At 42.9% G+C, this 142844-nt stretch overlaps 3 protein-coding genes across 11 annotated transcripts; 2 read left to right on the top strand and 1 right to left on the bottom strand.

Annotated features, from left to right (window-relative positions):
- The first annotated feature begins 15067 nt into the window (after nt 1-15067).
- On the top strand, nt 15068-51383 carry YWHAQ (tyrosine 3-monooxygenase/tryptophan 5-monooxygenase activation protein theta). Its single transcript, XM_028099542.2, has 6 exons — nt 15068-15187; nt 15582-15939; nt 45830-45953; nt 48116-48279; nt 48490-48585; nt 50296-51383. Exons 2-6 carry the CDS (start codon nt 15646-15648, stop codon nt 50353-50355), a joined length of 738 nt encoding a protein of 245 aa, XP_027955343.1. The 5' UTR covers nt 15068-15187; nt 15582-15645; the 3' UTR covers nt 50356-51383.
- An 18860-nt stretch (nt 51384-70243) lies between these two features.
- On the top strand, nt 70244-130607 carry ADAM17 (ADAM metallopeptidase domain 17). Of its 5 annotated transcripts, none has more exons than XM_028099291.2 (19): nt 70244-70489; nt 83193-83325; nt 88629-88759; nt 90046-90134; nt 103204-103372; nt 104908-105041; nt 106884-106973; nt 108910-109023; nt 110597-110741; nt 110850-110938; nt 112499-112651; nt 117396-117595; nt 118447-118550; nt 123007-123141; nt 124725-124855; nt 125652-125730; nt 126466-126554; nt 128331-128381; nt 128852-130607. In XM_028099291.2, exons 1-19 carry the CDS (start codon nt 70405-70407, stop codon nt 129197-129199), a joined length of 2469 nt encoding a protein of 822 aa, XP_027955092.1. In that variant the 5' UTR covers nt 70244-70404; the 3' UTR covers nt 129200-130607. The 5 variants fall into 5 exon arrangements, with proteins under 5 accessions (XP_027955092.1, XP_027955094.1, XP_027955095.1 ...); XM_028099294.1 differs by lacking the exon at nt 70244-70489 and adding an exon at nt 83677-83726 and having other exon boundaries at nt 83242-83325; XM_028099293.1 differs by lacking the exons at nt 70244-70489; nt 90046-90134 and adding an exon at nt 83677-83726 and having other exon boundaries at nt 83236-83325.
- A 121-nt stretch (nt 130608-130728) lies between these two features.
- Nucleotides 130729-142185, bottom strand: IAH1 (isoamyl acetate hydrolyzing esterase 1 (putative)). Of its 5 annotated transcripts, none has more exons than XM_028099295.2 (6): nt 142084-142185; nt 140663-140715; nt 135448-135596; nt 133657-133854; nt 132164-132285; nt 130729-131051 (listed from the first exon to the last, which is right to left on the bottom strand). In XM_028099295.2, the coding sequence occupies exons 1-6, from the start codon at nt 142162-142164 to the stop codon at nt 130869-130871; spliced, it is 786 nt and encodes a 261-aa protein (XP_027955096.1). In that variant the 5' UTR covers nt 142165-142185; the 3' UTR covers nt 130729-130868. The 5 variants fall into 5 exon arrangements, with proteins under 5 accessions (XP_027955096.1, XP_027955097.1, XP_027955099.1 ...); XM_028099296.2 differs by having other exon boundaries at nt 133657-133818; XM_028099298.2 differs by having other exon boundaries at nt 135448-135564.
- Nucleotides 142186-142844: the final 659 nt, after the last annotated feature.

Here is a 142844-nt window from a genome sequence, read left to right as displayed (position 1 = left end):
GATACTAGTCTTGGTTCTGCCACTAAGCAGTTGGGAGCTCTCAGATGTCACATTAACTGGTTGGAGTTCAGTTTCCTCATCTGTAAGATGGGTCTAGACTGTAGAGTCTCAGACGTCCCCAGGAGTTAGTGAAAGAGGTCAATGAGGACAGACGAGAAGGTCAGAAGACAAACAGCTTGCATACAGGAAGAGGTCAATAAATGATAGTGAATTGAATGAGTGCAGTGTGTAAATCACAGATCTCTCTGCAAATATTAAATCTGTTTACCATCTTTCTGGCTCTCACTCCCGCCTCCGTCTTCAGCCCTACTCCTCATCTCCCTGCCCTGTACTTGAAGCTCCCACCTGCTTGTACTTTCTCGAGCACACTTGTTTCCACATAAGATTCTGTGACTTTGCATATGCTGTTCCCCCTTCCTGGAATTTTCTTCCACCCTGCACTGGCTGGGCTGACACTTCATTCTTTAAAACTCAACCTGGGGCATTGCCTCCAAGCCCACTGCCCAGCAGTGATATCCAAAATATTTAACCACCCAACACGGCTGCAGAGCAGGACTCCTTACCCCCACCCCCAGGGCTGGGGCAGGCACTGGCCCTTTTGTTGCTAGAAAGGGGTATGGAGAGTCTAAGGGGTCCCAGGAAGGACCCAGAACAATAGGGTGGCATTCCTGAGGTTTGGAAGCAGCCACTGCTACTCACGGGAGCAGACTATTCCAATATGTTAATAGTGGTGCACGCCATCGTCCTGGGGCGCACACAAGTCTGGCATTGGCCCCCAAGTGACCTGCTTGTGACCTCACGGTTCCAAGGAATAGCAGCTCACTGAAGCTCCTTCCAGCAATAGACAGTACAGGCCCTAGTCTGAAGGAAGCAGAGTTCAAGTTAGACCCAACAAAGACAAAACTGGAAGGAACTTTTGTTTGTCAGAAATCTTCTTCCTTGTTCACCAATACAACGGCTCTTTGTACTCAAAATTCTGGCTAATGATGAAACTCCGCTTGAAAGAACTCTGGAGGATATAATGATTTTCCTGCCTGAACTTCTTTTTTTAAAATATGTATTTATTTTGTTAATGTCTTTTTTCAAGTTTATTTATTCATTTTAGTAATCTCTGCACCCAATGTGGGGCTCGAACTCACAACCCCGAGATCAAGAGTCGCATGCTCTTCTGACTGAGCCAACCAGGTGCCCCGAACGTCTCCATAAAAGCTGTCAGGGGACTAGAATCCTACATCAGGGAATACAGACAAACACTTGCTATCATCGGAAACCAGGAAAATGGTCACAAAGTGAAGAGTGTGTGTGAAAAGAGACACATCATGTTTCTGGTAAAGTGTTGTTCCTGCTGCACACACACTCACAATCACCAGTTGGTTACATGGCAATCAAGGAGGACACCCTTGCACACATACGTGCTTAATCTCAGGCAGCCCCGAACTGTGTCTCACTTGCCTGAATCAAGAGATGAGATGTGTCCATGATTAAGTCAAAGAAGTATCTGAGTTTAATTGTCTGAAAATGAATAATTTTTGCTATAAAAGATTCCTGACATTAATATTTATCGAGTACCTACTATGTGCTGGGAGACAGACAAACACCGTCCCTGTCCTCAAGCTGGGGAAATACCGTGGCACTTAGTGAACAATAAATCGCTTTTCAAAGACACTGAAAGATGTTTGGGCATGAAAAGTAAACTCCGTAGAGTGATATAGAACTTCAAGCCCCACACTCAAAGTACCTTCAGAATCTATGATGTTTGACCTCAGTGAGCACGTTTATAAAAGAAACTTAAAGCTTTTTCCATCAACAAATATTGGACTCTCTAAACTAGCAGTCAATGAGGTACCTGCCCAGCCCTGTGGGTTTTGCCTATGAAGCCTATGATTTAAACAATTCTTTTTTTTTTAAGATTTTATTTACTTATTTGAGAGAGAGAATGAGAGAGAGCACGAGAGGGAAGAGGGTCAGAGGGAGAAGCAGACTCCCCGCTGAGCAGGGAGCCCGATGCGGGACTCGATCCCGGGACTCCGGGATCATGACCTGAGCCGAAGGCAGTCACCCAACCAACTGAGCCACCCAGGCGCCCACGAAGCCTATGATTTAAAACGATACACCAGGAAGAAGCAGAATGCACGCATTCTCCCTCAGGCACAGAGCCTAGTCCTGTGGGAACAGACAAGGCTTGCACCATTTCCTATTTGTGTGAGTTTCCGAGATGCCTCCAACCGTTGTCCTATCCCCAGCATCGGCCAGTCTCTTGTCAATTAGCAGAGCGCACACCCGGCCACACCATATTCCAGATGCTTCCCTGCACCTACTCACACACCACCAGCCCACTTGGAGCTCAGGGTGTCACGCAGGGAAAGCCCCATGGTTTAAGCGTTTAGATGAAATCCTGTGCTCAGAACACACTTCTCAGAAGGGCACCCGAAGGGGAGCTCCCAGCGGTGAGGAAGGCAGAGAGCGAGGTGGGTGTGCAGGCTCTGAGGGAGAGTGTGCAGGGGCGTTGGAGGGGGAGCTGGCTGTGGTCTGAGAGAGGGGAAAGAGAGGAGGGGCTCATCCTCCACCTTCTGGGCTCCCAGGGCCAGCAGGAGATGCGGACATCATGGGGGCAGGAAAGGAAAGGAAAGGTCTTCGGTGCTAAGGAAGACAGGGTGGTATGGGACCAGAGCAAGTTGGGAGAAGCAATGAGAAGGGAGAAGAATGAGGCTGGCAGAACCATCATGTACAACACTTTCTTTCTGCAGAAAGCTAAAGCTGAGTCTTCAGGGAGAGGATGACTCCTTTCTTCTTCAGAACAGTAAGGAATGGGCAATTGCATCTCCCTCTCAGGAACAACCACAAAGCTCAGGGCTTCAGCGCTGAAGGAGCCATTGGAGGTGTCGATGGTGACCATCATCATCATCATCATCACCTCCACGACAGCAATAACCAGCCCAGAGCCCTTAATGCGGGTCAGCTACTCTTCCCAGGCTTTTTACTAATCAGCTCATGTAATCAACAACAATTTTACTAAGGAGGATACAGAAATGCAGAGAGGTTAGGTAACTTGCTCAAGGCCACACAGCTGATGAATGGAACGAACGGGGCTAGAATCCAGGTTTTCTGAGACCTTACAGTCAGCTGTCTTTCGAACATAAGCCTCAGATAACTTCTTCTAGCACAGAAACTGTTCTGAGTTGCCATTGCACATTTAATGACCACAAACTACTCTTGTAAATTATTTCTCTTTTATAAAATTGACCAAAGCAGGCAGTGACCTATCTGTCCCAAAGTCATCTTGTATATCCTGCAATAATGATGTGGGTCGTACTTCGCCATCTACATAGGCTGTAACTTGGAATATTTGTGAGCCAATATGGTCAGAGGATTATTCAAAAATCAATTTTATAGGATCACAAATCTCCCTTCCTCACACAAGAAAGCATGTGGGGGCCAATATAGAGAAAATAAAGTAGAAGAAGACACCTTGGAGTAGTCTTGGATGGCTCTCCACTTCTACATCTACTCAGTATCTCTGAAAGGTCTCTCATCCCTTCCACTCCCATCTACCACCCTGGACATTGCCTTGATCCCTCTCCTCAGCAATTCCAGAGTTCTCTGCAATGGCTTCCTGCCTCAAGGCTGCTAACCCATCCTTCTCATTGTAGCCAGAGGAATCCTTCTAGAAAATCCCATCAGGTCACTCTCTTGCTTAAAGGATCTGATGGCAGAGGCAGAAAGCAGGTGGTGGTTGCCAGAGCTGGGTGGAAAAGGTGGGGGGGAAGCAGAATTGTTGTTTAATGGGCACAGAGTTCCAGTTTGGGAAGGTCAAATGGTTCTGGAGACAGATGGTGGTGACCGGTGTGCCATGATGTTAAGGCACTTGACGCCACCAAACGATACACTTAAAAATGATTAAAATGGTCAATCTTACCACAATAAAAATAAATAAATAAAAATAGGGACGCCTGGCTGGTTTAGTCAGGAGAGCTCATGACTCTTGTTCTTGGGGTTGTGAGTTCAAGCCCCACGTTGGGCACAGAGCTTACTTAAAAAATAAATAAGTAAATAAGTAAATAAATAAATAAAGAGAATCTGGTGATTCCTAGTAGTCTCAGGATGCAACACCCATTTCTCAGAAAGACATGCAAGGCTCCTCAGAATGTGGCCCCACTCTTCATTAGCAACCCTATCTCCCACTTCCTTGCGGGGACCACAGGCTTACACCATGTCCCGCCCATTCTGTTACCCAGACACACCATGTTTTCTCATGACTCCTTGTCTCTGTCTATACTGTTCTTTCTCTCTAGAGGGTACCTCCCCCCCTGCCCCCCAATAGTCAAGATCATCTTAACCTTTAAGACTCATTTAAACCAGGTCACCTCCTCTGGGAAGCCTTCCCACCTCGACACATCTGGCACGGATATGACCTTCTTCTTTAAGGCACAGGCCCTGCCTTTGTCCCCTCAGTCTCCCCAAGGCCTAGCAGACACTCAATAAATGTTTGTTAACTGTTTAATGAATAAGATTTTTGTCTCAATCCTGGGGGAGCTTTGCAAGACATACATAAATGAAGTGATTCATTTCTTAAAAGTATGATGCAATCTAGAGGTGGAATAGCATCTTCCATGAGAGGGAGAGAGGAAGAGAGAGAGAGATCTTTGTGGATCTGGGAGGAGGTCAAGTTCGAATGGGGACAAGCCTTCCAGGTAGAGGCGTCAAGGACAGCAAAGCCCCCCTCTCTTTCTTCTGGAGAAAGATGAGATCCACCCTAAGGCTTTTCCCAGACTCCAACTTTCATGTGCCCCTCTGGCTTTTGCCAAGTATAACTGCAAGTGACATGGGCTATTTTCAGGCTGCCCGGCATCTGAAACCCCTTCTGCTGTTTAAGGAATTCCTCATTTATGAGTTTTAGTGGGAGGCAAAGCCCATTTTCCTCCCTGGAAGATATATATTCCTGATACCTACTTCCCCAGCTCTGTCTTACACAGAGGTGTGGCACATGATTCAGACTTGGCCAGACACCCTAGACAGGATTTTGATTCTAGAACGAATGACCCAAAGAAACGGGGATGGTGGGGGCACCTGGGTGGCTCAGTCGTTGGACGTCTGCTTTCAGCTCAGGTCATGATCCCGGGGTCCTGGGATCGAGCCCCGCGGCGGGCTCCCTGCTCCGCGGGAAGCCTGCTTCTCCCTCTCCCACTCCCCCTGCTCGTGTTCCCTCTCTCGCTGGGTCTCTCTCTGTCAGATAAATAAATAAATAAATCTTAAAAAAAAAAAAAAAAGGAAAAGAAATGGGGATGGTGGAGAATCCCGTTTGGGGGGCAGCAGCAAGGCTGCCTTGGATTTCAGTGAGGATGGAGCCAACGCAGGGTCTAGGGCCCAGGGTCTTGCGCCCGTGGAGCGCGGCAGGGACGGGTGTCTGGGATCCAGTGGCTGAAACAACAGGGATCTCTCTGAGTAAGGTCTGCAGTGCGGTTTGGGCTGTGGTTCCGGCTACATACCTCCCTAGTGCCCACCCATTTTAGAGGCCTGGTTTGCCAGCCTTCCTTCATGATCGGTAAGAAGTGACTTCCGGTACTGCGAGTTTCGGGCTGCCGAAGGCTGTTGTGGACGTGGCGGTTACTCTGAGCTTCTTGCTGGGCGTGTGTCACCCCGAAACGACAGAAAAAAGCCGCCCGGTTCCAGAAAATTCGGAGGCAAATGGAAGCGCCGGGTGCCCCGCCCAGGACCCTGACGTGGAAAGCCATGGAACAGATCCGCTGCCGCAGTTCAGACTGCCTGCATTACCGGGACAGCCTCTTGACTGATTTTTCCATCTCTAGTCCTGCCACTGAAAACTACCCCCAGATTGAGCTTCAAAATGAAAAGCTGCTTGTGGCATTCCACTGCTTAAAGTCCTTCCTGTACCTGCATATGGTTTGCCGTAGCTTGTGTGTCCTGAATTGCAATTCTTCTATTTTTGAATACACCCACTTAAAAATCCTTCCTTGGGGGCGCCTGGGTGGCTCAGTTGGTTAAGCGACTGCCTTCGGCTCAGGTCATGATCCCGGAGTCCCGGGATCGAGTCCCACATCGGGCTCCCTGCTCGGCGGGGAGTCTGCTTCTCCCTCTGACCCTCTTCCCTCTCGTGCTTTCTATCTCTCTCATTCTCTCTCTCTCTGAAATAAATAAATAAAATTAAAAAAAAAAAAAGAAGTAACGGTCTCATATGTGAGTCCACAAGAGTCAGTTTCCGTTACTTGCAGCTAAGGACCCTGATGTCATAATTAACCTTGTCCAAGCTGGGTCCCGGGGTCTTCAGGAAGGGCGAGGGAAACCTGCATTTCCTGAGCACCTCCTCGCTAACGTAGCTACATGTGCTTTTCTCACTGAGACTTAAGCATCCTGGGGGCCCTGTGATGCTCTCATCTGGGCCGGGCGCAAGCCTCAGCAGGCAGCCTCCCAATCCCCACACAGGCAGCCACGACCTTCTGTCAGAGTCCTGAGACTGCCTTCTGCCTGCTGCTGGTGAGCAAAGTCTCATTTCACCGACTTCCTGGAGGTTGTGGGTTTTTTAAATCTTTCTTATTTGGTCTCGTCGTCTAAATCCATTGGCTCAAGACACGACAAGTGGCTGGCTGCCTTTTCCCCTTTATTTCCGGAAGCCGTGGGACGGCTGTGTTCCGTGTGAACATGCTGGGGCTGGCTGGCCAGTCTCCGAGCTTCAGGACCAGGGGCAGGGAGAGGGGCGGGGGACCCTTCCTTCACGGGCCTCGATTAGGGCAATCGCCATCTCCAGGAGCTCATAGCGGAGCAGGGTGATGTGGACTCCTTCCTTCCAGGGGCGGCTTTTGATGGAACAAGCTTTCTGTGTTTTGTTTCGATGCATGATGCCCCCAAATTTCTCACCTGGGCTTATCCTGGCTTTTGGGAAATCCAGAAGAGAAATTGTGCAAATTAATCAGGGAGTTATTACATTCAAAAGAATTCCTTCCTCTGCAGAAGGTCGCCTGCCTGGGTTCTCTTCATCACCAGGCCCGTGGCAGTTGGGAGTTTGTTCACAGAGCTGGACAGGACTGAGGGGAAGGAGGGGAGCTTCTAGCCCCTCCCAGCTAGAGTCATGGGTGCCTCCAGCTGGGGGCTGGACCCAGGCCAGCCTGAAGCCTTCCTGAGCAAGCAGCCTCAGCTCACCCTGTCCCGAGGCCACTGTGTGCCTGCCCATGACTCCTCCCTCCCTCCATCCTTTGTTCGTTTGTCCACTTGGCCATCCATTTCTCGGCACCCGGCGTATCCATCACGCACTCTGCCAAGCACTCTGCGAGGCACCGGGGCTACGCAAGCAAATCACGGAGGCATAATCTCACCTTCCTGGTGCCTCGGCCTGTCGAGGAATCAGACCAGGAGAAGTGATGTCGCGTGTGTCATGCTCAGGGCGCTCACCCAGCTGGGAGGGGATAGGAGGGTCATCTCTGCTGAGATTCTGGAAATGAGAAGGTAAAGATGTGAGGAAAGAGGGGATAGCAGGAGCAAAGCTTAGAAGGGGCAGAGGCCCAAGAGAAAGAGGGGAGAGCCAAGAGATAAGGAGAGGGGCTTCAAGGAGATCGCTGGGGGCTCATGAGTCCCTGGAAGGATTCTGAGTTGATCCTGTTTATCTCGGGAGCACGTAAACAGCACTGTTCAAAGTGCTTTATCAACATTAACTCAGCAAATCCTCATGTTGACCCTTTCAAGAGGTATTATTGTTATCATCGTCCCCATTTCACAGATGGAGAAAACAAGGCACGGAATAGTTTGGTAACCTGCCCAAGATCACATATCTAGTGAGTAGTGGAGTCAGGACTCAAACCCAGGCTGTCTGGCTTCTGAGTCCAACCAGGAGCCGCAGCTAAATGCTGCTGAAGGATTTTAAGCAGGAAAGTAATGCAAGGGTCAGACTCACATTTTTTTTTTACCACATCCTCCCTGTGCAGGGGCTAGGAGGTTACCATAACCACTCTCCCCAGTGCGGCCTGCACTTGTTAAGCTGCCTATGTGGCTGAGCTGGTTATGGCAGAAGGAGGTGAAGAAGCAGAAGAGATTCCGAGTCTGGATACCAAGCTCTCCCTGGGTGGTCCGCATTCCAACATGCTGTCCAGAGCTCTTTGCAGAGCACTTGCTGTGAGAGTCATACAATCGAGTCCTGTGTGCATTGTTCTCCAACTGTTCTGTGTTCCTTCAACCGTTCAGCTGTCCTGAATTGTCTTCAGATGAGTCATAATTTGGGAGATGTTGAAGATTTGTTGCTTTATGTACCAAAACTTGAATATATAGATAGACATATGTATGTAGTGTATAACTGACTTCTTCAACAACAATGAAATGAGAACATCTTGAACATTTTTGGGTGATGATGAAGGCTCTTTGCTATGCACCTCGGCCCTGTCTGAGATACATTTGCCGTGTGCCCTTCGACTAATTGGCGCCAACATCTTGAGCTTTTTTATGTGCTTTTTGTGGGTTTGAGGTCTCCACACTGACAACTGATTGCCTTGCATAGAGGGGATGCCAGGTTGGCCCCTGGGGACAGGTCTTCCAAAGCCTCAGCTCTTACTCTGCTCTGCATCATCGGGTGAGAAGGGAGAGTGGATTCAGAGGGACTCCCAGGTGTAGTTCTACTCCTGCCTTCTAAACAGCCCCCCCCCAGACCCCGCAGGCTTGGAAGCCAGGGAGGTGAGCACGTGAGAACTGAAAAGAGAGGGTGAGCTTCCCAGTTCCTCCCTGAGCGCCAGGTTTTGCACCCCACCTCTGGCCTCTCCGCCAAGGTCCTCATAGGCACGGGCTGTGTCTTAATCATTTTTGGAATCCCAGCCCCTAGGACAGTGTCTGGCACATGGTGGACCCTTCAATACTTTGTTGAATGACTTAGCAAGAAATTGGTCCTGAGTTAGGGCTTGGGAGCGCTCCTCGGAGTGTAGTGTGTGTAAGCATTCGTGCAGGAAGCTTAGGAAGGATTTCTGACTGCTCAGGGACCTTCCATGCGAACTTCAAGTCTCTTCGTGTGCTCCTCATAGCAGATGCAATCCCGTGTTTATGGCATTCGTGAATTTACTACTGTTCTAGTGATTTCGTATATGGTTGGGTGCAAACAATTGCCATTATTGGAAATGCCCCCCTTGATGGCCTCCATTCACTCAAAAACAAAACTTCACTAAATGCCTTCTATGGGTCAGTCAGAGACACCAGGGACACGGAAGGCAGAGCAATTTCTGCCCACTGGAAGATTACAAGCTAACGGGAGAAATGGACATGTAATTAATTAAAGGGAACAGACAAGGAGTGAGAAGGTGCCCTCTCCCTGCAGATGTGTTGAGTGTAAAAACAGAGATTTCCATATGAAAATAAAATCAGCCACTGACTCACTGGCAGATATATACTCAGCCACCCACCAGCCTCAAATAACCAAACATTATTCCTGGGCTGCAAACATCGGAGCTTCTGTCTTCCATCACAGGTGGCTCAGAGTCTTGTTTATTGTGGCGGAAGAAGATGGAAATCAGACAGGCCTGTTTTTGAATCATAACTCTATTGCTTACCAATTTGGACTGGTAATGTAGCCTCCCTGAGCATCATTTTATTCAACCACACAGCGGGGATTATAATACCTACCTTTTGTTGAGAGGGCACTAGAGATACAAGATCAAAAAAGAAAACTCTTGGGGGGGGGGGCTGGCTGGCTGTCTCAGTTGGTAGAGTGTACGAATTTTGATCTTGGGGTTGTGAGTTCAAGCCCTATATTGGGCGTAGAGCTTACATTAAAAAAAAAGTGGGGCGCCTGGGTGGCTCAGTCAGTTGAGCGTCCGACTCTGGATTTTGCCTCAGGTCATGATCTCAGGGTTCTGGGATCAAGCCCCATGTTGGGCTCTGCTCTCAGTGGGGCAGAGCTTCAGGATTGGGTCTGCTTCAGGATTCTCCCTCTCCCTCTCCCTCTAGCCCTCCCCTGTTTGTGCGCTCTCTCTCTCTCTCTCAAATAAATAAATAAATCTTAAAAAAAAAAAAGGAAGAAAAGAAAACTCCTACCCTCAGGAAGCTCACAGTCCAACTGAGAGAGATTTATATGTCATAGACATAGACTTAAAGGTATTTAAAAATATCATATCACTTGTTGAGTGAAAAAAGAAAGTTACTGGTTGTATTAGTCGAGATTCTCCAGGGGAAAAAAACCCGATAGGATGTGTACATATACAGAAAGATATTTATTGGGCTGCCTGGATGGCTTAGGTGGTTAAGCATCTGCCTTCGGCTCAGGTCATGATCCCAGGGTCCTGGGATCGAACCCCACATCGGGCTCCTTGCTCAGTGGGGAGCCTGTTTCTCCCTCTGCCTGCCACTCCCCCTGCTTGTGTTCTCTCTCTCTTTGAGAAATAAATAAATAAAATCTTTTTTTAAAAAAAGATATTTAGGGGCACCTGGGTGGCTCAGTCGTTAAGCGTCTGCCTTCGGCTCAGGTCATGATCCCAGGGTCCTAGGATGGAGCCCCGCATCGGGCTCCCTGCTCCACGGGAAGCCTGCTTCTCCCTCTCCCACTCCCCTTGCTTGTGTTCCCTCTCTCGCTATGTCTCTTTCTGTCAAATAAATAAATAAAATCTTTTAAAAAAATTAAAATTAAAAAAATTAAAAAAGATATTTATTGCAAGGAATCAGCAAATCCAAAATCTGCAAGGTGGGTCTATAGGCTGGAGACCCAGGAGAACCAATGTTTCTGTTTGAGTCTGAAGGCTGTCTGCTGTAGACTGAAGAAGAGCTGATATTTCAGATGAAGTCCAAAGGCCAACTGCTGGAGAAGTCTCTCTTGCTCAAGGGAAACTACTCTTTTGTTGTTTTCAGGCCTTCAGCTGATTGGATGTGGCCCACCCACAGTACAGAGCACAGTCTGCTTACTCAACGTCCACCAATTTAAATATTAATCTCTCCCCAAAACACCCTCACAGAATAATGTTTGATCCAATACCTGGGCACCCTGTGGTTCAGTCAAGTTGACACATTAAATTAGCCATCACATTGAACAAAGTGAAGAATGCAATCTCCTAAATGTAAAACCACATACATATATCCAAACAAAAAGAGAGGTAGCTAGAAGGTGATCCACCAAAATGCTAACAGTGGTCACCTCTCAGAGTCAGGCTCTCAAGATCTTTCTAATCTCCCTTGAACATTTATGTATTGTTTCCTTCTTTGGTAGAATGAATGCTATTACATTTTCAGTTAACATATCATCACAATCATCATTACAAAAGCAATCAAGCGTTTTAAAAAATACTCTATTGCCTAGCACATAGGAAATGCTGGGGAAATGGCAGAATGCTGGAACCCTTCCCCAAGAGGCCAGCTGACCAAAAGCTGCTTCAGGATGCCTGACATTCTACCAGTGAAGGTTTGTTCTTCAAATGGAAGAGCTTTCTTTCCTCTTAAAATACAAGTCGTGGCAGAAGAAGTATCACTTGAAGACTTACATGTTTGTTTGTCTGTTTTTAAGCAGGCTTCACACTGGACTCAACACAGGACTCGAACTCAAGACCCTGAGACCAAGACCTGAGCTGAGAGCAAGAGTCAGATGCTTAACTGACTGAGCCACCCAGGTGCCCCTAGACTTACATGGTTTTTAGTGAAGGAATGACTTGATTCGGTTTTTTTTCCTTAAAGCACACAGTGAGAGAATATAGTTATGCAGCCAAGGGGTGTCCAGGAGATGCCAGAAATGGGGTAACCATGGGCACAGAGGGATGCCTAGAGATGGCAAGAATAAATTTCTCCCACTGCAGACCTGACGGGAAACTGAGTTCTCTAGGCCTGACCCGGCCTTACGCCAGGGAATGTCTGGGAGATTTCCCTGACCAAGCTACCTTGATTTCCCTACCCGTCTGGGCTCTATGCGAATCTCACTTAGTGCCTCCAGGTAGAATGAACAATGGGGACAACTCTTCAACTATCCACTAAACAGAAGTATTGATAATGATTACACAGGGCTGTGGGTGAAGAGTCCCACTCAAATGTTTGTTTGTCAGTAAAATATCGCCGTATGGCACAGGAGGAAGAAGTTCGTCTGAAACGAACCCACGGCTCTGTGCAAATAAACCACCGAAACAATTTATGAGTAAACTCAACTGGGAGGACTCATTCATTCTGAAATGTATACACCGACTGTGGCCATTCTGCAGGCCATTAACTCCACTAATTATGACAGTGACTGAAGAGATAAGGCTCCTTGCTGGGCAGACAGGCATCTCCCTCCCTCCAAACAGAGGGAAGGGAGGAAGAAACCTAGCATTTACTGAACATTTGCAATACGCCCAACATCTTCCTACGTGATAGCTCTACAACGATCTTGTGATGCAGGATGATTTTCGCAGGTTAGGGAACTGAAGTTCAGAGGAGATCACGGCGTCCAAGGTCAAACTGGAAATAAATAGCAGGGCTGGAATTTAGGATCTTCAGGCTTCAGATTCAATGTGCTCCCTCTTGCTCCAGCAGCTTCTTCTCACCAAGGAATTTAGTGAAGAAAACAAGAACATCAAACAAGTAAGTAATGACTTGTACTTTCTTTGTGAGCTGTCTGTTCCCTTGAGTGCTTGCCAGCACGTTGAATGTGGATGTTTAACACATTTTATCTTTACAGGATGAAACTCCTAGAGGACAGAGATTAGTCTGATATTTCCTAGAGTCCCTAGAGCACTGAGCAAAGATCTGGCAGAGTGGAAACAGAGATGGGCTTGGCTGCCCAGACCGCATGCAAGGGTCCAAATCCAGGTTCTGCCACTCAGTAGCGAGGAGTTTTGCACATAATACTTAACCTCTCTGTGCTTTAGATTCCTTATCTGTGAGACAGAGGTGATGATCATAGTAGTACTGACTTCACAGTGGCATTAAGCAGATTAAATGAGTTAATACAAAAGACTTAAAATAGTGTTTGACACATGTATTCACTCAATAAATGTTAGCTTTTTATGTGTCGGGGAACCTCAAGTTCCCAGGGCTTTAATTTTCTCTCCCCGAGTTCTGTCAGGTGCAGAGGTGTCCTGATATGCCCTTGTCCCTTTAGACCCCCATAAAATACTTTGTAATTTCATAGTGGGCCATTATTTCGAAGCTGTTTTCACCCATGATTGCAGATGACTGCAACTATGAGTTGGTGCTCAATGCGTATTTGATGACTGAATGAAAGGCAGAAATTTTAAAGACTGAGTTACAGAAAGCAGCGAAAACTTGCCCAAGGTCACCCAGGGAGATGGCAGCACAGCCCAGACTTTCGGAAAAAGAATTAGTGTGCTTGCCCCTTCCCTCCCTGCCTACCACGGAGGTTCAGTTCCCTGATAATTGCCTTCAAGGGTCTCTGTCCCCCATCCACCTCCACCGGTATGTCCCCTTGCTTGGGCTGTCTCTAATTTCTAAGCTTGAAATTCACTGGTCATACAGAAAGCATTTTATCTGACCTTCCACATGCAAATTCTTTCCATTGGGATTTCTTGGTGTCCGGCTCCACCCCAGCCCGCATGGCCATAAACACTTGTGTGTCTGCAGCTTGGCCCCAGGGATTCCAGAAATAACAGCAGGGCCCTACATTAGAACGCTAGGACATAGTGAGGCATTTTTGCATTGACACAGGCCCTTTCCAACCCAGGCCTCTCCTGTCCGTCAAAGCACAAAGCAACCTTTACAAGTCAGGACAGGGAGGGGCCCGTAGGAGGGAGTTTAGATTTCTGGAAAGTCTGTACCTTCTCCTGCCATCTGTGCGAACTCTCAGATCTTCCATTCTAGAGATTCTCCAGATCTGCTCCAGCCCCGTTAGATATGAAATTCTTTCTCAGCTGTGGCATTCTTTGGCTTTCAAAGACCCACTCCCTTGCATGTGTTGGAACCAGAATCACAGCAGCTCACAGCAGTGTGAGCCCAGATGGCAATTTTCATCTTAAGATGGCACAGAGATCTCTTCCCAGACACCCAGGAAGGCCACCTGATTTGTCAGGCATTGGCGACCTGCCAAGAGCGAAGGGAGTGGCTGGAGGGGTGTGCCTAGTTTAAAGAGAAAAGAAAGTGCTAGTGATGACCCTGAATAAAAGGCATCTGGGGCAAACTTTCTCACTTCAGAAGAGTGTGAACAGGAGGCAGTCTAGAAGAAAGTCAAAAGTGAACATCTAGGAAAGAATTTTAGGTTTCCAAGTGTCCTCTCAAACATAACACCAGAAAATGAAACCCATATACACATAAAACGATGTGTAAAAAAATTATGTATTTAGATGCATAAGCTGGAAAGACTAGACAGAGGTATAAGAACAGCTGCTTTGGGCGGGGAGGGGTGCATAATGTGTGTTTTTCTCCAAATTATCCTGATTGGCAAGATAAAATCAGAGTATCTGGCCATTGCCAGAGAGACCTGCCTGGACTTTCTCGGGAATGTTACAAGCTTTAGGTGCCCGTCTGAAAACTTGAGTTGGTCGTGAAAAGTCATTCTTAAGCGACTTTCTCCAGGAACGAATTCCTCTTTAATGGGGACGGAATTATTTCTAATTCGCAGCTCCAATCGCAACGTCATTAAAGGCTGGGTTCAGTGCATGGAGCTCCAAACCTTTGTCACGAATGGGGAAGGTGGAGGAAAGAAAGGAGCTTGTGCAACCAAACAGCCGCTTATGTCACCATCCCGGGCCCTCCTCACCAGAGCCGAGGGGAGCCGCGGCTGCATTAGCCCACAAGATGCAATGCACCATCTGCAGCGCTGCTGCAGCAGGAGACACGGCCACCGCGGGAGAGGTGGGGCGAGCCTCCCGCTCCCGTGCCGCACCCACAAATGCTGGGGGTGGCGGGGAGGATGAGGGGAGTTGGTAACAGCATCGCCATGGCAACAGTGACGTCCTTTTACCCTGGATCTAATTGGAGGAAACCCCGTGGCCGAAGCCGCAGCCTGCCGGCCAACCGAACTTGCCCAAGCCGACCCACCCTCCTAGCCTCCGCTTCCCCTCCCGCCCCGCCCTCTTTGCCCCCTTCCGCGCGCTCAGTCTTCATTGGCCAGCCGCGGGGCTGGAGGCGGGACTCTCGGGAGCATCTCGGCGCGTCATTGGGCGGCAGGAGCAAGGGCAGCGGCGGGGCGGCCCGTCCCTCGGCTCCGGGGTAGGCTGAGACGGGAGGGTCCTCGGCTAAAGCCAAAAGCCGATCAAAGTGGTGGGACTCGCGCCGCGGCCGCGGAGACGTGAAGGTGAGCGCCCCGGTCGCCCCTGGCCCTCCTGGGCCTGGCCGGGGCTGAGGGCAGGGCGGGCGGCCGGCCCTCGGGAGCGGCCGGCCTCGAAGCCGCTCTCCTCAGGGACGGCTCTGGCGGCAAGGTGTGGGCCGGCGGCCGCTTCCATCTTGGGCCGGGCGGGCGCGGGAGCGGCCCTTCCACCTCTCCTTACCGCGGGCCGCCTCCGCGGGGCGCCCCTCGGCCTCCCGGGCGCTGGCGGGGAGCGTGGGCGGGGGAGGGAAATTCAACTGGGTGGCGCGTGCGGGGACGGACAAAAGGGGCGGCTGGCTGGCGGCGGGCGGCCCGGGGTGGCGGGCGCATTGTCTGACGGCGCCGCCCCCGCCTTTCTGTCCGCGCCCCCGCCCGCCCGCAGGCCGTCCGCACGCCTCCTCCCGATCCGGGTCGGTGCTCGCCCTTGCTCTCCTCTCCGCGTCCCCATGGAGAAGACGGAGCTGATCCAGAAGGCGAAGCTGGCCGAACAGGCCGAGCGCTACGACGACATGGCCACCTGCATGAAGGCCGTGACCGAGCAGGGCGCCGAGCTGTCCAACGAGGAGCGCAACCTGCTCTCGGTGGCCTACAAAAACGTGGTCGGGGGCCGCAGGTCCGCCTGGAGGGTCATCTCGAGCATCGAGCAGAAAACCGACACCTCGGACAAGAAGTTGCAGCTGATTAAGGACTATCGGGAGAAAGTGGAGTCTGAGCTAAGGTCCATCTGCACCACGGTGCTGGTGAGTCTGCACTTGTCCGGGCTGGGGAGAGAAGGGGGTGCGGGAGCCGGGGAACTGTGCGACCGGGGCGCCGAGGCCCTTTTGTGTGTGAAGCCTTTCACGGAGGATTTCATGGGAATGGGAAAGAAACGTGGGCCGGGGCTTGCCTAATTGTCTGCGACGTGTGGAGGATTGGAGAAGGGTAGCCTTGGCCTCCTGAATGTGTTGTTTCAGTTCTTGAGACTCAAAAAGCTGCTTTTCCAGAGGTGAGCAGATCTTTGCCCAGCTGCTGGGTTGCTACCAAACTGTGTAACTTTGAAACATCCAAGTAGGTTTTTGCAAGACTGAAAATCATTTTCTCAAGAGTACTGAGGAGATCTGGGAACCCTTTAAAGGAACGGAATCTACTCACAGGCTCCATCCAGCCTCTTGGAAAGAAGGTGCAGGCACTTTCCGATAGAGACAATGTGTGTGTAGTACGTTTTCCTCCCAAACCTAGTAATGGAAATTTACTTCAAAAGTATGAACAGATATTTCATTTTTCAAATAACAGTATCTTGTTGAGCTTTTCCGTGCTAAAAGGAGTGGAGGGGGTGGGGAAAGTTGGGGAACTGTGAAGAAGGTACAGATAAACCCAAAGGACAAAATGTCCTGATGAATTTCCGTATTTGATAACATTTTCTCGCTATTATTTAGTTACACTTAAGCACCAATGTATCGAATCAAATTCATTTCTGGTGTGGAGCAGGCAAGGAAAGCTGTCCGGGTTTTGAACAGTCCAGTCTTAGCATTGGGTGGAGTAGGTGACTGCTCTGATTCACTCTTATTAGTGAGAGAGAACATTTTTAGCTTTGTCATGGCATTGGAGCTTTTGATCAGTAACATAAGGTTTTAAATTTTAAATGCCAGCATTATATCCCGGAGTGTTTTTTTTAAGTACCACTTTTACAAAAGACCTACTGATTTTGGGCGTTTTAGGTGGGCTTTGAAAGGCAAGTGTGCTAGATTGGTGATTATTCAGGAGGCAGTAGAAGAGAAAATGCCTCCTTCCTTCCCATCCCTCTCTTTCTTGCCCCATCAGACAATGAATGGCAGGAAATTTTTTCTTTTTTAACTTCTTTAACCTAGTTTTCCAATACAAATAATGGGTGATCTGGTCAAAGTCTTCGCTAATGGAGATAGCAGGTAAAGGGGCAATGCAGAGAGTGTACTTTATATTATATTTATAGGTCTTCTTAGCTTCCGCTCCCTCCCTGGCATGGAGGAGGCGCTTTAAAAGCTTTTCAAACTGAATTGCTGCTGCTTGACTTAAAGAAATTTGCCAACTTGAAAGAGATGGCAAACTTCAGTAGCATATAGTAATGGTTATTGACAACATTGACTCTGAGCAAGGGAAGACTCCTACAAATTCCATGTGCTGAGGAGAGGCTTTTCTATGTATATAGTACTTGGGTGCTCTCACAGCATGTTTCAGTCTCTTTTCTGTTCAGTTATTACTCCGTGTTTTGTTACTTACCTTGCAGCAATTCAGAATTACCACAGAGCTTTTCCTGTTCTCTAGCAAGTGAACTCTGGGCCAAAGGAATATCTGTTTTATTTGGTGGTTCTTATAAATTTAGTTTTTATGATGGCGTTGAGTAGAGTTTTGCTTAGTTGACAAGAGACTTGAAAGACCAGGTATATTAGACTTTTCGGCAGATCATTTCAATAGGAGAGAACCCCTGAAATGAGGACAATTTTTTTTTATATGAAGTGAAATAGAGTTTAGTTTGATTCGTTGGAGACGCCAAGGTGTAAGTAAAATATTTTTATTAACAAAATGGCTTCAGAAACTAATTGTGACTTGATGTGCAGCCTATAAAGAAATCTTGGGAAAGCCCATCTTCAAGCTGGCACCTGTTTTGGAGAGCTTCGTATGTGCAAGGCACTTTGCTAAGCAGTATGGGGAACAAAACGAAGAACCATAGATTTTGTCCATTAGTAATTGATAATACAGAGTGCATGTGAGAAATGCCCAAATATATAATTCCCATAAGATGCTTATGAACAAAATGCTACGTAGTTCAAAGGAAACCGAAACCTCAGGAAAGGCTTCACAAAGCGTGGTTTTTGGAGTGAGCTTTGATAGAGGAGAGTCAGGAAAGGGAGATTGGAACTATATAAGAGAATGTTAGAGTGAGTTTTCTTCATTTGGTTGACAGTGAGGGAGGCATTGAAGATTTTTGAATGGTTTTTGTTTTTTTGTTTTTTTTTTTGAATGATTTTTGAATGGCGTACGTGTCGCAGCATCTAGAATTCATGGTTTGAGTCCTAATTACTGGCTTGTAACCTTAACTGACAGACAAGGAGGAAGTGATAGACTAGTGAGCAAAGCCTGATGATTGATAAGTTAGTAATTTAATGCAGATTCTACCAAAATAATGAGGAAAGAAGAGTGAAACATGAGATTTCTGAACATGGGTGCCAAAATGAGATTTTCTCTTTTTTCCTTTGGTGAACAGGAAGGCGAATTTGGTGTGGAGAAAGTAAGTGAAACTGACTTGTTATAGAAGACTGGGTAAAAGAGTAACCTGAAGGATGGGTGAAATTTTGATCCTAAATAGCAGAGATTCTTAGCCTTTCTCTTTTATAGAGCAGTAGGTTGGGGGTGGAATTCTTTGGACTATTTACTCAAAATGACCATGGAGGACAACTTTCAATTCTTGATAATCACTGTATTGAGAGAGTATACTGAACTGTAGAGGCAGGAAAAAATGTTAAAGTCCAAATGAGTAATTGAAAGAGCAAAGGAGATTAAGAGGGCCCAAATGGCCAAGACCAAACTGTTTGTAGTATCTTAGAGAGGTTAGAGATTTCACCCAGTTACCTGTCTCTCAGGGTTGTTTGTGAAACCAGAGGGTTGGGCTAAGTTTCTGGGTCTCTTTCATTCTCATTTTGGGGGACTAGAAAGTTCTACAGATCCTAGCCATTCGACCTCTGTTCTGACTTTCGCCCACCTCTAAAATGAGCAATTTATAAAGTCCAGGTTGAAGAACATGTCATTTGACAGTGTATGAAATGTTGCAAAACTAACAACTATAGCAAAATGTTTTCAGGAGGAGGAGGTGATGCATGAGTTGTTGGTTTATTGGGAGTAGCAAAGTTTAAGCAAGAAAGATTAATAAGTTGTATGACAACCACGCAGTGTAAATAGCATATGTGGGGTGTTTGGGAGTCATTAAGAACTTAGGTGTGAGGTAAGGGCAAATCAAAGAAATCAAAAGGTTCACCAGAGCCTTCTGGACTTGGGAACAAAATTTGTCATCTACAAAGTCAGTGACCTTGGAGTAAGAACAAGACACTTAGAGAACGTATACAAGATAAAACGTCTGTCTCAGACAACCCCATGTTATCCTTGGGTGTTGATGGTCGTTTAGTAGACTAATTTTAATAAGCTGCTTTGGTATAACATATAAATAATGTATGAAACTAAGGTGCATGTAAATAAGAATAATTTAAAATGGGCTAACAAAACTGTGAAAGTTGTCTGTGTCTGTAAAAGCAGTGTGACCTTAATTCAGTAATATGCTTGAATTTAGTTAAGGGTTCTAAATTAATCTTTTAATGAAAATGGGTCTTGTGTTGGTTATTATTTTGAAGTAAGACTGATCTTGATAGTTAATGAATCTTAATGTGGTTTTATTGACATGATGGAAAAATTATGGGCTCTAGAATCATATGGACTGTTTTTGAATCATTACACCACAGCCTCAGTTTTGTGACCACGGGCAAGTTTCTTACTCTCTTGGCCTGTTTCTTCATCTATAAATTGATGATGATGGTGCCTGCCTTAATAGGTTTGTAGTTAAAATAATATCAAATAACTGACATTTATTGGGCATTTACTATACACTAAGCACTATTTTAAGCATTTTATATTCATTTTGTCCCCCTAAGTTGACAGTATTATTTGTTTTAAACTTGAGAGAACCAAGGCATAAGGAAGTGAAATAACTTGGTCAACGTCACGAAGCTAGTAAACGGTAGAGCAGGGATTTGAACCCAAGTGGTCTGACTCCAGATGAAATTAAGTGAAACCCATTTGGCCCTAAATACAGGGTAGCTGACTGAAGATTACAGTGTGAATTTCTGTTTTGAGGAATTTGTACAGTTTAATATAAGCCGTTATGACTGTAAGTTGTGAAGGAGGGAAGGTAGGTCTCTGGTGGACGAACCTCCCAGTCTGTAATTTTGAGGCCCTCCTTATATACAGGATATCGCAATAAAATTCTAAAACATCTTGACTCTAGCATCTTTTGCCTTTATATTGTTAGCTCCTTGAAGCCAAGAGTTGTTTAGGAGTGAGATGGAATGGAATGTTGTGCGTACAGTCATGTAAGTATAAAGTTAGATCAGTGGTTCTCAACCAGGGTGAATTTACCCCTTGGGGGACATTTAGCAAGTTCTGGAGACAGTTTTTGCTTGTCAAGAATGGGAAGGAAGGGTGCTACTAACATATGGTGAGTTAAAGGCCTGAATACTGCTGAGCATCATATAATGCACAGGAAAATCCACAACAACAAAGAATTACCCAGCCCAAAGTGTCAGTAATGCCAAGGATGAGAAAGTGGCTGGATCATGAATAAAGTGAGCAGTATTAAGTTGACCAGACTGTAAAATGCCTTCCTTTGGGTTCTTTTTTTTTTTTTAAGACTTTATTTATTTGCGAGAGAGAGACAGCGAGAGAAAGCAGGAGCAGGAAGGAGAGGGAGAACCAGGCTCCCTGCGCCAAAGACAGACCCTTAAACAACTGAGCCACCCAGGCGCCCCTCCCTTTGGGTTCTTACTAACATGTTGGCATCTTGTCAGAACCCTTTGTCTAGACTTGTCATTTTTTTTTCTTGTTACTATTGTGTGTGTGTGTGTGTGTGTGTGTGTGTTTGCTATTTTAACTCTATAGAGTTCACTTTTCTGGAACTTAATCATTGAGTGTTGTATTTTCAAGGATGTGTATCATGGTTGCCTCCAAAGCTCTAAGCTTTGCCCTTTGAAAAACTTGGCACGGATTAAAAAGATGGAACTGAAATTAAAATGACATTTATTAGGAAGAGGTGATTAAATTGATGGACAGCAAATATTCCCCTCTCATTCATAACTGCCATATATGCTATTTTTATATGCATATGTGGTTCCAGGCTTTTAAACCCTTGGTGTGTGTTTATTTGGATGTTGCATAATTATACTAATGCTCTACTGAACATGTAGGTTGTAAACAATTTTTCTCCATTATAAACAACACTGGGAAGAACATCCTTGCTGCATGCTTTATGCTAGGATTTACTTAGGTTCTTGGAAGTGAAATTTCCAAATCAAAAGATGGGCTTTTCTTTTTTCCACATAGCCCTCTGAAAAGATTGTGTGCATTTGCACTGTCATCAGCAATTGTTGAGAATGGCCATTTCCCCTTGTCCTCTCCAGCACAGATAGGTTTTTGAGGCTAACAAAAATCCAGTGACTGGAAGCGTTCAAATTTTACCTCCTTGTTCAGTATTGGAGGTAATGAGGACTACCTCTGTTCTCAGAAAGGGCTAGTTACCAGACTTTTTTTTAAGTCTCATATACAGTTTCACTTATAAAATGGTACTGTAGCATGGGATTAGTTAATTCAAGGTGCTTAACAGTTGGGAGATCAGCTTGATCATATTGATGTTCTTACGTGATATTTCTCAGTACCAGGTTTTGTGTTTAGCTCTAGTTGTTTCGGAGTAAGAACAGCATATATATTTGTACCATTGACTGTCTAGGTATTAAGGAGGAATGGTAGAGAAGGCGTCATTTAAGATATATCAAGAGAAGAAAAATTATAGTTCATTCATTGATACTTTAAACTCTTAATCCGTAGGTAAATCAGTGATGAAGTTTTTTTTTCTTTTAATATTTTATTTATTTATTTGACAGAGAGAGACAGTGAGAGAGGGAACACAGGGAGAGGGAGAGGGAGAAGCAGGCTTCCCGCCAAGTAGGGAGCCCGATGCCGGGCTCGATCCCAGGACCCTGGGATCATGACCTGAGCCAAAAGCAGACGCTTAACGACTGAGCCACCCAGGCGGCCCAATGATGAAGTTTTCTTGAATATTTCATGATAAATAATCTGACCAGACTTGAAAACATTGTTTGCATGTTGAAGTATTTCAAGACAAAATGATGATGGTGATGATATCTAGAACTTCCAAATAATGGGTGGGGGCATAAATGAAACAAGAGGGTTTATGAACCAATATAGGTGCAGCTGGCTTTAATGGGAATCCATTATGCTATTCTCTCTCTTGCGTGTGTTTGAAATTTTCCGTAATTAAAAAGGTTTTTACCTCCTAGAAATTCCACTCCTGGGTATTTACACAAGAGGGATGAAGATGTAGGTCCAGAAAAAGACCCGGCCAAGAATGTTAATAACAGCTTTATTCTAAGAGCAAAAAACTGGCGACAGTCCATTAATAGTAAAGTGGGTAAACTGTGGTATATTCACACAATGGAGTACTACTCAGCAATAAAAAGGAATGGACTATTGCTATACATTACAATATAGGTGAATTTCAGAAACATGCTAAATAAAAGAAGCTGTGCAAAAAAGTCCATCTTGTGGGCACCTGGGCATCTCAGTCGGTTAAGCGCCTGCCTTCGGCTCAGGGCATGATCTCAGGGTTCTGGGATCAAGCCCCTCATCAGGCTGCCTGCTCAGCAGGCAGTCTGCTTGTCTGCTTCTCCATCTCCCTCTGCCCCTCCTCCCCCACCCCTCCCCCGAGCTCCTGCGCTCGCACACTCTCTCTCAAATAAATAAATAAAATTTCTTTTAAAAAGTACATCGTGTAATTTCATTTATATGAAATTCTAGAACAAGCAAAAGTAATCTGTGGGTGAAAAGTCAGAAGGATGGTGGCCTCTGTGTGGATGGAGGCAGAGATTGACTTGACTTTCTTTGGTGATTGTAGTGTTCTTTATGTTGATACGGGTTTGAGTTCCGCCGGTATATGCATTTGTGAAAACTCACCAAATGTACACCTAACGTTTATGCATTTCATTTTATATAAATTTTGCTTCAAAAGGAAAAAACTAATGATGCACATACTGGTGTCTTCAGTTTACGTGAAAACTAATAGAAATGGATGAATATGTGATAAAGCAAGTATGGCAAAAGGTTAATAGTAAAATCTGGGTGGTGGGTATAGGGGTGTTCACTGTAGTTGGTGGTTGCCATGAATTAGGGTATGATATTTTACACTGCTGTGATTGAATGCCTCTAAAACCTATAGCAAGGTAAACAGTGAAAGCTAGGTCTTACTGATGTCAAGATAAAAGCATGTATGGGAAGGTTTCAGTGTCCACCTCAGAGAAAGGGCTGATAGACTTGTCACCTTAGCTTTTGTTTTTATTTGGTGATGAATGTTAGATTGATGGAGTTATGGGTTACAATGGAAGACTTACATAAGTGACCAATACTCTAGAGCAGTGTTTTATTTTTTGTCTTTTGTTTTTAGTAAACTCTGTGCCCAGTGTGGTGCTCAAACTCACCACCCCAAGATCAAGAGTCTCATGCTTTATCAACTGAGCCAGCCAACCCTACTTATAGGGCAGTGGTTTTCAAACTTCTTGGACTCAAGACAAACCTAAACATATTGTAGAACCCAAAAGCTTTTGTTTTATACCTGTAGATGTTTACATTATTAGAAATTAAAAGTGAGAATTTTGTAATTCATTTAGAATGCATTTGGAATAATAAACTCACTAGAAATTAACATAATGTGTGGTTTTAAAGATTGTGGTGAAATATACATAACAAAATTTACTATTTTAAGTGTACAGTTCTAGGGTATGAAGTACATTTACTTTGTGCAACCATCACCACCACCCATCTCCAGAACTTCTTCATCTTCTCCACCTGAACTCCTTATTCTCCCCTTCGGGCAGCCACCATTCTACTTTCCATCTCTAAATTTGAGTACTCTAGATACCTCATATAAGTGGAATAATAACTTTTAAAGAGAAAAAAAAGTAAATAGTGGCATTGCTTTACATTATGTCTATTGCAGTATCCCATCTCTTGTAGCTTCTGGAAAACTCCACTCATCTAACAGTGACCATGAAAAAGCAAAAAGCATCTTAGTATTGTGAAAATGGTTTGACTTTGTTTCCCCTTCCCGAAAGAGTGCAAGAGAGACCCTTAAAGGTCCCCAGACCACACTTTGAAAATTGCTGCTACTCTGTGGGGATTCTGCTTTGAAGCTTGCTAATCATCACTGTGATCATCATGGGGTGATAGAGCAATTTTCTGAGTAGTTGTCATTCATTATGTGGTGATAATGAAATTTGTAAAACCTTCTCCTTCTCATTGCCCCATCCCTTCATCCCTTAAATTATTTTAAGAATATAGGCTTGGGGACCAGGAAAAGTCACAGATTTGGTAACAAAGAAAAAGGAAAAGTTGGTTTTAGATATTGAGTATTAAAGAGTCCCTATTCCTGAGAAATGAAAGAACTGGTATGTTGGAATGACTTCTTCCTTATATTGAGAATGGTAATGTAAGGTTAAGATGATCTCTCTTTTTTCTCCTGAATTCCCAACCCCAAAGCAGAGTTGACATGAATGAAATATGTTGATAATGGTCTTTTGCGGTTGGTTTCATTTAGGTTTGAAAGGTACAAAGCTTTTGGAGCTGGGTCAGCTGTTAGCACGGTTGAAGCATCTCAATGAAACTTTTCTTTCACACAGATCTTCACTATACATTTCACAGTTTTTCTGTTCACATGAGCTGTATTCCATGAGCTTTTCGTCCTCTGGACTTTTTACTCCAGTTGGATTTGGTACTAAGTAAGTATCGTATTATCCTTAGTTTACTAGCTTTAACTGCGAGCGTTCTCTCTTCTGTATGTCTAGGCTTTACTGGGAGAAATGGGGAAGCAGTTGTGCAGGTGGTAAGAACATGACTATAAGGGTTTTTTTTTTTAAGATTTTATTTATTTGTCAGCGTGAGAGAGAGAGAGAGAGAGAGAGAGAGGAGAGAGAGCACAAGCTGGGGGAGCAGCAGGCAGAGGTAGAAGCAGGCTCCCCGCTGAGCAAAGAGCCGGATGTGGGACCCTGGGATCATGACCTGAGCTGAAAGCAGACACTTACTGAGCCATCCAGGCATCCCTGACTATAAGGACTAATGTAAATTTAATGTAAATGCTTGTTTCTTAAAGGACAGTCTTAGATTGCTGTTTATAAATGTTAGGGTAACCATGGGAAATAAGTGGGGAAATACGTGAAAATGCTTTAAAACTAATGATACTGATGTTCAGATTAGACTTGTTACTGGCCAAGTTGCTCTTGCTGGTGTTTCTCATCTAGTATTAATACTCCCACTTTCCCTCTTGTTTTGCACATTCACCAAACAGCCATTACTTGAACACAGCTCAGAACAGTTTTGTTCTTTTAAGAACTACAGTATTAGACACCTGCTGTTAGCTATATATATATGTATATATATATATGCATGTATGTATATATATGTGTGTATATGATGTTTCGATCTTTCAGCTTGGTACTATTTCCAAGTATTTAACATTTATTTATTTATTTATTTATTTATTTATTTATTAAATACTCTCTACACCCATTGTGGGGCTTGAACCCCCCACCCCAAGATCAAGAGTCGCACACTCCACTGACTGAGCCAGCCAGGCACCCCTAGCAATATATTTTTTAGATCTTCCATGCATGTGTTCCCCTCTCATAATTCTGATGGACTAATGAAGAGGTTAGAAAGGTTACAGTTAAGGGTTTATGCATCCTTTAATCAGAAAATACTTTAGATTATTTGGAGGCTAATTACAGAGACCAGGTATTTGGTTCTTGGTGATGTCAGAAACTTAAGAGAGTTTGGCAGGATCGAATATCCAGTTAATATAATCATGCTATATGAAAGTTATTGTTAATGTAATTTAGTTTTTACTGTATTTAATTTTTTAAACACAGTATTTAAACATCCAGGGACCGACGTTTGAAATGGGAAATGGTGCTATGTTGAAGTGACTTCAAATTAAGATGGGAGCCTTTATCAAACTACTTGACGGTCCCCTGGAAATTTTTATTTCCTCTTCCTTCCCCCATACCTGCCAAAGTATTTGAGGTAGAAGAAAACTTGGGAACGATTTAATTAGAGAAATGATCAGGAAAATAACAACTTCAGTAGATGGGGGAAGGAGGTAGAGGAGTGTGCATTGACTGTGTTCAATGGCTAAGTTTAAGAGTAAAGAACATATTTAAATAGCAGTATTTATTTGGCAAATTTCTTTTGTTTATCCAAGTTTGCATTTCATTTATTTTGTACAGAGATGAGGCTGTCAAGAAAATGACATTTATTTTTCTATTATTTCTTGTTACATTTTTTTTATCTTTAATTATTGCTGTGTTTAAAACGTGCAAAATTCTGATTGGCTCAGTTGGAGGAGCGTGCAACCCTTGATCTGGGGGTTGAGTTCGAGCCCCATGTTGGATGTAGAGATTATGTATAAAATCTTTTAAAAAATAAATTAATATATAGTACAGAGTAACCTGGTGCAGTTTGAATAACTCAGCAGGTGGAAGTGAAGGCTCTACCTCTGTTTTATTTATAACCAGCTGTACATTTTTGGGAAGATAAAGGTGATCCTCTTTATGCAGTTGTCAAAAAAAAAATCACTTCGTGATTCATTTTTGTCTGACACAGACTTTTGAGAATTTCTGCTTTTAATCTAAATGGCCTGACAAATGTTTATAAAGCTTATTTCACCTATTGATAGAAATAATTTCCTTTCAAGATATCAGAGCAGCATATCCAACCCCCAAATCTGTTGAGTCTTTAGAGGACCTACAAAGAATTGTTAGTATAGGTTCTCCAATACTTTTCCGTAGGGGGTGCCTGACTGGGCTCAGTTGGTAGAACATGCAGCTCTTGATCTCTGGGGTCATGAGATCAAGCCCCATGTTGGGCATAGAGCTTACTTAAAAAAATAAAATAAGGGCACCTGGGTGGCTCAGGCGGTTGATGGCTCAGGTCATTATCCCATGGTCCTGAGATGGAGCCCCTGGCTCCCTGCTCAGCAGGGAGTCCGCTAATCCCTCTGCCCCTTCCCCCACCCCCCCCAGCACTTGAGTGTGCTCTTTCACAAAAATAAATACAATCTTTTTAAAAAATAAATAAATAAAATAAGACCTGTTTTTCCATAGGATATAATACTGTCTTTCCTGTGGTAGAATTTATGATTAGAGAGTTTATGGGGAAAATAGGATTAAAGGGATGGATGGTGGTTAAAAATGAATCTCTCAAACTCTGAATGGTTTTCATTTAAGAAGTGTTCTCTGATCATCTGATCTTGTGTGCTATTATTGTTTGTTCTGTTTTTAAAATAAGACAAAGCCAATGCACTCAAAATTTTAGTGATATTTTACATGTATTTTGAAGTCATAGTAATGAGTGCTATACAAATAATTTCTTTTTTTTTCTATTCTTCCTCTAAAGAAACTTCATAATCTTCCTCTAGTTTCAAAGAAATGCTTGCAAAATAATTTGTCTTAGTTGCAGATACTGTCTGTATTAAGAGACTCTTTTTCCACTGTCTTGATTTAACGACTTGGGAATATCGGTTCATATTTATCTTTTTTTTTTTTTTTAATTAAACTGCATGCTCAGCATGGGGCTCAAACTCACAACCCAGAGATCAAGAGTCTCATACTCTACTGACTGAGCTAGCAAGGTGCCCCCATATGTATCTTTTAAATATAACTCAAATACTATAAAATTCACCTATTTAAAGTATATGATTCAATGGTTTTTAGCATATTCACAAAATTGTGCAGCACCACTACTAATTCCAGAACATTTTCATCACAAAAATCCTATGCCCGTTAGCAGTTATTCCCTGTCTCCACTTCCCCCAGTCCCTGACAACTACTTTCTGTCTCTATAGATTTGTCTATTCTGGACATTTCATCATATAAACAGAATCATACACTCTATGACCTTTTGCATCTGTTTTCTTTGACTTGGCGTAATGTCTTAAAGGTTCATCCATGCCTTTTTATGTCTGAATAATATTCCGTTGTATGGATTTACCACATTTTTTATCCAGTCATCTGTCTTTGGACATAGGGCTTGCTTTCATCTTTTGACTATTTGAAATAATGCTACTGTGAACATTCATGTACACTTACTTTTTTTTTTGAGATTTTTTTTAAAGATTTTATTTAAGAGAGAGTGAGTGCATGAGTGGGGGGAAGGGCAGAGAGAGACAGTCTCCAGCAGGTTCACCACCACGCGCAGTGTGTGATGTGGGGCTCGATCCCATGACCCATGAGATCATGACCTGAGCCAAAACCAAGGCTTAAAACTGACTGAGCCACCTAGGTGCCCCTGAGATTTTATTTTTAAGTAATCTCTGTATACAACATGGGACTCGAACTCACAACCCTGAGATCAGGAGTCATATGCTCCACCAACTGAGCCAGCCAGGGGCTCCCCATGTACACGTTTTTGTGTGGACGTGTTTTCATTTCTCTTGGTTATATCCTTGGGTCATATGATAACACTGTTTAACCACTTGAGAAACTGCTATAATGCCAGAGTGGCCGCACCATTTTAAATTTCCACTAGAGTTCCAGTATCTCTGCATCTTCACCAACAGTCATGGTGGGTATGAAGTGCCTTTGATTTGCATTTTCTAGATGATTAATGGATGTTGTGCATATTTTCATATGCTCATGGGCCATTTGTCTGTCTTTGGAGAATTGTCAATTCAAATCCTTGCTCATTTTTTAATTGGGTTGTCTTTGTTGAGTTGTAATAGTACTTCATATATTCTGGATACTATACCTTTATCAGTTATATGATTTACAGATACATTCTCCCATTCTGTAGGTCGTCTTTCACTTGCTTGATAGTGTCCTTTGAAACACAAAAGTTGTTAATTTTGATGAAGTCCAGCTTGTTTTCTTCGGTTGCTTGTGCTCTTGGTGTAATATGTAAGGAACCATTGCCTAATCCAAAGTCACGAAGATTTACACTTATGTTTTCATCTAAGAGTTCTTACATCTTAGGTTTTACTTTTAGGTTTTTGGTCCATTTTGAGTCAATTTTTATATATGGTGGGAAGGTAGAGGTCCAGCCTTCATTCTTAACATGTGGCTATTCAGTTGCCTTGCACTATTTGTTGAAATGTTAGTTAATATATCCTTGATCTGAAATTCTCAACTTATGGAAAAAATAATCAGAAATGGTTTGGCATAAAAATTCACGTAAGGAAACTTGTGACCATTCCATCCTTATGCTCCAGCCAAATTGTTTGCCCGAAGCACTCCGTAGTTTGTTTCCATCCCTCTACTTACTGCTATTCTCACTTCTAAAGCCTTCTGTCTGCCATTTCTGTATGTTGAAATCACACCTATCCTGCAAGATAATTTAGGTACCCCTGCACTCATTCCATAGTCATTTATAAATTTCAGCCTATTAATACTTTCGCATCTGTTTCCTTGCACTATTCTGTGTGTAGTTATGGATATATGAGATGTGTTTACTTGTATGAAAACAGGCATATTGATTTACATACTTACATAGCCAATTAGCTGTGAACTCAAATTCAGCTTTTCTAGAGAAGTGCTTTTTCCGTTTCCACTGTGTTTCCACTGCCTTTCGTTGTAAAAGTCTTCCTTTGTAGACCCCATTCTTCTGAAATCCTCTCTCCTTTCTCTGGATTCTCTTTTGTGTAGAAATAGGGGAGAATTGGGGCTTTATTCAGTCATGCTCTGTCGCTAGAGCAGCTCCCTTTTATCTCTTTTGATATATACTTACATTGCTTTAAAAGACTTGGGGGGAGGAAATAATTACTGATTGTTAAAGTTTGCAACTATTACCATATTAGAAGGAGTCCAGGTTCCCGAATGGGACTTGGGACTTAGACCTTCCAGCCTTTCTTTTCGGCCTCCTTTCTCACTCTTCCTTCCCTCTGTGCTTGTGAACTTTCTTACCTTTGCTCTAATTCTCTCCCCGGTGTAAGAATGTGTTGTTATATTAATGTAACGTTTTCTTTCTCACCAGGCCTAGTCGTGAGGCCCAATTCTGTATTGTCTGGAGTTTACCTGTGTCCTGAGTTCCTCTTGTGGCTGCCCCCAAAATAAATTGTAACCAATTCAGATCAATATTGGTAAGCTTTAAGGGTATGTAAGAATAAGGACTTCATCTTTATTTTTTCCTCTCTATACTATAAGCACTACTTTATTTTTCAAGGTTATTTTTTTTGTGCTGTACCCCGTAGTTCATTTGAATGTAATCAAATCAGTAACCATATAAATTTAGTTCCAAATGCAGAGTAATTTTCTTACCACAGTCTTTTAAACTCCTTTTTTGACTCTGTTCTTCCCTTTGTGCCCTGTAACAGAGTTGGTAGACTAGAGCACTGTGTGTGTGTGTGTGTGTGTGTGTGTGTGTGTGTGTGTGTGTGTCCACAGAGATATGTGGCATAGGTTAGCCATACGGAAAAATTAGTCTGCAAATAATTATATAATTTCTGTAATGTAGAAATGGCTTAATCCAATTTGTCATAGACTTACAAAAGATAAAGTTCATATGAAAGTACACTGGTGTATTTGCTAGTATAAGCTATTATCTTTTTTTAGTAGTTTTCCTAGGATATCTCAAAACTTGACCCATATACTAAATTAGCAGGGCAGTTTTGACCTGTTTTTAATTACTAGAACATGCTTTCTATTAGGTATCAGGATGTTTGTCAGTACCAAACTTAAAATTTGACTTCCTGTTTTGTTTTTCTTTTTAAGGAAAACTTGTTTTCTCACTGTCATTTTTCTTTTACTTTGCAAATCAGTGGCTAGAATAGTTTCTGGATCCCAGTAAATTGCAAGTTCTCTGAGGGGAAGGAAGTACAGACACTGGTGTTAGCCTTGATTCTTTCGGTATCTTGTGGTTGTGTATTGTAGGAATTGTTTTTAATGCAGGTTGACGGATTTGGAAAGTAGTGTTAGCATTACTGTCATTCCAGACCTGTGTATCTTGCCCACAGAGTTGAGAATCTTTGAACAGAAGGTATAACATTCCTGTCTTGCTGTTTCGGCCACTCAGTATCCACCTGCTAAAATGTGAGGATATATAGCAGACAGAGATCAGAGATAAAGGACTGGGCATTATATTTGTTTCTAATAATATCTGGAATTGGCTCAGCTGTTTTGTGTGAAGTGAGGATACAAAGACGGTGATTTTCTTTGATATTGGCACATGGCAGTTCATAGACACCCCAGTGTTTGTTAGAGGCTTAAACTCTTTCTGTTACGTGTCTTCAACACTGTAGTCATAAACAGCTCTGTAGCTGAGTTGGAAAATAGGATGAACATTCTTATACAAAAGTATTTTATTGGTTTTGGGTTTTCTAAAGTACTAATTGTTGAGGGGAGCAGAGGGGGTGCACTATGTTCACAGAAAGGCCATCTTGGCCTCAAAACCTTGCCTTGCTGCCCACCCCCCAAAATGGGGGGGGGCAGAGAGATAAAAAAAGCTTTTTCTCTTTTACTGAGAGCCCTGGATTTTTTCCCTGCCCTCTCCCTCTGCTTGTTTATCCTGTGTTTAGCTCTTTACTTTCTTTTGCCCACAAAAATAATTAACCACTTGATTGTATGGACTAATCGGGCTTACTTTTTTATTTTCATTATAACTACAGTAGCACATACCCCTTTGGGTCTGAAGAATCCATATTAATTCTCTAACCGTGATGACAATTTAGCATGACACAGTAATCATACTAATGTTGATTTGTTAATTTGACAAATATCCCAGCCAGTGTTGAGTTTTAGGTCTTTGTTACTTTCAGAATTATGTTTCAACAGTTTGAACATGTGGTGGTTTTAGTCTAACACTAGTATCAGTTCTTTCTCCCAAGAATGCACATGCACATTCATGAGTACCCCAGAGTTGTATGAATTTTAATAAATAGCAACTATTGCTATGATGGCCTAATAACACTTTTTCAGGGATTCCCCCACTGCCACTAAACTCAGGATAAAGGAGGAATTTGTTTGCTTGTTTGGCGGGGGTGCCAGATCACTAAAACAATAGTAGTGTACGTTTATGGTCCAGGGTTTGTCCCCTTGGCCTTTTGGGCTCCACATCTGATTATTCGTACATTGAGAGTGGAACTGCAAAAATTATAAATCGATCAGAGCATAATGTTCTAGTCATGTTCATTGCCTACGGGCAAATTTACAGGAGGAACCAGATTTAGCATTTGGAAATTGTTTGGTGAGCACAGAAATCCCAACAAAAGGCAGTGATTGGATGATCTTAATGACTAGTTACTCTGACACCTGCTGCATCCAGCCTCTGTATAGGTGATTTGCTGTTGGAAGACTGTTCATGGACCTAAGTACCCTCTCCTCATAATAGTGCTAGAGATTACTCAGTGTTTGCTTTTTCACTTTCTCCCCAGTTCCTGCTGTATTGCCAGCTTCTAACATAATGATTGACAGTATGTTTTGCTTCAAGTATTTGGGAGGCATCTCGTTGCTCCGTGCTCTTCCTGCTGTTGAAAGAATGGTAATAATAGAAATAAGGTTGGGCATCAGTCAGTCAGGACAGTGCTGCCCAAATGTTTTTGTATTATGGCACACAGAAGAACCATATTTATATTTCCCAGTATATATGATACACTGGGGAAAGTGGATTTTTCCCCCAGCTTCACCCTGCTGGTGTGATGGCAGAGGGGATCAATATCTCTTTACCATTTATATTAGTTGGAATACTCTGATTCTGGAGGATGGTGAGTGCTAGGCTATAAATTTATTCTTTCTTTAACCGGCCATTGAGATTTTTGAGCAGGGATTATTAACATACCCAGAATGGAATTTAAGGTTAATCTGGCAGTAGAGTATAAAATGGATTAGAGAAAGAAGAACCCTAAAGCCTGGTAGATCAGTTAGGTGATTGGATTAGAGAAGAGTGAGTCTCATAAGACTGAGACTGAGAAGATAGATCAACATGCTATTAATAGAGGGAGAGTCAGTAGGGCTTGACATCTGGTGGTCGGATGGGAAAAGGAGAGTGAAAGTCAAAGGCAGTGCTGATGGCTTTGGGTAGCTAAGACCGGGAAGAGGATGGTGGAATAATTAGTAGAAATAAGGGATGTAAGTATAGAAACAGGTTTGGAAATAAATGTATTTCTGTTGAAGGCATATTGAGATCTAGTAGAAAACCATTTGTAAATATATGAGGATACTCAACCATATAACACTACAGAGAAGTTGGGAGTGTGAATGGGCTGCTGGAAGGGTTGTTTTACAATACTCCATGAGTTTAGTGCACTTTAGAGTGTGGCCTTTAGCCTTGTGGACTCAAACACCCTGGGGGGGGGCGGCATTCAGGGATAGATCCCAACAATCAAGCTCATGTGACTGGTATATAAGACCAAGAACATTATTTGTTTACAGTGAGGAATAACTAGCACAAAGCTTGCAATACTTGTGTTGGCATGACCAATATGTTCTCTTTCAGCAGGCAGATAGACTCACATAGAAATCAAGTCATCATCAGGGAGTTGTTTAGTAAATGTGGCCTCATAATGAGGAATTCTGTAGTGGTTCAAATATATAATGGCTCTCGTCTCCACAGCAGGGCATGGATTTGCCAGTGGGTTGACTGACTGTGATTCACACTCCTTTGGCTATGTATTGGATTGTTTTCTTCATCCTTTTCTGTTTCCATGTCTCTTTCTGTTCTTTCTGATAGATTCATCCTTACTTTTAAAGTACATTCATTTTCCATTATGTCAGATTATAGTCAAGTTTTGCATTTTTATTAATTTGCTATACAAATTTTCGTATATCAAAACTAGACAAAGTCTTTTCCTTCAGTGGTTTATAGTTACAGAGAGGGAGATAGATGTTCCCAAAGTATACCGTGCTTATTTGTCTGAGGTTTCCAAATGAAATCTTGACTTGGATAAAATTACATCCATGGGTTTCGGTCACTAAGTATCAGAGGGCTAGGGGAGTAAGGCCAGAGGAAACATCAGGATGACACCCAGGTTTCTAACCTGGGGCAATTGAGTGCTTTTCCTAAGAAAAAATGAGTAGGGGAGGAGAATCAACAGACTGTTTGCAAGGCATTTTATTTTTTTTAAATGAGTAAAGTTTAAAGTCCCAGTGGCCCATGCAGGGGGTTCTGTGTGTGTGCACACACGTGCATGCGTGTATAGTGGTCTAGTGGTATATGTTCATTGAAGTTTATGTACCAAGCAGTGTTCTGAGCAATTTGAATTAATTCACTTAATCTTCATGATAACCCAGTGAAGTAAGTGATTGGCATTAACTCTGTTTTATAGATGAATAAACTGAAGTACAGAGCTATAAAAATAAATTGCCCAAATAGGCAAGGGGCAAATTTGTGAGTCATTACCAGGTAGATACTGGTTAAAGTCATGCCAATAAATATCTCAAATTAACCCACACCGTGTCGGTTACCTTAAAATGGATAGTGAACTATTGAAATATTTGAGATCCTAGATGATTCTAATGAAACATTTCTTCCTGATACCAAATTTTTGGCCAGTCATCAGATTTTAGAAAGTGTAGTCATAAAGGCAGACACTTGTTGAAAAAAATTACTATACTTAAAAATGTAGATAATCTTCTAAAAGAGGTTTGGGAGACACATGTCCTTTTATAGCCAGCTCACTTCTTTGCACATATATGAAAGAATTTCTGTATTTCTTAGTAATCTGGAATACTATTCTATTATCACACATCTATTGTTATTCAGAATCTTACAATCTGTGTTGTTACAGTTTTAGAGGAGAGTGGAAACTTCACAGATTAAGACCATGAATTTTTCAGTTACTTGAAATTTTAGTTACTGTAATTATTCTAATTGCTGGCTTCTCTTTTATTCCATTACTTCTTCCTTCCCACTCTAAAAGGGTTCTTTCAGTAAAGGTCTGAGTGGGAACTTCTGTCGTTGGATAGATAATTTATTTTGCACCTGATCTTATATGGTACTTTTATTGGTTAAGGAATTGTAGCTGACAGTTGTTTTTCTCAGCACTTTGAAGATACTTGTTTTCTGATGAAAAATCAGCTATCAGTCGTATTGTTGTTTCTTCCTTTATAGGTAACGTGTCATTTCTCTGGTTGCTTTTAAGAATTTTCTTATCTTTGGCATTCTTCAGTTTTACCATGATGGTCTAGGTATGAATTTATTTTTATTTTCTCTTGCTTGGTATTCAGTGTGCTTTTCTACTCTGAAGATGTCTTTTATCCTATTACTGGGAGAGTGTCAGCCTTATTCCTGAATTCCTGAATAGCATCTCTTCCTCATTCTTTGTCTTCTCTCTGGAATTCCTATGACATATCTTAAACATCTTTTCTTTTCTTTTTTGAGAGAGAGAGAGAGACAGTGAGAGCGCCAGGGGAAGAGGGAGGGAGAGAATCCTGAGCAGATTCCATGCCCAGCTGGGAGCCTGAACCAGGGCTCCATCTCATGATCCCGAGATAGTGACCTGGGCCAAAATCAAGAGTAGATGACGCTTAAGTGACTGAGCCACCCAGGCACTCCTAAACATCGTATTTTAGACCTCTCTTTTTGCATCTTTAGACTTATGCATAATTTTTTCATCTTGTTAGTTATTCTGTGTTCTGATTAGTTTCTTAAAATGGGCCTTCCATTTTATTAATTTTCTCTTTTTTAATTCTAAAAACCTTTCTCCCTCTCCCCTCATTTCCAGGCTGCCTTTTTCTTAATTTATTGTATCCTGTACTTACCACTAGCTTCTGTTCCCCCCCCCCACTTTTTTTAAATTTTTTGGTTATTTTAATCAAGTAAAAGTGTCAAGCTTCTACAGAAACAAAGAGAATGTTCTAATAACTCTTTACCCAGCTTCAGCAATTATGAGTTCTGTTTTGTTTATATCCCCACCAGAAACACTCTTTCCCCCACCCACCCCTCTATTGAAGCTAGTCCTAGCCAGCATCATCTGTTCAATCCATAACTGTTAAAATGTGTATCTTTAATCATTTTTAACATGCTTATTTTATGTTTTATTACACACTTTCATTTTTTAAGTTCTTGGGTACTAACCATCTCTTGTCTGTGTGCTGATCCCTCATGGTGGATTTGTTCCTTGAGTAATTTTGTTATTTTTAATAATATGGATGTAGCTTTTTCCATGGAACTTGTGTATGCCTTGGATTGTGGAAGTGTCTTTGTAGTGGTTTTGGTGATTTGTTTCTGCTGGGCACACTAAGCTTTGGCCCGTTTTTACATACATTTTCACCTTGTGGATTCACACGTCATGTATGAAATAAAAATCTAAATAGCACCTGCACAGAACATGGGTTCAGATTTCAGTTTTTTATGGGAGACTATACCCACCTGCCACAAAAGCCCAGGAAATAGCTTTCTTGCTACTTCTCAGCAATGATAGACAGAGTTTTTCTAGGGCCCCTACTCCCTGCACACACCGTTGTCATTGTGTTATAAACTGGCACTTTTCACTCTTTGTTTCATCTTCCTATCCAGCACCTCAAGGTCTCCCTTTTTTCTTTTGGTGCTCTGTTACTGTTTTTCTATTTTATTTGCTTCTATTTGGCATTTTGATTATTTTTAGAAGGGAAATTCTGCTCAGTCTCACTGTATTGCCAGAATCAGAAAGTCTTGTTTTTGCTCTATTTTAAGGTGAGATGAGTCACAAATTTCTTAAGTACTCCATACTAAAGTGAGTGAGGTGTGTATGTCTCTGTGTGTGCATGTATTTTAATCTGATGTACTACTGCTATTCAGGTAACATTTAAAATATGTTACCGTTTGGCATGGTCAGGTAAACAGTACATTAAACATGCATTCAGACTTGTATTTCAATTAGAAATCTTCTGTTCGTGTATTTTATTTGTGCTAAAATTGAATAGTCCCCTGGCGCCTGGGTGGCTCAGATGGTTAAGCGTCTGCCTTCGGCTCAGGTCATGATCCCAGAGTCCTGGGATCGAGTGCCGCATCGGGCTCCCTGCTCTGCGGGGAGCCTGCTTCTCCCTCTGCCTCTCTCTCTCTCTCTCTCTGACTCTCATGAATAAATAAATAAAACATTTAAAAAAAAATAAATAAATAAAATTGAATAGTCCCCTTAACTTGTGCTTCTCGTATTGGTCAGAAATGTTGGTAATATTATATGTGACTTAATATAATAGAAAATATTAATAAATGCCATTTAATTTCCAGTCTTTAAATACATGAAATTTATATAAGATACATCTGGGAAATGAACTCATATCATTAACTTACAAAGAGTTCCTACAAATCAGTTTAGGAAAATGGCAAAGGATATAAATACAGTGTTAATAGAAAAGGACATATAACTGTTTGACTTCATTTATAATAAAACTACAAACAAAACTCTAATAATACATTTTTCCCTTACTAGACTGGAAAAGAGAAAAGGGAATATTTGATAATTCTCTGAGTTCAGAGAATGTTGAGAAATAGGAACATTCATAACATTGCTAGTGGGATTGTAAATTGAAAATGGCCTCCAGGGAGGAGGACAGTTTAACATTTTATCCTAAGGGTAAAATGTACATTTGTTTGGTACATTGTTGGAAATACCAAAAGATTTGAAGCAATTTAAATGTTCATCAGTGGAGACTATTTAAACAATTATAGTATGCCTGTTTGGTGGACTACTGTGCACTCTTCTGTATACAAAGAGGCAGTTATAAATATATGGATATGGCATGATCTCAGAGGGGTTATTATGGAAAAAGCAAGGTATAGAACGATGTATGGTATGGTGACAAGAAGGAGGGGGAACATGGATTTTAGATGTATAAAATATATGGAAAAATGTACAAGAAACTAGTAATGATGGTTGTCTTGAGGGAGAGGAAGAACTGGATGACTTAAGAACCCAGGGAAAGGAGAGAAACTTTATCACTTCCGAATTTTCTGTGATGTCCATGTGTTATACATTATTTTAATGGAAACCAGAGTCTTATTGTGTGTCAAGAGAAGGTACAGATAAGAGAGGAAGAATCCTTCCCGTAAATCTAAAGGTTTTATTTATTTGAGAGAGTGTGCGCGCATGGCGGGGCGTGGGGGGCATGGAGCAGAGGGAGAGGGATGAGCAGACTCTTAGCTGAGCGCAGAGCCCAGTGCAGGGCTCACCTATTCAATTATTCTTTCAGATAACCCCATCTATAACTAGTATTTTCTGTCTCCTTAACTAAATAAAAATGAAATTAGTAGGTGATATATCTACACATAATTTTTAAAGATACGTTAATATAATATACATTAAAACTAATGGGAGAAATGAAAGTAATTTGTAGTAAAACAGTATGTATTTCCATATGTAAGTGTTCACGTGTCTAAAGTATAAAGCATAACAGCCAGATGTTTGTCCCTAAGAATCACCATGAATGCAAGAACCTTCAAACACAGACCTCCACAGTCTGTACAAGATTCTCTCCCTCTGCTCCTCCCTCCCTCCTTCCCCCCTTGCACGCACGCGCTCTCACACTCTCTCGCAAAATAAGTAAATCTTTAAAAAATAAAAATAAAAGCCGTTCAGGGGTGCCGAGGTGGCTCAGTCAGTTTCTTGATTTCAGCTCAGGTCATGATCTCAGTGTTGTGAGATTGAGGCCCAAGTCAAACTCCGCACTCAGCCGGGAGTCTGCTTGAGATTCTCTTTCTCCCTCTCCCTCCCAAATAAATAAATCTTTTTAAAAAATAATGTAAAATAAAAATTAAAAAATGTTCAGAGAAAGAACTGCTATTAGTAACATGACTTGGCCTTCCGTTCTCAGCACATGCCTAAAAATTTTAGCACCTTCTATGCGAATGTTAAATAAGTGGCAAGAAATTTAATTCCTTACCTTTTTGTATTGAAATAATGCTCTGAATTATGACTGATGCCTTATCTTGAGGATGATTATATATCTTCCGAAGTGGGATACTTATTAAGAATGAAAGAGGTAGCATTAATGATTACACTGGAACAGCAGGCTTAAGCTGGGACTGTCCTGGACAAACCAGGAGATAGGGTCACTCTATTCCTCTGGTACAATTATTATTAAAATTTTTGTTTGTTTGTTTGTAGAGGTTTGGGGTTTGATCCAGACTTAAGAAAGTAAGTTGAATAGGCTTTGCAACTTGAGCTTGAGCTCTAACTGATCTCATCTGCCATGTGATGTCCACTAAATCACACAGCCTTTGGGATCTCTCACATTGGTCAATGGTCTCTATTTCTGAAAAACTTTACTTCATTCTTTGGTTTTTTTAGTTGGGTACCAGAGTTGGAGTTCAAGACTTGGATTCCAAGACGTGACAGTTGTAAACTAGTAAAATTTTTAAATAGTGCAAGGGCGGTTAATAGTTCAAGGCATTCATTTTATTAAGGGTAGAAAACATTTCCATAGATTAATTGATGCTGTGACATCTGATCAACTAGGATGGTGTTTTGGGTGATTCATTGCCTCCTTGATTAAGGCAACAAATCCTTTATGAAATTCAACTATAGCTGCTGTACTTAGAATGGTAATTTCTGAGGATGGAAGGCCTTTGGATCTTAAAACTCATTATATATAGTTAAAGAAACAGAGTTTTGAGGAGCTGTGATTTGCCACAAGAGCACAGAGCTAATGACAGAAGTCACTTTCACAAATGATAATCTGATTTCTAAAACCATACATTCTAAAATAACCCAAAGTTACTCTTGTCTTTATCTTCCTCTTCCTTGGACCCTCCCTGTAATTCCAGCCTATCATATGCAGCTTCTGAAGAGTCTCCTCAGCGCCCCCCCACCCTCAAAATCAGGGTGGTTATGTTTGTATAATTTTCTAGTTGAAATATGACTTCCTTATTGAGTCTTGAGTTTTACTTTGGTTTCAATGTCTTGGATTAATAAACCCAAGTAAGAGACCGTTACTATCTAGAGACTATTCTTCATACATACCATGTCAGTGGTTCTTTGTACTATATATAATACTTGAAGTTAGAATGTTAGAAGAATTTAGCTCTTACCATTCAATAAATATTCCAGTTGTTTAAATAACTATATTGCCCTGTGCACCATATTAATTCTTCGTTTGTTTTACTAATTATATATCTAACATAAGGGCAAATGCTCTTAGATATTTTTGGCTATATTAACCCATATTTTATAGGGTAGTGATTAGAAATACTGGCTCTAGTTTCAAATTCTGGCTCCATTTAATTAATGGACACGTTTCCGGACTCCAGTGTGATTTTATTATGGTTTCTTTATATATGTAAATGATACATAAAGTGCTTAGAATGGGACTTGGCACATGTAGGACACTTGAATATTTGCTGAGTGAATGAATATAGTGAGTTTTTACGGTAATGTGTGCTGATTAAACTGATAAAAATACGTGGATAAAAATACATGGATAATGATTAGTATATATGCCCTAAAGTCAGAGATTGAATGTGTTTAATATATTCATGAATTTCAGTAAGTTACTAATAGGAAAGAGAAAACCCTTAGAACATTTTTTGTTTCCTTTTGTTAATTTTGTTTGTATTTTAAGGCTCTTCACCAGTTACCTACTCTTTGCAGTAAATCAGTTCCTTATGTAAAGAGTAAGCTATGTAATGAGGGACAGAAGCAGTTTATTTTGTCTGTAAAACAGAAACCACCTAAATGAATTTAAGGTAAAGATACTGTTTAGTTTGTTGAATGCCATGGAATATTACCATTGAAGCCAGTTGAATTGTTTAGAAAAACTTGATGTGATGGTAGGATTATTATATGCCAAAATAATTCACTCCTAGAGAGAGTATTGGTATTGAAGTTTTGTTTTCTTCCTAGCCTTTTCTCGAAGACATGGGATTGAAGAGGAATGGTTACTATACTAAGTTTACATCAATATTATTGCTTGACAATTTCATTTTCTTACATAGTTCTTCACAGTTTTTCTGATACAAGTCTTTATTTTTATTGCCATCCTATTTGTATGAGATTAAGCTTATTCTAAGGTCCTTGAGCATCTCTTAAAGTGACCTGTATAGTAACCTCTATTTTTTCCTCTGACTTTGCTCAGGTTTGAGTTTCTTGGTCTAGAACTCAATTACTAGTCCATCTTGTAATTTTTGGTAATGAGTACACTGACTTCTTTACAAATCTCTCAGATTTCGGGGCACCTGGGTGGCTCAGTCAGTTTTGTCTGACTCTTGATTTCATCTCAGGTCTTGATCTCAGGGGTCATGGGATTGAGCCCTGTGTCGGGCTCCATGCTCAGTGGAGAGTCACTTTGAGATTCTTGCTCTCAAATAAATAAATAAAATCTTCAAAAAATCTCTTAAATTTTCTAAAAGGAATGTATCACTTGCCTTCTACCTAAGTCAGTGCTGGAGGGAACCCCAGTCTTAGCTCTCCAAGGCTTTCAGGATCATAAAATCTGTGGGTTGAAGATTTACAAAGGGGATGTCATGCTTAATCGAAAAGAATAAGGCACAGGAGAAATTAGCGGGGGAGCTTTTAACTACATAGATGTAGTTAACTGATTCCCTTTTTCTCTCCTGACTTCTTACCCATGACCTTAGGTGGAAAGATTTCTTATTCAGGGAGCCACTTGTCATTCTGATCCATATTGAGGTTTTTAATGATGTTTTTTTTAAGATTTACTTATTTGACAGAGAGAGAGAGAGACAGCGAGAGGGAACACAAGCAGGGGGAGTGGGAGAGGGAGAAGCAGGCTTCCTGCGGAGCAGGGAGCCTGATGGGGGGCTCGATCCCAGGACCCTGGGATCATGACCTGAGCCGAAGGCAGACGCTTCACCAACTGACTGAGCCACGCAGGCGCCCCTTTAGTGATTTTTTTTTTAAATAAAAATTGTACACTTAGGCTATATACCTTAAGTATTTATAGCCTTTATTCTTTCTGGCATTCATAATTAATACTGGTATTGATACTACCTGATAATAGCCATGGTCATTTTGGTAAGACATGAAGTAGAGTCCACTGTCTTTTGGGGCTAAAATACACATCTGTACTGCTGATAGCATGTGGAAAGACAGAACTATTCTGTAACTGTTTTTTCCTTCGCAACGAGCTAGTGGCATCTGATGAAGTACCATATTACCTGGCTGAAACTCCAGGGTAGAAGTAATGTACAAGTCACTTTATAAAAGCCCGTGTTGTCATTCGTATATAATGGCTGTATGCAAGCTCTAGTAATCGAAGTTAGTAATTTGAGAAAGGAAGAGTTTAGCTCATAAGTGGCTGTGTAGTTACTAGTGCAGTAGCTGTTGAGCAGCTTTCCAAAAATCTTTGGAAAGCCAGTAAGCCATCTTCAGGAGCACGCCCACATCTGGCTGTGGGACTGAGGGCAGATTAGTGCTAGAGTCATATTTCTCTTCTCACCCCAAGTCCTCACTCTACTCAGGCTTTTCTCAGCCTCTGTTACCACACTTATACCACATTTCATCACAAAGTGCTATGTCTTAAAGGTACCGAGTAACTTTTTTTTTATGACTACATGTCTTCACCAGAGTTGGCACCTTTTTGGAGATCCTCTGAGATCTTTTCTTAACAGACTGACTCAGTTGGAAGAAAAAGAAAAGTGAGGGGCACTTTGTTTTACATTATAGTTCCTCAGTTTGGGTACAGGCAGAGGTGGTGATTCCCACAGAATAAATACTGTGTTTGCATTATTTAATACAACTTCTCAGAATCCACTCTTGTTTAATTTTTCTTTTAAGATAGGGATGACTGGGGTGCCTGGGTGGCTCAGTTGGGTAAGTGTCTGCCTTGGGCTCAGGTCATGGTCCCAGGGTTCTGGGATCGAGCCCTGAGTTGGGCTCCCTGCTTAGTGGGGAGCCTTCCTCTTCCTCTGCCCCTGCTCTTTGCTCTCTCACTCACTCTCTCAAATAAATAAATAAAATCTTAAAAAAGAAAAAGGATGACTATGAGTCAGTTTGAGATTTCAAAACAAGGAAACTTTTTGTGGCAGTCTCACTGTTGCCCTCCCTCCCTGCAAAAATCCTAAATTCAGATGTTCCCCAAAATAGTTTGTAAATTGAAAGTCATCCATGATAGATAAAAATGGTATTAGAGTAAAAAGTTAAAGTGGTACGAATTTCTAAGACTCTGGGAAAGAGTTTCTCAGGTTCATTTTAATAACTATTAAAATTGGTAACGTTGAGCAGAAGAAATTCTTACAAACCTGATCTTTTGAATCTTCTCAGATAAGAGGATGGTGGTGTGGAAGCATTAGTTTTCATGCTTGCCTCTCGTGTTTGCGTGTGCCCCTTACTGACCTCTATCGCTGTGTTCCTGGTCCGGCAGCTTTCCAGATTGAAGCCACAGTTTTGATAGAGTTTGCCAATTTTGTAACATATAGACTTCTGGGGCTTTGTTAGGTATAATTTTAAAATTAAAAATTTTGCCTGAGCTTTGGGCCCTTTTAAAATATCTTTATGTAAACTTTTAAAAATTAAGGATTTAAAATACAACGTTTTTCTTTTTTTAATATATTTTTGTTTATTTCCTTTAAAATAACTTATGGATGTAACCACCACATTTTGTTTAGGCCATATTTAGATAAACAACAGGAAAGTTCCTGAGTTAGAACTACATTTTCTAAACCTTTTCTTAGCCTTTTTTTTAAAAATCTGTAAACAGTCCTCTTTTACTTCTTCAGTAATATACTTAAGTGAATTTGAAAGTCTCAAATGCGTTCTTCCAAACTTCTAATTTTGTATTGTAGTTGGTATTTTTATATAATGTTTATTGATAATATCAGTGGCTATTTTTCCAGAATGCAAACATGGTTGTGTCTGTTCCTTGCTTAAACTTTTTCACTAGTTTCACATTGCCTAGATCACTGCTTCTCAAACTTTGCACCGAGACAGAAGAATGAGAACATCTGACTGGCTAATCACTAGCACTGAGCACTTAACATGTTGAAACTGTACCATGGGGGCACCTGGGTGGCTCAGTCCTTAAGTGTCTGCCTTCGGTTCAGGTCACCCGGGGTCAAGTCCCACATCAGGCTCCCTGCTCAGCGGGAAGCCTGCTTCTCCCTCTCCCACTCCCCCTGCATGTGTTCCCTCTCTCGCTGTGTCTCTCTGTGTTAAAGAAATAAATAAAATCTTTAAAAAAAAAAAAAGAAACTGTACCATGCTTTCACATCCATATATTGGTTTTATTTCCCAAACAAACCTATGAGGTAGGTATTAGTATCTTAAAATTTCTATGAGAGGGTGCCTGGGTGGCTCAGTTGGTTAAGCGACTGCCTTCGGCTCAGGTCATGATCCTGGAGTCCCGGGATCGAGTCCCGCATCGGGCTCCCTGCTCAGCAGGGAGTCTGCTTCTCCCTCTGACCCTCTTCCCTCTCGTGCTCTCTATCTCTCATTCTCTCTCTCTCAAATAAATAAATAAAATCTTTAAAAAAAAAATTTCTATGAGAATTTTATTCTACTCCATAATATTTTTTTAAATTTATTTTTATTGTTATGTTAGTCACCATACATTACATCATTAGTTTTTGATGTAGTGTTCCATGATTCATTGTTTGCATATAACACCCAGTGCTCCATGCAGTATGTGCCCTCCTGAATACCTATTACCGGGCTAACCCACCCCTCCACTCCCCCATAATATTTTTTATGACAAAAAGATTCAAGTAAACTATCAAGTAAAAAAAAAAAAGACTATCAAGTAAAACTGATAGTCCAAAAAGATCTATCGTATTTGTCTTCTGTGACTTTTTGTTTTTTAGGATTTTATTTTTAAGTAATCTTTGCACCCAGTGCAGGGCTCGAACTCAAAACTCGGAGATCAAGATTGCATGCCCCACTGACTGAGCCAGCCAGGCACCCCTCTTTTGCAACTTTTTATTCTTCTGGGACACCTTGTACAAATCCCTCAGTTTGAGGGGCACCAGCTCATTGGATCGAGTGTACATTTCTTTGAATAAAATAGGGAATGAAGACATACTTAATTGCTACCCAGTTTTTTCAAATAATTCTTTTCAGTAGACATGACTGTCAGATTGCTATATGTATTTCTAGACTGCTTTCTCTTGATCCCTGTACTTACCCTTATTTTGAATGAGCACTGCTCTGCTCTGGGCCATGCTGGCTGACTTGTTCTGTGATTGTACTGTTCTTCATACTTGAAGTCTTAAATGTTCTTTCCCCTCTCTAAAATAATTGTACAGGGGCGCCTGGCTGGCTCAGTCAGTAGAGCATGTGACTCTTGATTTTGGGGTTATGAGTTCAAGCCCCACATTAGGCCTAGAGTTTTTAAAAACACACACACACACACACACACACAACTAAAAAGATGGTTGCACATCCGCACTTTCAAACTGCTACATTCCTACTGTTCCTTCTTAACAAGTCAAATATCCCTTCAGGGAAGGCCTGTCTAACCAACGGCCACCTCCAGCACAGCAAGATGCTCTCTCTGTGTTGCCATTGTCCCTTATTCACGTATCTCTTAATGCCTGGCATATGGTATTGGTGTACTTACTGCTTTTCTTACTAAGCTGTGAGCTCCTTGAGGGCAAGAACTTCATTCTTTGTATCCCCTCTGGCCAAGTACAGCAGCCGGCACCCAGCCGGTGCCAAGAAATGCTTGCTTGAATGAATCGATGGGTGAAAAGACAGCCTCTTTCTATTTAGTGTTTGATGTAACCTAGCTCTACCATTAGAAACTAGGACTCGCTGTGAGCCAAAGCATTCAACTAATGACAACCACGTGACCCCTGCTCTCAGCCCATGCTTCAAGCCCAAGGCAGTGTGGTTGTAGTTACTGTGGTAGTTAATGATTCAAATGCATATCACTGTTCTTGTCTGTAATAAAATAGCTTTTTATTGGTACTCATATTTTATCTTCTTTCTTTCAGGAATTGTTGGATAAGTATTTAATAGCCAATGCAACTAATCCAGAGAGTAAGGTCTTCTATCTGAAAATGAAGGGAGATTACTTCCGGTACCTTGCTGAAGTTGCATGTGGTGATGATCGAAAACGTAAGTTTGTTTGGTTTATGGGTAAAATCAAAAATAAAAAAGGAAGGCAGGATAAATGGGATCCTGCGACAGTAGTCTCTGTGTAATCTCCAGGCCCTCTGTAACTTTGTTAAAATCTTGGAATCTTAAAAAAAAATCTTGGAATCTACATAAAAGAAAATTAATGTTACCTTAATGTTCTCAAAAATGCAAACAATCATGAATTTACATTATGTACTGTTTTTGAAAAACTCATAAACTCTTTGATTATAATCTGCTAAGATATTATTTAAAAGAGGCTTAATCTTGGGCGCCTGGGTGGCTCCGTCGGTTAAGCATCCTACTCTTGGCACCTCAGGTCTGGATCACGGTCCTGAATTCAGGCTCTGCGATAGGCTCCACACTGGGGTGGAGCCTACTTAAAAAGTAATAATAATAAAAAAAAGAGGCTTAATCTTTTATACTTCAGAATTTGGTTAAGCATATTTTTAGCCTCCTAGTCATTTGCATATGCTTTGAGAGATTGTGTTGTCATACGGCCTTTTGTGTCATTGTACCTTGAAACTTCACTGGAAGTTACATACAGAATATAGAAAGAGGATGTTGTACTCTTTCTGTTTGACATACTAATTTATTAACTACTACCTGCCTATTTTGAAGGATCATTACATTGACTGCTAATTTCTGAGGAAGAGAGGTGAGATGAGAGGTTGCTGGTATATAATTTGTCACAGAAAATATAGATATGGGAAAGAGAATAACTGAATTGCTGGACTTGATTGTAAAAAGATCAGAGTGATTTATTAGCAGTGGACTCAGTCTCTGGGAGTATTAGTAGCTGAGGTCCTATTAAATTTTGTGTATGTGCCTGCTACCGTATTTATCAAGTTCTAGGTAGATGTTGCACCTAATTCCTTATTTCCAGTGGGCTCATTATTTTGTTTTTAATTTTGCCCCATCCAAAAAGAGTGTGCACCCTCAAGTAGTTACTGTGGCTTCCCTCACAGAGGTACTAACTGAAAGTGGAACAGTTCACCATCCCAAATATCAGTGTAATTGAAGATACAAAGAAAAAACTGTTGTATCCCGCTGTAGTAAAATTTGTGTACTAAACTTATTGATGTATAATTTCTGTTGTCATAAAGATAGCAAAGCTGAAAGTGACAGATATTTGCAAGTCACAAGGATGTCTCTGGAAGACTGGGACATAGCCCCAGCATTAATCTGATTTAGCCCTCTCTGGCTCATTGGCATTTCTCTTCCTCTCCATGGAATACTCCAATAGTCTGGGACTCGTAGATAGTCTGTATTTATAGCCTAGGAGCTGAGAGACCTTACTACTACTCAATGTAGTATTTCCTTATATGCCAAACAGCAAGAACTCCTTACTGTGTGAGGGCTGTACCAGCCGTATTTAGATCAATAAATATGCCATTTCAGAGGGAGGAAAATGCACATATTCAGGCCATAAAAGGCTAACTTTACATTTCTGTTCTGGTCGGTATTTCTAAAGCTGTAATGGGCCAGTGGTCTCATGGAGAAAACCGACTTACCCTTTTGAAAGCATGGGTACAGTCAGGGTAATATTGGTAATAATTATTGAACGGTATTTTCAGGAAGGTGACATTTTTATTAGGCCAGTAATCAACCTCTGGTCAGAGCAGATTTTGTTCTGTATATTGACACTTTCATATTGCCTTTCACACCAAGGATCAGTATTGTCTTTACAAAGATCACCACCACCAAAATCTCTATTTTTGTGATTTGTAAAGTGTTTTCATTATTTTGAGAAGAGGTATTACAGCCAAAATTTTTTCTAGCTTTATTGAGATATTATTGACATATATCAGTCAAATTATTTTTAAATTGCTGCATTTCCAATTAGTAAAATTAAAAGATATGGAAAAAGAAAATTGTTTTAGTCACAGATTTAGAAAAATCCGATTGCACTATCTCATGTTGTTGGGTTTTTTTTAAAGCTGAAGCAAGCAACATTATAAACTAGTTTCTCAGTAACCCAGTACGAGGTAATGTTTTTGGTTTGCTGCTATGGTTTTAAAGGAAGGCCACAGAGAAAAATCCAGCTCTACACGAGGTAGTAGCATATGTTAAAGATTAATGTGCTCTATACTTGATGGATATTTTCAGTATTGTGCTTTTTTTTTTTTTTTCCTCCTTCACAGAAACGATAGATAATTCCCAAGGAGCTTACCAAGAAGCTTTTGATATAAGCAAGAAAGAGATGCAGCCCACACACCCAATCCGACTGGGGCTGGCTCTTAACTTTTCTGTATTTTACTATGAGATCCTTAATAACCCAGAGCTTGCCTGCACACTGGCTAAAACAGTAAGTTTCAGGTCATTCTCATAAGTTCTTACTCATACTGATAAGGTCATTGTGATAAACTGGAACTCTGGAAATGATTCATTGAGTTTTGTTTTTAATTGATAGTAGAACATAAAGTGGATGTTCACCTATTTTATAAAAATGGTTTGTAATTGTAATCAGTTTGTGTTCATGCAAATATTGTTTACCGTGGCTATTAATATTTACCAGGCTTTTGATGAGGCCATTGCAGAACTTGATACACTGAATGAAGATTCATACAAAGACAGCACCCTCATCATGCAGTTGCTTAGAGACAACCTAACAGTGAGTTGTTCCTTCTTTTTAATTTTATTTTCTTTTTAAGAAGAAAGGTACTTCTATTTTCCTTCAGTCTCCCTATCTTTTGGGACAGTTATGTAAGAGCTACACTTTCTCTTAGAAAATGAATATAGAAATATGTAAGTAAAATTATTAAGTGCTTGTTAGTATTTTGTATTGGCCAACTGTTCTTTTGTGGGCAGATTTTCAAGTTGAATAGGCATTTTATCAGACCTAGACCTTCCTGAGAAGGTTCTAAGATTGTAGGAACTCTTAATATTAACATCACTATTTCATTGGAATGAAGATGTTGATAAAATATGTTAATATAGAAAGTTGTCATGGTTGCAGTATTTTCTTCCTTTTGGTAAATTAGCTACAGCAAGTTAGGGACTATAAGCTTTCCTAAAATCACGTTGAAGTGCCTTGTTTTAATAAAAATTTCCTTTGTGAAATCTACATGTCTTACAGGCATTTGATGGGGAATAAACCTTAACTTCCATTTATTCCACCTGTGCCTCTAGGCCAAAACCTGTTCCACTTAATAATCTTTGTTTGTCTTTTGTTTTTCTCCCTACTTCTTGGATAGGCAGATAATGAAGGGAAAAGTAACGGAGAAAAAAAATAAAATTTGAACTTTACTTAGCTTCTTTTATAGGTTCAAGTAAATTTGATATGTCAACAGTTTTAGACAAAACGTGGCAGAAGAGACTGTACCTTTTAGTATAAATGTAGTTCTCCAGGCCTTCAGTTTGGAGCTTTATCTTTTGCTAGAAAGGGTTATTTATGTATGTATTTATTTATTTATTTATTTATTTAATGTTATGTTAATACCGTATCTGTTCAACTTTGCTGAACACGGAAATGGTGACACTTCATTCCAAGCCATTAGAATTCCCTGTTCTTGTGGGGTAACAGTAGAATGATGGGCACAAAACACTTCCATAGAAGAAAAGCAAACTGAGCCAATACACCTCTTAGGAATACTATGGAGCTGCTGTATCTTTTAGCTGGTTTTATTTTTTCTCTTACAGAGACAACTTTTTTATTTATTTTAGTATTTTAACAATAACTTAAGGATTATTTAAGATTCTAGCTTTTCTAGAATGCTAGAAATGCCACTAGTCTCTTGGTGTTGATCTAATAGTAATTCATTTTTTTGAACTGTTGATTGTAGTCAATAACTATTGACGATTCCCTTCTTCACTTCATTGTTCCATCCTGAAATTGGAGAGTTCTTGGCGATCAATTCTGTTTTAACATCCTAGCTAATTCAGGAGTGCTTTCCGTGCACCTTCACACCCACTGCTACGTCCTTCTAACTTCCATCACCCGCTCCCATTTAACCCTTGGCCACACGCACAGTAGGTCCGCCCCTTTTTCCATATAATGGAAAAAGCCTCTCAAATATTTGGAAACTGTTATTAGGACTGTGGTTAAAATTTTTTTGCCTTATTCGGCTGCTGTGAATGGAGATACTGTTAAATTCTAAGGATATTGCCTTTTTTTTTAATTATACTATTAAAAAAGAAAACTTTAAAAATGTATTCAAATAGTGTATGTTTGTGTGTCATTTGTAAATGCATAGTGAAAGGTTTACAAAGATATACTTTGGAGGAGGAGTTGGTGGTGTTTGGGATTTTGAGAAATCTAACTTCCATTCTTAGTCACAGTCTCTATTGTCTGGATAACTTATTATGATTTTTTTTTTCCTAGTTATGGACATCAGACAGTGCAGGAGAAGAATGTGATGCGGCAGAAGGGGCAGAAAACTAAATGCATACAGGGTGGTCATCCTTCTTCCCCTCAAGAAACCTTTTTACTCATCTCCATTCCTTATTCTATTTGGATTTCCTATAGCAAAGAAACCCATTCTTGTGTATGGAATCAACTGTTTATAGTCTTTTCACACCGCAGCTTTGGGAAAACTCCATTCCTTGATTTGTGTTTGTCTTGGCCTTCCTGGTGTGCAGTTACTGCTGTAGAAAAGTATTAATAGCTTCATTTCATATAAACATAAGTAACTTCCAAACACTTATGTAGAGGACTAAAAATGTATCTGGTATTGAAGTAATCTGAACCAGTTCTGCAAGTAGACTGTGTTTTGTATTACTATGAAGATATGAAAATGTAGTCATTACAATTTACAAAGTGTTCTACATAACTTAATTTCTACATTCCCTCCCTTACTCTTCTTCAGGGGTTTCCTTTGAGTAAGCAACTTTTCCTTGCTCTTAATGTATTCGTTTTTGGTAGGAATCCAGAAGTATTCGATTGAATGGAAAAGCATTTGGCATTTCTGCGCTGGGGGTCACAAATTGAAATGCCTCCTGTATCATATATGATGGAGGTCTTGTATATCTGTGACAACAGGAAGTTTCCTTATTCTTTCTTCATTGCTGCTGTTTAAGTTGACAACTTCCCTTCCCAATAAAAATTCACTTACACCTCCTGCCTTTGTAGTTCTGGTATTCACTTTACTATGTAATAGAAGTAGCATGTTGCTGCCAGAACACAAGCATTGCTTTTGGCAAAGTAAGATGCATGTCATTTCTTACTACACTAGAAAGGGAAAAGAAAGTACACAAGTCCAGGTCTAAAACGTTAGTACTTTTCCATGCAGATTTGTGCACATATGAGAGGGTGTCCAGTTTGTCTAGTGATTGTCATGTAGAGAGTTGGACCACTATTGTGTGTTGCTAATCATTGACTGTAGTCCCAAAAAAGCCTTGTGGAAATGTTATGCCCTATGTAACAGCAGAGTAACGTAAAATAAAACTACATTTTATAAACCATTTACTATGGCTTTGTAAAGGTTGCACACTCATTTTAAGGGACAGATGAATTTACTACTTTCTGAAGTTTATTGATACTTCCCTTTTATCTTACGAAAAATGTAATAATTTGTGCCTGCATTGTGATTCACTTGTCTAGAGATGCCTGGAAACGTATAAAATTGGACTATATGTTTTAGAGTTAGTGTTTTACCATAGATCAGTTGTGTGGGCCATCTCTTCCTCAGATGTAAATGATCCCTAGTTAAGTGTTATATGGAATAAAGTGGACATTTTGAAATTAGAAAAGTTAATTATGTGAGTTTGAGTGCTTTGGCTGGTGTTAGAAGTATGTTTCAGTGGATATTCAAGCAGAATGTCAAAGTTTGAGAGTATATATTACTTCGTTTTCAAATAATTCAGTTTTTTAAACATTCAGTTGTACCATTAGTGAGTTTCAAATAGTTTTGGTTTTATAATATCACATGGGCTGTTACACTAACCTGTCTTAAGTATTGACCCGAGAATTTATTTTAAAGTCAGAAGATAATCTGAAAAATTCAGCTGTGTGGAATTAGCCTTTATTTCCTAAAATGTGATGATGAAAAGAGAATTGAATGGGACTTGGGAAAATATCCATTTAAATATGGACTTTGGTCCCCAAAAATCTAAATCAGTATGACACTACTTTTTAAATAAAAATTTCAGTGAACATAGGAAGAACATTGTGAATTAGGAGAAAGGATTATCACATCTTAACAAGTACTGGTAAGTACTGTGTAATCACTGAGTTACCAAAGTAGCCTGCCTTCTTTTTTTGTTTTGTTTTGTTTTATGATTTTATTTATTTGAGAGAGAGCAAGCATGAACAGAGGGAGTTGGGGGGCAGAGGAAGAGGGAGAAGCTGATGCCCCACTGAACAGGGAGCCCGATGCAGGACTCCATCCCAGGACCCTGGGACTGTGACCTGAGCCGAAGGCAGACCTTAACCAACTGAGCCACCCAGACGCCCCCAAAGTAGCCTTCCTTCTTAAAAAGGTTATTCTCAGCATTTAGTCTCATGTAAATCTCTCCTTGCTTTAGGAGAAAGTGGCATTTTTAAAAGGAGTCCAGCCTTGTGGTATCTCCTTTGACCCTCTGATTCTGGGGCTTCCCTGCAATAGATAGAGAGGATATTTGTAGAACACTGCTGAGAACTTAGTAGTAGGAGAGAAAACATCTTTTCTCAGGGGAAAGGAATACGTGAATAAAGTTTCTGGCGGAGGGAAGGTTCAAAGACGTGTTTGTATTTAACTTTTTAAATTACTTTCAGACATCAGAAGTGTTAAATGTTAACTACCTATTTTGCAGTTCGAGCTTAATTGGCAGGGTGGTTTTTTTTTTAATATCCTTTCGGTTTTAATAACAAAATAATTTGGGGGGATTGCATTCTAACATTGACTATCCACAATAGAAGCATTGGGGATTTCTGTTCCAACATACAGTACAGTGAGCTATGATTTGTCGATTTTAGATTGGAAAAGAAAAACTACTTTTTGGTTGGGGGGGCAGAATTGGTAAAATATACTCAGGTATATAACTTTAAATATTTATCAGTAGAGACTGTTACTTTGGTTTTTTTTAAATCATGAAGAACACTAGAAAGGTGTAAAAATTCTAGTATAAGAGTAAAATAATTTGAGAAAATCAGAATTGTAGTCACTTATTTTTAAATGCACTGATTTTTATGGAGTTGAGCCAAACATTGAAAAACATTTGAGGCCTATGTCAGGCATGGACATGTGATTGTTTCTGTCAGATTGTGAGCCTGATTTTACTTGGACTGATTATAGGTGATTGCCATCTGAATATATTAAAACTAACATTTAACCTCATCATTCTTTAAATGGTTTAGGAGGATTTTCGCTTTAAACTGGTGAAGGCAGTTATGCTGTATGTTTTCTTCTGACATACATCTGTTGTCTTCCCTTCTCTAATTTGTATTTAATGAGCTTTGCAAGAGGACAGTTACCCTGTATGTGTACCATGTGTAGTACTATTGAATTTTGAGGACATTGCAATTAAGTTCCAGTATAAACCACAATGAGCTTTTTTGGATCCATTCAGTGGGAGCTTAGGGAACCTATAGGACCTGAAGATACAAAGATCATTATCATCATGAAATCCAGTTTGAAGCAGTCTTGCCATTTACTGCTTATCCGCATTTTACTTGCCAATGACTATATGCCTTCAGAACTGATGTTTTTAAAGGGAATAAATAATAAATACCCAGAGAAAAAAGCTGGAGGATTCCTCATCTTCAGTTTAAAATTATAACACCTTAAGCACGTCCATAAATGTTCCAGCCCTTTTGCTTTACTTAAGGGAACCAGTATTGATGGAGTAGATTCTGGTGCCTGGTCAAGTGCTATGCACGTTCATATTTAATCCTCTCAACTGCCTTGCCAAGTACATTTCCCCTTGACTGATGGGACATCTGATCAGAAAAAAAAATGAAATTCTTTGTCCAAAGTTATGTGTCTTGTGGCAGACCTAGAGTGTGAACTTTGATCCCATACCAAGTTCATTTCTATGCCACTGTTCCTGCTGAAGGTGCTTCAGTTTGCTTACTGGAGTGAATAAATACAATTAGTAATTCATCTTCTGTTCTGTCCTATTTGGAAGCTTGGGGGTTTTTTGTTTTTGTTTTTGTTTTGCCTCTTCCTCAACTCCCCCCAATCCCCTTACTCTGTCAGTTTTGCCTGTTGAGTAAAACCTCAAAAGCAGCTCGAGAAATTGTTAGGATATGTTGGACCTAACTCATGGTATGTAAACAAGTCCAGAAAGACCAACTGACTTACCTGAGGGCCCAGCAACTAGCTAATGTTTGGCCTGAAACTAGACAGAAGAACTAGATGCAAATAGCCAATTTTCAGCAATTCTGTACTGGCTAAATTGAAAAGGATTTTCAATGAAAATTACTCTCTTCTGGTCACTCAGATTTAGAAAATGAAGGCTTTAATGTATGTTTCTCTGATTTTTTTTCTTTTTTTTTAAGGTGTGAGCCCTTTGACAATCTTCAGAAAGTAAGGAAATAACATTCATTGCCAAGCATTATTTGTCAAATTTATGATTCAGATATGTTTGTTGTGTATGCTTTCCGCTGAAGGCCATTGAATAATCCGTATTCATCATGCTCAGTGCTTTCTTACAGTAGGAGGGCCACAGTTCCAGCCCAGGCTTCCACTCACACTGCTACATGTGGTCTCAGACCAGCATGTTGAGGCCCGACTTTCCCATCTCAACCTCAACAGGTTCTTTTCTAAAGCATTTTCACAAATATAACTCCATTTCTTGAAATTTGGGGGTTAGATTTTTTTCTCCTGATTTATGGAGGAGAAAACAAGCAAAAAAGCTAGGACAGGTAGTGGGTTTCAGGATTTGAAGCTGAGTAGCCTACTTTCACGTTGGTACCCAGCTCCTGCGCGACATTGCCCCTTTTTTTGGAGATTAAAGCAATGGTAGTGGATTGCTACTTCTCAAGTTTTAGGTTATATCCAGGTAGTGGATCTTGGGAACTTGGTCACTGCCAAGCAGTGAGTCCCTTAATGCCCTCTAGAAAAAAGGGGAGACCCCCTGTTTTGAGAGTGATGCTTTTATTCCACATTGCTTGAAGGATTCTATAAAGATTAATTCTTTTATCATTCCTTTGTCCTCAGACACTGTTTCTGCAACATTATCATGGCCTTGGCCTAAGACTACCAAGGAAGTACTTAAATCCTGGAAGCAGGGCAGAGTTAGGATTTACTCAGCGAGCAAAGAGGCTTATTGAGGGCTTTCATGCAATACGAATTACTAAATACAAAGGTTGAGCCCTGAGTAAAAAAAAAAAAAAGTTATAATAGGCCTGACAACTCTAGACCCTTAAATTCTTTTGTGTGAGCTGGAAATACAGTTATTTCAGGAATATCTGGGGTTCTTACTCAAATGCTTATCAAAAGGGTTAAGTACTATAATTTGAACTAAAGATTTAGTAATTTTCTTGCTAATTCAGACATAAAATTACATGCTATAGGCTCATTTGTTTGAGATGCGGGGCTGTGGGAGGCTGGCCTGGTTCTCTGCTTTGCTAGGGCATTCGCTTTGCTCTTGCTTGTGATACTGTGCCACTGACTGAGGAGAGCCGTCACTGTCACCTAAGCTATTCAGAAACGCCCTGTTGTTAATAGATACTTGACTGTATATACACAAAAATCAATTTTCTTTCTGTGACAATCTGCCATTGTTTCCTAGATGTCATTGGTGAAAACCTGAAGAGGTTTGTTTGAAGCCAACTGAAATTTAACTTAGAGGGCAGCCTGATTTTCTTTCCTTGACGCAGATGTAGAGGAATTAAACCCATTTAATGAGGCTCAGGTTAAACTCATTTCTGAGAATGTGTGGATGTGTATCCTGGAAGTTGGCGTTTATTATAAAAATACCTGCCATTCATTCCATACTTTTGGACTCGAAGAACTCAGGGGCCTGGCAGAGACTAGACCTCCTGTTTCTCATTTTCAGCCGACATCACCTGGTTTTTTACCCATCGGGACTTAGTACTTAGCTCTCTTTCTCCATCCTAGACCTGAGGGTCTTCAGAGAAGGCCCTGCGTTTCAGCCATTGTCCTTGACACATGGGTGTTCTTTCAGCTATCCTGGAACTCGGTAAGAACCTTGGAGGATTCACTGCAAAGATCTCTGAGAGACGGTGTGACTTAAGTGGAAAGAGTAGCAGCCTGGAAGCAAAAGGTCTAACTTACATGTTCATTTGTTCATTCATTCATTCACTCATTCACTATTGAGTGCCTGCTATGAGCCAAGGACTCTACCGGGTACTTGAACTTGCAGCTCTGCCACTCCCTGGTTGTAGGCTTCGTCTTGCTCAGCTTCAGTTTTCTTACCTATGAAAGGTAGACACCTGTTCTGCCCGTGAGCCTATGTGTGTATTTCCAAGTGTAAAGGAATGTGGAATATATGTATGTGGAACACTTACGTGGGAAAGAAGCCTAATTTCAGAATTGCAAAGATCTAATAAAGTGAAAACAGTCTTGGGGATCAGAAAGTCAACCACTCTTTGAACAGACCGGTTGCCCTAGGTTTTCAAGGACATAGACACAAAAAGAAAATGTAAACTTGGGAATGCAAAGTTTAAAAAAAAAATTAAGCAATAGTTTTGCTTCTAATTAGCATGCTCTGGTGGAATAAAATGGGGAAAGGTCATTATGTTAAAATAAGAAAAATCAAGACCCAGAGAATAAGTGCCAAGAAGAAATGCCTGCCTTTCTCAAGAGTTAACTGATAAGTGATTGATGCTGCCTCCAGGCCGTAGTTACCAACTTCAGCCAGCATCAGGAGTACCTGGAGGGTGTGCTGAAACAGTTTTTGATTCAGAAGGTGGGTAGCGCCCATAAATAATGTGCATTTGTAACAAATTCCAAAGTGGTGCCGATGCTGGTCAGGACTTGGTAATTCTGAACCACTGCTTCAAGGAAGCATGAACAATTATTTAACTCCAGCTGAGTTTCACAGAAGGGAAGTAAAAGGATTCTGGCTGGAGCAGGACACTTGAGATTTGTGCTCCCCTGAAGCTAATGAATGAGAGGGTCTTCCTTTCAGCAATGGAAATTGATTGGGTTGTATATGCAGAAGAGCACTGTAGACTCTGGATAACTCTGCCTCGGCCCTCAGTCACTGCCCATGTCAACAGTTTTGTATTAAAAGCAAAAATAAAACAACAGTTTTACTCTTATCCCGACCAAGCAGATTTTATGATTTGACAAGATGCTGAGAGGAATAAGTAGATTTCAATCTTAAGATTGTAGTTAAGGAAGCCAGGGATCTGGGTGCCGGGTATGAGGCCAGAGGTCTGCATTTGGTATTAGTGGGAGATCTGTGTTGATGGGAGATTGGCCCCAAGCTTGAGGCAGGAAGCCAGGGATGTGTCTCAGCAATGAGCAGGAGACCTAGAAACTTGTTAGGGCATCGTGTGAGCTGACTTAATGGTTCTATGGGTCACCAGGGTCAAACTGGTGCCCAATATTCCTGTTAAGAAAGTAGAGCACTTGAGTTCCTCTGTTTTTATTCACCAATCCCTCCTGCTTCTCTCTTTTTAAAAGATCTAATAGAAGAACTAATATGTAGGCATTTAGTGTTGTGTTCACATATTTCATTTGTTTTTAAGGTGCAGGGCTATAGTAAAAGGGTCAGAAAGTGGTGGCTCCTGGGTGGCTCAGTCGTTAAGTGTCTGCCTTGGGCTCAGGTCATGGTCCCAGGGTCCTGGGATCGAGCCCCGCATCGGGCTCCCTGCTCCGCGGGAACCCTGCTTCTCCTCCCACGCCCCTGCTTGTGTTCCCTCTCTCGCTGTGTCTTTCTCTGTCAAATAAACAAAATCTTTAAAAAAAAAAAAAATCAGAAAGCTCTATTAGGCTGGACCACAAGTTGTTTCCTGTAGGGAGGACAAATAGCCCAGAGTGAGCTCTGCAAGTTTTGCTTAAGTTTCTAATAGATCAGATAATGAGAAGGATAGAGATGTGATGTTCAAGCCTCTGTTGCTCACCTAGTATGTTTCCATTCCTGTGTTTGGCAACAATTTGATAATCTAGAAGGGCTGGCTTCACTTCTCAAGTGTGTGTATGGTCTGAGGGGACGTGCATAATGAACACCTGGGACACCAAACACCCCAAAACACAATGCCTGTCCCACGTGGTAGCTCAATAGATCTCCGTGAATGAAATGTGTGCAGTATGCTAGCAGAAACGGCTTGAGTTTGGGCATGGAACATGAGTTGCAGCCTGCAGAAGTGTGGAAAAGGAGGCTGATCTCCATATTATAGGATGCTAGCTAGAATTTGTTTTACCACCTGCTAATACAGTTCCTGAACTTATGCCAAATTCTACAGGTGTGTGTTATGAAGGTGAAGTCAAGTGGCTCTGGATTTGAATCTTGTGACCTTGGGCAAGTCACCTCATGTAAAATAGGGATCATGCTTCCAAGGGTTGCTAGAGGATTAGATGCAATAATTTATGTATCTTACATGCAACAAATATTTGATTATGATATGCCAGACAAATGTGCCAGGTGAATAAAACAAGGGTCTGGTTCAGGCAGTAGTAGGAATCTGGTAGATGTCTCCCTAACATACTGTGCTTCATGCCACTGTATCATTTGGCTTTAATTTTTTATGTGAAATAATTTATTATTCTTTGCTCAAGTATTTTAAAGCAAATAACAGGCATTCTGTATTTTTACTACATAATTCAGTGTACATCTCTTAAGAAATACGGCATTCCCCCATCCATATCTCCTGTAAGTGGAAGTTAGCTCAAGAGGCTTTATTAGATTCAAGTTCAGCTTTTCTGGCAAGAATCTTCAGCAGTACTGTGTGCTTCACTGTGGTACATCAAGATAGGCCACATGCTTGTGGATCATTATCAATACTGTTCCCTATGTCTAGAATGTCCTTCCTTTCCCTTTCTGCCTAGCAAACTTCTATTCATCCTTCAAAACCTTGTTTTGTTGAAGTAAAGCTAGAGAAAACCCACTGCTAACTTACTCAAAGTGAAGAAGGTTCCTGATGGTTCTGGGGAGATGTTACTTCTTAGGTAGAAATGGGATACTAATCACTTTCTCCTCAATTCTTTATAGGTTAAACCAGAGTAAGAGAGATTACAAACCCAAATTATGCTGCCCTCCCTATCTTTCTCTTCTTAAGAAGAATCTCAAGGGCAAATATCTCCCTACCTCTCCAGGTGTAAAGAGAACATTGTACCCTCTCAAATCTCCCAAAACTCATTTGAATTTTGCATTAAGCACTCAACTTTGCCCTGTTACTAAGGCATCCAAGGTGACAACTGGTGAATAATTGGTCTTCCAGCTATTCTTTTTGCATATTTTGTGCTGTGTGGATGTTCCTGTTACTACCAGCTGTTGGACTGCACACTCATGCATCAGTTGGCAATCAGAACTAGCCTGTCTCAGCAGGGGCCCAGTCTTTAAGAGTTGTCTAAAGAGTTAACCACTGTTTAGGCGACAGAGCCCCAGACTGGAGATCAGAGGCCTGGGCTATCATTCCCGGTATTACCTTTCTGGGGACTTGGAGAGAATCACTGAACCTCTTTCTGGAAACTTCAGGAGGGCTTAGGGATTCTATGAAGATATTTCTCGAGTATTTCAGACCCAAAGGCTCTGCTTTGGTCTATATAAAATAGATTGTTGCATTGCTTCTGCAAAAGATTCCTTTTGGGGGTAGAGCGCTATAGCTAAAAGTAACAACAGTCCAAGGGAGGGGGGCATGAAAACATCACTAGACTGGATGACAGCCACAGTCCTTTGTGTTTAAAAATTACGGGCGCCCGGGTGGCTCAGGTGGTGAAGCGGCTGCCTTCGGCTCAGGTCATGATCCTGGAGTCCCGGGATCGAGTCCCGCATCGGGCTCCCGGCTCAGCGGGGAGCCTGCTTCTCCCTCTGACCCTCTTCCCTCTCGTGCTCTCTATCTCTCATTCTCTCTCTCTCAAATAAATAAAATCTAAAAAAAAAACAAACCACATCTATGTCACCAACTGGAGGTTTGTTTGCTGTTTTTTTAAGTAATCTCCACACTCAACATGGGGCTGGAACTCAAAACTGCGAGACCAAGAAATCAATACCAACTGAGCCAGCCAGGTGCCCCCCTACCTGGAATTTTTTTTTTTTTTTTAAGATTTATTTATTTGAGAGAGAGAAAGAGAGCAGGGGGAGGGGCAGAGGGAGAGAGAGAATCCTGAAGCAAACTCCTCTCTGAGCGTGGAGCCCGAAAAGGGGCTGGATCCCAAGACCCCAAGACCATGACCTGAGCCAAAATCAAGAGTCAAGACTCTCAACTGACTGAGCCACCCAGGCACCCCTACCTAGAATTTTTAATGGATGTCTGCTTTGAAATTATTTTTAGAACAAGGCAAAATGTAAATAAGTCAATACATAACTAGAAGGGCTATACGTGATCCCGAAAATAAGCCAGTATTGTAATGCAGCATCAGTTTACTTACCTGGTCTACACTGCTTCAGAGTAAGCCAATAAATAAATGGTAATGTTCCCCACCCTGCAAGTCTGTTATGTTCTGGCTCTTCAGTGTGATCCGTCCCTCAGAAGGAAAGCACAGGACTGTGCATAGATCAGAATTAAGGAATTCCCACAATGGAGAGAGGCACCACTAGACCAACGGTTCTCACTGGTTTTCATAACAGCATGGAAGCAAGAGAGCTTCTTTCTGTTGTCTAGATTCTACGATGGTTTTATAAGCAGAGCTCACTGATCAAGATCCTAGACCCTGACCTCTTAGCTCCCTGCAGCGATGCTGTGGTCAGCTGTGTGCTCTGCCCACTGCCCAACTCAGTAACACCATTCACATCGGCCATAACATGGAGAGCTACCGCCTTAGAGCAAGGAGTCTGCAGCACAGACCCCCCAGCTCTGTGACCTCTTTCTCCTAAACCACATTATGGGTAAAAGATCTGCTTTTGTATAAAAAGGACAGACTCATTTCTTATCAGCCAGGACTCTCCAAACCTAAATTTGTTTCTTTCTTTAATAAACTTTTATTGAGCCCTGACTGTGGCTGGGGCTCCACGCCTCTGACCCTCAGCCGACAAGACATGTTTATGGAAAATCACTGAGCTATTTTAAAGGTGTAAAAAGTACTCCCCTAAGATCCCGACACTTTTTGTTCGGGGCCTACTTACCTCCAGCTTTGCTGCCTTCCTCTCAGTCTCCTGCTGCCTGATGTCTTGGTTATCTTGGAACTCTCGAGATGCTCTCAGCAAGCAGGCCAGCCAGGGGGAAGGAAGGGGCAGGAGGCCAGGCACACAGCTACTCCTTAGGAGCTTTGGCCAGTGGGTGAGGAGGTTAAATTGCTGGGCTAGATCAAAAACGTGGGACTGTCTTGCAAATTTTATTGTTCATCCTCAAGCAAGAATTTGCCCATCCTCAAGCAAACTGGAATTTGCCCAAAAGCAAAGAAACCATTCAAGACTGTTAGCCAGTTATTTTATTTTCTGGGAACAGATTCATGAAATAAGTTTCCTTAAATGGAGTCAGTCCCCATGCCCAGTAAACATGTTTTCTCTGAACAGTGTATGAGCAAGGACAAGGACAGCTTTCCCCGATCTGGGAACAGAAGCAAAGAGCTTGGGTCCCTGTCTCCCAGGTGACCTGGGCTCAAGGCTTCTTAGAATGGAATCAGTTAAACAATGATGATTAAATCACAAGAGCTTTCATATTAAAATTTAGAAGAAGGGAGGAGTAGAAGAAAATGTAAATTTATTCTCTGCGGCTACCTGTCATCATCCTCCTCTTGTCAGAATGTCTTTGAAAGACCAAATATTTGCATAATGTATGGCTTTTTTGTTTTCCCTTTGATCATGCAGCTGCACCACAAATCGCTCTCAAATGCTAGTTATTTTCCCATCTCTCTACCAGACAACACCAGCTTCTCATTTAAACCCTGTGAGGCTGGTTCTCTTAACTCCCTGTTTTATTTTTTTTATTTTTTTAGGTTTTTATTTATTTGAGAGAGTACATGTGCACACGAGAGGGAGAGAGAGAGAGAGAAGCAGACTCCTTGCTAAGCAGGGAGCCTCACACAGAGCTCTGTCCCAGGACCCTGGGATCATGACCTGAGCCGAAGGCAGGGGTTTAACGACTGAGCCACCCAGGCGCCCCTTAACTCCCTGTTTTAAACACGAGGTGACTTGTCAAAGTAATTGTCAAGTGTTCAAGCCCAGGATGTGCGGCTGCAAAGTCCATACCCTCCTTTCTGAATCATAATGAAATCTTCAAAGAACAGAGCAGAAACTTAGAGGTAAAGTATAAATTATTGTATAACAAAGGATGAGACGTAGCTCCTGGACCCCAGAACACTGGTCTTTCTGCCCCCTTTGCTAAGACGGCTGCCGTGGTTGGAAATGACATAGTATTTAGAAGAACCTGGGGGAAATATTAAATAATGTTGAAATTTATGAAATCCACATGAAAGCTTCACTTAGTTGGGTTTGGATTAGGGGCCTGTCTAATTCTCATGGCTTGGTAGATGCTTTTTATTGTGTCCAATAAAAAATGTCTCCTAAACTCCCCTGGTTATCTGTTCTCTGCCTACTCTTTTTCAGTTACCATGGAATCTTCAAAAAGTGAAAAGTACTAAAAAATGGTCAAGGAGACCTAGAATCTACAACAGTGTCTTAAGTCGGCCACTAAAGGGTGGTTAGGTTTTTGATGGCTAGAAATATGTTCTGGGCAAGAGGAATTTCAGAAGAAAAGGCAAAAGGGCCCCCTACCCCCCCAGTGTTCCATGTATTAGTCTCTGAGGTCTGTGTAACAAATTATCACAAATTGGGTGGCTCAAAACAACAGAAATTTATTCTCTCACAGTCCTGTAGGCCAGAAGTCCAAAATCAAGGTGTTGGCAGAGCCATTTTCCCTCTGAAATCTCTAGAAGAGAATACTTCCCTGGCTCTTCCTGGCTTCTGGGAGTTGTGGGCAACCCTTGATGTTCTTGGCTTCTGGCTGCATTACTCCAACTCTTTTTTTAAATAAGCTCTGTGCCCAGCATGGGGCTCAAACTCATGACCCTGAGATCAAGAGCCACATGCTCACTGGCTGAGCCAGCCAGGTGCCCCTACTCCAATTTTTGCCTCTCTGTCATTACCTGGGGTGTGTGTGTGTGTGTGTGTGTGTGTGTGTGTACACGTGAGTAGCTCGGCATGACCTCATCTCAAATTGATTACATCTGCAAAGCGGTTATTTTCGAAAAGGTCACATTTGTAAATACTGGGGGTTAGGACTTGAACATATCTTTTTGGGAGGACACAGTTCTACCCACTACAAGCATTAAATTATCTAATTTGTTTGAAATGGGGAAATTGTGAGACATCTGGCTGTATGTCAGATAACTTACTCACATTTATTTAATACATACTGTTGACTTCCTTATGCACAGCACCATTATTTGCTATGGAAGGCAGCAGGGTCCTTGCCTTTGGAGCTTTTGCTCTGGTGGAGAAAAGTAAGATACCATCAGTAGACAAGGCAGTTAAAACAAACGGACAAGGGGCGTCTGGGTGGCTCAGTCGGTTAAGCGACTGCCTTCAGCTCAGGTCATGATCCTGGAGTCCCGGGATGGAGTCCTGCATCGGGCTCCCTGCTCAGCGGCGAGTCAGCTTCTCCCTCTGACCCTCTTCCCTCTCGTGCTCTCTATCTCTCATTGTCTCTCTCTCAAATAAATAAATAAAATCTTTAAAAAAAAAAACCCAGACAATAAGGAGACCTGGGTGGCTCAGTTGGTTGAGCCTCCAACTCGATCTCAGCTCAGGTTTTGATCTCAAGGTCGTGAGTTCAAGGCCCATGTTGGGCAATTGCTGGACATGGAACCTATTTAAAAAAAAAAAACAAATGGATGATGAAAGAAGTAAGAAACATGTCATGAGGGGAAGACATTTAGCCAGCCCTAGCTAGATAAATAGAGGTATTGGTAGAGAGCAAGCAGAGGCAAGAAAGTCACTTCAGAAGCTATTAGACCAGTGCAGAGGGGAGGTAGTGAGGGATCACACTGGACAATTTCCTTGAACACCAATTAAGCAAATTAGTGCTTCTCTACAGAATGAAATATTTAGAAACAGTTTATGAAACCTAAAGAGTAAAAAAGTTAATGTAACTAGGGCACCTGGGGCACCTGGCTGGCTCAGTCAGAAGAGCATGCGACTCTTGATCTCAGGGTCATGAGTTCAAGATTAGTAAAAAAAAAAAAAAGGTTAATGTAGCTAAATGCAGTGTGGTATCCTGAATTGGACTGGGGAACAGAAAAAGAATATTAGTGGCCAAACTGTGTGATCCAATTAGACTTGCTAGGGCTGGGGGGTGGGTAATGGAGAGTGACTTGGGTATAGAATTTATAGAATTTCTCTTTGGGCTGATTAAAATGTTCATCACATTTTAATGTGATTACTACCAGATAGTAGTGATGGTTGTACAAACTGTGAATGTACTGAATGTCACTAATGGTAAATTTTATGTTACGTGTTTTATCACTATTTTGAAAGGCCATAAAAAGACATTATCTTACAATTTGTGAAATCTGACGTTAACTTTTTACTTTTGACAAATACCATGATTATGTTAGATGTGAATGTTAGGGGAAGCTGGGTGAAGAGTGTGTGGGAACTGTATATGAACTTTGCAACTTTTCTGTAAGTCTAAAATTATTCCAAAATGAAAATTCTATTTTAAAAAATATGAAAAAAATGCATGCGTCCAGTGTATTTTAGGCAAATATCACATTGTGTGTGTTTTTGTTTCTATGTACCTTTCATCCTTTGAGGGAAATGTAAGATGTGGGTCTCTTTGGTATCATTTTCCCCCCAGCTTTACTGAGGTATAACTGACAAATAAAAATTGTGTATATTTAAGGTGTACCACATGATGACTTGATATACCTATACATTGTGAGATGATTTCCACAATCAAGTTAATTAACACATCTGCTACCTCACATGGTTACTATTTGTATGTGTGTGTAGTGAGAACATGTATTCTCAGCAAATTTCAAGTATAGAATACAGTATTATTAACTATAGTCACCATACTGTACATTAGATCTCCAGAATTTACTCATTTTAAAACTGAAAGTTTGGGGGCGCCTGGGTGGCTCAGTCAGCTGAGCGTCTGGCACTTGATTTTGGCTCAGGTCATGATCTTAGGGTCATGAGATTGGGCCCATCCCATGTCGGGCTCCGTGCTCAGCGGAAAGTCTGCTGGAGGTTCTCTCCCTTTCCCTCTGCCCCTCCTCCTGCTCATGTGCTCTCTCACTCTCTCTAAATAAATCTTAAAAAACAGAACAAAACCTGAAAGTTTGTGCCTTTGATCAACATGTCCCATTTCCACCCCTCCCATCCCAGCACCTGGCAACCACCATTTTACTCTCTGCTTCTTTGAGTTTACCTTTTTAAAAACTACACATCTTGGGACGCCTGGGTGGCTCAGTTAAGTGTCTGCCTTCAGCTCAGGTCATGATCCCGGGATCCTGGGATCAAGCCCCACATCAGGCTCTCTGCTCAGCGGGGAGCCTGCTTCTTCCTCTGCCTGCCGCTCCCCCTGCTTTGTGCTCTTTCTCTCCGACACAGAAATAGAATCTTAAAAAAAAGAAAGTTATAAAAAAATAATAACCCTGTGATAAAGATGCCTGATAAGAAAAAGGCATTAAAAAATTGTGTGTGTGTGAGAGAGAGAGAGAGGGACGGAGGGAGAGGAGAGAGAGAGAAATGGTTACTAAAATTTTAGACGAAATGGCTGGTTTCCCTCCCTTTGTGAACTTTGGGGAAAATATTATTCCAGTTTTAATCAGGCCTGATTACTTTCTTGCCCATTTAAAAAATTTGCAAAAGAATCATCTGTTTTGGGGCGCCTGGGTGGCTCAGTTGGTTAAGCGACTGCCTTCAGCTCAGGTCATGATCTCAGGGTCCTGGGATCGAGCCCCGCATTGGGCTCCCTGCTCCGCAGGAAGCCTGCTTCTCCCTCTCCCACTCCCCCTGCTTGTGTTCCCTCTCTCGCTGTCTCTCTCTCTCTCTGTCAAATAAGTAAATAAAATCTTAAAAAAAAAAAAAAGAATCATCTGTTTGTTGGTGAGGATCCTCAAATATTATGCTTTGCCCCATGCATGACTTAATTTTCACTTTTCTTTCTGAAAGAATCTGAACTAGGTTACAATTTCTGAACTAAAATCTTGGAAACTAGAGTTCTTAGTAGATGACTTTGTAGATAGTTGTATTTCAGCAGTGGGGTTTGTTATCTGATGGAGATTTGTGAATGGACTCATGTTTCCTGAAGTGCTAGCTTCACACAGACTTGTTCACTGGCAAAAAAACATACAGATGCACGAATAATCAGCATTTTAGAAATGGAGTGAGGAAGACGCTATTCATCCAGAAGTACTGGTAGGATTAGAAGAGGCTAGAGTGGCGAATAAGAGAAATAGAGCTAGGGTGACAGAAAAAAAAAAAGCCCAAACTCAGCCAGAACTGTATGTGGAGATATGTGTTTAATGACTGTAAATATTTTACTCTTTATAATTTATTTTACTCTTAAGTTCACTTGTAGTAAGTATATAAATTATAAATAATTCATTCTATAGCATGAAATCAGTTATTCTCAAGAATCTTTTACTTATCTTTATTGAATCCTAAATTAAAAGAACCACTTCTGGTGTTAAGAAGAGGAACCTGGGGGGCGCCTGGGTCACTCAGTCGTTAAGCGTCTGCCTTCGGCTCAGGTCATGATCCCTCTCCCACTCCCCCTGCCTGTGTTCCCCCTCTCGCTGTGTCTCTCTCTGTCAAAGAAATAAATAAAATCTTTTAAAAAAATAAATGAGTAGGCAGTATGCCCAACATGGGACTTGAACTCATGACCCTGAGATCAAGAGTTGCATGCTCTAAGGACTGAGCCAACCAGGTGCCCCTGGCTGTATTTTTTTAAGCAAATGATAGTGGCTGTGTAACACATTACTTCTAATGTAGGAGCTTAAAACAACATTTATTCTCTCCCACAGTTTTTGAGGGTCAGGAGCCAGGGAATGGCTTAGTTGGGTGGTTCTGGCTCAGGTCTCCAGAGGTTGCTGTCGAGCTGTTGGGGTTGGGGGACTGCAGTCACCTCAGAGCTCGCCCAGGGCTGGAGAATTCACTTCCAAGCTCACTCATGTAGTCTTTTTTTTTTTTTTTTAAGATTTTATTTATTTGAGAGAGAGATTGAGAGACAGAGATAGCTAGAGAGAACATGAGTGGGGAGGGGAGGGAGAAGCATGGTCCCTGCTGAGCAAGGAGCCCAACGCGGGGCTTGATCCCAGCACTCTGGGATCATGACCTGCGCCGAAGGCAGCAGCTCAACCAACTGAGCCACCCAGGCGCCCCTCACTCATGTAGTCTTCAACAAGTCTCAGTTACTTGCTGGCTGTGGGCTGGTGACCTCTATTCCTGTGGGCCTCTCTGGAGGCTTCCTGCATGTTCCACCAAGTGACCTGAGAGAGCAAGCAAGCAAGAGAGCACCGCAGATGGAAGACATAGTCTCTCAAAATCTTTGAAGTGAAATACCATCACTTCTGCTGTATGCTATTGGTACAATGTGTTAGGAGACTGACTTTACAGAGTGCGAATATCAAGAAGCAGGGATCGTTGGGGGGCTCTTTGGGGGCTGGTGACCACTGTGGCTATCAAATCTCTCAGATATTTATATCCCATTTGGTAAATTCAAAAGAACGACCTCTAACAATTTCAATTTTAAATGTATTGACATTGTACATTATGCTGCAAATTTCATCCTGATCAGTTCTTTTGGGGATAAGAGAATAACAGTTTGAGGGTCACTGGTTCAGACCACTTGTTCTTCTATCCAATGTGCCCCTCTTATCATGTTCCTCTGGCTCTTTATCTCCCCCACATGGTGTTAATTTATCTTAAAGATACAGACAACTGATAAAAACAAGCGTCAAATGGGAAATCCTAATTTGGGTACTGATTTGTAAATGGGAGAGACTGCTTCATACCTGGACTGTCCCTGAAAATCTAAGACTTCCGGATATGAGTAAGAAAATGGATCAAGAGCTTTACTTTTTAAGAAACAGCATTTATTGGGGCATCTGGCTGGCTGAGTCAGTAGAGCATGTGACTCTAGGTCTGTGGGTCGTGAGTTCAAGCCCCACATTGGGCACGGAGCCTACTTTAAAAAATTAAAAATGGCATTTATTAAACAGCTAAGTGCCTTCTATGAGCAAGACACTGTAGAGCTGTGAAAGACACCAAAAGAATATAATCTAGGATCTACTGAAGTTATAAGCTAGAGAGTACGGTGCCTGGATGTTCAGGAGATGATATTCTAATTGTGCTTAAAAATTGTATATAATGGTCACATTTTTATGGGATACAGTTTATTTTATTTTATTATTATTTTTTAGGTAGGCTCCACACCCAGCCTGGAGCCCAAGACAGAGCTTGAACTCATAATCCTGAGATCAAGGCCTGAGCTGAGGGGAGGGAGGGAAAAATAACACGAAATCAGAGAGGGAGACAAACCATAAGAGACTTTTTTTTTTTAAAGAGTTTATTTATTAGAGAAGAGAGAGAGCAAGGTGGGAGGAAGGGCAGAGGGAGAGGGAGATGCAGACTCCCTGCTGAGCAGGGAACCCAACGTGGGGCTCGATCCCAGGACCCTGAGATCATGACCTGAGCTGAAGGCAGACACTTAACCGACAGAGCCACCCAGGCACCCCTCATGAGACTCTTAATCATAGGAAACAAAACTGAGGGTTGCTGGAGGGTATGTGGGTGGGGGGATGGGGTGACTGGGTGATGTGCCCTTCTTAATGCCCATGATGTAATGAGCACTGGGTGTTATATGCAACTGATGAATAACAACTCTACCTCTGAAACTAATACACTATATGTTAGTTAGTTGAATTTAAATGAAAAAAAAAAAAGATGGTTTCTACAAAACAACAAAACTGAGCTGAGATCAAGAGCCAGAAGCTTAACTGAACCACCCAGGTACCCCAAGGGATACAATTTTTTTTTAAGTTGTGTGCAATTTACAGAGGTGAAATTCTGCTTACTTTTTGATTAAATATGCCAGATGTTTATATTTAATGAAGGCATACCTCAGATGAACATACCAGGTTCAGTTAAGCCAAAAATGCAAAGCCAGTAACCATGGATAACAACTGTTGGAAAGATGCTGAGATTTTCCTGAGGCAAACCACAATGAACCTGTTTAAACCACAGTTTGTGTATTTTATTAGGAACTAACCTTGAAAGTTCACCGAGTAAGGCTATATCCTATTCCTAACAATTTACCACTTCATAATGGAGAAAAGGCTGTTCCACTCACTCTTAAGTGGAAAATGTGTTATGTCCTACTTGTATAAATTTTAGTTGAACCAAAAGAGCAATAAGCATCCAATGCTATTAGAATGTTTTTCTTCAGTACTATAAACACTCTCACTCAACCACACAGAGCTGAAATTATGCAAAGGAAACAAAACACAAACTGCTTTGGGAAATCTCCAGTCTAAGCTCACGAGCCAAGCAGAACTAACTTTTTTAAAAGTCGGCTGGAAGATTCTAGCTCCTGTGCTCACACAGATGAGGAGTTAGGGGTGGGATTCTAGAATCTCTAAGAGTTTGCAGACCCTCTGCCCACAGCGCCAAGAAAACGCGCGTTCAAAGAGTTCGCGTTCATTTCCCTCCACCAAGCCCTGCTCGTTACAATGGACGCCGCCGGTGGCCGCACGCTGGGCGCGGACAAACCGGCTGGACACTGCACTTGTGTCCGGGAGGCTGGCGCGTGGACCGGGCTTCTCCGGGGTCAGGCGCAGGGTCTCCGCCGTCTTGCGTCCCAGGCATTTCGTGGTTGGGTCATTCCCCCGACCACACCGGGCCACGCGCCCCTTCGTGTCCGTCCTGGGCCGCAAGGCTGTTTCTGTAGCCCGTGCAGTGAAAAGGATACAGGGATCCTAACCAGATGAGGGACCCAGACCATGGAGGCGGGCGGACGCGAAGGCCTACTCGCGAGCTCCCGCCTCCCTTGCGGCGGTCACCCGAGGACACAGCCGAGGCCAGGCTGGGTCGAGTCAGGACGTCTCATTCCGCGTCCGAGCAGGCGCCGGCCGCACCACCGGGGGACGGAAGGGAAGGGCGGAGGGGAGGGGACGGGGCGGGGCGCCGGCACGGGGCGGGGCGAGCGAGGGCCTCCCGGCATGCCGCGCGGCGCCGGGCTTCCGGCTGTGGGCGGTGCGGGGGTCGGCGGCGGCCGGAAGCGGGCTGAGCCGCCCTCTCGGAGCGCTGCCTGCACTTCCGGGGGCCTCAAGCCGGGCTCTAGAGTCTTCCGGTAGGCGGCGCGGGAGGAGAAAGAGTCTTGAGGGGCAGGGCCGGGCGGATCCCCTTCTCTCCCAATGTGATCAGTGTCCCAAGCCCCCGTCAGGCGAAGGCTGCCCAGAGAGGTGGAGCTGGTGGCCGGGCCGGGAACATGAGGCAGTGTCTCCTCTTCTTGACCAGCGTGGTTCCTTTCGTGCTGGCGCCGCGACCTCCGGACGATTCCCCGGAGCGACTCGGTAAAGACCCGGGAGAGTTGGCTTAGGGCCGGCGCCGGGCGCCTGGAGCGCGCTGCTTTCGGGGAAGAGCAGGGGACCAGGATCTTTCAGGTGTTTAGGGGCGGGGTATTGGACGGTGGCGCGTCCCTAAGTTTTCGGTGCAGGAAGGGGGTGTGGCTCTCGGAGTTTAGAGAAGGAAGGGAGAAGGGCTTGTCTTTCTGAATGGGAAAGGGCTCCTGGAAGGGGTCCCCGGTAGTGACTGAGGGCCTGGGAGGGGTCTGCCTCCTGAGTTTGTGTTTGGGAAGGCGGTAAGGGGGGTGGTGTTGGCTTGTGTTTGGGGAGGGAGATGTGGTCCAGGTCCCTGCCCTACTAAGGTGTGTTCCTACCAAAGCCAGGACTTGGAGGGGGGGGCGGGTGCGGATAGGAAGGGCCCAGACCTGCAACAGCTCTTCCTGGCTCTGCAAGGAGCGAACTAGAATTTCTGCTGTAGGAGGTTCTTATGTAGTAATCTGGTTGGAAGGCGGTGGCTGGAGAACTCTTCTTGAACTTGAGTTTTGCGAACTTCGTAAGCATGTGCTTACTTAAATTGTAGCTTATTGGGGGTGCAGGAAGGGGGCGCTTAAACCTACCACGCCAACTCTGATACCGCTTGCATGCCTTCCTTGCCATTTTAAACAAAGAAATGATCAGGAATGACCAATTTGATCAGTTTTGAGTCCAGGAAGTAGAGGGTTCATATTTAGATTTTCTCTCTCTCTTTTTTTTTCCAACTACACCTTTTTTTAAATTTAAATTCAATTCACTTAACATATACTGTATTATTAGTTTCAGGGGTAGAATTCAGTGATTCATCGGTTGCATATGGCACCCAGTGCTCATTACATCAAGTGCCCTCCTTAATGCCCATCCCCCAATTTTACCCTCCCCCACCCACTCTTATTTAGATTTTCTAAAGAGATTGGATTTTAGGATGAACGTACATTAAGAGATGTGAAATTTGTGTAAACTTACGAAGTGTTAGGATTCCTTGCCTTAACAAAAGTTGACATATAAGACAGTTTAGTAATTAAGTATGAAACGGTATATTTTCCCAGTGTGCAAAGTTGATTTTTCATGGTTGTATTGGTCTCCAAATCCCACCATGATTCCATGTGTAGTGTTGTGCAGATTGAGACAGCAGGTGGATTTTCTTTGTAGCTAATTAAAACTTTCACATTAGTTTACTGGCAATTTTTTTATTTAATGGACAGAAATTGTAATTGACTGAGGGTATTAAAGCTGTTGAGTGTTCTCACCTGAACAGCTGTTTTGTGGTTATCTCAAATTGAAATGGATTACAGGTGACTGGTGTAATGAAAGGCAAGGGAGCTTGTTAGGAAGGGTTGAGATGTGATAAGTTAGTACATATTGAAGGAAAATTTTGAGGTAGTGGTGGTCAGGATGGAGGGATAGAGTAAGGATCTACTTCATATGTTAGAAACATGTTAATAAAAATGTTAATAGAAGCAAACATGTATTTTGAGATATTAAAATTATATTTTTACTGTAACACAGCTGCTGCATTTTTATTATGCTCTTGTTCACAGGTGGAAAAATAAATAGCATGAATCCTAAGGATGTCCATAGTAAAAAGGAAAACCTTACTTTCTAGATGAATCCTCCACAACATTCACAGATCATGGAGGGGTTTTTTGTTGACTGTGTGTTTTTTTATTTGCAAAATGCTGACCACCAGTGCCAGAAAAATGCATAGCCTTACCCATTTATTCACAAAATGTTAGAAGAGCACATACTGTAGTAGGCGAGTATTATGTGTGGCATTGGAGATATATCAGACAATATGCAACTTCAAAAAGCTTTTGCATAGTGGTACAGAGAGATCTAAACAGACAATTCCAAAACAACATGGAGGAGAGTGATACAGTACATTATGGCAAGTATTGTTATCATGAAGAGGCACTGAACCTAGCCTGGGCAAGTTATCAAAGGCTCCCTGAAGGAGGTGATACTCAAGCCCAGACTTTAAGTTTAGGTAGGTGAAGAGGGAAAATAAGGACACTCCTGGTGGGGGCACTTACAAACTGTAGAGTTGAAAGGAACCTTACAGATCATGTTTTAGTTTTTAAAATAAAACAATAGGAAAAATGAGCCTCAGAAAGGCATAGTGAGTTGCCACATTCCCACAGTAAGTATATGCCTTGTGGGTATTTTTTCTTCTGAAGAATGACTTTGTGTATGTGTTTATGTTTGTGTGTGTGTGTTTGATGGCTCCAGATGTGATTAGTTGCTTAGCTTTACCATCATTTAGATTGAACTGGTCAAGATCAAAGAATAGTTTTATAGTTAAAGAGCATGGTTTATTGTAGTCTGCTGGTCTTATAAATGTTACCATAAACTCAGTATTTTAAAGAGCATGGTTTATTGTAGTCTACTGGTCTTATAAATGTTGCCATAAACTCAGTATTAAATTTATTTTTTAAGTAAACACTACCCGCCCTGTGGGGCTCAAACTCACAACCTGAGATCAAGAATTGCATGCTGTACCAACTGAGCCAGCAGGGTGCCCCTCAGTACTAAATATTGATTAGGGATTTGATAACTTTTTTTTTTTAAGATTTTACTTATTTTAGAGAGAGAGTAAGAGTGGGTTAGGTGCAGAGGGAGAGAGAGAGAGAGAGAGAGAGAAGCAGGCTTCCCACTGAGCAGGGAGCCTGACGGGCTCGATTCCAGGACCCTGAGATCATGACCTGAGCCGAAGGCAGATGCTTAACCAACTGAGCCACCCAGGCACCCTGGGATTTGACAACATTTTTCTGAAGGATAGAAACATATACTAGAATCCTGGCTTTTGGAGTACTCCACAGGACACCCAAGATGATTTCAATTGAACTGTTATGAATTGCATAATTCAGGAAAGTTATGAGTCATGTGAACTTAGTCATGATGATATCTTGTTGAAGTTGCAGCTGGGGTGTATAAGTCTCACTCTGATTTCAAAAGTGTTTTCCCTTTGTGTTACTTTTAATAAAAGAGGATGTAGTGGGTGGAGGGAAAAAATATAGGTCACAGATGAGGGATGAAGGTTTGTATCTGAAACATATTTTGAAATTTACCTTGAGGTTATTGGTGTGGGGATTCTCCACATTGCAGTGCTTGTTTTTCATTATTGACAGGCCCATTTTGCTCAATATTTTGACATCTGGCTTCCTCTTGATGTTAATTTTGCTTACAAGCTACATTCCTTTGAAACTGAAACACCTAACCGCCCTAACTGTTCCAAGGGAGATTTTAATGCCAGTCTGCGTTGAACTAGTCGAAGAAGAGATTAAACTGTATTTCTAGAATAGAATGAAAAGTTAAGCAGAGAGCCATGGTGGAGACATTGGGAGAAATTCTTTTGGCTTTTACAGAGTTTCCAGAACATTAAGTGTAGGTGTCCTTTGAGGCCAAATGTCATTGATTTTTGGGTTCTTTACCATTTTGTATTTGTGAGGGATGGTGTTTTCAGTTGGAAGTATAATTTAAAGAAAGTCTGAAAAAGATTGATGGAGGGAAGGAGGAGTAGGAAATTGGTTTTACTGAGGTAGGGAAGTGAAATAAAGTGCTTTTTCATATATCCCTTACCTTAGCCCTAAAATCAACCAAGAGGATTGGTATCTACCTCCCCACACCGCTTCTTTCTCTCTTCCTTTCTTTTCTTTTAACATGAGTTGTAGGCCCTGACAAGTCTCATCTGCTGCCCTGGTTTCACCTAACATTTGATTGTTATTCTGGTAACTACTAAATATGTACTCTGATCTAGACTTGTTCTCTGAAGCTCCATACTCATGTGTCCAACTGCCTACTTGATATTATGGAAGTAGTCTCATTGCCTAACCTGAATTTGTGTCCCTTTCAGCTACAGAGCTGTATGGACCAATCCCGGTTTCCTTAGAGGTTCCCTTGGGTTGTGCTGACTTTTATTTGGGCTCAGAGTTTCCGTGTGACTGGCCTCGCTGGAGAATCTTGGCCCTGGTGAAGAGTTCTTGATAGGGAATTACTGAGGCAGCTCATCCTCCATGCCCCCTAACTGGTGTAAACCCAGAAAATTAAGTTTTTAGGTCCCAGGCTCTGGGCTCCACTGCCTAGCAGAGAGCACTGCTCTCCTTTTTCTCATCCTTTAGTTCCAGGGAGGAATTCACCCACATCTGGGGCCTACTTCACAGTAACCTGGGCTTCTCCGGCATCATTTGGGGAGTCCTGAAGTGCATTCAGGTCTCATGTGTCTTCTACACAAGCAGACTGAACACTTCACAGCAGTCCTGGCTTTTTCTTTTCCACTTCTGACACCAGAAGATGACACTGATAGTTTCATCTTGGGAAACGCTTTGTACTCCACACAGCAGAGCAGTAGAGAGTGAGCAGAGGGCTACAGCGTTCTGCATTATACTTGCAAGTTATAGTCCAAGAATACTCAATTTATTGCAAAAAGAAAAGAAATTAAGTAAAAAGTCCACAAGTGTTCCTGGACTCTTTTCATACAACAGTTGATTCTTTTATCCTGGGACACCTGGGTGGCTCAGTGGGTTAAGCATCCGCCTTTGGCTCAAGTCATGATCTCAGGGTCTTGGGATCGAGTCCCACATCGGGCTCCCTGATCAGTGGGGAGCCTGCTTCTCTCTCTGCCTGACGCTCCCCCTGCTTGTGCGTACTCTCTCTCTCTGACAAATAAAATCTTAAAAAAAAAAATAAAACTTAAAATTGGTTTTATCTTAAAAGTGTTGACTCTGGGCTTGACGAAAGAAATATGGGTGTAGTTTGTCACTGTATCAGTCAGTGGCCATAAAAGCATATCCCAGAGATGAGACAATTTGGGTGTAAAAGAAGGATGGAGTGGTAGGTTTATGAAATCTATAGGCCACTTCACACCTATATCGAGAAAGCCAGTTTATTGCAGGCCTGAAGCTCCAGGTTTCTCCTTATTCTTTGAGAACATAGAGAAGGAATGAAGTATCAGCTGCTTTTTACTGCTCATGTCAGTGTTGAAAATCATACAGAACAGATTTGATTTCTCCCTGCCTAAAATCACTATGTGACTTATCAGTAACATAACTGCAAATATATGATAATGCGGAAAAATCCTATGTAAATGAACAATGTAATTGTAAACTATATGAAGAACAAGAAGTAGTGTGGAACTCCAGAATCTTTCAGCATCCAGCTGTCCCCTTCTGTCAACTCCCCCCCCAAACCTCCTACTCGTGTTTTTTTTTTATCTCAGTGAATGTGGTGCCACTATCTTACCCACGTACCAATGCCAGAAACTTGGGGGTCTTTTCGTGATCTCCGCCTGGATTGCTTGGCTGCTTACTAGCTGATTTCCCAGACTCTGGTCTTGTTCCCTCCCACGCTCCACACTGCAGTCATGGTGAAATTTCGTATAGCTGTTGCCTTATCCACAATCCAAAATCCTTAACTTAGTTCCCTGGCCCGTTGTGACCGAATTCTGCCTGCCTCCAGTCTCACACCTCTTCCCATCTGTGTGCCGTTGTGTCCTCCGGCTTCAATGAGTTGCTTTCATTTCTTTGAGAATTATGCTCTGTGTTTCTTGGGGACCTCGGCGTATGTCTTATGCCCTCTCAGAACCCTCTCCTTTCTTTCTCTTGGCGGTCTCCTCTCCTTTTGGTCTTAACTTCAATACTGTTTCCCTGGGAAAGCATCCTTCGCTCGCCAGGCAGGGGTCATCCTCCTGCTCTGTCCTTCCATAACTTCTTTGCCACTTCCTCTCCCTTGGTACTTTACATACTTTGTAATTTCTGTGTATGGTGTGGTCTTTCCTCCAGTGTCATAATATCAGAAATATATTTCTCTTTCTTTCCATTATATCCCTAGTGCCTGGAAGGTGGAACATTTCAGTAAATGCTGAAGAAATGAATAGGAGGGGTCTGGTGGAAGGGAGGAAAATGAAGTGCAGAATGTGTATTCAGGAAAGGAGCGGTGGGGGTGGCAAAGATACAAAAGCGGTGAGGGAGGGTAGCGTCTCTAAGACTAGAAACTAACTGGACACGGGAGGCCGAGTGAGGGAAACCATAGCATGTGGCAGAGAAGAGCGGGGAGGGTTGGGCAGGGGATACCTAAATAAAGTAGTGCTCTAGTTTGACCTTTTGAATTGTGTCTGTTATTTTCTAATTTTGTGTTTGTAGCCAGCTAAAATGAGAAAAGCTCAGTTGTTTACTGCTGGACTGCTGGAATAGCTTGTAGAAAGCAGGGAAGGTGTTCCCTGGGCAGCCATTGTGTGGAGTGCTAAGAAAGATAATTAAGTGGCTTGTACTTAAGTTTACTGAGAGATTTGGATATAGATAAAAGATAAACTCTTGGGAAGTGTTTCAGATTCTGTTGAAAAAGCTATAGAAAGTTGAGATTACCAGTGGTTGGAATTTTGGAGGTGAAGTAGGGTGAAACTCCCAAGTATCTGAGAGGCTCCTTGCTAGTGAAGGGCTGTCGGGAGAGCAGGATCTCTGCTTGCGGCGGGAGGGGAGTGCCTGTCCCAGGTTGTCTGGGATGGCTCCAGGGCACCCAGCGTGAGCTATCTAGCTATTATAAGAGGACAAATTACAGTTGAAACACATTAGTTAGGTATTTTAAAGTGCTTTAGCAAGCTACATTTTAAAAGTGCTTATTGTGGAAAATATATGTAAAGATAACCAGTGATGTTACTATCGTGCTCTTTCTTTTTTCTAGACCTATTTTTATACAGAGTTAAGATCATGCAATATGAATAGTTTTTTTAATCTACGCTTGTTTAATATTATAGTGTATTTTCCCATGTTCTTAAAAATCTGTTGTTACCAGCAGTTTTAATGATTGTAGATTTTTCTTTGGTCATTTGGAAGTGCTATAGTTTATCTGTTTCTCCATCCTTGTTTCTGATTTTTGTTCTTAAAAATAATGCAAGGCTGAACAAGGTCCGTCTTTGTGCCTAAAGCTTTTATCTTTACTTTGAGCTGCTTCCTTGAGCCTAGTTCAGTGGTTCTCAAAGCTGAGTGCATCAGCATCACCTGGAAGGCATGTTAAACAGATCGCTGGGCCTCAACCCAAGGATTTCTGATTGAGTAGGACTGAGAGGAGACCTGAAAACTGGCCTTTCTAACAAGTTCCCAGGTGATGCTGCTGGTGTGGGGACCATACTTTGAGAACAACTGGCTTGTGTTATTGACAATGACACTACAGTATTGAGGTTAAGTTTCTCAGGCAGTAGGAGTGATTATGATCTTGAATGAAACTGAATTCATGTACCAACCTGTATCAGGGAAGTTGAAGAGCTGTAAAGGATTGTATCAGCATCTCAGCATTGAGGATTTATGCAATTTGTAGACACAGCAATGCTGTTTTTTTGCAAGGTGCTGTGCTGGGTTTTGTGAGGTAAGGGTACTGTGAATAATACAGCCCAGCTCCCTTTCGGCTGTTTTACAGTCTCTTTGTGAGAGAAGACAAATATAATACAAAAGTGCCAGAAAAAAGGTAGTAACAAAGGGCTACAGCATTCAGAGGGAGTCGAGGCCATGTTTGGTCAACACATCAAAACGTAGGAAGCCGAGAAATAGAAGGTCCAGGAAGAGCTAGGTTTTGTTTGTTTTTAAGATTTTTATTTATTTGACAGAGAGAAGGTGCGAGAGAGCGTGAGCACAAGCAGGGGGAGCGGCAGGCAGAGGGAGAGGGAGAAGCAGGCTACCCACTGAGCAAGGAGCCTGATGTGGGGCTTGATCCCAGGACCCTGGGATCATGACCTGAGCCGAAGGTGGACACTTAACTGGCTGAGCCACCCAGGTGCCCCTAGGAGATACACACACACACACACACACACACACACACACACACACACACAGGCTATATATATATATATATATATATATATATTTAACTTTAAAAAAATTAATTTATTTAAAGTAGGCTCCACACCCAGTATGGGGCTTGAACTCATGACCCCGAGATCAGGAGTCTCACACTCTACCGACTGAGCCATGCAGGCACTCCAGAGCCAGGATATTTTTAAGGTTTTTCACAAGTATGACATCAGTGAAGCTTGGGGTTTTCAGCCAGAGAAGCTCAAGTTCAAATCTTGGTTCTGTGCTAAATTAGCTTTGTGATGTACTTCTCCTTGAGCTTGTTTCTTCATCTGTCAAAAGGGGATACTACATCAGGTATGTTTGTATAGATTACATAATAAAACACCCAGCAAGGTGTCTTGTAGGAAACACACACTCAGAAATTGTTGAATAGGGACACCTGGCTGGCTCAGTCGGTAGAGCATGTGAATCTTGATCTTGGGCCCATGAGTTGGAGCCCCATGTTGGGCATGGAGCCTACGTTTAAAAAAAAAAAAAGTTGAATAAATGGTAAGCTTCTTGAAGGTTTTTCATTGGTGCTGCTAAGCCTTGTAATTAACAAGGCCAAATCACCAAGGACCATCTATTGGCATAAAAGTGATTGATGCCTTTTGAAACAGCCGTTCTATGGGTTAAATTTTAAAGGAAGTTTTGTTGATGGAAAACGAGTGGTACCCAATAGATGTGAACTTTGCTGCCACTTTTTTTAATATTATCTTGAGTTAGAGCCTTGGATGGGTTTTTTTTTTTTTTTAAGATTTTTTGCATTTATTTTAGAGCAAACATGTGCACATTGGGGGAGGGGCAGAGGGAGGAGAGAAACAGACTCCCCACTGAGCACAGAGCCCCACACTGTGCTTTTGAGCCTGAGGTCATGACCTGAGCCGAAATCAAGAGTCAGTCGCTTATCTGACTGAGCCACCGCGGTGCCCTGACTTGGGTGGACTTTGATGACATTTACTTTCATCATATCACATCATGCTTACCTCTTGTTTTCTTCAGGTTTTAAATATTGTGTAACAGTGAAGCATTTTTCTTTTGGCCACTCTTTATAAACAGGCCCTGCCTACTCCCTGTCTTTGCTCTTCTGCCTCAGTGTCCACAGCACTGACCTATATTGTGCATTGTCTCTCCCACACTAAAATGAGTGCTGCAGTAGGTAAGGACTTTGCTCTATTTAATGCTGTATCAGTACTGAGACCAGAGCCTGGCATGTAATAGTGAATTAATGAATTGGTGAGTGGAGAAGAGGGAGAAGAGTATTGGGTGGTCTTGTGGGCATATTTTAAACTCAGTAACAATATACTTGTATTTTAAGCTCCTGGTGCTATATTTTAAGGACATTCTAAGTCCAGTGGAATGATTTTGAATACCATTGCTTCTGTAGTGATATTTGTTGAGAGAAAAGGAAAGCATCAGCTCAGATATTTTTAGACAGTTTCTACAGAGATTTCAGTCACCAAAATTCTCTTCCAAAAATCCTCCTGATTTTGGACGAGGCAGCAGAGTTGCTGATGAAAAGTGACTTACATCGGTATCATATACTTTATAGTGTTTACTTTTGCTCTACACCAAATAAAAACATTTTGTTTTATCTTTAGGGCAGCACATCTTTGCTTTTCTTGGGTTCCAAGTCAATTGGGTAAAACAATTAATGTTGGTTTTTTTTCAGGGATTAGTTTGGTCATATCACTTCTAATGTCCAGTGGATTGATCATTCTGTGTCTGTTGAGGGCAGCAGTGTTTGGGTTGTTACCACTTTTTTGCTCTTTAATTTGGAATATGTAATTTCTCTGTAAAGATTTACTTTCGGTTTGCTCAGGCCATTAATACATTTGTTCATTTGTTGCTCTTTCATACTACACATCAATTGATAAGGAATTGATGTATCCCCAGCTTAGCAGTGGTCAGGTCAAGTTGGTCACCTTCATCTTAGAAATTCTAAACAGGCAAGCTGGAAATGCCTTGAATTTAGAATTTAGCTGATAATGTAATATGACACCCTGAGATACCAAAATTATTAGTATCTAGTATGAATATGAACTCATGTTCAGATTCCCTAATTGTCACAAATATCTTTCCACATTGATTTGTTTGATGTAGGATCCAAAAAGGTTCACACATTGGCTTGCTTGCTGTGTTCTTGTCTAGAGTAGTCCCTGCTTATCTATGGGGGGATACGTTCCAAGACCCCCAGTGGATGCCTGAAACTGTGGATAGTACTGAACCCTATGACAGAATGTTTTTCCTGTACATACATACCTACGGTAAAGTTTCATTTCTAAATTAGGCATAATAAGAGATTAACAACAGTAATAATAAAACAGAACAATTATAACAATAGACTGTAATAAAAGTCACATGAATGTGGTCTCTCCCAAAATCCTTTCTTTTTTAATCTTTAAATTTTTTATTGTTATGTTAATCACCATACATTACATCATTAGTTTTTGATGTAGTGTTCCATGATTCACTGTTTGTGCATAACACCCAGTGCTCCACGCAGAATGTGCCCTCTTTAATACCCATCACCAGGCTAACCCATCCCCCCACCCCCCTCCCCTCTAGAACCCTCGGTTTGTTTTTCAGAGTCCATCGTCTCTCATGGTTCGTCTCCCCCTCCGATTTACTCCCCTTCGTTCTTCCCCTCCTGCTATCTTCTTCTTTTTTTTTTCTTAACATATATTGCATTATTTGTTTCAGAGGTACAGATCTGTGATTCAGCAGTCTTGCACAATTCACAGCGCTCACCATAGCCCATACCCTCCCCAATGTCTATCACCCAGCCACCCCATCCCTCCCACCCCCCCATCACCACTCCAGCGACCCTCATTTTGTTTCCTGAGATTAAGAATTCCTCATATCAGTGAGGTCATATGATACATGTCTTTCTCTGATTGACTTATTTCACTCAGCATAACCCCCTCCAGTTCCATCCGTGTCGTTGCAAATGGCAAGATCTCATTCTTTTTGACGGCTGCATAATATTCCATTGTGTATATATACCTCCTCTTCTTTATCCATTCATCTGTTGATGGACATCTTGGCTCTTTCCACGGTTTGGCTATTGTGGACATTGCTGCTATAAACATCGGGGTGCACATACACCTTCGGATCCCTACATTTGTATCTTTGTGGTAAACACCCAGTAGTGCAATGGCTGGATCGTATGGTAGCTCTATTTTCAACTTTTTGAGGAACCTCCATACTGTTTTCCAGAGTGGTTGCACCAGCTTGCATTCCCACCAGCAGTGTAGGAGGGTTCCCCTTTCTCCGCATCCCTGCCAACATCTGTCATTTCCTGACTTGTTCATTTTAGCCATTCTGACTGGTGTGAGGGGGTATCTCATTGAGGTTTTGATTTGGATTTTCCTGATGCCGAGCGATGTGGAGCACCTTTGCACGTGTCTGTTGGCCATTTGGATGTCTTCTTTGGAAAAATGTCTGTTCATGTCTTCTGCCCATTTCTTGTTTGGATTATTTGTCCTTTGGGTGTTGAGTTTGAGAAGTTCTTTATAGATTTTGGATACTAGCCCTTTATCTGATATGTCATTTGCAAATATTTTCTCCCATTCTGTTGGTTGTCTTTTGGTTTTGTGGACTGCTTCTTTTGCTGTGCAAAAGCTTTTGATCTTGATGAAATCCCAATAGTTCATTTTTGCCCTTGCTTCCTTTGCCTTTGGCAATGTTTCTAGGAAGAAGTTGCTGCCTGTGTTCTCCTTTAGGATTTTGATGGACTCCTGTCTCACATTTAGGTCTTTCAACCATTTGGAGTCTATTTTTGTGTGTGGTGTAAGGAAATGCTCCAGTTTCATTCTTCTGCATGTGGCTGTCCAATTTTCCCAACACCATTTGTTGAAGAGACTGTCTTTTTTCCATTGGACATTCTTGCCTGTTTTGTCAAAGATGAGTTGACCACAGAGTTGAGGGTCCATTTCTGGGCTCTCTATCCTGTTCCATTGATCTATGTGTCTGTTTTTGTGCCAGTACCATACTGTCTTGATGATGACAGCTTTGTAATAGAGGTGGAAGTCCGGAATTGAGATGCCGCCAGCTTTGCTTTTCTTTTTCAACATTCCTCTGGCTATTCGGGGTCTCTTGTGGTTCCATACAAATTTTAGGATTATTTGTTCCATTTCTTTGAAAAAAGTGGATGGTATTTTGATGGGGATTGCATTTTTTTTTTTTTTAAGTGAGCTCTCTGCCCAATGTGGGGCTTGAACTCACAACTCCAAGATCAAGAATTGCATTCTCTACCAACTGAGCCAGCCAGGTGCCCCTCCTCAGATCTTCTTTTACTGTACTTACCCTTCTTGTGATGCTGTGAGATGATAAACTGCATATATGTTGAGGTGAAGTGAAGTGAATGATGTAGGCATTTTGACCTGGTGTTAGGCTCATGTGTACTGACCTCCTGACAGACCACAGCTGACCTCAGGTAACTGAAACCTCGCAACTCGAAACCTCAGATAAGAGAGGACCACTGTATTGTGTCTCTGCCTGTCCCTTCTTTCCCATACCATTTATTTCCTGAAGATATTGGGTCATTTATTCTGTAGGAATTCTGACATTCTGGATGTGGCTGATTGCTTCCTAAGGTTGTTAGTTAATTTGGCAGTCTAATCCCGTTGTCTTAAAAACTGGAAGTTAGGTCTTGATTAAATTCAGGTTTAATTTGTGTGTTTTTTTGTTTTTTTTTTTGCTTTTTATTTATCTGTTTTGGCAAGAATGCTTCATAGGTTGTGCTTAGCACTTCAAAATGTGTTATGTCAGAGTTTGTTGTCAGACCTTGTCATTTTAGTGATATTAAAATTGATCAGTAAATTTAGGTGTTAATAACCTTTTTACCTTTGTTTCAGAAAAGCTTGATTCTTTACTCTCAGACTACGATATCCTCTCTTTATCCAATATCCAACAGCACTCAGTAAGAAAAAGGGATCTGCGGGCCTCAACACATTTAGAAACACTACTGACTTTTTCAGCCTTGAAAAGGTAATTTGAACTATTTATAAAAAAAATATTGGGGCAATGGGGGACTTAGTTTGGCAAAAGTAGAAAAATAAGGGTGTTTACTGGAGCCTTAGGAAGTTACATTTTAAAAATTTGTAATTGATATAATTACAGTCATAATTCTTATATTGCTTATTGCTTATTCTAAAGTTCATAGTGATGATTATTAAAACAAGCAAATGGGTATTCCAAAGGTATTTATGGTAATAATGTTTGTGGGATTCTAACAAAGGATTTTAATTAATTGCATGATTTATGATACCGTAAAATATTGAATGCTACTTTAGAACCATCAACTGTGTACTAAATATTATCTTCATTTTATATGTGAAGACACTGAGGTTTAGAGATCAAGGATTTGTTCAGGACCCCACAGCCTTGTGGTAAGCTGGATAGAGAAATCAGTGCTCTGTGTGTATTGAGTTCCTCTTACATTGTGGCATAAATTGATGTGGTCTTTTCTTTCTTTTCTTTTGCTTTCTCTTATGTTTTGCAGATATAAATCTGTTAGATAATTGCAGGCCTCTTTCTGAAGTCATTTTAGGGAGCTTTACTAATACTAAAACACACACTGAGAGGTGTAAATGGACGGAATCACTCTGAATTTGTAGGTTAGGCCTTCCCCAACAAATGGGGAAGGCCTGTTTTTTTATTTTTTTAATCGTTTTATTTTTTTTAAATTTTATTTATTGAGAGAAAGAGAGAATGAGCCGGGGGAGGGGCAGAGGGAGAAGCAGACTCTCTGCTCAGCAGGGAGCCCAATGTGGGGCTCGATCCCAGGACTCTGGGATCATGACCTGAGCTGAAAGCAGATGCTTAACTTACTGAGCTGCCCAGGTGCCCCCCGAAGAAATATTTTTAAAAAAAGAAAATAATACATAAACTTGGTTTAAAAAGCAAACTATGGAGGGTATAAGAAATTTTCACTTCTCCTCAAACTTCGTTGACCTAGAGAGGTTTCCCAAATAAACCTCTAAAGATTTTAATGTATATTTTTTGCATGTAGATCTGTGTACGTGTAGGTAATATAGATAAGTATATTTACCTCATTTTTAACAGCTGCATAAATATTCCTATTGCATAGAATTGTAACAGTTTGTTGGCTAATAACTTATAAATACATATTGTTTAACCAAAGTGATTTTTGTTTTCTATAGCAAACAGTGCTTCAATAAATATCTTTGTGAATATACTTTGTCTAGGTATTTTTGCAGGATACATTCCTGAAAGGAGAATGAGTCAAGGGTATACATACTGTAAATGTTTACTGATGTTACCATATTTCTTCCTAAAGACATTAGCCCAATTTATTCTTCTAGCAGCAGTGTATGAGCTTACCTGTTTCCTGTTATCCTTGGCAATATGAGGTTTTATCAGCCTTTAATTTTTGTCCCTGTGAAAGGGGATGGTGTCTCATATTTGTCTTGATTTTCATTTTGTGTGAAATTGAGCATCTTTTCATGTGTTTATGAGTTATTTATTTTTCTCTGTCTACCTTTTTGTATCCTTTTACCATTTTTCTGATTGGTTTATTTGGATCCTGAACTGTAGTCATGCTTAGTATACTTACCATATGTGTAACTGATATTTTATGCAAATATATTTTACAATATCTTTTTGGTATTTTTTTTAGTTATTGCCGTCATCCTTAGATTATTTTTGAATAATTTCTGTCAGAGTTCATGTCAAAATATTGTCATATTGGTTATCCAGCTTCCAGACCTATAGCAAATTTGAACAGTGATGTTAATAATAATCATAGTCTATCTACTACTTACTTTGTGTAATTTACTTGAGGAGGCACTTTGCACATGCCTCTAATTCTCACTGCGCTCCACAAAGTTTTCGTTACTCTGCTTTTGGGGAAAAAAATTGAGACTCACAGAGGTTGGGTAACTTGCTCAAGGTCACTCAGCTAGTGAATGGAAGACAAAGGATTTGAATACAAGCCTGTGCTGTTTCTGCTGTGCCCATAGGGATTTTGGTGAAGGAGCAGATATAGTATTTTTTTTTTAAAGATTTTATTTATTTGTTAGAGCACAAGCAGGGGGAGAGGCAGACAGATCAAGAAGCAGGCTCCCCACTGAGCAGGGAACCCGATATAGGACTCGTTCCCAGGACCCTGGGATCACGACCTGAGCCGAAGGCAGCCGCTTAACCAACTGAGCCACCCAGGCATCCCAGGAGTGGGTATAGTATTAAGATATAAATTAGGAGCAAAGGATAAGGGGAAAACTGCAAAATAACTCAAAATTTAGCTTTCTAGGTTTTTTTTTAAGTTAGGTTTGAGGTGACTCGTAGAGTCTTTTCTATGGGGGGAAATACTCTCATAATCTCACACATTCCTCTCTTTCAGGTCTCATAGATGACATTGGTTCTTTAAGAAAATGTTCAGCAATATCTACGGATTATCTCTCTGTGTAAAGAAGCAGGGAGATTTGTAATTTATTTGACAGGGTTTCCATCTTAAGGGTTTTTTTTTTTCTTCAAGATTTTATTATTTGAGAGAGTGAGAGTGAGAGAGAGCAGAAGCTGGGCGTGGAGCAGGGGCAGAGGGTGAGGGAGCAGACTCCCCACTGAGCAGAGAGCCAGAGGTGACTTGGGGCTCGATCCCAGAGGTCTGGCGTCGTGTCCTGAGCCAAAGCTAGGTGCTTAACCAACTGAACCACCCAGGTGCCCCCATCTTAAGTGTTTAAATGGAAATGTATCTGTGTAGGAGAACTTTGGATCAGGTACTTTAAAATAGTTTATTTAACCCTGAAAACTATTCAGTTATTAGTAGGTGGCATTATGGTATTATTTTCATTTGTAAATGAAGATACTTAGATTCAGAGATTAAGGCCATGAGTAAGTGGTGGAGACAGGATTTGAGCTAGGTTTGTCAGACTCCAAAGCCCTTTCTGTTAATGCTGTGTTAAAAGAAAACAAAGTGGGATATTTGAAATGATCAGTTTATATAGGGCCGAACTTACCAATGTGAAGCTGCTCATTACTTGATGGTAATTGTAAATGATTAGATTTTCTGGTTTTAGACAGTAGTGGAAGGCAAGGTAATTTAAACCAAGGTCATAAAATTGAATTTGTATATGACTATTATAATAGCAGTTGAAAAGCATGGAAACACTGAGAAATTGTATGGGGAGTTAAAAAGTAGTTTTATAAAGAAAAAACCTGAAATTTGCCTAGAAGTTAACATTTCCTCTGTTTTATAAATCAAGAAATACTATTATTCTAAAGTAATGAAAAAGTTAAAAATATTGTTTTACTATTTTTTGATAGTTACTTTTTTTTTAACGTTGCACCTTTAAAAAAAGATTTAGATATTTCTCTTAAAAGTGAAATATCCCAAATTATTTGACGAGGGCTAGAACTAGTAAAGAAATGGAAGTGATACATATCCAGCTAAATGGACCGTTAAAAATAGACATGAGGTGCAAACTCCCAGTCATAAATAAGTCATGGGGATGTAATGTACAGTGTGGTGACTATAGTTAATATTGTATTGCATATGTGAAATTTACTAGGAGAGTAGATCTTAAAAGTTCTCATCATAAGAAAATAAATTGGTAACTATATATGGTGACATTTAATTAGACATTGTGTAATATATACAAAAAGGAAATACTGTCAATTCAGGTGGATTAACACTAGTTTGTAGTTACTGTAAATCCTTAAATCAAAACTCAGATAAATGAAAATGCTAAAGGAAGTCTATAAGTACATGACTTCACATAATTTTGGGAAGATAAAGTAAAATATAAATTCTGACTGACATATCCTGTTGGAGGTTTTATAGCTCAAAGGTGAAGATTGGAAAATCAGAAAACAGGAATTTTACCATCCGTTGGTCCTTATCTTTATAGAAGAGCAGATTCTTAGTGTAGAAAACAAAGAATGCAATTTCAGTGATTTTTCTAGAAAGAACGTTAAGTAAAAGTAATATTAAGACTCCTAAAGGGCTCTGAAACTGAATAATGCATTTAGAATAGGGATGCTTTTTTTTTTTTTTAATAACAAAGTCGTCAGCATAACAAAGAAATGTAGCTGTGAATGTGTGGGAAGATCGGTTTTAGGCGAACAGGAGAAAATGTTCTAAGGATTTTTTAAATAATGTTCTATTGTCTCTCTTTCTCTTTGACCATTGAAAAACCACAGGCGAACTAAAATTACCTTGTTATGCTCAATAAGTTAAAAATATTTGTTGCTATGGAGACAGTCCTAGTCTAAATTCTTTCTGGCAGTTTAGACTTAGACAAACCCATGGGGAAGTAACATTTCATAGTTTCAATCCCATGGCTGACAAAATTTGTTCCTGTGGTTGAGATGAAAAACATACCTTTGTCTTTGGTGTTCCTGGGCACATTTAAAGGATAAATAATAATTGAAAAATTCTTGCTCACCACACCCAGATTTTATGTCAGGACTGAAACTGGTAGAAAACAAAAGAATATCAAGCCAACTAAAGAGCTGGAGTATGTATTTTAATGTCTGTGTTGGATACCTTATATTTATTTTCCTCATAGGAAAATTCCTCATAGCAAATTCCTCATAGAAAATTTCCTCATAGCAAAATTCCTCATAGGAATTGTGGATTAATTTTTTTCAGGATAAGTTCTCTTTAGAAGGAGAAAAAAGGCATGAGTGCTTTTAAATATAGAAAGTAGCAATTATTAATTTTGCACAGCAGTAAGACTAGCTTGATTGCTAGAGGCAGCACGTACAGGCTTTTGAAATAAAGGAAGTTCAGTTTCCAATTTCATCATTTACTAGCTGTGTAATCTTGAGTATATTGATTGACCTCCAGCCAGCAGTATTTACTGTGTGAAGTGGAGACAGTGTAAGCAGAGTTTAGTGCAGAATAGGTATTCAATAAGTCATATCTAATAATACCAGTCTTTGATAAATTTTTCAGACAAGCAGGATTCCAACTTAAATTGGAATCCACATGTGTTTCCTTATTCTTCATGGTCTCCAGGAAAGATGAAAGCATAAGCTGTTTGAATCTCCCCCCCCCCCAAAATCTGGTCTTTTTTTTTGGTTTGCCAAATTCTTACAGCTAAAGAAATTCGTCAAAAAAAAATCTTTTTTTTTGTCTATTCATCTTTATAGGTGATATAATGCTAAGTACCTAGTAAAACAGTAGTTATAACTTGCATAGTGTTTTATTAATGTCAGCTCTCTGTCAGCTTATTTTTTAAGTAAGTTTAATTTTATGTGCTTAGAATAAAATTTTATGTGAAAATTTTATGTGCTTAGAGTAAAATATGGATGCATTCTTTCTTTAGGCATTTTAAATTATACCTGACATCAAGTACTGAACGTTTTTCCCAAAATTTCAAAGTCGTGGTGGTAGATGGTAAAGATGAAAGTGAGTACACCGTCAAATGGCAGGATTTCTTCAGTGGACACGTGGTTGGTTAGTATGGAGCTTGTTTGTTTGCCTTTGTGTCTACGGGTGTTAGGTATCCAGATCTAGTTTGATTGCATATTCTTTTTTGGTGGGAGGAAAAAGGGGTGTTGAAGAAGTGCTATTCTTTGTTTTATCTGAGTTATATGAGTTTGGAAAGAGGAACATTCAGACAGGAGGAAATGGGGATTATCTTAGCATGTATACTAATTGTCTGTTTTAATGATTAAAATGCATTTCCTTCCAGTTGATAAGAATTTAACTTCCTCTTGTCTCCAGGGAAGGATTGTAGGCTGCCCTTATGAAATTTTTTTTTCTTTTATTTTTAAAAGATTTTATTTATTTCTTTGACAGAGAGAGAGAACGAGAGCAGGAACACAAGCAGGGGGAGTGGGAGAGGGAGAAGCAGGCTTCCCGCGGAGCAGGGAGCCCTATGTGGGGCTCGATCCCAGGACCCTGGGGTCACAACCCGAGCCGAAGGCAGATGCTTAACGACTGAGCCACCCAGGCACCCCCTTCCCTTATGAGATTTTAAACAGGGACGCTAGGAGATAAAATAATTGACTTTAGGATTCCATTAAGTATTTATTTAAGATATATCTTAATGAACAAACAAGTTTATCGAACAATTGAGGCTTACTTCTGGAACTTCCTCTGCAGAAAAAAGAAATGGCATTAAAATCTGCAAACAGTGCAGTTCAGGCCCTATGTATTCCAAATCATGCTTTCTGCCTCCTCTTCATTCTTTTGTTCGTTTTTTCTTTCTCTCTCTCTTTCTTTCTTTCTCTCTCTCTCTCTCTCTCTCTTTTTTGGGGGGGTGAGTGGGGCAGAGGGAGAGAATCCTAAGCAGGCTGCACACCTAGCACAGAGCCCGTGGGGGGCTTGATCTCACCAAGTGTGAGATCATGACCTGGGCTGAAATCAAGAGTTGGACGCTTAACCAGCTGAGCCACCCAGGCACCCTCTTCTTAGTTCTTTCTTAACTTATAATAGGTGAAGTTATTTCGGAAGGACATGTACACGTTTGTTTTTGGTTTTGCTCTATAACACACTCTAGGTAATTCTTACAAGAGGATTGAGGGAAAGAGAAAGGTTTCAAATGAGTTGAGGCTACTCTTTAGGAGTGTGAATATCTTGCTTTTTGCTGGGGCCTGTGTTTCTTTGTGGTAGATTTCTATAGTACCTAGGCAAATTCCACTCTGATGAAGGACCTGATTTTTACTGACAGTAGTGCATAGTTTATTTTTTGATGTAAGTATTTCTTAATGATGGAATTTTTTTTTTTTTCTCTTAAGGTGAGCCTGACTCTAGAGTTCTAGCCCACATAGGAGATGATGATATTACAATAAGAATCAACACAGATGGGGCAGAATATAATATAGAGGTAAATCTATATGTACATTTTTTTAGGGGGGGAGCTGTTAAAACCGTTTCCCAGTTGTTTTAAGAAGACAGAGGTCTTTATACTTCTTTTTTTCCTTGTGTTTAAAGTTTTTACCAGTGAAGTAGATGATTTTTTTTATAAAAAAAAAAAAGGTAATATTTTTTACATGTCTGAGAGGCTGTCATAAGATGCACCCTGTATTTCTAAGTGCCATAATTGAGAGAAAGTCGCATGTGTGGAGTGGATAATGGAAAGAGAAAACTTTCTTTCTCTCCTGATTCTTTTTTTAATTCTTTCTCTAATAATCCTACTATAAGTGTAAATGTTCTCAAAGACAAAAGTCAGGTCTTATTTCTCCCGTTCCCTCCTAGATGAGAAATACAAGAGGAATAAAAGATGAGAGTTTGTAGTCTGAGAAGTTAAAAGAGGAAACTAGGAAACTCAGGCTCTGGCCACTCTTTCATTGAAGTACTAGCATTAGAAACCAAGACCGATATATAACCATGTGTCCAATACTAGTCCAGAAAACAAAATGTTTGCCACAGATTTGTGGATTGAAGTGCTTCTGTTTCTAGGAAGATGAGACTACTCTGGGTAGTAGTGACATCACCAAAACAGAGCACCTGTGGGAAAACAGCAATTAAGGTTTGTCAAAATGAAAGTTTCATGTGTATCTGAGTGCTGATTGGGTTAAGACCACATGCTGGTGCTATAAATACTATAAATTTTAATAACATCCAGACTGCATGGCCACTAGTCATTTGTCCATCATTGTGAAAGAGAAATGTCTGTCTCTGGCCTTGCGATCTATTTTGGTCTGGCTAGTATGTAGTCTTTCTAATGTCAATGTTGTGGGGAGTCTAGCTTACTAGAGTCAGAAAATTAGCACAAATTAAATGAGCATGTACTCCAAAATAGACAAATCAATTAAGTCTTAAATTTGCTTAATCTTTTAGCTAGTTCGTTTTTTAAACGTACCTTTATTTTAAAAATACTCCCTGAAATTTTCAGAAATTAGAATACCTAAAATCTACTGGGAGATAGAACTACTAACATTTTGATGAGTATCCTTCCAAATTTTTTTCTGTACATGTATACACAAATAAGTGGTTGTGCAGACTTTTTCCTCAAACATTAGGACCATACAGTACATACAGTTTGTTATCATGCATTTTTTAAAAAAAGATTATTTATTTGAGGGGAAGAGTGAGAGTGAGAGAGAGAGCACAAGCGACGGGGAGGGGCCAAGGGAGAGGGAGAAACAGACTCCCCGCTGAGCAGGGAACTGGACAGAGGACTGGATCCCAGGACCCCGGGATCATGACCTGAGCCAAAGGCAGCCACTTAACCAAGTGAGCCACCCAGGCACCCCTGTTGTCATGTATTTTTTGTTTAATTTTTTATTTCAATTTAGTTAGCATATACTGTCATGCATTTTTTAAAATTTAACTATAATTATGAACATTTTTCCATATTAATAAATGAAGATCTAAATTAGGTTTTTAAAAAATAATTTATTTATTTGACAGAGAGCACACAAGCAGGGGGAGTGGCAAGCAGAGGGCGAGGGAGAAGCAGGTTCCCTGCTGAGCAGGGACCCTGGACACGGGGCTTGATCCCAGGACCTTGAGATCATGACCTGAGCCATCCAGACACCCCTAAATTAGGGTTTTTAATAAATGCTTGCCTGTTGGTTTCTTGAAACATGGTACCATTTATTAAACCAATCTCCCATTGATGTTCATTTTTTTGTTTCTAATTTTTGAAATAAAAAATGCTATGGGGCACCTGGGTGGCTCAGTCGTTTAAGTGCCTGCCTTCAGCTCAGGTCATGATCCCGGAGTCCTGGGATTGGGCCCAGGGTCAGGCTGCCAAGCCTGCTTCTCCCTCTTCCTCTGCTGTTCCTCCTGCTTGTGTGCGCATGCGCACGCATTGTCTCTGTCAAATAAATAAAATCTTTAAAAAAAGTGCTATGGTGAACAGCTTGGGCACACCTTTTGGTGCATGCATTTAGTTTCAGGGTAGGAAACTCTGTAGGCTGTACCAGGGTTTCAGATTAGCTGCTCCTGCAACTGAGCAGCTGCATATGTTCATTCCTTTCTCTCATTGAGGTGGATGTGGGTCGGGTGGTCCTTCTCTACCTTGTAGCTTGTAGCTTTGATGTCTGGACACACATCGTTTGAGGTTGCCACGGATGGGAAATGGAGCTAGAGAAGCCCACAGGGGTTTTTAAGGGCCAGACATGGAAGTGGCTACAGCACTTACACCCAAGTGGGACTGGAACTCTTGTTTCTGACCTGCCTGCAAAGGAGGCTGGGAAAGATCCTCTTGTCTTGTGCTCAGAAAGATAAAACAGTGTAGGGAATGCTCAGCGTTGTTTCTGCTTATTTCCTTAGAAGAATCTATTTTTAATTTTTAAATTTTTTAAATTTTTTTAAGATTTATTTACATGAGAGAATGAGAATGAGAGAGACAGAGAGAGTACATGAGAGGGGGGAGGGTTAGAGGGAGAAGCAGGCTCCTCGCTGAGCAGGGAGCCCAATGCGGGACTCGATCCTGGGACTCCAGGATCATGACCTGAGCTGAAGGCAGTCGCTTAACCAACTGAGCCACCCAGGTACCCCTAGAAGAATCTGTTTTTTAATTCAAAATGTGTACATGTAGAATCCAAGTTAAATTTGCTCAGATTCCTCACTTTTCCAAATAATTCCTTGGGGAGAATTAGCAATTGTGTTTCCAACCATATCTTCCTGTCTCACTAAGTACAAAAATGGATATAATTAATGTTTTACTGTGAGATGTTCACTTAAAAGTAAACTCAGCAGGTTTATTGAAGGACTTCTGTGTGCGATTAATAATCTTTTAATAGAAAAAGTGATCTATACAATGGTAATTTTTATATTATTTATTGCATAATTCTTATCTAGATATAAAAATTTTAAAATCTTAGACATAAGAGTCAACAGGAAAATGTATACATCTTATTTTTAACACTTCACTGTTAAACATTTTAAGCCATTACTGATTTTATCACCAAAGCTTGCTATTTATGTAAATAAGCCTTGGTTAAACTTTAATCATGATTTTTTTTTCTCCCCCACCTTTTTGCTTTGAAAATGTTCAGATTTACAGAAGGATTATAGAATACCCTGTAACCCTTCATTAACTGGTAGCATAATACCGTGTTTGCTTTATTGTTTCTTTTCCCCCCCTGGATCCTTTGAAAATAAGTTTCAGACATCATGACTCCACCCCTGAATGCTTTAGTGTGCATCTCTTAACAGTAAAGGTATTCTTCTACATAGCCACAATAACAGTAACACACCTGAGTAAACAAATATAATTCTGTAATATTATTGAAAAATGCATAGTCAAAATCTCCAGTCATCCTCAAAATCTCCTTCGTAGATTCCCTTCCACCCCCACCCCCAATTTAGGGTCCAAGAGATTCTTGCCTCTTATTTAGTTATTCGTCAGATGACTTTTTTCTGGCAACTTGTTAATAATGGTGAAAATAGGATTTGCTTTTATTAGTAGTAACAGTAACTACTTTTATCTTGAAATCTTTATAACTGGATTCATTATTTTACATTATCTTCAAGATAGGTGTATCAGTACTTTACGCAATGAAAAAAGTTATCTTCAGCTAAGTTACTTGTTGAAGGCACACAATACGGGTACAGTTGAGGTTTGAACCTGGGTATCTCTGATCCCAAATCCTGCTATCTTTTTCTGTGTCTGACTGACTACATCAGGAAACTCTTTTTTTTTTTTTTTTTTACTTTAAATTTTTTATTGTTAATCACCATACATTACATCATTAGTTTTTGAAGTAGTGTTCCATGATTCATTGTTTGTGCGTAACACCCAGTGCTCCACGCAGAATGTGCCCTCTTTAATACCCATCACCAGGCTAACCGATCCCCCCACCCCCCTCCCCTCTAGAACCCTCGGTTTGTTTTTCAGAGTCCATCGTCTCTCATGGTTCGTCTCCCCCTCCGATTTACTCCCCTTCGTTCTTCCCTTCCTGCTATCTTCTTTTTTTTTCTTAACATATATTGCATTATTTGTTTCAGAGGTACAGATCTGTGATTCAGCAGTCTTGCACAATTCACAGCGCTCACCATAGCCCATACCCTCCCCAATGTCTATCACCCAGCCACCCCGTCCCTCCCACCCCCCCATCACCACTCCAGCGACCCTCAGTTTGTTTCCTGAGATTAAGAATTCCTCATATCAGTGAGGTCATATGATACATGTCTTTCTCTGATTGACTTATTTCACTCAGCATAACCCCCTCCAGTTCCATCCATGTCGTTGCAAATGGCAAGATCTCATTCCTTTTGACGGCTGCATAATATTCCATTGTGTATATATACCACCTATTCTTTATCCATTCATCTGTTGATGGACATCTTGGCTCTTTCCACGGTTTGGCTATTGTGGACATTGCTGCTATAAACATCGGGGTGCACATACACCTTTGGATCCCTACATTTGTATCTTTGTGGTAAACACCCAGTAGTGCAATGGCTGGATCGTATGGTAGCTCTATTTTCAACTTTTTGAGGAACCTCCATACTGTTTTCCAGAGTGGTTGCACCAGCTTGCATTCCCGCCAACAGTGTAGGAGGGTTCCCCTTTCTCCGCATCCCTGCCAACATCTGTCGTTTCCTGACTTGTTAATTTTAGCCATTCTGACTGGTGTGAGGGGGTATCTCATTGAGGTTTTGATTTGGATTTCCCTGATGCTGAGCGATGTGGAGCACTTTTTCACGTGTCTGTTGGCCATTTGGATGTCTTCTTTGGAAAAATGTCTGTTCATGTCTTCTGCCCATTTCTTGATTGGATTATTTGTCCTTTGGGTGTTGATTTGAGAAGTTCTTTATAGATTTTGGATACTAGCCCTTAACTGATATGTCATTTGCAAATATTTTCTCCCATTCTGTTGGTTGTCTTTTGGTTTTGTGGACTGCTTCTTTTGCTGTGCAAAAAGCTTTTGATCTTGATGAAATCCCAGTAGTTCATTTTTGCCCTTGCTTCCCTTGCCTTTGGCGATGTTTCTAGGAAGAAGTTGCTGTGGCTGAGTTCGAAGAGGTTGCTGCCTGTGTTCTCCTTTAGGATTTTGATGGACTCCTGTCTCACATTTAGGTCTTTCAACCATTTGGAAATGTCTATTTTTGTGTGTGGTGTAAGGAATTGGTCCAGTTTCATTTTTATGCATGTGGCTGTCCAATTTTCCCAACACCATTTGTTGAAGAGACTGTCTTTTTTCCATTGGACATTCTTGCCTGTTTTGTCAAATATGAGTTGACCATAGAGTTGAGGGTCCATTTCTGGGCCCTCTATCCTGTTCCATTGATCTATGTGTCTGTTTTTGTGCCAGTACCATACTGTCTTGATGATGACAGCTTTGTAATAGAGCCGGAAGTCCGGAATTGTGATGCCGCCAGCTTTGCTTTTCTTTTTCAACATTCTTCTGGCCATTCGGGGTCTCTTCTGGTTCCATACAAATTTTAGGATTATTTGTTCCATTTCTTTGAAAAAAGTGGATGGTATTTTGATGGGGATTGCATTGAATGTGTAGATTGCTCTAGGTAGCATTGACATCTTCACAATGTTTGTTCTTCCAATCCATGAGCATGGAACGTTTTTCCATTTCTTTGTGTCTCCCTCAATTTCTTTCATGAGTATTTTATAGTTTTCTGAGTACAGATCCTTTGCCTCTTTGGTTAGATTTATTCCTAGGTATCTTATGGTTTTGGATGCAATTATAAATGGGATCGACTCCTTGATTTGTCTCTCTTCTGTCTTGTTGGTGGTGTATAGGAATGCCACTGATTTCTGTGCATTGATTTTATATCCTGCCACTTTCCTGAATTCCTGTATGAGTTCTAGCAGTTTTGGGGTGGAGTCTTTTGGGTTTTCCACATAAAGTATCATATCATCTACAAACAGTGAGAGTTTGACTTCCTCTTTGTCGATTTGGATGCCTTTGATTTCTTTTTGTTGTCTGATTGCTGTAGCTAGGACTTCTAATACTATGTTGAATAGCAGTGGTGATAGTGGACATCCCTGCCGCGTTCCTGACCTTAGGGGCAAAGCGCTCAGCTTTTCCCCATTGAGAATGATATTTGCTGTAGGTTTTTCATAGATGGCTTTTATGATATTGAGGTATGTACCCTCTGTCCCTATACTCTGAAGAGTTTTGATCAAGAAAGGGTACTGTACTTTGTCAATTGCTTTTTCTGCATCTATTGAGAGGATCATATGATTCTTGTTCTTTCTTTTGTTAATGTATTGTATCACGTTGATTGATTTGCGGATGTTGAACCAACCTTGCAGCCCAGTGATAAATCCCACTTGGTCGTGGTGAATAATCCTTTTAATGTACTGTTGGATCCTATTGGCTAGTATTTTGGTGAGAATTTTTGCATCCATGTTCATCAGGGATATTGGTCTGTAATTCTCCTTTTTGATGGGGTCTTTGTCTGGTTTTGGGATCAAGGTAATGCTGGCCTCATAAAATGAATTTGGAAATTTTCCTTCCATTTCTATTTTTTGGAACAGTTTCAGGACAGTAGGTATTAATTCTTCTTTAAAAGTTTGGTAGAATTCCCCTGGGAAGCCATCTGGCCCTGGGCTTTTGTTTGTTGGGAGATTTTTGATGACTGCTTCAATTTCCTTAGTGGTTATAGGTCTGTTCAGGTTTTCTGTTTCTTCCTGGTTCAATTTTGGTAGCTGATACATCTCTAGGAATGCACCCATTTCTTCCAGGTTATCTAATTTGCTGGCATAGAGTTGCTCATAATATGTTCTTATAATTGTTTGTATGTCTTTGGTGTTGGTTGTGATCTCTCCTCTTTCATTCATGATTTTGTTGATTTGGGTCATTTCTCTTTTCTTTTTGATAAGTCTGGCCGGGGGTTTATCAATCTTGTTAATTCTTTCAAAGAACCAGCTACTAGTTTCGTTGATCGTTCTACTGTTCTTTTGGTTTCTATTTCATTGATTTCTGCTCTGATCTTTATGATTTCTCTTCTCCTGCTGGGTTTAGGCTTTATTTGCTGTTTTTTCTCTAGCTCCTTTAGGTGTAGGGTTAGGTTGTGTATTTGAGACCTTTCTTGTTTCTTGAGAAAGGCTTGTATTGCTATCTACTTTCCTCTTAGGACTGCCTTTGCTGTATCCCAAAGATTTTGAACAGTTGCGTTTTCATTTTCATTGGTTTCCATGAATTTTTTTAAATCTTCTTTAATTTCCTGGTTGACCCATTCATTCTTTAGTAGGATGCTCTTTAGCCTCTATGTATTTGAGTTCTTTCCGACTTTCCTCTTGTGATTGAGTTCTAGTTTCAAAGCACTGTGGTCTGGAAATATGCAGGGAATAATCCCAATCTTTTGGTACCGGTTGAGACCTGATTTGTGACCTAGGATGTGATCTATTCTGGAGAATGTTCCATGGGCACTAGAGAAGAATGTGTATTCCATTGGTTTGGGATGGAATGTTCTGAATAAGTGTGTGAAGTCCATTTGGTCCAGTGTGTCATTTAAAGTCTTTATTTCCTTGTTGAGCTTTTGCTTAGATGATCTGTCCATTTCAGTGAGGGAGGTGTTAAAGTCCCCCACTATTATTGTATTGTTGTCAATGTTTTCTTTGCTTTTGTTATTAATTGCCTTATATAATTGGCTGCTACCATGTTAGGGGCATAGATATTTACAATTGTTAGATCTTCTTGTTGGATAGACCCTTTCAGTAGGATATAGTGTCCTTCCTCATCTCTTATTACAGTTTGTTTTAAAATCTCATTTGTCTGATATAAGGATTGCCACCCCAGCTTTCTTTTGGTGTCCATTAGCATGGTAAATTCCACCCCCTCATTTTCCATCTGGGGGTGTCTTTGGGTCTAAAATGAGTCTCTTGCAGACAGCATATTGATGGGTCTTGTTTTTTAATCCATTCTGATAGCTTGTGTCTTTTCATTGGGGCATTTAGCCCATTTACATTCAGGATAACTATTGAAAGATATGAATTTAGTGCCATTGTATTGCCTGTAAGGTGACTGTTAACTGTATATTGTCTGTGTTCCTTTCTGATCTATGCTGCTTTTAGGCTCTCTCTTTGCTTAGAGGATCACTTTCAATATTTCTTGTAGGGCTGGTTTCGTGTTTGCAAATTCCTTTAGTTTTTGTTTGTTCTGGAAGCTTTTTATGTCTCCTTCAATTTTCAATGACAGCCTAGCTGGATATAGTATTCTTGGCTGCATATTTTTCTCCTTTAGTGCTCTGAAGATATCATGCCAGTCCTTTCTGGCCTGCCAGGTCTCTGTTGGTAGGTCTGTTGCCAGTCTAATGTTTCTACCATTATAGGTTACATATCTCTTCTCCCAAGCTGCTTTCAAGATTTTCTCTTTGTCTCTGAGACTCGTAAGTTTTACTATTAGATGTCGGGGTGTTGACATATTTTTATTGATTTTGAGAGGGGTTCCCTGTGCCTCCCGTATTTTGATGCCTGTTTCCTTCCCCACATTAGGGAAGTTCTCTGCTATAATTTGCTCCAATATACCTTCTGCCCCTCTCTCTCTTTCTTCTTCTGGGATCCCAATTATTCTAATGTTGTTTCGTCTTATGGTATCGCTTACCTCTTGAATTCTGCTCTCATGATCCAGTAGTTTATCTCTCTTTTTCTCAGCTTCTGTATTTTCCATCGTTTGGTCTTCTCTGTCGCTAATTCTGTCTTCTGCCTCATTTATCCTAACAGTTAGTGCCCCAGTTTTTGATTGCACCTCATTAATAGCCTTTTTGATTTCGACTTGGTTAGATTTTAGTTTTATTTCTCCAGGAAGGGTGTCTCTAATAACTTCCATGGTTTTTTCAAGCCCAGCTAGTATCTTTAAAATCAGGATTCTGAACTCTAGGTCCGACATCGTACTAACGTCCGTATTGAGTAGGTCCCTGGCAGACGGTACTACATCTTGTTCTTTTTGTTGAAGGATTTTTTTTGTCTTGTCGTTTTGTCCAGAGGAGAATAGATGAATGAGAGAACAAAATGCTAACAGGTTAACAACGTCCCCAGAAAATATACTCTAAACAAATCAGAAAAGACCTGAAACCAGGGGAGAAGAAAGGGAAAGAAAGAAAAAAGAAATAGAAAAAAAAGAAAAGAAAAAGATAAAAACAAACAGTACAAAAGAAAAAAAACAATATGATCAAATATGGTCAGGCTAGTGCATAGATCAGTGCCACACACTAGATTTTGGGTGTATTTTGGTCTGTTAGAAGAAAGTGCCTCCTAAAATTTTAAAGAAAGAAAGACTTATGTATGTACAAAATAAGGGTTGATACAATGAAGGGATGGAATATGACTGTAAAGATGAAAATTATAAAAGATTTTATAAAAGGAATTGATAAGTTGTTTGAAAAAAGAAAGAAGATTTAAAAAAGAAAAAAAAAGGGAGAGAATGTGATCAGGCAGGAGACTAGAAGAAAGCCATACACTAGTGATTTAGGGTATATTTTGATCTGTTAGAAGAAACTGTATCTCAAAATTTTAAAGAGAGAACAACTTATATATATATGCCAAAAGTAAGGTAACTACTATGAAGGTATAGAATATGACTCTAAAAATGAAAAAATAAAAATGTATTTTTTTAAAGGGATTGATAAGATGTTGGTTGAAAAAGGGAAAAAGAAAAATTCAAAAAAACCAGTTAAAAAAATTAACTTTGAAAGAATAATGAATTATGGTAAAAAAGCCATGAATTCTATGTGCAGTACTCCCCTAGTGCTGGAGTTCTCCCATTTTCATTGATCGGTCAACTGGGTCTTGGCTTGCTGGCTGTTTGTGTTGATCTTCTGGGGGAGGTGCCTGTTTCCGTGGTTCCCAAATGTCTCTGCTGGAGGCGGAATTGCTCTGCCCTTGCCGGTCGGGCTAAGCAATCTGCTCGGGTTTGCTCTCCGGAGCTTTTGTTCCCTGCAAGCTCTCGGTACAGCTTTGGAGGATGAGAGTGAAAATCCCAGTCTCCGCCCGGAGCAGTTGAGAACTCAGGGCCCCACTCCTCAGTGCACCCCTAGAGAAAAGCAGTCAGTCACTCCCATCTCCCCGGTCTCCGGCCGCACTCTGTGCTCACCCGGCCTGTGGCCGAGCGTCCCTATCTCTGGCACCCGACCCCGTGTGGAGTCTCCACACCCAGCAGATCCCTGCAGTGCGCTCTCCCGCTGCTCCTCCCAGAGGTGGAAGGGGAGTGTCCCCGCATCTGCCACTTGTTGGGTCCCTGCTGGAGGAGCAGTGGCCCGACTGGGCCGCGGATCACAGTATATGGCCACCCCGAGCTGAGAGTCCGCGCCTCGGCTCTGTCTCTGCAGCCGGCTTCTGTGCTGCGGTACCTGGGAGCTCTGCTGCACTCAGGCACCCCCGGTCTTTCTGTGACCCTGAGGGTCCTGAGACCACACTGTCCCACGAGGGTTCCACCCCCAGCTTAGCCACTGGAGTGACGTCCCTCAGCGGAGCCGACTTCTAAAAGTTCTGATTTTGTGCTCTGCAGCTCTATCACTTGCCAGAAGCGGCCCATGGAGGCCCCCTCCCCCACCATCTATCCTCCCGAATATCGCCTCGAATTCACTTCTCCTAATGTCCTACCTTCCAAAAAGTGGTCGCTTTTCTGTTCAGAGCGTTGGTGCTCTTCTTTTCTTCAGTCTCCTGTTGAGTTCATAGGTGTTCAGAATGGTTTGATCCCTATTCAGCTGAATTCCTGAGACCAGACTAAATCCAGGTCTCCTACTCCTCCGCCATCTTGCTCCGCCCCCTACATCAGGAAACTCTTAATCTGAATTTAGAAATGTTTGTTCTAAAAGAAAACATTTCTCTCTTTTCCTGTTCATAGGCCAAATGAAGGTCCCTACAGCCAGGGGGTTGGTTAGGTAACTTTCTGAGGTTTCTGCTAGCTCTGCAGCTCATTGTTTCTTAAATCTACCTCATACGTGGATTATGAAAGAAGATCCACACACATAAACTTGACCTTTGAACAAAATGGTTTTTGAACTACATGGATCCGCTTATATGCAGATCTTTTCCAGTAAACGTATTGAAAGATTTTTGGAGATTTGCAACAATTTGAAAAAACTCACAGATGAACCACATAGCCTAGAAATACTGAAAAAATTAAGAAGTTAGGTATTATTGTAAGAAAATAGTATATAATACATCTAATGTACAAAATATGTGAATTGACTGTTAATGTTGGTAAGGCTTCTGGTTAACAGTCGGCTATTAGTATTGGTTTTGGGGGCATCAAAGTTACATGTGATGGGTTTTCAACTGCATGGGGGGGGTCAGTTCCTCTAACCAGCATTGTGGGAGAGTCAACTATATTTAACAGCTTTATTGAGATAAAATTCACATACTCTACAGTTCACTTGTTTGAAGTATGTAATTCATTGAGTTTTAGTGTATCCTAGAGTTATGGAAGTCATCAGCACCATCAATTTTAGAACATTTTCATCACCCCCAAAAGAAATACCGTACCCTTTAGCAGCCCACCACCCTTTGCTCCCAAATCCCCTAGCCCTAGGAAACCACTAATCCACGGTCTCTTTAGATTTGCTTGGTCATCATATAAATGAAATCATAAGATGTAGTCTTTTATGACTGGCTTCTTTCTCTTAGAATGCTTTTAAGGTTCATCCACATTGTAGCCTATGTCAGTACTTCATTTCGTTTTATTGCCAAATAATACTCTATTTTATGCATATGCCACATTGTGCTTATTCATCATTTGGACATTTGGATTGATTTCACTTTTTTGGCTGTTATGAATAATGCTGCTATGAACATTTGTGAACAAGTTTCTGTGTGAGCATGTATTTTCAATTCTCTTGGGTTCATACCAGGAGTGGAATTTCTGGGTCATATGGTAACTCTATCTTTAACTTTTTGAGGAACTGCCAGACTGTTTTCTGTGGTGGCTGCACTCCACATTCTCACCATTTTACATTCCATAGTATATGAGGCTTCTGACTTCTCCACATCCTCACCAATACCTGCCATTACCTATCTTTGATTCCAGCCATCCTGGTAGATGTGAAATTGTGTCCTTGTGGTTTAGATTTTCATTTCCATGATGGATATGGAGGGAGATTTCATATATCCATATATATGTAAAATATAAGTGTGTGTGTGTGTGTGTGTGTGTGTGTGTGTGTGTACAATGTCTATTTTGTACTTTACTCACAAGCTGTCTAGTTTGGATGAGATCACCATCCTTATAGGAACTTGGTTCTTGACTTCGGTAACCTTTCAAATATGTTAGTTCTGATTTACTGTGACCTTGTAATAGGGGAAGTGAAGATTTTTTTTTCTTTTCAAGTGCTTTCCCTGAAAGAGATAATGAGTTTTAGGTACATTGCTGCAAGTTTTCAGTCTTCTCTCCTGTGTATAAAACCTTCACGACAAGAAGATACTAAGGAAACAGGAATGAGAAGCATACAGGGCCAGAAGGCTCGTCTCCTGTTTGTTGCTGTAGGTCGTCACCTGGAGTGGGTTTGGTGTGCAGCAGGTGTTATATAAATGTTTTTGAGTGATGGAAAAGGTTATGCATTTCCTTTTCTGGATCTTTTAAAGTGTTTCATAATTTGTACAAAATAACGCTTTTTTCATATACAGATAAAATCAAAGGGTGAATAACCCATGTGTTTATTTACCAGCATAGAAACTGAGAAAAATTGAAATGATTTATTTATAAGATTTTATTTATTTGAGACAGAGAGCGTGAGAGAGAGGGCTAGTGGGGTGGGTGGGGAGGAGCAGAGGGAGAGGGAGAAGCAGGTTCCCTGCTGAGCAGAGAGCCCAATGCGGGCTCAATCCCAGGACGCTGGGATCATGACCTGTGCCGAAGCAGATGCTTAACCGGCTGAGCCACCCAGGCGCCCCTAAAATGATTTATTTTTGATAAAATGACTCGTCCATTTACTTAACCTGGAAATGAATGTTATCTAAAAGCAAAGGATGTTGTAAGAATTGAGTTTTTAGGAATTCTTATATTTTGCATCTCAATTATGTATGTTTTCTGTTTTAGCCACTTTGGAGACTAATTAATGATACTAAAGACAAAAGAATGTTAGTTTATAAATCTGAAGATATCAAGAATGTTTCACGTCTACAGTCTCCAAAAGTGTGTGGTTATATAAAGGCGGATAATAAAGAGTTGCTTCCAAATGGGCTGGTAGACAGAGAGCCACCTGATGGTAAGACTTAAAAATATATTTCAAATAAGAAACAAGCATTATGGCTGTCTTCAGTAGGGGTGGTTGTTAATTTGATTAGTAATTATAGAATTTGGCTTGAAAATAGAGTTTTGTTCAGAAATTTCTTTAATTATTTTGCCTATAATGTAGGAACTGAAAACACTAGAAAACAATGGTAACAATAAAGATTGGAAAAAGTCTACAGAAAAGGGAAATTGAGTGATCTGAGAGAAATTTTTTTGGTAAATTGATATTAAAGAAGGATTGATAATATATAGTGTTTAAGTGGGTGTGGAGAGGAGGGAAAAATTTTTTGTTTGGGATATTTAGAAATGACAAAATAGTACTGTTGAAAACAATCTTTGGAAAAGTTTATAAGAAATTAGTTGGTACCAAATTAGTTGTACTGTTTAGAAAGAGGTTATCAGTCTTGGGAAAAATCACTTTATATACACACACACACACACACACACACACACACACACAAATATATACATATTTATTTTAAGATTTTTTAATTTTTAAGATTTTATGTGTTAGAGCACGAGTTGGGAGGGGGAGGGGGAGAGAGAGGGACAAGCAGACTTTCTGCAACGCGGAACCCCATCGCAGGACTCTGAGATCATGACCTGAGCCGAAGTCAGACGCTTAACTGACTGAGCTGCCCAGACACTCCAAAGATTTTATTTTTAAAGTAATCTCCACACCCAGTGTCGGGCTTGAACTCACAGCCCTGAGATCAAGAGTCGCCTGCTCTACCGACTCTGCCAGCCTGGCACCCCAGGACAGATCACTCTAGGGTCATTTAAAAACCTAACCATCTTAGGGTGCCTGGGTGGCTCAGTTGGTTAAGCGACTGCCTTCGGCTCAGGTCATGATCCTGGAGTCCCGGGATCAAGTCCCGCATCGGGCTCCCTGCTCAGCAGGGAGTCTGCTTCTCCCTCTGACCCTCTTCCCTCTCGTGCTCTCTATCTCTCATTCTCTCTCTCAGATAAATAAAATCTTTAAAAAAATAAAAATAAAAAAAATAAAAACCTAACCATCTTGGAGAAATACTCTACTATCCTCATTTTTTGAAAACTTATATACTAAAATGTTATTTTAGTATATAAATAAATTCTCAGTTGGGTGTTTAATAAGAAAAATGACCTATTACCATAAACTCATTTTTAATGTCTGATTATCTTCATAGTTTTACCACTACTTAATTTGTAAACTTCTAGAAGAAAATGACAGTTTCATGGCCCAACAATAGATTAGATGATTGTTTTACTTAAGTACTTTTTTTAAAGTTTCCTTATTTTAAAAATTAAGGAGGCCCTTTTCCTTGGTTTTGAATTCTAAGATTTTAAAACCTCATATTACTTTTTACTTTTCTGTCTTCCTCCAAATTGTTTTTTGGTTGAAGATATCTTTAAGGATACTAAGCTCAAATAATGTTTGTTTCAAAAATATACTAGATTTAAAGTGTTACTATAAAAAAACTCCTTGTTTTGATGAATTTTGATTTAATAGTGCATACAAATTCATATTAGAGCTTGTTCATCGGGTGAAGAGAAGAGCTGACCCTAATCCCATGAAGAACACATGTAAATTGTTGGTGGTAGCAGATCATCGCTTTTACAGATACATGGGCAGAGGGGAAGAGAGTACAACTACAAATTACTTAGTAAGTATCTGATACTGGATCAGGTTACTGGACACAAAAATCAAGGTAGGTAGGCAAATTCTATTTAAGAGAAGACTGCTGTGGTGTGAAATGTAATGGAATGAGATCTGTTTCAGTTGCTCTCTTATTTCCTAAAATAATGGGGAGCTCTCTGAGGTTCTTACATTATTCCGTAGAGATTCTAGTTTCAAATTTTTGAAAAGCCATTTTGCCCTTGAACTAATATATTCTGCACATTAGAATTCTTACACATATTAATGTTTAGGGAGAGTTTGTAATATAGGCCTCCCTTCTTTATTCAAGTGATCTCTTTGAAAATAGCAGTGACATATGGATGGAATGGATGGATGCTCCAGAGTGGGAAAAAAAGTATTTGTTTGAACCTATGTGTGTTCTCTGTTTATATGTATATTTCAGAGAAGATGGTCAGTTTGGTTTTTGTTGCATAAAATAGCTAATTGTTGGAATATAACTTCGTGGAGTAGATGGGACTTTCATGGCCCTAACTAACTGTAGGGCGAAGATTCAAAGGAAAGATTACAGAAGTATTGACACTGGGTTTCTGAGCCTTTATATTATAATTTGAAAAGCCAAGGGAATCCCATTTCATTGACATTTTTTGTTAGTATGATCTCATTCGTCATGATAACTTGGCACTGACACAATGTTGTTGAGGGAATAAAAGAGAATGCAACTATTCATGAACCAAGAACGTAGGCCCCAAAAGACGCCTTTCTCATTGCCTTGCTTTTTCTGTTCTCTCTGTTTTATTCATACCCTCCCTCACCCTTCTTTCCCTCCCCTTCCAGTGTCAAGTGAAAGAATTTATTATGAGGGTAGTAGGAGTAGTGTGTGAAGTCACTGCAATTCTTGTTCCTAAGAGAGATTCTTTCTTGAAAAAGTTCCTTTCTTAATATGGGTTTTGTATTAAGGGGTCTTAATTTACTTTTTTGTTCATTACACCACAAATATGAATATAGTGAGAGGTCTAGTCTTAACAGTTGCATTTCTTAGTTTTACACTTACTATAAGCAAAGAACAGTTTTTAGATTTCTACTGTGCTTCACGGTTGCTACAACAAGCCTCATCTAGCCATTTTATGAAGAATAGAATAGTCTGAGGAAAAGATGGGTAATGAGTATTATGTTCTCATGTAGTTGGAGCCACCCTCGTTCCTCCTGCCCCCCACCCAGTATTCTCTGTCTAGCTTACCTGCCATCCAAAAGCAGAGGACGGAAGAAAGGGGGACTGGTGGAAGCTCACTCCTCTCTTTCTCTCTGCCCAGTCCTTGGTGCTGGACTTTGTCCCGTGAGGGCCAGGGGTAGGTTGAGCAGCATCTGTCACTGCCCCTCACCTCTTTCTGAGGAAGGGTTCTGAGGTTCTTGCTGAGAGATGGAGTGGAGATGGACTACTTCTTAGAAGGGCAAATTTTAGGTACACTGGTTGACTTTTAACTTTCATTTTTATAGTTGATTGAAATGGCAGTTTTTTAGAAGCCCGTTACTTGATATTTTGGTTCATACGCAATTGATCACCTAAAATTTGACAGGCGGGGGTACTCACCACTATACTAACGAGGACCGGCTCTGATCACCTAAAATTTGAGATAAACTGTACCACTTCTTGATTCTAATAATAATACTCTAAGTTTGAGGCTAGGAATAATTGTTTTGTTAGTGTCATCAATGATAAAGAATAATATCTTAATGCCAGTTTTGTGATTGGTGGAAACTTGTACAGTGGTATTTTCTCTAAACTGACCCTTTTAATCCCTGCAAAATTTATATTATGTTGCAGAGTGGTAAACATACATGTCTTTCTCTCACTCTTTTATAAACACAGATAGAGCTTATTGACCGAGTGGACGACATCTATCGGAACACTTCATGGGACAATGCGGGTTTTAAAGGTTACGGAATACAGATAGAGCAGGTATTTACCAACGGATGTGGGTGTGGCTTTTACTACTCTGCTGAGTGATGGGATGCAGATATTTGTCACTTGTAGTCAGAACCCAAAAACTGATCTTCTACTCTAATCTTATAAATTTTCAGATGCCAGTGATTTTTATCTGATAAATTGTGTAGTGTTTTTGAATTATTTACAGATTGTGAAGTCTTTTGTTCTTAGGCTTACTGTAGGCAGAAAGCCTTTTTAGGCTGCTGTGATCTCGTCTTCCTCTGAATTTCTGTTGTTTTTATCCCCTTCATTGTTTTACTTTTTTTGATTATGCTTTATGTCTTTAGTTAGAATGTTGGCACATATTGTTGAAACCTTAGAAAATTTACTCAGAAATACTGTGTACATTTGCAAGGCATTTGTGCATATAGAACCAGTAGATCTCTTTTCCCCAGAATTTTCTGGTTTCTTCTAATCTGTGGATAGAGCACATCCAGTAATGGTGTATTGATGTCATCTTAATTATATCTCATAGTAAACATTGTTCGAAATTGATAAGACTAATTAAAAAGACTTCTGAAGTTGGGTATTGCTTTGGACAGATACTTAATATGTAAATTATTATCTCTTGTTTCTTCCAGGCTTTTTGTACTAAATTAACCATATTCTTATAGGTTCTGTAGTATAGAATTTAGAGATTAAGAAACAAAACTTCTGAAATCATGCATCATACTATATAAATGTTAAACTTTTATAGTACTTGTATGAAACTAAGAGAATTATTTTTCCCTTTTCCATTCTCTTTTACTGTTTTGCATTTTCTTTTAAGTTATTATTTGAATAGGTAATATATACACATGGTACAAAAGCCAGTGAAAAGTAAGTCTCTTCAACCTCTGCTATTGTCAAACCAGTCCCTCTCCCCAGAGACACCCATGTCACAAGTTTCATAAGTCCTGTCCCAGAGGGATTTTGTGCATGGCATGTGTATGTGTATGTGTGTATTTGACACACGGTGGTATGCTCTACTCTTTTGCACCTTGCTTTTTCATTTTGCGAATATGTTGGTGATTGTTCCATTGTGGTACATAGAAAGCTGCCTCACTTGTCTAAAATAGCTGCATCATGTTCAAGTTTTAGGGGACCAATAAATAAAACTCCGTTTTGCCTTAAGAAGTTGGAACCACTTGGAAAAATAGGTGCAGTGTAGGAGATTGAAATACCAGCTTTATAATAATGATAATGGATTAGAGGGTGTGATTTAGATGTACAATCACAGTGGGCTTCTGTCTGTTTCATCCCAGAATTGATCTTGACCACCTGCCACCAAAGCTGCAGAGCCCTCCCCTGTGAGTTTGCCACGTGGTGGCAGAGCAGAGCAGATTACACCCCCTCCAGGCAGGCATAGCCAGAAGAGAGGCCAGAAAGGGCTGAGCTGAGCATGGCTTTGTTCTTTTCCCTAAACACCCTCACCGGTCGATAACGTTTCATCTCCTTCGGAGGAAAGCCTTTGTTCCCTTTTTATTAAAGCAGGATTAACATGAATTTTTACTGTATGTACAAGGAAAAGCCCCTGTTCTTTATAATCTTTTATTTCTACGGGGTGCAGTGACAGATATCTAATTGTTCTGTGTTTCTGAATTATTGACTATGGTTGGAGTAAATATTTTAGGCTCAGGGAATCCAGGTTCTCATTTTGTCAAACTGAATGTAGAGGAAATAAGAGTTTAGGAATACATTTATAAATTGATAAGTAAGTCATTGACACACATGTTTTCCATACCATAAGCTTCTCAGTTTGTCTTTAAATGAATATTAGAGCTGAAGAATTGTATGGAATTTTGGTTTTAAAACATTTTTTCTAGAATGGTAGATGATCTTATTTTGCATAGCTAAAACAGTGCAGTATTATTTCAGTCTTGTGACTTTTTTCTGAAGTGTTCTAAGTATATTGTCTCTTTAAGTATAGATCCGCATTCTCAAGTCTCCACAAGAGGTGAAACCTGGTGAAAGGCACTATAACATGGCAAAAAGTTACCCAAATGAAGAAAAGGATGCTTGGGATGTGAAGATGTTGCTGGAGGTAGGTGGTGGAGACCCAGACATGATGCTATTAGGGCCCTTTCTGGTTTCTAGTACGTGGGGCGTGTCTGCATCAGTGAAAGGGTGCACTGAGAAAGGTCATTGAAAACCAGGAGCAGCCCACCCCAGCTAATCCAGCACTGACCTCATCCCTGGAACAGGGCAGACAGCAAGATGGGCCAAAAAGTTGTGAAAATGAAAAATACTAGAAAGTGGTACTTCTTGATCTTAATATCTTTGAGAATCTAGTTGAAGTATTGGGACTTTAGAAAATGTATACTCGATATAAACATTTTTTGCACACCATTTTGTTCAGGTTTCTTTGAAACTTACCAGTAGATCTGCTAGGTTAGTAATTGTCAAACTGTATGAAAATGTATTAGTAGAAATAAGACTTGAAGATGTGGAAGTTTTCTACAGGATTTAAAAATCTTTGTGACTGTATTCTGGTAATCTGAAGATAGCCTAAACATTCTACACCATATGATTCTTGCCTCGACTGGGTATGATTGATCTTTTTTGCCACATATTTTAGTGTCTTGAGTTTGTGTATGTGATTGCTTTGCTGTAAAATCACCTTCTGTGAAGTGATAGTGATCTTCTAATATGTTAGTAAGTGTATTGGTTTCCTATGGCTGCTCTAACAAGTTCCTGAAAATTCACAGCTTATAACATTTATCTAGTGGTTTCCATGGGTTAGTCCATGTACAGTGTGGCTCATCAGTCTCATGAGGCAAAAATTAAGTTTTCAAAGCTTGAATGATGTTAAAGGATATTACCAGCTCTTTTTCCAGGTTGAGATTCATAGAGTGCTGCATGTGTTTAGTACTCCACTTGCCATCTCTGCTGTGATCCACTTCCCCACCAGAGCTTGAGGCAGCACCATTCACTTCTCAAGAGGCTCGGCAAGGATTAGGATTGCCAGTAACAAAGCACTGCAGACTGGTGGCTTAAACAGCAGAAATTTATTTTTCACAGTTCTGGAGGTTGGAAAACCAACACAAAGTTAAAACAAAAACCCTAGGTGTTTTTGTTGGCTCAGTCGGAAGAGCATGCAACTCTTGATCTTAGGGTTGTGATATCGGAAGAGCATGCAACTCTTGATCTTAGGGTTGTGATATCGAGCCCCATGTTGGGAGTAGAGGTTACTAAAAATAAACTTAAAAAAAAATACATACAAAACCAAATAGAGTCCTTGAAATACTTTAGAGGGATCTGTTTGGTATTAGGTGCTGACATCCCCTGGAAGGAGTGGTCAAGCACTGAGACTTAGAGAATTGGCATGTCACCAGGGCCGGGCTGCATGGCTTCAACCAGCCCTCTTGGTTTTGAACTGCTATAAGAAGCTCCCAGGTTCTTCCCTATCCTATCCCCCTCCCCGACTAGATGGTACTCCACTTCTTACCTATATAGGTGGGTGAAAATTGTACATAAGGAGCATAGTGCTGCACAGTCTTGTGGTTGCTGATGCAGAGCTGCAGTCAGCCATGTGGTATTGTTCTCCAGTGTCTGCTGAAACATCTTTTAGTCTGATGTAATTGTTAATCTAATTAAGAATACTTTTTTTCTTAAAGCAATTTAGCTTTGATATAGCCGAAGAAGCATCTAAAGTCTGCCTAGCACATCTTTTCACCTATCAAGATTTTGATATGGGAACTCTTGGGTTAGCTTATGTTGGTTCTCCCAGAGCAAACAGTCATGGAGGCATTTGCCCAAAGGGTAAGTCTTCCATTTGTTGTGTGGATATGTGAGAATGGCAGACTGATTAGATTGTATTGTAATCCTGTATTAAATAAGCAATTTGTCTCTGTTTCCTTTGTCCTCTAGCTTATTATAGTCCAATTGGAAAGAAGAATATCTATTTGAATAGTGGATTGACCAGCACAAAAAATTATGGTAAAACCATCCTTACAAAGGTATGTTCTCTTATTTTTTAAAAGGATAGATTTTGAGTTTATTGTAGTAGAACCTCAGTTGTATATGTTTATGTAAGTATCTTTTAAAAAAGTAATACATACTTTTGTTTGTTTCTGCCTAAAAAATTACATGTGTTTTGGTGGGAAATGTGAAAATAAAAATATAAAGAAAACGATAAAAAGCTACCTGTGAGGTTTCTTTTGAGACCCATCAGGGTCATTGTTTTTCCTGAAGACACCCTCCTGGAGCCCTTCATCCTGTGGTTTCTCTGCAGGCTACTTGGCTCCCAGTCCTGCAATGTAGCTGTCATTTGAAGACCTCCCCAGACTCCCTCATTTCCTGGACCTCATGTTCTTTCCTTCCTTCCTTCCATTTATTTATTTGAGAGAGCAAGTGAGAGGGAGAGAGCACTTGAGAGGGGAGGGAGAGGGGAAGGTCAGAGGGAGACTCAGACTCCCCGCCAAGCAGGGAGCCCGATGCGGGTCTTGATAATGGGACTCCTGGATCATGACCTGAGCCAAAGGCCGATGCTTAACTGACTGAGCACCGAGATGCCCCTGTTCTTTCTCTTTCTTGATTTATACCATCATTTTGGTGTAGCATATTTTCCAGGAGCTTCCTAAGAAAAGGGTACATGAGAGGCAAATTGAGATTTTTGCGTATCTGAAATTGTCTTTAACCTTCTCTTAAACTTGATTGATAATTAAATTTTCTCAGCATTTGCAGACATCGCTCCATTGTCTTCTAGTATTTTGTGTTACCCTTAGAATCTGAAGTCATTCTGATTTTTTATCCTTTGTACGTGACCTGTTTTTTTCCTCTAGAAGATTTTAGGATCTTGTTTTTGCCCAGGTATATCCATTAGGAATATGTTAGGCACATTCCAGCAAATCCATGCGACTGAAAATCCAACACAGTGACTTAAATAAGAGGTGTTGTATTTGCTTCAGTCAACAACAGGGTCATGGATAGCATCCTGTGGGTGCTGCAGCAGCTTAGTGATGCTCTCAGAGAGCCAGGATCTTCCCAGTTTTCACTCAGCCCCTTTGAGCACAGGCCTTTGTCCTCATGCTTATCCTCTGCTCACAAGATGGTTCTCTTCGTGCTGCAGAAAGGAAGACAGAGCCTCATCTGTCCCTTATAAAAAAAACTCTGGAGTCCCACCCACTGGCTTCTGTTTATATCTCACTGGACAGAATCGGTCATGTGACTGACCTACCATCAAAGAAATATGGGAAGGTGGCTATTTTAACAGAGGACATTGGCAACCTGAGCAGGATTAGGATTTTTTAAGGAAGGAAAAAGAGGAGAATGGATCTTGATAGGAAATACTAGTTTCTGATACACTGGTAGTTTGGCTATGACGTTATACTTGGGGTCGGTTTTTTATCCCACTGTATTGGGCCCTTCAATCCTGACACGCCCACCTCCACAGTCCTGCTGTTCTGCTGTTGGTTGCAGTAGTCAAGACCCCATTTAAGAAAAGCAGGGCCTAGTTGGCCATAGCAGCTGATGGTTGGATATTAAGTCATAATGTTTACTTTGCATGATCCTTTAAGGAAGCTGACCTGGTAACAACTCATGAACTGGGACACAATTTTGGAGCAGAACATGATCCGGATGGCCTAGCGGAATGTGCCCCAAATGAGGATCAGGGAGGAAAATATGTTATGTATCCCATCGCTGTGAGTGGAGATCATGAGAACAATAAGGTATGTATCTTTTGGAACATTTTTAGGTTAGGAAGGAAAGAGGCTATGTTTAATTATAGTGAGAGCTCAGAAAAGCCTTCCATTCCAGGGATGGAACTGCAAATTATGAAGTACCCTCAAACTTGGTTGCGTGTTTTAGAGTGAAATGAGGACCATCGAATCTGGTTGAAGCTGTCATTTGGACTGTTATCAGAGTTAATTGTGTTGATTGGGACTATATGAAAAATTAGTGATAGTAATGGCTTGTGTTGGAGTTCTGGATGGCAAGGTCTGGTGCAAGTTAAAAATTTCATGTCATTTCTTTTTCTCTTCTCTTTTTTTTTTTTAAGATTTTATTTATTTATTTGACAGAGCGAGAAAGCACAGGCAGGGGGAGCAGCAGGGGTAGAGGGAGAAGCAGGCTCCCTGCTCAGCAGGGAGCGCCTGATGCGGAACTCGATCTCAGGACCCCGGGATCATGACCTGAGCCAAACGCAGACGCTTAACCGACTGAGCCATCCAGGCGCCCCAAAAATTTCATGTCATTTCTTATACAAGTTGTTGTTCCTTTTAACTCTACTTAATTTGCATGTTTTCATAAAGCTTTGCAACAAAATACGTAATTTGCCAGACTGTAAACCTCTGGTGGGAAAGGCCCTTGCTTATCTTGTTCACAGTTCTGTCTCCAGTGCCTAGCAGGGTACCTGGCACGTAGCAATTTGTTTGAGTAAATAAACGAACAGTTTGCTGCCGGGGGTTTCTGGGAGTACACCAGTCCGTGGGAGAAACTTTTAAGAGTGGCTACGGCTGGCTCTTAGACTCTGACTTGAAAGTGCTCACAGGCATCTGGTTTGTGCATTTCACTTGAAGTTAAGCAGCACAAAGCATCATGAGAAGAACATACTGGTGTTGTTGCCAAGTTAGAGAGGGCTGACTAACCGGGAAAGATGGTGAAGTATTTCTCCTGATTTCTTTTTTCAAGCCAGGCTTGGTACTTTAAAGCCTGGCAGGGAGCTAGAGGAAGGGATTACTTTTGTGTTTCCCTGGCCCTGACCCTGCTTTTGGAAGTTTCTTTTTTTTTTTTTTTTTTTAAGATTTTATTTATTTATTAGAGAGAGACTGAGAGATAGCACGAGAGGGAGGAGGGTCAGAGGGAGAAGCAGACTCCCCACTGAGCAGGGAGCCCGATGTGGGACTCGATCCCGGGACTCCAGGATCATGACCTGAGCCGAAGGCAGTCGCTTAACCAACTGAGCCACCCAGGCACCCTGGGAGTTTCTTTCTCGTGTTCTTTTTGTCATCTTTTTCCTTGGCTGTTAAGTATAAACAGTCTCTTCCTCTCTTGCTTTGCACCTTAAGTTTTGTATTTCCTCTGCTTGACAGCTTGCGCTCGAGGCACTTTGCCCTCCTCATTTGCCTATTCTTCTGACTTGTCATATACCCTGTTGAATTTTCCTCTGTTTTTCAGAGTTGTCTCTCTATTTCATTTTTTTAAAATTATTTATTTATTTTTAGAAAGACAATGTGTGTACGAGTGGGATGAGGGGCAGAGGGAGAGAATCTCAAGCAGACTTCCCGAGGAGCCCAACACGAGACTTGATCTCATGACCCTGAGATCACGACCTGAGCCAAAACCAAGAGTCAGATGCTTAGCCGACTGAGCCACCCAAGTGCCCCTGTCTCTTCATTTCTAATCATGTACATTCTAGCTCAGTGCTATTCGGTAGAAGGTTCTGGCATGACGGAAACATTCTGTGTTAAACAGCAACCCCTAGCCATATGTGGCCATTGAGCACTCCACATGTGACCGGAGAGACCAAGTAACTGAATTTTAAATGCTGTTTTATTTATTTTATTTTATTCTTCTTCTTAAATTCTGTTTTATTTAAATTCAGTAGTGATTGCCTGGGATTGGAGCTGGGTATGGGAATTAACTGAAAAAGGACATGAGGGACCTTATTGGGACAAGAACATGTCCACAAGTTGATTTATGGTGATGGCTGCACCACTTAGTAAAGTTATTGGAAATCACTGACTTGGACACTTGAAATGGGTGAATTTTGTGATATGTAAAAGATGCCTTAAAACGATTTTTTTAAAGATTTTATTTATTTATTTGACAGAGAGAGACACAGCGAGAGAGGGAACACAAGCAGGGGGAGTGGGAGAGGGAGAAGCAGGCCTCCCGCCAAGCAGGGAGCCTGATGGGCTTGATCCCAGGACCCCGGGATCATGACCTGAGCTGAAGGCAGACTCTTAATGACTGAGCCACCCAGGCGCCCCATGCCTTAATAAAGCTATTGAAAAACAACAACCACCCAGTGTGGGAGCAGAGGGGAAGTGGTGAGGGTAGAGAGGAGTTAGGAAGCCATGAGGTGATCATTGTTGAAGCTGGTGAGGGGCAAGTGGGCGTTCACAATACCATTCTGTCCATTTTGCAGCTGTGTGAACATTTCTATAATAGAAAGTATGAAGTATGTGGTGAGGAAAAAGAAATTGTAATAGCCGCATTTGGCTCCTGGCTGTAGTATTACACAGTGCGCTCTATAGTCATTTGCTTCTTTGTTAGGCGGATGGTGTGAGTACTTTGGGGGAGATTATCTTACTTTACAGACTTTTGCTCTACAAGTTCTCTGTAGTGAAATTTCCCTGTGAGCTCTTCCATGGCCTTGTAATGACTTCTAAGGAGAATAGTGCCTGGCCAGAGCCTCTTTTTTTTTTTTTTTTTTTTTTTTTTAAATTCAGGAGTTGGGGGCACCTGGGTGACTCAGTCGGTTAAGCATCTGCTTTTGGCTCAGGTCATGATCCCTCAGAGTCCTGGGATTGAGCCCCACATCGGGCACCCTGCTCAGCAGAGATTCTGCTTCTCCCTTTGCCCCTCCCCCTGCTCATGCTCACTCACTCTCACTCTCTCAAATAAATAAAACCTTAAAAAAAATAAAATAAATTCAGGAAGTGCCAGTCATCCACATTGGGCGTAGAGCTTACTTTTTAAAAAAAGAAAAAAATACAACTCTTGGGGCACCTGGCTGGTTCAGTCAGTAGAGCACGTGACTCTTGATCTCCGGGTTGTGAGTCCAAGCCCCATGTTGGATGTGGAGCTTACTTAAATGTGAGGGACAAGAAAAGGAAGTGCCAGTTTATCAAAAAAGAACAATTTATCCGTTTATTTATTTTGTTCTAAACACATCATATTTAGTGTATTTTCTCTTGGTTTGGTTTACCCAAGTAGTGATCCTCCTGTAAAAAGATACTGGGTGTCTTCTAATCTACATTTTAAATGAATTCCTTAATAAAAATGTTTGTAACTAGATAAAAAGCACTCCAGTTTCCTTGACCTTGAAAAGCAGGACCTGGTACCTCTCACAGACAAGCTGCTGAGAAGTGATGTGCCTTGGGCCTCACTGCAGTCAGATGGCATGGGGGGGGGTAAGCTCGTAGGAGGGCTTGTTGACACAAGAGGAGAGTGTGGGAAGGGTGCAAAGAGAAGGCCGGAGGTCTTCCGGGAGGGAGCGTGAACACCACATTCCTCTTAGCTCTGCCCAAGGCCCCCCACTCGGGGTGTGGCTCTGATAAGATAGCGAGGAGCTGCGTACTGCTTCAGTGTGAATTCTAATTTCTTAGCATTTGATCTCCCACGAGTGAACTGATAAAATTGAGTTCATGAATCTGCAGTGCTTGTGAGTAAACCCAGCAAATTCTAACTGCCCGAGGCCTGGACTGAGATAACCAGACCTTAAGTATCTTTACCGTAGAATAAATGAGAAGATCCTTTAAAAAAAAAAAAAGCCTGGTTAATATTTCTCTTTAGGGTGATAAGGTCTTGGATATCATTGTAAAAGTAATCCTTTCAGTATCTGACTCAACGATCACAGTTACATTTGGAGGGTCCTGTGTTCTTTGTTCCCCAGGGGCTTCATGGCTCTCATCTGGGGCAAAAGTGAAGCCATTTTAGCAACTGTGCAGCAAGCACTTGCGAAGACCCTGCCTCAAGAAATCACTGCACAAGTTTCCCTCAAGTCTTTTACTCCCTTTCTTGCTAATTTCAGATGTTTTGGGAAATGGACTCCATTTCGGAGCTCCCGGTAAAAATCCCCAAATTTATAAGGAGGCCATTTCCCTGGTTCTGTATTGCAAGTGGAGAAGCGAGGGTAGAGGCTTCCTTTGGGACATGGGTCACCTGTAGAAATCTCAAACTTAAAATCATGGAGACCCATGTGAATGTTTAGGTAACAATTTGGATTTTTATCTTTTAATAGACTGTATATAATATCCTACCTCTTACTATGCTCATCTCTTTAAAAACTTGGAACATGGGTCATTCGTACACATAGCCAGGGCAAAGAGAATGAAGTAAATCAGAGGTGGACTCATCATTTGCAGGAAGATGGTGGTGTGTGCCTTATTCTCGTTGGCACTGCAGCGGTGCTGGGTGCCATCGGAGAGTTGGGGTGAGGGGGCCAGAGCGTGGGTCCTCTCGATGGGACTGCCTGGGATGCGTGGTCTCCGTGTTTGTGCAGCTTGCCTGGGAAGAATTTTAGGCTTTTAACCAAATTCACACCAGCTTTTGAGCACCCCACTGGGGGACAACTTGATTCCCTATAGCTGGCCTTTTGAGGTAACAGTGATAGAATTTGACAGACCTTCAAGGTGGCTCTGATTCTGGCTGTTACAGTAAGAGTTTGTCTCTAGAGAAGAAACACAAACACTACATGGGAATGATGTCTTGTCAATTTGGTTCCTTTGTGGCCTTTTTTCTTGTAAGATGTTTTCAAACTGCAGTAAGCAGTCCATCTATAAGACCATTGAAAGTAAGGCCCAGGAGTGTTTTCAAGAGCGAAGCAACAAAGTGTGTGGGAACTCCAGGGTGGACGAAGGAGAGGAGTGTGACCCGGGCATCATGTACCTGCACAATGACACGTGCTGTGGCAGTGACTGCATGCTGAGGGCGGGCGTGCAGTGCAGGTGAGCTCGGGGCCTGAGAATCAGGGGAAGGGGGCGGGGTGCGCTCGCGCGGCCATGTTTGTCTCTCCTTGTCCTTTTACAGCAAGGAAACTGCTTTCTGGGAAGCGGTGTGACTTTATGTCACAAAGTCTTTCATCTTGTAGACTTTTTGATTCAGGATCCCACAGCTCAGAGAGTCTTTTCTAAGGAAACACAAGAGGTGATTAAATGAGGATGTTCACGGCTGCCGCCTTTTACAGTAACAAGATATTAAACCCAATGAGAATGCCAGTCCTGAGATCTAAATTATTGTGTTTCTATGCAATAAAACAGTGTTGGAGAATCCTGTTTAATGGCCTATGCTAAATGCAGAGGAAGCAGGTTACAAATTAGAAGGTGCCTGTGCTTCCATGTTGCTGACTGGTGCCTGGCTTAGCGTGGAAGGGGAGAACTTGAGTTTACGGTGAGCAGCAGATGTGAACAGTGTACAGTGTACACTGTCGTTATAAATACTGAAGGCAACTAGGACTCTGGCTGCCTAGCTTCCTCACTGTTAATGGCCTTGCAGGCCCGTGTCTTCCTTTTTTTTTTTTTTTTTTTTTTAATTACTGTGTTAAGTTAATGAAAACCAAGGACACCAGGATGTTCTGAGGATGCGTCCTCTCGCGCCTCTCTGCGCTTCCTGTCTGCACCGCTGCTGCCTGATGAGTGTGTGCAGGCGGGCCGGTGCCCGGGAGGGCTAAGCGTGCAGTGCTGGGCAGCCCAGCCAGGAGGCCTTCCCTGCCGTCTTCAGGGCCCTCTGACATGTCCGTAGTGTTTGCTGTGGGGCTGACATTTGACTGGCTCTATTCCTGTCTGCACTACCTCTGCAGTGACAGGAACAGTCCTTGCTGTAAGAACTGTCAGTTCGAGACTGCCCAGAAGAAGTGCCAAGAGGCTATCAACGCCACTTGCAAAGGCGTGTCTTACTGCACAGGTGAGTCCTCCTGCTGGTTCTGTTGGGGTACTTGGCTCAGGTGAACATGTGTGGGTTTGAAACAACACTGTATTTCGTTTGGATGAAAACAGCCTTCAGAATCCTACTCCGTAGTTGGAGATGCGCTCGCCATTGGTCGGCGCCAGACCCGTCCTGCTTTCTTACTTGCCTTTCGTCCACCTCGTTCCCGCACCTCCTTCCTCTTAACAGGCGGTGCTGGAATGCGTTTAATATTTGCCTGGGTATGTGTATTTCCGTGGAATAGGATAGAGTGTTATTTTATGTATGTGTGTTTTTAACATGCCAGGATAATACTCGACTTCAGATCTTTTAAACTCAATGCTGGTTTTTATGAATTCTCTCTCGACCATCTCAAAGACCAGCTGCCTTTGTATCCATGTCTGTACATGGTTCTTGTTTGGGGCACCTGCTGAGTTTACTTGTGTCATTTAGCGTACCATACCCATCTGTTCACTGAGTGATGGCTTGGATTGCCTTCATCTTCTGGGTACCACAGATAGGACTACGGCAGACAATCTCCCATGCTCCTTCCAGGTGTTGTAGGCGTTTGCTGGGTGCACGTGAAGGAGCGGAGTCGCTTGGTCCTAGAAAGCAGCACTGCGTTGATCTCTCTAGAACAGCGGTCCTGGTGCACCAGTAGTGTGTGCGGAGTCCCGCCTCCCAGTGTCCTTGTCAGCCCTCACTGTTATCCAGATGGTCTTATTTTTTTGCCAGTCGGATGAATGTAAAGTGATCTCTCATCCGTATTTGCATGTTTCTTAAACATCTTATATCTGTTAGCCATTTGGATTTTTCCTTTGTAAATAGCCAATTCATATATGTGGTCCTTTTTTTTTTTTTTTTTTTAATTTAAATTTGAAGTATTCTCCATGTCCGACATAGGGCTTGAATTCAGAACCCTGAGGTCAAGAGTTGCATGTTCTGGGGTGCGTAGGTGGTCCAGCTCTTGGTTTTGGCTCAGGTCACGATCTCAGGGTTATGGTATCAGGCCTTGCATTGGATGCGCTCAGCAGGAAGTCTAGATTCTCTCCCTCCCCTCTGCCCCTTTCCCTGATCACGTACGCTCTCGTGTGTTCTTGCGCTCTCTCTCTTTCTCTCTCAAGTAAACCTAAAAAAAAAAAAAGTCACATGCTCAAATGACTGAGCCAGCAGGGTGCCCCTGTTGGGTTCGCTTTTAAAAAATTTGGGTTTCCTGTCATTTTGCTATTGTTGGAAGAGTCATTGTATGATGATTCAGTTGGTTTAAAAGTTGCATATACCTTCCTCCTATCTGTTGTCCACCTTGGAACAGAAGCTTTAGTTTTTCTTTTTAAAGATTTTATTTTTATGTATTAGAGAGAGAGGACAAGCAGAGGGAGCAGCAGGCAGAGGGAGAAGCAGACTCCCTGCTGAGCAGGGAGCCCGATGCGGGGCTCGATCCCAGGATCCTGAGATCATGACCTGAGCCGAAGGCAGACGCTTAATGAGACTGAGCCACCCAGGCGCCCTGTTCACCCATTTAAAGTGTACAGTTAGTGTTTGCATTTGTGCAACCACTGGCAGTCAGTGTTAGAACATTTTCATCACCTCGAAAAGAAACCTGTGTCCTGTAGCCCTTGCTGAATCTCCTCATCACTGCCCCCACCACCCCCAGCCCCGGATAACCAGTAATCTACTTTTTGTCTCTGTGTATTTGCCTGTTCTGGACATTCCATATAAACAGAATCCTACAGTATGTGGCCCTTTATAGCTGTCTCCTTTCATTCAGAATCACGTTTTCAAGATTCATCCATGTCATAGCACGAAGCAGGACTTCATTTGTTCTTATTGCTGAGTGATCGCCCGTTGTCTTTGGATGTGCCACATTTTGTTTCATTCATTCATCAGTTGATGGACTTTTGGATTATTGGCAGTTTCCAATGATGAGTAACACTGTTACAAACATTTGTGTGCAAGTTTTTGTGTGGTTGTATGTCTGTCTTTGCCCCGTCTAGACCCAGGAGCGGAATCGCTGGGTCCTGTGGTAACTGTTCCATCATTTGAGGAGCTGCGAGGCTGTTTTCCCCAGCGGCTGCGCCATTTTACATTCCCCCCAGCAGTGTCTTAGGCTTCCTGTTTGTCCACGTCCTCGGCAACACTAGTTGTCTTTTGGATTATAGCCTTTCTAGCGAAGCTTTGTCTCAGTTTGTTTTTTCCTTTGCCTTTTCGATGTGCATTTTATAAGATGCCGCCATGACTCTTGCATTCTGAGGTCTATGGGCATGACCATAGTTTGCCACTTGTCAGGAGCTGGAACGTCCCAGTCAAGCTTCACACGAACATTTTCTAGCTGTGCTCAATGTTTCAGTCTTTATTTTAGTAATAAAGCAGATTCAGAAAAATGTTCTTTTTAAATAAGCCTAAGCAAAGCACTTTGAAAAACTTTATTCGTTCTTATCAAATAGCCTTTTGTTCCCTTGATATTTATGGGAAGGAGCAGCTAGCAGAACATAAACTCATTATAAGGACTCAGCATTCACAACCAGCAGCGTCAGCATCACCCAGGACCTTGTTAGACGTGGACGTTCTTGGCCCCTCCCCGCCCCCCCCAGGCCCCGTGCCCCGGGCAGCTCTGAGAACCGGCGTAGCGGTCTGCCCGCTGGGTCTGATGCACCCTGAGCCTCGTGAGCCCAGGGACCTCGGTGGCACTGTGATGATTTTCCTCTGTGTCTGATACTGTGATTTGAGTCTTCTGAGCACAGATGTTCTGCAGATACTCACGGGGCATTTTGCATGTATGTGTTCGGGGCAGCAGAACACACCGAAAATACCGTGGCAGCTCGGTGTCCCCGACCCTTCACGGGAGTGCTGCCCTTTTCCCACAGCCTGCTTTCAGCGGCAGCAAGCTTGTTACATGCCTGTCCCGTCGGCACTGAGTGTCCGGCGCCGTAAAGGGTTTCGTCAGGCCAGAGGCACATGTGACATGCCTGCGTTAGCGTATGGTGTATACTGGGTACTTCATGGAAGGCTGCTTTTGTTTGAGCCAGGGCAGGTTCCCTTAAGTTTCCTGTCACCGCTCCACTGACTCTGAAGTCCGAGTTCTTTCAGACCCCATGGATCGGTCCCGTCCGTCAGGCGACGGGCCAGGCCTCCAGCTCTGGTCACTGTCCTCTGTTCGCGTGTACTCGTTCTCTTCTTGTGGCTCATGTTTGACTGCGTGTGTTGCTCATTTTCCAGAATGAGCCCCTCATTCCAGCTTCTCTTTTGAATTTAACATCCTTCTGTGGCTTTTCTTTTGTCTGGAAGAATCATTGGTTCGTTTAAGAAATGTCTGGCGTACTTATGGTGTGTGGTAGAGATTCGACGTAAGTTGATTCATTAACAGATTTGCTCTTTGCTCTCGTGGAGCTCACCAGTCCGAGAGGGGAACCGAAAACCCATCATCACCTAGATGTAAATTGAGGGGCGCCTGGGTGGCTTGGTCAGCTGAGTGCCCAACTTGATCTCAGCTCAGGTCTTTTTTTTTTTTTTTTTTAAAGATTTTATTTATTTGACACAGAGAGAGCACACAAGCAGGGGGAGTGGGAGAGGGAGAAGCAGGCTCCTTGCAGAGCAAGGAGCCCAATGTGAGGCTCGATCCCAGGACTCTGGGATGATGACCTGAGCCAAAGGCAGACACTTAACCGACTGAGCCACCCAGGTGCCCTTCAGCTCAGGTCTCGATTTCAGGGACATGAGTTTGAGCCCTGTTCTAGGTTCCCTGCTGGGCGTGGAGCCTACTTTAAAAAAAAAAAAAAAAGATGTAAATTGCAAGATGTGTGCTTGAAGGAGAGAAGTAGCAGTAACGAAGGAGCACAGTGGGGTGAAAGTAGGGCCCCTTGAGGTCTGAAGGAGGTCTTTGAGCCAGATCTAAGGGTGAGAAAAAGCCAGCCAGTGCCCCCCAGGGTGGAAACGAGAACATTCCGGGTAGACCGAACAGCACATGTTACGGTTCCGAGGGAGAGACCTTGGAGAGGTGAAGACATGGGAGGCCGGCTGAGGTGAGGGCTTGGGAGCGGCCGCTGGTGAGGCTGGAGGGGCCCCGCCAGCCGTGAGCCTTCCTGCAGAGCTTGCTTTTCAGTCTGAGTGACCGCTGGAATGTCTGTTTCGTAGCGCGTCTATATTACGTATCTATGTGTCCTGTTATATGTAGGTATGTGTCACAATAAAAAGGTAAAAATAAAACGGTACATAGTGGCTGAGGGGCGGTTTGGGAGCGCGGGGACCTGCACCGCGCAGGGCTGGGTGTCCAGCCAGGCACTCGATGCTTATTGGCCGATGGATGTGCGCCACTGGCCTTCTGCCCCCGCCCCCCCCATGCCACTTTGTGCCCTTTGTGAAACGCGGTGCTAACTTTGGTGAGCATCAGAGGCCTGCTCCTGTAGGACTGGTGGCTGTGGGACTCACGGTGACCTGTGTGCTTGCTGCATGCTTCCAGGTAACAGCAGTGAGTGCCCCCCTCCTGGCAATGCTGCAGATGACACGGTGTGCTTGGATCTCGGCAAGTGTAAAGATGGGAAGTGCGTTCCCTTCTGTGAGCGGGAGCAGCGGCTGGAGTCCTGTGCGTGTAACGGTGAGCACACGTCGTGCTGCGTCCTTGCAGCAGGAGGGGAGATGGTCTGTGTCTGCCAGGCCCCGTCCCTCTCCGGGGGCCCAGCAGTACTCACTGCTGGCCAGGGCGGTGGGGAGAACCCAGCCAGGGTCGGGAGGAGGGCAGGGCGGTCTGTGAGAGCTCTCTGGATTCAGATCCTGGCTCCTCCGTCTTGTCTGTGAAAACTGGCCTATCGGTCTTCCTTCTTGCTCCATTTTCAGACCATGTGGCCGGCTTCGGGGTGGGAGAGGAGGGAATATGGTTGCGGTTGCGTGGGTGGATGGAGGTCTGTCCTCGCTGCGCCCCGCCCGCCATGTCTTACACACCGGGAAGGCAGGGGCGCCGTCTGCAGCTCACCGGCTGTGAGCTCGCACGCTCCTTCAGGACCTCAGCCAGAGAGCCGGTTCCAGGGTCTGACCCTGCCTGTCGGGGTGTTTGCTGTTGTCACCAGGGCTGAGCCCGCTGCCCTCCGCTCCCTGCCAGATGTCTGAGGGAGGGGCCTCGCCTAGCGGTGGCTGGTGACATCATGCTGGCTTCTCAGACTTGTCCTCAGCTTTCCACCTTCTAGTTTTGGAACTCCTGGGTCTGGGACGGGGCCTCAGGGACTGACCGGGCTCCAAGCTTCCCGCCCTGCCTCACCTCAGGAGAGTTCTGTTGCTTTCACAACACCCCTGAAGTGAGAGCCGCTAGGTTGGGGACTCCCCATGTGCACAGTGGAGGAGGCAGCTCTTCCCCGGGGGGACAGGCACGTAAATACGGAAGATGACATACAGTAGATGCCAAATAAGTAATTTCCCAAGTGAGTGGCAGGAGGCTGGTGATGCCCTGGAAGGACACATGGTAAATGCCCAGGAAATGCTTGATCAATGAATGAATGATGAAAAGGTTTTTCTCTTCCCATTAAAGTGGATTTGCTGGTTTTTGTGTTCTAGTTGATTTCAGTTTCTCCCAAGTGTAGCTATGGACCTCCTCTGGGTCACGTACTGTCCGGAGTTCCGTTGCCAGTTGACTTTTTGGGCGTTTCTGCTGTTGGTGTGCGTGGCACGTGGCTTATGTGGTGCCCAGTTGGTTCTGTGAGCCCACGTGCCGTGGGCGGTAGGTCTAGATGGAGGGCGTCTTGGTTCAGCCGCCGTGCGCACGTCCTGCGGCGGCCCCATCCCGTCTGCACCGGGCTGTCCTGTCCTGCTGCGGCTCTGCTGGTTCTCCCTGGAGCCTTGGTTCTCCTCGGGTGTGTTTGGAACGGAGACACCCAGGGCTGAAAGCAGCGGTGTCATAAGAATGTTGGGATGAAGGGAAACAAAGGACCTGAAGTAGAATAATTTGGCTTTTAATCTGTTAAAGGAAACTCTTTGGTGTAAATTGTTTTTACCTTGTGGCCTCTCTGGGGACCAAGGAGCCTGAACTCAGAAGTTAGTCTTTGGGGGTAAATGAGGGATAGTTTGCTGTTGAAATGAAAAATAAATGCATTTCCTTTCCCGTCGGGAGCAGGGTGGGGAGGAGAGGCGGGAAGGAGGAGCGTTGTGTCTGCACCCCAGCTGTCCATATGCTCCCTGGTTCTGTTCCAGAAACCGACAACTCGTGCAAGGTGTGCTGCAGGGACCCCTCGGGCCGGTGTGTGCCCTACGTTGATGCTGAACAGAAGAACTTATTCTTGAGGAAAGGGAAGCCCTGTACGGTGGGCTTCTGTGACATGAATGTGAGTATTTACGTACGCACAGCTTTTTCTGTAACGGCCAGACGGGCAGTTTTGATACTGTAAAGACTTGATTTTGCCAGTGGAAGGAGTGCCGCCCGCCTTCGTAACCCACCGCCTGCTGTCGTCGGCACGGCTATCTGGGGGAGGCTGTGGGGCTGACCCCGAGGGAAACCGGAGTGCTCGCTCTTCGCGGCAGGGGACCCTGAGTCCAGTGACTGGGTGGGACCTGCAGGGGCCTTTATGGTAAAGTTGGTTCCTTTTAGGCAGTGAGAGTTAATTATGTGGTTTTCTAAACCAATGATAAAATTGACTAAGATTATGAAAGTGCAAGTTTTGATTTTGAAACCAGTGCTGATACAGGAAGGACTAAGAGGTGGCTCAACGCACCTGCGTCAGACCCTCTTATTCTCTAGAGAAACACATTTTATTCCTGCAGAGTCACAGAAGTGGATTTAAAGGGGTTAGGCCCGTTTCCCCAGGCAGTCTGGTTAGGTTCCTCCTGTTCTGTGTGTGCGTGCGTGTGTGGTCAGTAGAGCCCTTGCTAGAGTGCCCTGTCTTAAACAAAATTGGTTTTCTCAAGTTTCGTTTCCTGGGAATTCTAAATTCACTTATAAAAATGGACTAGTTGTGGAAGTGTCAATGACAAGTATATCCTACTTAAGTCTTGTGTCAAAAAATGGGTCCCCTGCAGGTTTGATTTTACAAAGCCTTCCATGTTGGTTATTTGTACACAGCCGTGCTGCTTCTACAGCATGCAGTACTTTTCAGGGCAATACTGGGTGTTTCCTGTTCACAGGGCAAGTGTGAGAAGCGAGTACAGGATGTCATCGAGCGATTTTGGGACTTCATTGACCAGCTGAGCATCAATACTTTTGGTAGGTGATATCCCTGGGTGTCTGTTTGCTTAGAGCTGAGCCGATTTCGGTGATGACAGGAGAAAAGTATGTTTTCAGATTAATATGCTCTAATCCTGCAACAGCAGACGGAAATATTCACAGCTTTTGTTGAAACAACTTTGTCAGCTAAGGTAAAATGGCCTCCTAGCCATCCCCCTGTGTAGTGCAGGCGCACAGATTGTCAGACAGAGAAAAGTCCATACTTTGTCAGAATACTGACTTCTTAAAATGAACACCTGACACCATAAGCATGGTTCAGTTCTCTAGGTTTTAAATCTGAATCCTATTTGATGTGGGCCTCGAAACAAACAAAAAGTGGGCTTCAGATTTTGCAGAAGCAGCGATGTATTCTGTCTTGCAGGGTTCATAATTTATAGTCACAAAAATAATACCCGGTTAGCAGCAGCTTTGTCCTTGTCATGCATCATTGCGAGCAGCAGCCTTCTGTATGCTTATCGTCGCTGACGCCATCACTCCGGGGGTCGTGTTATGTCTCTTCTCCACATGGACCCCGGGGCTGTTTGGGGAAGAGCACCCGTGGTGGGGGGCGGCGGTCCGGGCTGGCATAGGTGACACGCTGCTTTCGGCCGCCTCGCTAGCTCCACCTGGCCGGCAGTCCGTGGCATGCGACACGACGATAATATGCTAAGAGCATTCAGTTTTGAGCATCTGAAGTACTTGATGAAAACATTCACTGTTTGGAATTGTTCACAGGAAAGTTCTTAGCGGACAACATCGTAGGTTCCGTCCTGGTTTTCTCCCTGATATTTTGGATCCCCTTCAGCATTCTTGTCCATTGCGTGGTAAGTCGCCAACTTGCAGGTAATGAGACATTTTATCAGAATTTTGAGCAATTCCAACCTTACAACTTTCAGAAAAGATAAAATTTGTTCTTAGCAAGATCTGACCTGATGTTTCCAGTGGCGTTTTTTTGGTGTTATTCCCTGGGAAAAGTTTAGCTAATTGTTTTTTAAAAGAATTAATGCTTTTTGTATGGGGATATTTGTTCTCATATATAATTTGAGGAATGTTATACTTCCGAGCCCAGGAGATTGTTTCGCGGGATTTGCCTAGGGCCTCTGAGTGAAGCTTTGAAATGAGCGTTTCAGGCTTTGTTATAATAGAACAAATAACAAACCTCAGCATTCCAAAGATGGCACCCCTCTACCGTATAGATTCCTGACCTTATTGTATGGGGTATTAAATCTAAGGGGGAGCAATCTTTATTATTCTCCTTCAAAATGAGTAACAGCTAACAAGGTGAATTGGGCTCTAATAACTCCACGTGATTTATAAACTTGGGGACTTTATAAAACTCATCCTTACAACTCCATTCACCTTGCTTCTTTGGGAAAATGATGATTTGTCTGCTGTAGAGATGAGAAATCAGACCCAGGCTTCCAGGCTTGTGCTCTGGAACTCTTGGGCAGTGTCCCCTCATGTGAGCACTTGGAAGATTCCAGCACAGCTGCCCCTCAGGAGTCTTTTTTTTTTTTTTAAGATTTTATTTATTCGACAGAGAGCACAAGCAGGGGGACGAACAGAGGCAGAGGGAGAAGCAGACTCCCTGCTGAGCAGGGAGCCCGATGTGGGACTTGATCCCAGGACCCCGGGATCATGACCTGAGCTGAAGGCAGATGCTTAACCAACTGAGCCACCCAGGCGCCCCTCTCAGGAGTCTTTACTTCCTCTGCTTCCTTTCCGGTTGTGCCGGGGCCCTCTCACCGAGCAGCTCTTCCTCAGGGTGGGGGGCGTGGAGGGTGTGGGGAGGGAAATCTAGGGAGCAGCCCTGCTAAAGCAAAGCTGTGTTAAGGGGACACAGTCGGAGCTTTGAGTGCCATCAATCACTGTTGTTTTTACTGGCGAGGCCAATCTACTCTGCGTTGCAAGTTGCCATTGTGGACTGAGGCCTGACCCTTGGTTTTGGAGCAAAGCCGCTAGATAGGAGGGAGGGTGGTGCCTTGTCGCCGACCACAGAATGTGTGGGGGCAGCTGGGCTGGAAGCCAGGCCTAGAGTTTCAGGCTCCGCCTCCTGCCTTGCCCGTTGTCCTCTGTTCCACATCGGGATGGAACCAGGTGTTCAGCCTTCTGTGGAAGTATGATGGAGGGACTTCAGGCTGTTCCTCTAAGAATTTGGGCCACAGTAAACTCTGGAAACAGCTGAGAGTGTTGAGGCCATGGCGGGCTGGGGCATTTGGAGGCCAGTGCCAGGTGGGACTGCCCGCAGCGTCCCTAACCCCCGGCAGCTGTCCCTGCGGTCAGCACTGCCCTGGTCTGACCCCTGCACACACACGGACGTGCCTTTGGGGAAATCTCCCAGGAGAATTGTACTTAAGCATTCCCTGACTGGTTCCTTAGTTGACACCAAAACACCGATGGCCTCAAGGGCGAAGGAAGCACTTGCGGGCTGGTGGCAGAACTCGTGAAGTTTCTGTAAGAAAGTCTTCTCCTCTACTGGACATGATACTTGCCAAACTCATGTTCTGAGGTGGTTCTTCGCTTAGGAGGAGCCTAAAGGGAGAGAGCGTGTAACTGAATTATTTGTAAGAATGACCTTTGCCTACTCGTTTTCCTTCTAGGATAAGAAACTGGATAAGCAGTATGAGTCTCTGTCTCTGTTCCACCCCAGCGTAAGTACCTGCACACAGCAGTCTCTTCCAGGGCTTTCTGGTGGCTACCCCAGTGAGGGCCGGCAGCCCCTGCGGCTGTGCCGCCTTCGGCTGGTGGGAGGTCCTGTTGCGGCAGGAAGGCTCTAGGCTGGAACCTCCTTTAGTCGCGCGGTTGGAGGTTTAAACAGGAGGGCTGCTCTGCCCCCCACCCCCCCGGCCCTGATTGAGCTGTTCCGCACTGACCTAATTTAATGTTTGGAGAACCTTCCCTGTCTTGGGATCCTGACTTGATAGGATTGTTTCTTGTGAGTGCTCTTTTGGGTCTTCAAATGGCCAGTTGTCAGGACATGTGGAAGGTGGGGGAGCCTCACCTCATGCTTTGCTTAGTGCGAGGGGGTCATGGTGCCCAGACCGTAGACGGGGTGGGGGGGGTGGCGGAAGAGGTTGGAATTGTAGGACCTGGATCCGTCTTTGACTCCGTGTCTTTGCAGAACGTGGAAATGCTAAGCAGCATGGACTCGGCCTCGGTTCGCATCATCAAGCCCTTTCCTGCACCCCAGACCCCCGGCCGCCCGCAGCCCCTGCAGACCGCCCCCGTGCCGCCGGTACCCGCGGCTCCCAAACTGGAGCCCCAGCGAATGGACACGATCCAGGAGGACCCCAGCACAGACTCGCACGTGGACGAGGACGGCTTCGAGAAGGATCCCTTTCCCAACAGCAGCACCGCCGCCAAGTCCTTTGAGGACCTCACGGGCCGTCCGGTGACAAGAAGCGAGAAGGCCGCCTCCTTCAAGCTGCAGCGTCAGAACCGCGTGGGCAGCAAGGAGACCGAGTGCTAGGCTAGGGCCTCCTGAGCGCGGGCTTTTGGTACGACGGACTCGGAATCCCGTCGTCCATTTTGTGAAGATTTGGGAGAAATAAGGGACTTCACAGCAGATGCTGGTCATGTGTTTGGACTCCTTCACACACAGAAATACTTGTGTGCTTAGGCCCTTGTCCTTTGGAAGAGGTAAGGTGAATCTAGCTTATTTTGAGGCTTTCAGGTTTTAGTTTTTTTGGTTTTTAAAATACCCTTCAACCTGTGGTGCAAAAGCAGAAAATACAGCTGGATTAGGTTATGAATATTTACATTTTTGTAAATTGACCTTTTTATTGAGAAGAGCACTGATTAAGGAGATGATCAGTTTTTTGTTTTGTTTTCTTTTTTTTATGTACACTGTAATGATCCGCTATCAGGAGGCATTTAGCAGTTACTTGTGAGGATAACTGGAACACAGATTTTATTTTTTTGCCTTCAGGTAAAGACAAAGGAGAGAAAACGGAGTTATACATCCTTTCCAAGGTGTGGGTTCTGTTTTTAGGCATTACCCAGAGCTTTTAGCAGCAGGGAGAATCACCCAGCTTACTCCTAAAGATAGATGTGCTAATACGGTATTTCAGATTCTACGAATTAAAACACAGTCTAGCTTACAGGTAGCTAAACTGAATTTACAGAATCCTGCCAACTGCTCAGAGCCCCACTTGGCCGGGCAGTTTTTGTTTTTTAAGTTTGTCTAGTACTGTTGCTGTGTTCGTAAAGGGCTCGCCATTCACAAAACCTAAACAACTTCAAAATGAGAGCATGGTTTCCTCTTTGCAAACACTGGTGGCCAAGAAGTACGTGAGCTAGTTCTCCCCAAAGAATGGTGGTCTTGAAAGGCCGAGGCGTTGTGCTGAGCAGGGGGCGGCACGCTGCCTCTCTTGGGCCTGCGGCTCCCCCCACCACCACCCCCCCAACCCCGCCCCCCCCACCGGTTCCTGAAAACCCCTGGTGGTGACCCGGAGGTGGACCCTGCACATCACTTCTTGCTTTAGTGCTTCGGGACTGTGTGCGTTTACTTTGTGAAGGATAAAAACCATCAAGTTGAACTCTTGATTTCCTTAAAATTATAGTTAAAAGCTTTTCCCCCCTAAGTGCTGAGATGTGCTCATTAGCCAACACATTCTAACGGAGATAATTTGTAAATTTTGAGGGCAATTAACTGAACCTGTGATAAATCGAATCTTCTAAGGACGTTTATTATGCAGATGCCTGTTACACTAATACTTGAACTTATACCTTGTGGTGTTTGCTGTCTTAACTAGTCCTGATATAGTTTAGTTATACTTTTGGAATCTGATAGAAGGTGAGTGGGTGTATGTGAGAGTGAACGGTTCCCAGCTCAATGTAAGAAAATTTTTTTATAAAATTGTGACTTTTTAAACAAATTTGTCTTTACCTTTTTCCCACGTATGAACAAGCTGCCCAGGGTTGGTTCTGTGGCTGGGGCGCTGAGGACAGCCGCCTCAGTCACATATTTCCACAACACAGCGTACCGAGGTACAGAGCTTCCCTACAAATTCTAACGTTTTTATTAATCTTGGTGGCAGAGGTTCAGTGGTTTTTATTCCAAGGTCATGAGCAAAGGTCTGCTCACTTGTCTTGGGATCTTTGTCACGTAGTTAATGGCCAGACGGGGTTTTCGGTGGCTAGTGGTCCCCGTCTCCCAGAAGACTTAGTTCCGGTTTGGCTTCTGCTACGTCTCGCCAGTACGGGAGCAGCAAAGGCAAGGAGGAGACTTTCTTCTCTATCAGGGGCCAAAGGTGGGAGAATAAAAACTCATTTCCCTTCGGTGACAAGTGCAGCCCATCTGACAGGTAGGAGGAGAAGTCCTGTGTGGGAGGAGAGCACAGTTAAACGTGAGGGGCCCGCTGCTCGCCAGCCCTTCGGGAGGTGCAGGCTCGCTGCCCAGTACGCACTGAGCTTCGTGAACCGCGTACCATTCGGTGCCCGCCTGAGCCATCCTTCCAGCTCCTCAGACGGCAGAGGCTGCACAAGTGAACACGACCTGCTGGTAGAAGAGCTCAGGGCCCCGGGTGCCACACGGTTTCTGACTCCCCCAGTCTAGCAATGAGGCGGACGGGCAGGTTGTTCGGCGGAAGGAACCCCGAGGAGCAGCCTTCGCCCTAAGCCGAGCCCCTGTCCCTGCGGGCCAGCTGGTTCACAACTCTTCCAGACCAGGGCCTCCCCCAGGCCTCGGTGCTCCTCTCTGCCATTTTGGAGAAGACCTTTCAGGAAAGCCCACCCCCACCCCCCATTCCCATTCTAGAAATCTCAAAGGACACAGTAGTGTGCAGTTCCCTTTTCTGGAGCAGTACAGCCTTCCCAAACTTCCCGGATGGACGTTCAACCCAGATGAAGCCAGGACTCTGCACGCTGTCCCCTGCTGCTCCTGGCCTGGGAAACCACAGGAGGGCTGAAGCGCGGGGGCTGCTGGGTCCTGTGACCCGTAACTACAGGAAAGCGTCGGACTGCCTTCCTTGTACCGCTCTGTGTGGGGGCCAGCTTTCACCTTTTATAGTGGTAAGTGGGCTTTCTGGCTTTAAACAAAATATTTAGACCCACCTAGTTCAAGCTAGGATTTTTAGCTACCACCCTGTCCTGCTAAAATAATCACTGTACCTTTTAATGAGTTTTACAGTAGGGGGTGGGAGTGCTAAAAGATTTTGGCCTGAATGTCCTTAATATGAACCATTTTTGGCTCATTTATTTCACTCTGTGCTCACTCCTGACTGTTCAAGGGGTCCCGGAGAAGGATGGCAGCTGCTGGGTCCCGCAGAGGAACCAGGCCGGGCGAGCCCCCCCCCCCCCCCTCAGCTTTCTGGTTTAATCGCTGAAAGCAACAAGGGTCGTACCTACTCAGAGCCACTCTAGGCAGAGCCACACAGAGCGGGGGCCCGTCTGTCGGGTCCTGCTCACCCCAAGGCCCGAGCCAGCCCCGTACCTGAGTGTCCTTCTGCATCAGGGTCCACAGGTCGAGCACATCGACCCCACAGTCTTGGGCTACCTGTGAGCAGGCGCCCGCGTACTCGCCAACAACCGAGTTCAGACGATTTAATCTGCAGCCTGTGGAGGAGAGAGCGCGCGGGTGGCAGCTGGCCCTGGGCCGGCCATGCTTGGCGCACGGGCAGGGACCACCGGACCCGACGGGGCGGGGGGGGGGGGGGGGGGGGAGGATGGTTCCCGTGTGCTGTGCTACCCGGGAGGGGGCTGTGGCTGGTCACCGCAGGGGACATGGAACAGAAGTGCAGAGGGAGCAGAGGCCGGCGGCAGCCGTCGCACCCAGAGGCTAGGAAGGGGGGCGCCGGAGAGGGAGGCCGGGCCGAGACCCCTGAATCTGGATGTGTGAGGAGGAGAAGCCCCCCCCCCCCCCCCCCGCACTGCAGTGAAGCTCAGTGGGGTTCAGCCCGAGAAGGGCAGAGCCGGGAGGGGCTGCGGAGGCTGGTCCTCCCCAACTCTCGGGGGCTGGGCGGGCGGCTCCCTCCCCGCCGGCGCTGAGGCGGCCCCGGCCAGTCGGAAACGGACGGGCCGGTCCTCCCGGGAACGTCCTCGCGGCCCGTGGCTCAGGCCCCGGGCGGCTGAACCCGGGGCGGTCCTCCACCGGGCCCTCAGCCACGTCTGCGGAAGTGCAACGAGTCTCACAGAACAATGCCTACTGCGCCCCAGGTCCTGCTCTTCTCCTAGTCCATTCAAAACCAAGCCACTCGCCCAGGTCCGTGAGCCCCGAAAGCGCCGCCCGGGCTCTCACCGGCACGCGGCCCGGCCTCAGGGCAGGCGGCCGCTGGGGGGGGGGGGTCCCCGCGCCGCGACGGGGCGGTTCGTCCACTTCTCGCGACCGCCCTTCCATGTCTGCCGCCAGCGGGCCTGGCCCCCTCCTCCCCGTCTGTCCTCTTCTTCAGGGTGAACTTGCCCTATTTACCTCCTCGGGGGAACTTCCTGGACATCTCCAGATTCTGCTTCTGTACTTTCAACAGACTTTCAACACGTCTGTTAGACCCTTAATCACGTTGTGGCGAGTATCTACTGACAGGACCACCGCCCTCCCCGGCCCAAGGGGCAGGAACCGGGTTCCAGTCGCTTCTGTCCTGAGCACCTGGCCAGGCCCTGGCTTAGCACCTCAAAGTGCAAAGACGAACAGCGGTGGGGACAAGAGTGCCTCCCGGTGCGGCTGGGCGGAGAGCGGCCCAGAAACAGGGGCGCCCTGCCCGAGCCCCGGCGCCTGCGGAGGAGCCCGCGTTCGGGGAGGAGGGGGAGGGCGGCTCGCGCCGCTGCGAGGCCCGGAGGACGCCCCCCCCCCCCCACGTGCGGGCGTCGGGGTCCCAGCCCCGCGCCGCAGGCTCTCGGGGTGCGGCGGGGGGCAGGCCACAGTCCCGGCGTCGCCGGGCCGCCCGAGCCGCGGCAGCGGAGGCCCACGGGCCCGGAAGGCGGCGCGCGTACCTTGCAGGAGGCACTCCTGCTCCCAGGCGGCCTCCCAGAGCGGGGGCGGCGTGATGAGGACGACGCGGCTGCCGGGGACGCCGGCCCGCTGCAGGTACCACACCATGCTCTTCAAGTTGGCCGCGTACTCGGCCAGCGGGATGTGCTGCTTGGGGTTCTCGTCTGTTCGGGAGGAACACGGATACTCCAAATGCACCTCTGTTACAAGGGACCGCAGGTAAGAGTAAGACGAGTTCACAGACCCGTGGGGCTCCCGATGGCGCCGGGCAGGGGGAGCCCCGAGGACAGAGACGGCGGGGGGCGCGCGGGGCCGGCTCTTCACACGGCAGACCTCCGAGGCTCCCGGTGGCCACGAGTCCGGGCCGTGCAGGGCAGCGCCGCGGGCCATCCGAGCCGGTGCCCTGGGATACGTGCTCGACCCTTCTGTGCTCCTGTGTCCTCCCTGGTAACCTGCGGGTAACCGGGTCTCCCTGACAGGGTTGTGGAAAGGACCCAGCGAAGTGTGGGACGCACGAGAGCGAGGCGCCCACCACACCAGAAGCGCGCGCCGTGGCTCCCGTCGTGGCTGCAAAGGGTCATTTCTAACTGGCCTCACAGGCAAGTATCACGAGACTCACTGCAGGCATTTTCCAAGCCACACGGAAGCATAATCATAGAAGCAAAATAAAGTCACCCATGATCCTACCACCCAGAACACCACGGGTGGCACTTGGATCTACTTCTAATCTTTTCCATGTTGATACATATACTTTAAAAAAACAAACACACCGTGGGGCACCTGGGTGGCTCAGTCGGTTGACCTGACTTGACCTTCGGCTCAGGTCATGGTCCCGGGGTCCTGGGATCGAGCCCCGCATCGGGCTCCCTGCTCCGCGGGAAGCCTGCCTCTCCCTCCCCCACTCCCCCTGCTTGTGTTCCCTCTCTCGCTGTGTCTCTGTCAAATAAATAAATAAAATCTTAAAAAAAAAAAACCTACGAAGATCTTTGTCCTTATGGAGCTTACATATTTAAAACACACACACACACACGCTGGGATCACACTGAAGATACATAACCATATTGTTTTTTTTTCACATAACATTATATTACGGGCATTTCCGTGTCCATTAGTAGCCCTCAAAAACTTGATTAGTTGTTGCGCGACCAGCTTGATGCGTCTATTTTACCATGTGGCACCCTAACGTCTGCCATTCCAAACACCATCCCAGGCGTCTGCACATCTGCCTGCTGCATTACTATTAGGCTGGATCTCTAGATGGGGTGCATGCCGTCAAATATCTTTCCGGAAAGATCACAAGTTTCCCCACCAGTTACATAACAGCGTGCCCATCTCACTCCACACTCAGCAGCTCTAAGTATTAGTGCTTAAAAAATACTTGCCAGGGCGCCTGGGTGCCTCATTCAGTTCAGTGCCTGACTCTTGCTTTCTGCCAGGTCGTGATCTCAGGATCGTGAGATCGGGCCCTGTGTCGGGCTCATCCACTGGGTATGGAGCCTACTTAAGATTCTCCCTCTCCAGGGCGCCTGGGTGGCTCAGTTGGTTAAGCATCTGCCTTTAGCTCAGGTCCGCATCCCAGAGTCCTGGGATCAAGCCCTGCTTAGCAGGGAGCGTGCTTCTCCCTCTGCCCCTCACCCCGCTTGTGCTCTCTCTCTCTCAAATAAATAAAATCTTAAAAAAAAAAAAAAAGTTCTCCCTCTCTCTGTGCCCCCCCCCGCCCCCCACATGTGTGTGGTCACGCTCGCAAAACACAGCTAATGATGAATTAGGAAAACACAAGAACGCTTTTTTACCTTTCAGCGCGCTGTCATTGGCACCAAAGAAAATTGTAACTGCTACTGGGCTGTCCAGACTGTTCCCTTTCCTGATTATTCTTGGAAGGATGATTTTGGCCCATCTGGTATTGTAACCTGAAAATCCACGATTCAGAACATCACATTTTCTGAAATGAAGAATTTAAAAAAAAAAGATGAATTGTGGGCAAAGAAAGGTTTCTAGTCCATCTGCAGTGAACCCACAGTGTGTGCCCTCCAGGCTGTGGCACCTGCTGACGTCACATGGCTCTGGGGTGCTTTCACTTTTTTTAAAGTTTATTTCAGTCATCTCTACACCCAATGTGGGGCCCGAACTCATGACCCCGAGACCAAGAGTCGCAGGCTCTTTGGACTGAGCCAGCCGGGCGCCCCTGCCGTGCTTTCACTTTGAGAAGAGCATTAACATAGTTGAACATGCTGTCCTTAAAGTCTTTCCAAGATCTAGGTCGTCTTTCCTTGACAAGAGGGGTTATGAATAGCTGAGCAAAGGGGCTGGCATCTCATCTGCAGACTCGCGCGTGGCGGGGGCTGGGGTCCTGTCACAGGGTGCTCACAGCAGACAGGTGTTAACCTGAGCAAGCATCTTGGGTGGAAAGTCACCAACAAGCTGGAGCTCAAGAGTAACAATGGTTCGTCGGCGGTGGGGGGGGCTATATCTATATAGAAGATTTGAGACTTTTTACAGACTATTTTTTAAGAGGCATTTTAGGGGTATAGCAAATCGAAAGGAACAGCTGCACACTCCTGCCCCCCACATGCACAGCCTCCCCAACTATCAACAGCCCCCTGCCCCCGAGAGGCACATTTGTTGTAGGTGATGAACCTGTATTCGCACATCATTCTCAGTAGCCCCCCATGGTTCTGATTCAATCACTTATACACACACACACACACACACACACACACACACACACACACACACAATGTATGTATATATGTATGTATATAGTGTTTCAGTTTGTTTTGCCTTCTTAAAAACACATGGTTTGATTCGCAGTACTGTAGGGTACAAGGAGAAGACCATGGATCTTGAGCTAGTTGCCTGGGTTTGTGTCCCTGTTCCTTTACTTAGTGGCCGGGACCCCCGGTATGTTTGCAGACACTTAAAGTTGTCCATAATGAAAATTTTAAAAACCCCTCAGAGTACAACTTCTGGTTAACAAACCGATGGGGCTTACTTCGGTGTATAGTTCCAATTCCTACAGCTCAGCAGAGAACACGGGGCTATAAGGCCAGGGAACAGAGGCTGAGACAACCGGAGGAGACTTGGTTTGCCACTACTCAAAAAGCTCTGAAAATGTATAAATCTTGGGGACAACAATAACAAAATTCAGTCACAATTTCTAAGTGTGATTTCTTGGTGTTTTCCATGCGTAATGATTACAAAAAGCTGACTGGCCATTTTAAAGACTCAATTTAAAATGGAATACTCTTGGGGCGCCTGGGTGGCTCAGTTAGTTAATCGTCCAACTCTTGATCTCAGCTCAGGTCTTGATCTCAGGGTCATAGGTTCAAGCCCACGTTGGGCTCCATGCCGGGCATGGAGCCTACTTAAAAAAAAAAAAAAAAAAGAATACCCTAGAATTCTGATGAGTCTGTTTTACATCCCCTCCAATGGTGTAGTCACTGCAATGCTTAAAAAACCAGAAGGCAAGGCAGCTTGCTCCCTAAGGCCTGTGTGATGTGGCAGGAAAGCTGAAAGTCTGGAATCAGAGCAGCCAGGGTCTGGACCTCCCTGCCCTTGACTACCAGATCAGGCCTTGGCCATTTATCTCATTTCTCTGAGCTTCAGGCTCCCCAACTGCAAAAGATGAACCTAATACCTAATCTGCTAGGCAGTGTGAAGACTAAAAGTAACCAGACACACATAAGGAGCTCAATAAATAGCAGCCATTACATATTGAAAAAAAAATCATTATTATAAGGCTATGAACCAGGAAAAAAGGGCGAGTGAGTGAAGCCCAGGGTTGAAACTGTTTCAGTTCCCTTCTGAAAGGAGAAGGCTATCTGAATTTCTCTGGCTTGAACAGTATCATCAATAGTGCCCAACTTATTCCAAAGGCTACAGAAACTGGCACATTAAGAAAGACTTTTAGGGGCGCCTGGGTGGCTCAGTCGGTTAAGCGTCTGCCTTCGGCTCAGGTCATGATCTCAGCCTCCTGGGATGGAGCCCCGCATTGGGTTCCCTGCTCAGCAGGGAGCCTGCTTCTCCCTCTCCCTCTCCCCCTGCTTGTGCTTCCTCTCTGTCAAATAAATAAAAAAGAAAAACTTTTACTTAAATTCATGGCTAATAACAAGTATTTAAGTTCAGATGAAGAGGGAAAGAGTAAGAATGAACTGAAAGATTCCTTGCCAAACAACCCAGCTCTAGGAGATTGCCTTCCAGAAACAATGTAGATTAAGCCATTTTATAAACCAGGCAGGGGCCTATCTTTAAAAGCAAACAGCAGAAGCTTTTAAAAACTGAAAAAGTTGAGTTTATTCTAACTCCCTTTAAGTTCTTCAAGTACTTTAAAGAAATACTGCGATAAGGCTAAAAAAAACCAATGAAAATGTCAATAAATTTTAAGAGGATTTAAATAGATTTAAGAATTATTAAAATGCTTTTATAATGCTAAAACATAAAAGATGTCCCTATGGGACACAATGATATATTTTAGATTACTATCCATGTAGTTACTGTGAGGTAACCTCTTTACAGCTTGGAAACTGGGTTACATTTAACGCTGAAACCAACATAACACTGTATGTTAATTACACTTCAAAAAAAAAAAAAAAAAAAAACCCAAACCGCTGCGAATCAGTTCAGGGCTGTACAGATGGCTGACGCTGACATTAAAAATTCACGGGGCTGGGGGTGGGGGGCGGGGCGCCGCCGGGGTGGCTTAGTGGGTGGAGCTTCTGACTCCGGGCTTCCCCTCAGGTCCTGATCTTGGGGTTGTGAGATCGAGCCCCGTCCCTCCCCCTCCACACTCAGCGAGGAGTCTGCCTGTGCCTCTGTGCCTCTCTGCCCCTCCCCGCACGGACGCATCCTCTCTCTGAAAGAAATCTTTAAAAAGTAAATTCACCCCAAGTGTTCACACAGCTAAAGAAAATGTCCACCTAAGGGGCAGTTGTTTGGGGTGGAATAGAAAGAACCCAGTTCCGGCGCTAAAGAAGGATGGTGGGGTGTAACGGCCTGCTCTCTCGGCCCCCAGTGCCAGTCAGCGCCAACCACAGCCCCCTAGCTTTCCCAGTGGTCCGCCCGCCCCGCCTGGTGGGAGAACAGGGGCGCCCGGGGCCACTGCTCCCTCAGCCTGGGTTCTGCGGCCCCACTGTGGCATTTGAGTTCCTAATCCTCCGGAGAGAGTGGCTGGGGTGAGTGCGCCCAGCAGGGGTGGGCACTCTGGGCGGGGAGCCTGGAGGGGCAAGAGTTCACCGAGGTGCGGCCTCTTTGGAGGGGCTGCTCTGCGCTGTGGGCCGCCACAGGGCGCTTGTCAGGAGTCAGAGACGGGAGGCAACAGACCACACGTCTCCAACTCTGTCTTTTCCTGTAACTTCTCTCAATCCTGAAAAATAACTTCTAATTAAGTGGTCTTCTAGGCAAGCATAAACTACCAATTCTCACCAGGATTTCAGTACTAAAATTATTCACTATTTATGAAATATTTGGTAAAAATTATGTGTTGGTAAAGCATTTGAAATGCCTGGTTTTCCAGGCCACTTGAAGTGTTTAGCTTTTCAGAAAAGGTTAATAGACCAATTAAACAGTTACTGGATTACTAAACATAAACGCCACTATTTATTGAGCACTTTCAAGTTCCAGCTGTCTAAACAAGCTCACATTAGCATCTCCAGCCTCCCACCATGAAAGCAGGTGACCTCATCATCTCAGGAGGTTCAGGACCACGGGCTCTGGAGCCGGGCCACCTGCCACTTAGCTCTACGACCTTGTCAAAACCCCTCTCCACCTTATTCTTCTCAGCTAGAAGATGGATCGGAGACTCACTCACTCTGTACTACAGGGCAGTTGTAAAGATTACATGAGTCAATACACATAAGGCATTTTAGTTTCTGGCACTCAGTAAAACTTAGCGACAACCCTCCCATTTGACAGAAGGGAAAACCGGTGATACTTTCCTATGTCTAGATTAAGTTCACTTAACTACGGAAAGCATTTGGGAACAGAAAAAGCCCCCCAAAAAAGGTCAAATTTTTCATTTCTAGTTTAGGGGATAAAAATGAAGGAGAAAGTGAAGACATTTTAAAACACATTTCACATTTGGAAATAAAATATATTTCCTTGGTGTGTTTATTATACTGAAGAAATTACCAAGTATTAATAAGCTGGTGGTACATCCAGCTTATTTCTTCTAAAGGAGAGACAAAACTCCTGACCAGTTTACCGATACTCTTAAATACTTGTGTTTACTGTTTTTAATGTGAAAAATATTTCTAAGTATTTTTTAACCTCCTGGATTGGAGCAGTGTTTCCCTTTTGATGACTTCCTTAGCATATGCTTACCTTAAGTCTGGCAAATAAAATGCCAAAATCATCACTATTTCTAATATATATATTTTTAAAGATTTTATTTATTTGACAGAGAGAGCGAGAGAGGGAACACAAGCAGGGGGAGTGGGAGAGGGAGAAGCAGGCTTCCCGCGGAGCACAGAGCCCAATGTGGGTTCGATCCCAGGACCCTGGGACCATGACCTGAGCCGAAGGCAGACGCTTAACCGACTGAGCCACCCAGGCGCCCGTATTTCTAATATATTTTATAAAGAGAATTTGGGGGACAAAAACCTCTATCCAAAAATGATGCTAACGTTGGTTTATGAATATACTTTGCTTTCTTTCAATCGAATTCCTTACTACTCGTTTAAATCATATCCACAGTCATACCCGCAAAAAAAAAAAAAAAAAATACTTCTTCAGATGGTGAATAACTATTTTGTTTGGCTCCAAACCCAGTATCTTTTCCACAACTTTTAGGGTTTTATTTCACATCCGGCAGAACTTTTGCTGAATCCTGAGCACCTGCCCTTCCTCCTTCCCTCCCCCAACCCTGTATATACATTAACCAGGAAAGGCCCACAAAGATGAAGAAAGGAGGAATTTACTGTTTGAAACTGTATCATTCACTCTGTCTTCTGAGATGCAGTTATAGTTTTCCATCAATAAGCACTCAAGTATCAGTCTAGAAACTATTCTCACCTGACCAGCCTGTCAGCCAGTGATGCTCCCCATCCACCCTGCTGGAAAGAAAACTGAAAAAGGAAAAGTCCATTACTACTTATCGATGTAATTAGCACATTTTAGAAAGGGACATTTTGGTCATCACCTCCTTCTGTTTTCCTCTCACCCTCCCTGACTTTTTGGCCTTCTTCATTTGCTTTGCTCAGAGGTCATTTTAGGAATTACCACAGCTAAACCTCAGCAGCACTCTGGAAATTAGGGGGAGTTTTCTTCCCTATCAGTTGGATTTGAGCCAGTCATCTGCATTTTTATTGAGAATATTAGAGTCATTTTTACTTAGAATAGCTACTGAAATTTATGTACAAGAGATAAAATCAGTTGTATATTCAGTTAGGAAGCGAGACCCACGCTGTACTACATTTCCATACTTGAAAAGAAGGAAGTTAATTACAGAACTCGGGGTGAACCTTTTTTAAATATACATTCCTATAAATTTGGAAAGCCCTTACTGCCCTTCTTGCCTAAAAATTGTCACATACACAGAAAATTGGTTGAGGAAGTCATGTCTGAGGAGACAAATAAGAAAAAAAAAGAAACACAAAACACCACGGGAGTAATTGTTGTTTTTAAAGTGTACTTCCTCCCTGAAGTAGAACATGCATTTTTCCTTAACATGAGTTGAAGTGATCTTGGGTGAAAAGGTGAATTACTACGTTATTCTTGGGGACATTTTATTCAAGATCAGCTTGTTCCACCAGAGGAAGCAGAGGTGACCTGGTTCCAAGCGTTTTCTGCCTGGAACGGGCGGCACACAACCTCAGCAAGTGATTCAGCCGCCACCGCGCTCCCGCAGGTGACCCTCCCCGGAAGCTCCGCGCGGGACACAAAGTGCAGTCCGTGCTGCGAGCGACCAGAGGAGGTTTCGTGGAAAAGGAAAACACTAAGATGAAAACAACGCGCCCCTACTTGTACCGGGTCTCCCGATTATCCCTAAAACTGACGGGAAGCAGTGAACTCAGGCTTTGTCACGCCTGGGCGAGTCACTTCACTTCCCTGCACTTCAGCTCACCCGTCAAACGGGCTCCAGGAAACGGGTGTGCAAGCACTGCGCCACCCACACCGTTACCCTGAAGCTAGGAGCGACTAGAAACGGGAAGCCCTGCCGGCGGGGAGGGGGGGGTCCGAAGGGGCGCTGGAGGCGGCTGCTACTGGAGGCTGCAGGCATCCCGGAGGAGATCCCGCCACCGGGGCAGCCCATGCCTGGAAGCGGGGTGCAGGGAGGTGGCCTCGATAACCGCGGGGCAGACGGGAGGACGGGAGCCCGGTGCGGAGGAGAGCCAGTGAGCTGCCAGGCCCGCAGCTCTCAGCGGGGCCGTCGCCCAGAGAGCGCGGCCGTGGACGCCCAAGTGACCCGCCATGTGAGGACCGAGCGGCGGTACCTGGGTGATGGAGTCTCCGAAGAGCAACACCCGCGGCCAGTGCAGAGAGCAACCGCCGCTCGCCGCCTCGCGCAGCGCCATATTGCCTGCCGGCCGAGAGGCGGGGCCAGGCCGGATATCCGGGGCGGGGCGAGCGGCCGGGGGCGGGGCCGCCCGCAGAGCTGCGGGGAGGCGCCTGAGCAGGGGTCGCTCTCCTGTCGCCCGCGGGGTGGCTGCCCGCCACTTCCCCAGGGCTCCTCGAGCTGGGCTCCTTTGGCACCAACCGACCATTTTTAACACATGCGATAGCAGTTGCCCCTTGGAAAGCTCATTTTTGTCCGTTTACACAGCGGCCTCGCTGTTGGTGGGCTCATCCCGTCAGGGGCGGGGCGCACGCAGCCCCCTGCCGTCCGGGAGCCGCCCGGCACTTCCCCGGGAGCCGGAAGGGAGAGCGGTCTGGCGCCGCCCGCAGAGCCGACGCCACCCTCCACGCGGGGCCGGATGTTTCCGCAAACAGCAAGAGTGTGAAGCTCGCGGGGGTAGGAAGCGCTTCCGAGGGACTCGTTCATCACACAGCCATCTCTCGTTAAGCAAACGGACTCAAGCATTTATCGAAGGTTTTGACCTCAAAGAAAAACTTAAGACGTTTGCTGAAGACAGGAAGGCAGACTATTCAAGGACGAAGATGGGGTTTTGCAGGAGGGGAGAGAAATTAGGAAAGGTGGGAATCCATAGCCAAGGAGCAGGGTGGAGGGTAGAAGGATGTACAATTTCTAGAAACC

This window comes from Eumetopias jubatus, unplaced genomic scaffold, assembly GCF_037043125.1.
Source record: "Eumetopias jubatus isolate StellerSeaLion01/CBP00866 unplaced genomic scaffold, mEumJub1_p1.0 scaffold_9, whole genome shotgun sequence".
NCBI lineage: Eukaryota > Metazoa > Chordata > Mammalia > Carnivora > Otariidae > Eumetopias > Eumetopias jubatus.
Note: the sequence above shows the minus strand (reverse complement) of the source record. Positions and strands in the feature narration are given on the sequence as shown.

Excerpts from the sequence above, each read along its gene's own strand:
- ADAM17 (XM_028099291.2), top strand. The coding sequence starts at position 70,405 with ATGAGGCAGTGTCTCCTCTTCTTGACCAGCGTGGTTCCTTTCGTGCTG. Across the intron at positions 117,596-118,446 it reads AGGGCGGGCGTGCAGTGCAG|TGACAGGAACAGTCCTTGCT; the intron begins GTGAGCTCGGGG and ends CTACCTCTGCAG. Across the intron at positions 123,142-124,724 it reads GGAGTCCTGTGCGTGTAACG|AAACCGACAACTCGTGCAAG; the intron begins GTGAGCACACGT and ends GTTCTGTTCCAG.
- YWHAQ (XM_028099542.2), top strand. The coding sequence starts at position 15,646 with ATGGAGAAGACGGAGCTGATCCAGAAGGCGAAGCTGGCCGAACAGGCC. Across the intron at positions 45,954-48,115 it reads ATGTGGTGATGATCGAAAAC|AAACGATAGATAATTCCCAA; the intron begins GTAAGTTTGTTT and ends CCTCCTTCACAG. Across the intron at positions 48,586-50,295 it reads TGCTTAGAGACAACCTAACA|TTATGGACATCAGACAGTGC; the intron begins GTGAGTTGTTCC and ends TTTTTTTCCTAG.
- IAH1 (XM_028099295.2), bottom strand. The coding sequence starts at position 142,164 with ATGGCGCTGCGCGAGGCGGCGAGCGGCGGTTGCTCTCTGCACTGGCCG. Across the intron at positions 135,597-140,662 it reads CTGGCTGACAGGCTGGTCAG|AAAATGTGATGTTCTGAATC; the intron begins GTGAGAATAGTT and ends TCTTCATTTCAG. Across the intron at positions 132,286-133,656 it reads GCAGGAGTGCCTCCTGCAAG|GCTGCAGATTAAATCGTCTG; the intron begins GTACGCGCGCCG and ends TCTCCTCCACAG.